The 121,896-nt window shown below is 48.7% G+C and overlaps 1 protein-coding gene and 1 long non-coding RNA gene across 2 annotated transcripts; one reads left to right on the top strand and one right to left on the bottom strand.

Annotated features, from left to right (window-relative positions):
• The first annotated feature begins 48,880 nt into the window (after window positions 1-48,880).
• LGALS2 (galectin 2) lies at window positions 48,881-68,430 on the top strand. The gene is made up of 4 exons (XM_075320831.1): window positions 48,881-48,979; window positions 63,130-63,212; window positions 64,486-64,645; window positions 68,238-68,430. Exons 1-4 carry the CDS (start codon window positions 48,974-48,976, stop codon window positions 68,382-68,384), a joined length of 396 nt encoding a protein of 131 aa, XP_075176946.1. The 5' UTR covers window positions 48,881-48,973; the 3' UTR covers window positions 68,385-68,430.
• Window positions 68,431-68,676: 246 nt separating this feature from the next.
• On the bottom strand, window positions 68,677-116,833 carry LOC142249218 (uncharacterized). The gene is made up of 3 exons (XR_012725012.1): window positions 116,686-116,833; window positions 86,605-86,687; window positions 68,677-68,866 (listed from the first exon to the last, which is right to left on the bottom strand). It is a non-coding gene; the product is annotated as an uncharacterized LOC142249218 (long non-coding RNA).
• Window positions 116,834-121,896: the final 5,063 nt, after the last annotated feature.

The raw sequence follows: 121,896 nt of genomic DNA on the forward strand, positions 1-121,896 counted from the left end.
TGCCCTGGTGCTGTGGCAAATGGAGGTAATACATGGGGTTGATACCAACCGTGTAATGGCACCTGGCATCAAGTCCTGGCTTTAGTGATCTCAAGACATCTATCAGATACTCAACATCACTAACCCATTCAGTAATAAAAAAAACACTCTCCAACACATTCTCTCTTTCACCAATTTATTGAAAAGAAAAAACAAATCCAGGTCCGGTGTAATCCAATAAGGGGGTCCCACAATGATCCATACCCTACTCACTGTCCCAGTGAATAAAGAACAGAATGTTCCCCATTGGCTGGGAGAGCAGTGCAGTGACCTGAGCTAACTTCATTACGTCAGGGCAGGTCACAACGAGCACCGACGTCATGAGGTTAGCCGAGTTCATTACCTGCGATGATGGACTCCGCTGAACTTGTGACATCAGCACTCGTCACTGAGTTCCATGGCCGACGCGTTCTCACGCGAAGTATCTCGTGAGATCACCACTAGTCACAGTCTCAGGCCACCCGCAAGACTTGATGTGAGAACTCGGCGTCATGGAAGTCAGTGACGAGCGCTGACGTCACGAGTTCAGCGGAGATAATCACAGCTGGTAATGATCTGAGGTAACCTCCTGATTTCGGCTCTGGTCATCCGCAGCTGCTCGCACACTGCTGTGTGAGTCACTGCAGGACTGGTCAGGGCAGTGCGACATAGACTGCAGGGGCACCGATAGACTGAAGCCACACGGAAGTTCTTCCTTGTGGCTTCAGGAGATCCCAGAAACCATATGTGAGTCAGAAATGCATGCAGGAATATTCTCCAGGCTCTCCCCATCCACTTCAGACTTTTCTTCAGGCCCCCCAGACCACTTTGTTGGGTCCAGCAGAAAATTACTCGCATTTCCCATTGACTTGCTATTCTTAGTGAATACACGAATATTACGGTAGTTGCTCATCTCTAGGTACAACCCTTCCTCGGTCAAAATAGTGCTGCAACTCACCATATTGATGAAGATAGTAGACACCAGATCCACATAACACAGTATGGACCAGAACTGACAATCACAAGTGATACAACAGCCCAAGCCTCCCAATATGTCCCAGGATTAGGGTGTGCACCACAGCACCCAGCAGAGGTGTGTCTCCAAGCTGTCATGATGTATTTTACCTTCTCACTGTATTTGCTGTAAGACTATGTCAGGATGTGATGTCACTTTCCTTTGGTTGTACTTACTGAACACTTTGAAATGTCTTGGGATGTAAGTAACCATACCTTCCCCCCATCTCCTGTGTCTCTGGGCCCATAATGCAATTATCTCCTGTCCACACAGCCAGGGGAACTTCTCATTGTTTCGTAAGCAGTGGATAACGCCAACTACACAAACCTGTAGACATCTCGGAGCCAACCTTCTAGAATCTTCTAGTGGGCCCAACCATTGCATAGACCCCTACCCTTGAGGGGCGGGCCCACGAGCTCAAACAATTCACTCCTGTTTCTAAATGCAGTTGGGAGTTGAGTTTTTGAAGAGGAAGGGAGCGAGATCTGAATCTGCGGACAGACCTCGCCGTCCAGTGGATTGTGTGGGATTTCTGGGACTCTGAAAAGGACTATTACGTTGTGATCTGGCACTTTGGATTATCGGGAGGTGCCCCCGAATCTGTTTTATTTGGACTTGTCGTGTGCTGTTCCTGTATTCCTGTTAGTAAACCTGTTGGATCATCCTCGGCCTGTTGTCTCTCTTTGCTCTGATGTACACCCCGTCACAAACTGGTGGCAGCAGCGGGATCAGAGCAGAAGAAATGGAGGACAACAGCCAATCGACGTCTGAAACCAGAACCTCAGGATACAGGAACTGGACTGTGGCGAGTCTACAAACAAAGGCCCGTGAATTAGGTGTCGGCTACAAAGGACTCTCTAAGGAGCAACTAATTGAGGCATTGGAACACGCTTGCCTGCAAGATGGCACCGAGGAACAATTTCCACAGCAAGGGGAGCAAAGACGGGAGCCGGAGGTGAATACCCAAAAAAGTCAATGGGTTGTGTGGTACAAGGAAAAGATGGCACTGCTTGGAGATGAGGCCACCATAGAAGATAAGAGGGAGGCCATGCGTGGAGCTGAAGAGAAGGAGCGCAGGATGGAGGAGATGGCATTGCTGGATAAGCAGCTCGCTGTGGAAGCCGCGAGAGGTTCCAGACAGACTGTAACCCCAGCACCCATCATGAGGGAACTTCCCAGAGTGTCCCGCAAAGACTTCAAGCAGTTTAATGAGGCTGCTGGTGACATTGAGGGCTTCTTCCAGGACTTTGAGCATCAGTGTCGATTAATGGAAGTCCCAGAAAGGGAGCGCGTCCGGCATCTGGTTGGGCTCTTAGAGGGTGGAGCTGCTGCAGCCTATAGAGCTATGGACCCTCGGTGGAACTGTGAGTATGCGGATATTAAACAGACTATTCTAGAACATTATGCTGTAACGCCAGACACTTACAGGACTCAGTTCCGTACTCTAGCATGTGATGAGGAAGTGTCCTTCAAGATGTATGCCCACAAACTCAAACATCTGTGGCATCGTTGGTTGGAGGCAGAGGAGGCCTTAACCTTGGAGACCGTCCTCCAGGTCCTCCTAAAAGAGCAGTTTTACTTCAAGTGCCCCGCTGAGATCCGGGAATGGGTGCGTGAAAGGAGACCAGCCACTGTGGAGGAAGCTGCAGCTCTAGCTGATGAGGCTCTCACCATCAAGCCTCAGTGGAAAAAACTACTACCCAGTGAGAAAAAAAACACCAACCCCCCAACGCTGGTGGCCCCTGGTCCTTCTGGCCCCAATGTTCACCATCACCCTAGACCGTCAACTCATGGGGACCTTCGTGTGACTGTGCCTCGCATTACTCATGCTCCACCTTTGGGAATACGACGCGGAGGAAGAATCCCAGAGCGCAGATGTTATGGATGTGGGCAGCCTGGGCACATGCAATTCCAATGTCCAGGTGTTCGTAGACAGAACAGCTACAGACCGCCTTTGCCTGTTCATTACCTACAGACACCTTCACCAGGAGAAGAGCTGGATTCTGTGCCTGATGACTTGCCAAGTGACTCAGATATCCTGGCTCCCCTACCCGGAGTCTATGGGGTGCGAGCTCCAGGCACCTGTTCTTCTGATCTTCAGGACAAACATCTACAGGAGGTTGTGCTGGATGGCCAAAAAGTTGTTGGCTTCCGTGACACTGGGGCTTTCCTCACCATAGCCGATCCCCGAGTAATTCAACCACAAGCAATTCAAAAGGGACCAGGAATTGCCATTGAACTGGCAGGAGGTACCCAGAGATATATTCCAAGAGCGAGTGTGACCCTGGATTATGGCTTTGGGGCAAAACAATGTGTGGTCGGTGTGATGAGCGGCCTCCCTGCAGACGTTCTTCTAGGAAATGATGTGGGGAATCTTCATTGCCACTTTGTCGGTGCGGTAACCAGAAGTCAAGCCAAGAGAGCAGCCCATGTGGACGTGTACAACCCATCCATGGAACTGAGGCCACCAGAACTGCCATTACAGCCGGTGAGTGATTTTTCTTGTGGGGATAATATGAATGTTACTTGGGATAAAGTTCAGTTTAGACAAGAAGTAGAGACTGACCCCACCCTTGCTAGTTTTAGAACTCGGGCTGAAATAGGGCAGCTAGGGGAAAACGGAGAAAGAATTATCAGAGAAAATGGACTTCTGTATCGGGTTGCCAATGCCGACTCCCTAGATAAGCCCTGGACTTATAGCAAACAGCTGATTGTTCCTCAGAAGTACAGAATTCCCCTATTACACCTGGCTCATGACATTCCTACGGCTGGCCATCAAGGCAAAACCCGCACCGAGAGACGATTGACTCAAACTTTTTATTGGCCGGGGATTTCCCAAGCAGTGGCGCATTTCTGCCGAACTTGTGACATATGTCAGCGTAGAGGGCGACCCGGAGATCACCCAAAGGCACCCCTGCAACCGCTCCCTATAATAGAAGAACCCTTTCAAAGAGTAGCTGTTGATATCATTGGACCTCTGGCTAAACCAAGTAAATCTGGAAAGCAGTACATTCTCACTGTTGTGGACTACGCCACCCAATATCCAGAAGCCGTGGCCTTGTCAAGTATCTCTGCAGCCAAGGTGGCCGAGGCCTTGGTTATTATTTTTACCAGAGTAGGATTCCCCAGTGAGATCTTGTCGGACCAAGGCTCCCAGTTTATGTCAGAGTTGGTCCAGTGTCTGTGGCGCACCTGTGGAGTACGAGCGATCCGAACGACCCCGTATCATCCCCAAACAAATGGACTTTGTGAACGATTCAACGGCACTCTGAAGAATATGCTGAGGGCCTTCACGGACCGAGATTCAGACTGGGAGAAGTACCTACCCCATCTCTTGTTTGCCTATCGGGAAGTTCCCCAGGAGTCCACTGGGTTCTCCCCCTTTGAACTACTCTATGGAAGAAAGGTCCGAGGACCCTTAACCCTGCTCAAAGAATACTGGGAGGGGCAAGTTGAAGATACAGGAACCCCTGTTGTCCCTTATGTCCTAAAGCTGCGAGAAACCTTGGCCCAACTTGCTAGTTTTGCACAGAGTCATTTGCGTATGGCTCAAACCAGACAGAAGACATGGTATGACCGTAACGCACGCTATCGGGAGTTTGTAGAAGGACAACAAGTCTTAATGATTGTTCCCCATCGGCAGAATAAACTGCAGACCACATGGGAGGGTCCCTTCCGGGTTCTCAGAAAACTGAATGATACCAATTACCTTCTTGCTTTAGATGATCAGGGGCTAAGGCAAAAGACTGTCCATGTGAATATGATTAAGGAGTACCATGACCGGAACATTCCAATGATAGCAAGCTGTCGGTTGGCTTCAGAAGATGGTCAAGAGGATGAGGACTCTCTACCTGATCTCGTGGAAGCAGCGAGAGCCCCATCCACTGTGGAACAGGTTCCCCTGGGAGATTACCTGGACTCCTTACAGAAAATCCAGATGCTGGAAGTGCTTCAACAGAGACGAGCTGCTTTCTCATCCCAACCAGGTCGAACCACCGTCACCCAACATCATGTGGACACTCAGGGCATCCGTCCCATACAACTGGCTCCTTACCGGGTACCTGAATCAGTTCGAAACACCATGCAGCACGAACTGGAGGAGATGTTACAGCTTGGGGTAATCCAGGCCTCCCATAGCCCTTGGGCCTCCCCTGTGGTGTTAGTACCCAAGAAGGATGGGAGTACTCGATTTTGTGTGGACTATCGGCGACTAAACGACCATACCGTCAGCGATCCTTACCCAATGCCTCGTATTGACGAACTTCTAGACCGACTGGCTGGGTCCCGATATGTCACTACCTTGGATCTCAGTAAGGGATACTGGCAGATCCCTCTAACGGATGAAGGGAGAGAACGGTCCGCTTTTATAACCCCCTTTGGTCTGTATGAATTTCTAAGCATGCCTTTTGGAATGAAAAATGCCCCGGCCACCTTCCAGAGAATGGTGGATCAGATCCTCCGGGGATGTGATGACTTTGCTTGTGCCTACTTGGATGATATCGCCGTCTTCAGCCACACATGGGAGGAACATCTGAATCAAGTAGCCATTATTTTGGACCTGATTCTTGCAGCCGGCCTAACTATTCGACCCGATAAATGCCAATTGGGGATGGGGGAAGTCCAGTACCTAGGACATAGAGTGGGAGGAGGGAAGCTCCGACCTGAGCCTGCCAAAATCCAGGCTATTAGAGACTGGCCTGTACCCCAAACTAAGAAACAAGTTATGGCTTTTCTGGGCACTGCCAGTTATTACCGAAAATTTGTTTCTCATTTCAGTACTGTGGCCAAGCCTCTTACCGACCTGACCAAGAAAACAATGCCCCGGCTGGTGATCTGGACTCCAGCCTGTGATGAGGCTTTTAACCGGCTGAAGGATGCTTTGATCTGCGAACCTGTCCTGGCTGCTCCAGACTACAAGAGGAGATTCATTGTGCAAACGGATGCCTCTGCTTATGGACTGGGAGCTGTCCTCAGCCAGGTGAATGCAGCTGGGGACGAGCACCCCATCGCCTATCTCAGCCGGAAACTGCTGGACCGAGAAGTGGCCTATGCAACTGTTGAGAAGGAATGTCTGGCTGTAGTGTGGGCCCTTAAGAAACTACGGCCGTATCTGTATGGACGGGAATTCACTGTGGTTACTGATCACAATCCCCTCACCTGGCTGAACAGAGTCTCTGGGGACAATGGACGCTTACTGCGATGGAGCCTGGCTCTGCAGCCCTATAACTTTACCATACAATATAGAAGGGGCAGCCAACACCAAAATGCAGATGGACTGTCCAGGCAAGAGGAGCCTTGAGTCCTGTCAGCCATGCCTGCGTGTACTTAACCAGCGACCTGTAGAGGTCCCTAGTACGTACACAAGTTGGGAGGGGAAGGAATTGTCATGATGTATTTTACCTTCTCACTGTATTTGCTGTAAGACTATGTCAGGATGTGATGTCACTTTCCTTTGGTTGTACTTACTGAACACTTTGAAATGTCTTGGGATGTAAGTAACCATACCTTCCCCCCATCTCCTGTGTCTCTGGGCCCATAATGCAATTATCTCCTGTCCACACAGCCAGGGGAACTTCTCATTGTTTCGTAAGCAGTGGATAACGCCAACTACACAAACCTGTAGACATCTCGGAGCCAACCTTCTAGAATCTTCTAGTGGGCCCAACCATTGCATAGACCCCTACCCTTGAGGGGCGGGCCCACGAGCTCAAACAATTCACTCCTGTTTCTAAATGCAGTTGGGAGTTGAGTTTTTGAAGAGGAAGGGAGCGAGATCTGAATCTGCGGACAGACCTCGCCGTCCAGTGGATTGTGTGGGATTTCTGGGACTCTGAAAAGGACTATTACGTTGTGATCTGGCACTTTGGATTATCGGGAGGTGCCCCCGAATCTGTTTTATTTGGACTTGTCGTGTGCTGTTCCTGTATTCCTGTTAGTAAACCTGTTGGATCATCCTCGGCCTGTTGTCTCTCTTTGCTCTGATGTACACCCCGTCACACAAGCTCCCCCAGAATCACCATATTGATGCTGAGCACCAGACACCTGATTCACAGCACTAGGTGGACCAGAACTCCCAAACTCAAGTGATCCAACAGCCCAAGCCTCTGATAACAGCTGGGATTAGAAGTGTGCACCAAACACCAAACAGAAAGAGGGCTCCTTAACTATAGGAGAAATCGGTGTCAGAAAAATGCAAATCTTCCAACCAGGCCTCCTTTCTGAGTCATCTGTTAGACCCAAACTTTACACAATGTTTTCTCTCTCTCCTTCAGTCCTAAAAATGTTTCTTTTTTTCAGCAAATACTAAAATGCTTGTTATACTCTACCACCTACTGGCCGTGGAAGCCTCTGCTGTTTATTTTTGGCTCACAGTATGGACAAGTGCATGGCAACAGGTTTACTAGTCCACTAGTGATAATCTCCTGCTGCTAAAACACAGATTTGATAAGAACTACAGCAAGCAACCTAGTAAGTGACACATCTCTGTAATCATGGTCTCTGATTGTACATTATGTGCCTCTCAAATGGGGCAGTAAAAATCTGGTAACATTTTTCCTTTAACCCCTTAAACCCCCGGCATTTTTTTCTTATTGGTTTTTCCTCCTCTTCTTCTAAGAGGTATAACTTTTTTTTATTTTCCTGTCAATCTTGCCATATGAGGGCTTGTTTTTTTTGTGGGATGAGATGTAATTTTGAATTAAACCATTAGTTTTACCAAATACTGTACTGAAAAACAGGAATAAAAATCCAAGCGTGGTGAAATTGCACAAAAAAGCGCAATTGCACAATTGTTTTGGGGGTCTTTTATTTACCACATTCACTATATAAAAAAATTGATGTGTAATCATGATGCCTCACGTCGGTATGAATTCATAGATACCAAACATGTTTACTTTTATGTAAGGGGTGAAAAAAATTCAGAAGTTTGTCCAAAAAAAAGAATAGCGCTTTTGTCGCCATTTTCCAGGACCCAGAGCGTTCTCATTTTTCAGGATCTAAGCCTCAATGACAGTTAATTTTTGCATCTGGAGCTAACGTTTTTAATTATACCATTTTTGGATTGATACGACATTTTAATCGCCTTTTATTGCATTTTAATTGAATAAAAAAAAATACAAAAGTTCAAATCATCCTCCTTTTGCCCAATTAAAAATACACATATTTGATCCCTCTGTATTTGTAAAAGTTCGATCTTTCAAAATCTATAATAAATTAGTTTGAACAGTAAACGGCGCAACGAGAAAAAAAACGTAACTTTGCAATAAAATGCAATAAGAGGCAATAAAAAAACCTTATCTATCCCAAAATGGAATCAGTAAAAACTTCAGCTCAGGGTGAAAAAAAAACCAAGCCCTTACACAGCCCAAGATCTCAAAAATTGAAAACATTAAGGATCTCTAAAAATGCCAACACTGATTGCAATAAGTGTAGATATAATGAAGGACTTATTACGGAGATGCAGCGATGACACCGGAAGTCAATAGGAGAATATCTATGGGCAAATGAACAATGAAGTCACTGGAGAAGGTCTTCAAATTGAGGAACATTTCACTGGCGATGAAAACATGACTCATACATAGTCTGGTCTCGGCTCGCACATACAGTAGTCTGGTCTTTTCTGTGGATGTGGATGCAAAACCTTGATGGTAAAGAAACAAGACAGAGGAAGACTCAACGCTTTCAAAATGTGGTGCTGAAGAAGGAGGTTATCAATACCATGGATGGCAAGAAGAACAAACAGATTAAGTTGGGATCAAATCAAGCCAAACATGTCACTCGAAGCAAAGATCACCAAGCTACGACTTGCCTTCTTTTGGACACATCATACAAAGAGAGCAATCACTGGAGAAGGACATAATGGTCGGTAGAATAGAAGGAACAAGGCAAAGAGGAAGACCAGCAAGCCAATGGCTTGATACTATCAAGATAACGGCAGAGAAGACCCTTGTGGACCTATCTAGGATTGCACAAAATCAATTTTCCTACAGCGCATTCATCCATCAAGTAATAAATAACCTTCCTCAGGTAATATAGTGCTACAGCTCACCATATTGATGAGGACTGTAGACACCTGATCCACATAGCACAGTATGGACCATAACTGACAATCACAAGTGATACAACCACCCAAGCCTCCAAATATAGCCAGGATTACAGGTGCGTGCCATAGCACCCAGCGGGGCTATCAAGTCTAATAAATTAAATATTACTACATCTACATGACAACATCACCAGAACCAAGCTCAAATCACGACTACATCACCAGAACGAAGTTCAAATCCCGACTACATCACCAGAACCAAGTTCAAATCACGACTACATCACCAGAACCAACCTCAAATCACAACTTCATCACCAGAACCAACCTCAAATCATGATAACATTACCAGAACCGCCATCTGTATAAGGCTACATCACCAGAACCATCATCTGTATAAGGCTACATCCCCAGAACCAGTATCTGTACATGACAACTGTCGCGGGCGACGGGGCGCTGCGCTCACCACGCTCGGGTCCGACGCTGCTGCTGCTCGGTGGCTCGAGCGGTGGGCCGGATCCGGGGACTCGAGCGGCGCTCCTCACCCGTGAGTGAAAGGGGTGTTTTGTTGGTGTTTGGGGTGTCGGTTTGTGACGCCACCCACGGTGTGTGGTGAGGTTGGGGCACCACCGCTGCTCTGTACAGGGATCCCGGGAGCGGTGACAGGGAGCAGCTGGGATGTTTTCCTCCCCTCCATGGGTAGGGGGGTTGGTAGTCCCGGGGCCCGGAGTGGTTGTCTGTTTGATGGATTGCGGGGCTTGACCAGGTGCAGGGTCGCGGGGCAGCGCAGTGCCAGACGGCACGGTGGTACTTACTCAGCCAGTAACGCACACGGAGTCTCTGGTAAAACAAACGGCTGGATGGACAAGTTCCACAGACGGCTGCGACAGTCACTCCCGGTAGGTTGGCGGTAACTGTCTCTCCCTGCACCGGTGTTATGTTCTCGGCCCCGATGGCTTCCCATTGGTAACCCGCTCCCCAGCGGTATGTTTGCCGGAGGAGCCCCTTTTGCCCGCAGCCGCTGGCCCTGGGAGCTCTAGCTGTGGCGGTAGCTGTATTTCCCTTCACGGTTGAGCGGTTGCCTTCAGTCGGGTCTTTATTGCTGGGAAACCCCGGAGGTTCCCGTCGCTGACGGATTTGACCAGTTTAACGGCCACTCCAAGCCTGGTCGGGGTCTGTAGGCCCTTCCGAATGGTGCTGGCCTCTCTTCGCTCCCCGGTCCGGTACCGGCGGGCCACCGCCCATCCCCGGTCCTTACGGTTGTGCTTCAATCGGCCTCGCCTGCAGACGGTCACCACCGTCTGCCAACCTTGCTGTTTCTGTGCCCAGGCCACGTACCCGGACACGGTAAGACTGCTCCTTTACCACTTCACTCCTTTACTTTCCTAACTCAACTCTCCAACTCAACTGAACTCTTTTCCCGCCTCCAGGACTGTGAACTCCTCGGTGGGTGGGGCCAACCGCCTGGCTCCACCCCACCTGGTGTGGACATCAGCCCCTGGAGGGAGGCAACAAGGATTTTGTGTGTGCGGCTGATGTGCCTAACCGGGGTGTGGGGTGTGTTGTTGCAGTACCTGTGACGTCCTGGCTTGTCCAGGGCGCCACACAACAATACCAGAACCAAGCTCAAATCACTATTACATAACCAGAACCCCCATTGATACATGGTTACATCACCAGAACCAACCTGAATTCAAGATTACAGTGCTGGCCAAAAGTATTGGCACCCCTGCAATTCTGTCAGATAATACTCAGTTTCTTCTTGAAAATGATTGCAATCACAAATTCTTTGTTATTATTATCTTCATTTATTTTGCTTGCTATGAAAAAACACAAAAGAGAATGAAACAATAATCAAATCATTGATCATTTCACACAAAACTCCAAAAATGGGCCAGACAAAAGTATTGGCACCCTTAGCCTGATACTTGGTTGCACAACCTTTAGCCAAAATAACTGCGATCAACCGTTTCCGGTAACCATCAATGAGTTTCTTACAATGCTCTGCTGGAATTTTAGACCATTCTTCTTTGGCAAACTGCTCCAGGTCCCTGAGATTTGAAGGGGGCCTTCTCCAAACTGCCATTTTGAGATCTTTCCACAGGTGTTCTAAGGGATTCAGGTCTGGACTCATTGCTGGCCATTTTAGTAGTCTCCAGTGCTTTCTCTCAAACCATTTTCTAGTGCTTTTTGAAGTGTGTTTTGGGTCATTGTCCTGCTGGAAGACCCATGACCTCTGAGGGAGACCCAGCTTTCTCACACTGGGCCCTACATTATGCTCCAAAATTTGTTGGTAGTCTTCAGAACTCATAATGCCATGCACACGGTCAAGCAGTCCAGTGCCAGAGGCAGCAAAGCAACCCCAAAACATCAGGGAACCTCCGCCATGTTTGACTGTAGGGACCGTTCTTTTATTTGAATGCCTCTTTTTTTTCCTGTAAACTCTATGTTGATGGCTTTTCCCAAAAAGCTCTACTTTTGTCTCATCTGACCAGAGAACATTCTTCCAAAACGTTTTAGGCTTTCTCAGGTAAGTTTTGGCAAACTCCAGCCTGGCTTTTTTATGTCTCGGGTTAAGAAGTGCGGTCTTCCTGGGTATCCTACCATACAGTCCCTTTTCATTCAGACACCGACGGATAGTATGGGTTGACACTGTTGTACCCTCGGACTGCAGGGCAAATTGAACTTGTTTGGATGTTAGTCGAGGTTCTTTATCCACCATCCGCACAATCTTGCGTTGAAATCTCTCGTCAATTTTTCTTTTCCTTCCACATCTAGGGAGGTTAGCCACAGTGCCATGGGCTTTACACTTCTTGATGACACTGCGCACCGTAGACACAGGAACTTTTGGAGGTGGACTTGTAGCCTTGAGATTGCTCATGCTTCCTCACAATTTGGATTCTCAAGTCCTCAGACAGTTCTTTGGTCTTCTTTCTTTTCTCCATGCTCAATGTGGTGCACACAAGGACACAGGACAGAGGTGGAGTCAACTTTAATCCATGTCAACTGGCTGCAAGTGTGATTTAGTTATTGCCAACACCTGTTAGGGGCCACAGGTAAGTTTCAGGTGCTGTTAATTACACAAATTAGAGAAGCAGCACATGATTTTTCTAACAGTGCCAATACTTTTGTCCACCCCTTTTTTTATGTTTGGTGTGGAATTATATCCAATTTGGCTTTATGACATTTTTTTTTATTTTTTTTCATTGAAGACAAATTAAATGAAGATAATAATACCAAAGAATTTGTGATTGCAATCATTTTCAGGAAGAAACTGAGTATTTTCTGACAGAACTGCAGGGGTGCCAATACTTTTGGCCAGCACTGTACATCACCAGAACCAAAGCCAGGCCAACATATAATTGTATGGCGTGAAATTGTAGCTTATTATGTCTTTAACAATGGTAAGGAGGTACCAGGAGTTGTTACCAGCAATCATCAGACTGCGGACCATACAGGAACCACTGTACTGATGAGGTGCAGGCAGTAGCACTATTAAACATTTAAAAAATACCTTATGTACCTTACGTAATGGAAACGAGATAGTTGACGATGAAGTCACTGACCCAACCTGACAAAGTGGCATGCACAGAGAGCACAGCAATGCACAGGAGGAGGGTCCGCAACACTGCAAGAGGCAGGAAAAGGCAGTCGAGTGGCCAGAGGGAGACGTTGGGCAACCTTTCTCCATAGCACCCACAGACAGCAAGTACCTAGGCCAAGGGTTAGGTGTTCCCACATCTAGCGCTTTTTTTTACAGAGAGGGCAGAAGACAAGTAAAACGGTGATTTGCAACCTGTACCATACCAACATCAGCAGGAACCAGGCCTGGTAGTTATACCGAGAATAAATTACACACCGGTGGACTCAATTTACAGTTGACTTCTAGAAGCAATTTGACATGCAGGATTATATTTAGGGGCATCAGACTCCAGATGCATGTCACAATTTTGAAATTGATATTTTTAAACAAATCTGTTATGTTAAAAAATGCTATTTATCCTGCAGGAAATGGCCGTCAGCTGGCTCAGCATTAGACCTGTCAATCAGTGCGGGGGCGTGGTTACAGCCGCCACTCACTAAGCATTGAGCGATGACTGAAGCCACGTTACCACCACCCCTATGGCTGATGCCCCAAGACTACCAGGAGGAATAAAATTAATTTCTTCCCGGGAGTGGAGTTCTCAGTGCCGGCGCCAGGGCAGCTTCAGAACACTATTAACCTGCAGATTAACCCCATACCTGCAGATTAATAATATTTTTATTAGATGACTAGTTTCCTTTAAAATATTTTGAAAACCATTAATCAGTTCCTTTACACTTCACAAATACGTGTTTTAATATTACATAACATTACAAGTTTCTTGGTGTAACGTGGAAAAAATGGAAACGTTCACAGGATATGAATACTTTTTCAAGGCACTGTATGCAAAGAGGATTGAGAGGTACTGAACAATCACTACTGCACTAATGCCGGCGTCACACGGTACGATCTATCGTGCAATTGCACGAGCGATCGTACCCAACCACTCGTTTGTGTGTCACCGGCAATTAGTTGCCCATGTCGCACAAAGCCGTTAAACCCCTGTCACACGCACTTACCTCCCGGACGACCTCGCTGTGGGCAGCGAACATCCTCTTCCTGAAGGGGGAGGGACGTTCGGCATCACAGCGACGTCACACAGCAGCCGGCCAATAGAAGCAGAGGGGCGGAGATGAGCGGAACGTAACATCCCACCCACCTCCTTCCGCATTGCCGGGTAAGCTGTGTTCGTCGTTCCCGGGCTGTCACACGGAGCGATGTGTGCTGCCACGGGAACGATGAACAACCGGGGGCGAAGAAGGAGGAACGACATTTTGAAAATGAACAACGTGTCAACAATAAGGTGAGTATTTTTGCTCGTTCACAGTCGTTCGGAGGTGTCACACGGTACGATATGTCATACGATGCCGGATGTGCGGCACTAACGATGTGACCCCGCTGACATATCCCATGATATATCGTACCGTGTGACGCCCACATTAGTGTGAAGATTGCTCCCTTGTTTAATGTGGACATATTCAACAGCGTTTTCATAAGGATGTGAATCCCAAGCCGTAGCCAGCTCCCCGCCTGGCAAAAAGCAAATATTTAATCCTGATTGTCAGTGACAGCCGGGCAGCAGATGGATCGGGGTGCGTAGTCAGTGTCCATTGCTGTGTCGGGTTCACAGTGAGATGGAAAGGGGGTATAAGCAGTGTCAGGGCTGCAACCTTAGTAAAAAATTATTGCAAATTACAGTGTTCCCCCTCATGGTGATGTGATGTTGTGCTCAAGGTGGTCGCCTACCTCTGACTACTCCTGCTCCTAACCCTACTTATAAACAGTGTCAGCGTCAGTGTAACCCATAAAGTGCCTCCAATGACAGTACCAAAGCCAGAAAGTGGAGAAGACCAGAGAAGGCAATTTATTTTCACCATTTTATATATATATATATATATATATATATATATATATATATATATATATATATATATTTATATACACAGTACAGACCAAAAGTTTGGACACACCTTCTCATTCAAAGAGTGTTCTTTATTTTCATGGCTATGAAAATTGTAGATTCACATTGAAGGCATCAAGACTATGAATTAACACATGTGGAATGAAATGCTTAACAAAAAAGTGTGAAACAACTGAAAATATGTCTTATATTCTAGGTTCTTAAAAGTAGCCACCTTTTGCTTTGATTACTGCTTTGCACACTCTTGGCATTCTCTTGATGAGCTTCAAGAGGTAGTCACCGGGAATGGTCTTCCAACAGTCTTGAAGGAGTTTCCAGAGATGCTTAGCACTTGTTGGCCCTTTTGCCTTCACTCTGCGGTCCAGCTCACCCCAAACCATCTCGATTGGGTTCAGGTCTGGTGACTGTGGAGACCAGGTCATCTGGCGTAGCACCCCATCACTCTCCTTCTTATTCAAATAGCCCTTACACAGCCTGGAGGTGTGTTTGGGGTCATTGTCCTGTTGAAAAATAAATGATGGTCCAACTAAATGCAAACTGGATGGAATAGCACGCCGCTGCAAGATGCTGTGGTAGGCATGCTGGTTCTGTATGCCTTCAATTTTGAATAAATCCCCAACAGTGTCACCAGCAAAGCACCCCCACACCATCATACGTCCTCCTCCATGCTTCACGGTGGGAACCACCATGTAGAGTCCATCCGTTCACCTTTTCTACAAAGACACGGTGGTTGGATCCAAAGATCTTAAATTTGGACTCATCAGACCAAAGCACAGATTTCCACTGGTCTAATGTCCATTCCTTGTGTTCTTTAGCCCAAACAAGTGTCTTCTGCTTGTTGCCTGTCCTTAGCAGTGGTTTCCTAGCAGCTGTTTTACCATGAAGGCCTGCTGCACAAAGTCTCCTCTTAACAGTTGTTCTAGAGATGAGAAGGTGTGTCCAAACTTTTGGTCTGTACTGTATATATATATATATATATATATATATATATATATATATATATATGTATATATATATATATATATATATATATATATATATATATTGTCATTTTAAATGGGACCTAAGAGCAGATTCATGCTACCTAATCCCCATACAGAATGTATTGGACCGTGGCTGTGAGGGAAGGTGCAGACACTGGACCAATGCTTGTAAATGGCTTTAGGCCGGGTGTATAACTATAAACACTTACTGTGCTCTTCTTCAGGGCTGCGTCCACCACCCTGCGCTGGTCGCCATCGTAGAAGTAGTAGATAGAGAACTCTTGGCAAAATACCTGTAAACGATTTATTATATCTTCCACCTTCACGACACACATGGCCACACTTATACAGTTCTGCTGCCACTCTTTCCCGGTGTACTTTGGCTTGTCCTATCCTGATCTCTGGGACCTAGTCCTCCAGCTGCCAGTCATCTGCCTCTGCTTCCCCCCTGTTCTTCACTCTGCAGATACCCCTGGTCCTCTCACTGCCTCGGATGGCTTCTAGTCAATCCACTTCCTTAGGCCCTTCCTGAGGCTCTCTCTTTCTCTGGACATCCGTCTTGTCATTGGACTCCTCTAAGCCCGTCCCGAGGTGAGCTGTAGACTCCGGACCCTTAGAGGATACCTCCAAGTTTCCCCATGGACCCAAGTTACAAGGTCACGTCTTCAGTCCAGGAACCCCACTGCAGAATGGGCACCCCACAAGACCTGTCTCTCTAACCAACTCGCTCGCCATCTTTTTCTCTTCCACCTTTGCTTTAAGCTCCTTCTGCAGCTAGGAAGTGCCTAACTCCGCTACCACTGTACAACCTATACTTTCAACTTACTTGGTCAATATACATTGTTAATACAGTTGCAATTCAATACACATTATACAATAAAACATTTCTAGATTTTCAGCCACTAGGTGGCGCCAGCCGCTGCACAGCTCTGACTTTGCTGCATCTCAAGACCGTGTTCTTCATCGGCAGCATTTCCTATCACATTCTCTATAAACTGCAATATACAGTATATACAGTACATTCAGCATAAGTCACATAAAATACCATAGAAACACCGTAGGAAACACCTCCTAAAGATGCATGATTTCAAGTAGGTATGTTTGACTCTGAAATATTGCAATGTTTCAAAGAAACACATACTTTAAAAGCCGCAGGACATACAGGTCAACGGCGGCTTCTCCCCTCCATTTACCAATGGCTTCTCCCCTCCAGCTCCCCTTGATTGACAGGTCTCTCCCTGAGACACACTAGTGGACACAGACAGAAAAGGGTCCCTATGCAAGAACAATATGTGGGTCCTATGCAGCCCAATAGCTCTTCATATTGAACATTTCCACCTGCTTTGGATTTAGAAATGGCCCACTTACCTCTTGGGCCCCTGTACAGCTGTAAACGCTGCACCAATGATATGTCCGCTCCTGTAGAGATGTGTCTACCTTCGGTAGAGGTCTGACCAGCCTCCATTGTGTCTCGGTTCCTGGCAGTTTTTAAAGTATGGTGGATCGTGCAGCATATATCAGTTTTCAGGTTCTTTTAATTTTGTGTTTTGCCTATGAAATGTGCAGAACAGGGAGGAACACGCAACACATCGACTATTGTATCAGTGCTTGGTTTTTGTAACTTCTTCACTTCTTTTGTTACTAGTTTACTAGTTTGTGGTATGTGTTATAATTGTAACAGAAATGTAAGGTAAAGAGATAAGATTATATCCAGCCTAGTTCATAGTGCATCACACCCTGGAGACGTTTCTGGAAGGAACAGTTGGCCAGTTGGCACCGGCAGCGATCCAGGATACAGTGATGTCACCTAAGATAGCAATATCCTTATCTACAGGACATGACCCTCCTTATATAAACATTAAAAATGCTGAGCCGATCTGCAAACACAGGCACATATGCCTACCTCTAACGAAATTAGATAGTGAACAGGTTCTGTTGACTTACCTATTTACTCATTTTCCAGATCAGAGAAGTAAAAAGTAAAACAACGGGAAAGTATAAGTCCTCTAGCTTGCCATTTCACTTTTCAGGAGGCTATATTAATCTTAAAGAAGACCCTTCACCAGGACATGAGGGGTCAGGTTTTGCTCTTATTATTGTCACAAAGAATGAGGGTAACAGAAAAGCGACCTAAAAGCTGACTTTCAAACTAGGGAAACCTTGCTGTCCCTTATCCCAGAGGTAAGCTTGATGGTAACTAGGTCTGGGCCGCTAGCGTGACCCTAACTCCTGTTTAATCCCTTTCTCCTCTACTCCAGGAGAGTGCTGGGACTAGAGAAGCAAACCCCATAAATAACACAGACAGGGAAAAGAGGCCAAACTCATGCGCATTGCAAACAGACATGAAGGAGAGACTATATGAACCCAGGAGGAAATAAACTAACAATGAGGATATTTCCACATCACCACCACCAATATCACTGGAGCAATGCTGAGCTATATTAGGCGACAGGCAACTGTATCCAGAATCTTATACAGAGTGAAGGCGGCTGTGAGTGGTCAGTAGCAGCTTGAGCTCCTGGCAACAGTTCACAAGTCAGCAGGACTTAATTCCTGCTGGACTGGAGAGCATTGAAGCAAAACACAGCCAACGCCCGAGTCAGGCTATACAACTAAGGCTACTTTCACACATCAGGTTTTTTCCATCAGGCACAATCTGGAAAAAAACGGGTAAAACGGATCTGGTACCGCATCCGTTTTATCCCCCATAGATTTGCATTTTTACCGGATTGTGCCTGATGGCTTTGCGTTGCATCAGTTTTTTTTCCGGATGCGACAAAATTAATTAAAGCGGCAGCCAAACGCAACTTATCTTGTAACGTTTTTTTTTCCGGCAAAAAAAAAACGCATTGCGCCGGATCTGGCGCGATACGGCGTGTTTTACAATGGAAGCCTATGGACGCCGGATCCGGCGCAATGCGACAAAAAACGGATGCGGCTGCCGGATCCGTTTTTGTAAACTGAGCATGCTCCAATGTTTTGAAAAAACGGATCCAGCAAAAAAACGGACAAAACAAATGCAAAAACGGATGCAAAACGGATCCAATGGATCCGTTTTTTACGCATCCGGCATAACGGATCCGTTAAAAAACGGATCTCGTGGATACGGTTTTTACTTTTTTTGCTGGATCCGTTGGATCAGGAAAAAAAAGGATTGTGCTTGAATGCAGAAAACTGATGTGTGAAAGTAGCCTAAGGGTACGCTCACAAGAGCGTGAAAATTGGACGAGTACAATGAGAGAAAATCTCGCATTGCACTCGGTCCTATGCTAGTCAATGAGGGAGAGTAGTTAGTCAGCTTTTCTCGCATCCAGATTCTGGATGCGAGAAAAGCGGCAGCTTGCTGCAATTTTCTGCTACAGCCGTATCTCTCGCACCCATTCAAGTGAATGGGTGCAAGAGATACATCGGACTGCACTCGGATGTAATCCCAGTGCAATGCGATATACGCACAGGCTGACAATGGAGGAGATGGGAGGATAAACCCCTCCCTCTCCTCCGCAGTGCCCGTCTTCAGCTTCACAGCTGTGACCTGATTGCAGGATCGGTTCACAGTCGCATGACACTCGGCTCACGCTCGCAGCAGAGCCTGAGCCGGGAGTCATTAGCATATCACATCCGATGCTGTCGCATCGTATGCCATACGCTCGTCTGCCTAAAAGACCTCAGACTGTTTGTAACTTGGTGCTTATGTCGCGGGCGGCGGGGCGCTGCGCTCACCACACTCGGGTCCGGCGCTGCTGCTGCTGCTCGGTGGCTCGAGCGGTGGGCCGGATCCGGGGACTCGAGCGGCGCTCCTCGCCCGTGAATGAAAGGGGTGGTTTGGTTTGGGGATTTGGTCCATGACGCCACCCACGGGTTGTGGTGAGGTTGGGCACCACCGCTGCTATTGACGGGGATCCCGGGAGCGATGGTAGGGAGCAGCTGGGATGTTTCTCTCTCCTCCGTGGGTAGGGGGGTTGGTGGTCCCGGGGCCCGGTGTGGTGACGGGGAGGCAGGGTCGGTGAGGTGCAGGGTTGAAGGGGACAGCGCGGCGCGGTGCCGGATGGTGCAGGCGTAGTCACTCAGGTAATAACATGCAAAGTCTCCGGTAAACCAAACGGCTGGATGGAGGGGTCCCGCAGCCGGCTGCTGTGTTCCTCTCCCCGGACGGGTGATGGCGGCTGTCTTTCCCTGCACCTGGTGTACTGTTCGGCTCCGATGGCTTCCCACCGGTAACCCGCTCCCCAGCGTCTATGTGCCGGAGGAGCCCCTTTGCCCGCAGGCTCTGGCCCTTGGAATTCTAGCTGTGGCGGTAGCTGTATTTCCTTCTTTACTGGTCGGACGGTTGCCTTCTATCGGGTCTTGGCTGCTAGGGAACCCCTGGGGTTTCGATCACTGACGGATTTGACCTCTTTAACGGCGACTCCAAGACTGGTCGGGGTCCGCAGGCCCTGCCAGTGTGTGCTGGCTTCACTTCGCTCCCCGGTTCGGTACCGGCGGGCCACCGCCCGTCCCTGGTCCTACGGTTCCGCGTTGATCTGCCTCTCCTGCAGACGGCCACCACCATCTGCCAACCTTGCTCTCGGTGCCCGGGCCACGTACCCGGACACAGTCAGTTTGCTCCTCTACTACCACTTCCCTAACTGATCTCTCAACTCTGACTGACTTCCTTCTCCCGCCTCCAGGACTGTGAACTCCTCAGTGGGTGGGGCCAACCGCCTGGCTCCACCCCACCTGGTGTGGACATCAGCCCCTGGAGGGAGGCAACAAGGAATTGTGTCTGACTGATGTACCTATCTCGGGGTGGGGGTGTCGTGTTGTAGTCCCTGTGACGACCTGGCTAGTCCAGGGCGCCACATTCCCCCTTGGTTAAATGCAGACCGTCCGCGGGCCACCGGTTTTATTTTTCAACTGTAAAAGGTAGAAAACATATGAAAACATTCAACAAAAGCATATTTATGAATCTTCCCTTAGCGGGAGGCACGGTACTTTAACGTTACAAACACATTTTTATTAATAACGGTCGGCTTCCGCTCTCCCACCCAAACAACCTGGCCCTGATGCTGCCCCTAAGAAGTGGGCAGCACCCCTTGACCCCAGTCCAGATCCAGGCTGCCCAAGCGGGAACGGGTACGGTATCTCGTACCCTACTGTCACTTCAGTGGACCCCACGTCCATGGGGGACCCCTGACCCCTGGAGGATCGCCACCGGTTGCGGTAGTGGCGGGCCTGGGCCATCTCTTTCCTCCAGGCCCATCCTCCAAATCAGCCTCTCCGGAGGCGGCAACGGAATTATTCCCAACATATTTACATTTCCACTAGTTTGTGAGTGCCCTGCTAGTTCTCAGGCATGTCCATAAGCAGTTTCTTATGCAACGGTACAAAGGGTCCCTACGGGGACTACTTGCCGGCAACGGCCGGATCAATCACAGTCGACAATTAGGTAAAAACTTCGGTTTGATTACTTTTCATTTAACAGGTTACGGTACTGGTGGTCCCAACGGGGACAATGTTGCAACGGAGGGACCTGTTGACCTACTTCAGATCTACACCGCAGGCTGGAGAAGGGGACTGGGCCGGCTCTTGGGCCTCCTGGCCTCCTCTCAATTTGGCAGGCATCCAGAGCAAACCAGCCCCTCTCTCCGCAGTGCCGCGTGTACATTACCAGGTCTCCTGGGAGCAGGTTACGGCCCGGGTGGCCCTCTGGCAGGTGGGCATTAACATCCCGGCGGGCCACAAACACTTCGGCCTCCAGGCCCGGCTCAAAGATAAATCCATACCCCCGGCGGATGTCAAATCTTCTTACTTGCCCCTCGTGGATCGGGCCCCGTACCCGGAAGGTGGCTCTGCGGAGGCCCTCTTTTTCCTGTATGGTGCGGGCTATCAGCTCAGCCTTCCGCTTTTCCCTCTCCGCAATCTCTCGGCCCAGCGGAGTCAGTTCCCTGTCCCAGTAAGGGGCTGCTGTTTGCCACTGCACGCGGGTCGGGCCCCACGGGCCTTCCACTACACTGCCCACAACTGGCGCCCTCTGTGGAAGGTCCCGCGGTGACATGGCCTGGGGTGCTGCCTTGCAGCAACGACTCGGCGCAGCCTCAGCCGAGGCGTGGGGAATGGGTACAGGGGTCCTCTCCCGCTTGACCTCCGCCTCCTCTCGCATGGGACGGATCACCGGAGCCGGAACGGGACTAGACACGGTCGCTTCTGGTGCCACTGGTATGTCTTCACCGACGGGCGATGCCTTCGGGAGCTTCCAGGGAAGCGGCTCGGGGCAGCTGCGGGTTTCAGCTGCAGGCTGGTCCGCTGGGGCGGACGGGCAGGGTTCTGCTACCGGTAGTAGGGGTAGCAGGCCTAGTGGCGGGGCGGCAGCAGCCAACGTGGATAGCGGGGGAGGCAGCGGGCGCAGACCGGGCCCCTCAGCCGCGACGACCAATCCTGTAGGAACACAGGGGCGTGGGTCGCTTACCCGCTTTTCCAAGTCTTCCTCCACCTCGCGTCTCCGTATGGCCGCCACCACGTCCACCATGTCGGCCTCCCACTCCTCCAGGATGAGCTGCATTCGGACCTGAATGTGGCTGCTCAGCTGAACGGTCCGGACCTCCACCCACGCTGCGGTACCAGGCGCGGGTGCGGGGACTGTGGTGTTACCGGACGGACGGTGCATATTGGCAGCGGTATCTTCCAGGAACCAAATGGCGGCAGAGTCCTGGCGTCCCTGCTTTTATGGCCTCGGTCTACATGCGGCCGGACGTCATCCGTCCCCCCTTGGTCTTTTCTCAGCACCTCCTCTTCAGGGGCGAGGTTTCGGCTTTCGCGCCTCCACTGCTCGAGAAGACGCTCGAGCGGGAAAATCTTCGCGCCCAAGATGGCGGATTCTGAAATTTTTCGGCTGGACACCGCCGGCAGGACACAAGGCGCACTTCTACCAGCCGGTAGAATGGTAAGATCCTGTTCGTGACGCCAAGTTGTCGCGGGCGGCGGGGCGCTGCGCTCACCACACTCGGGTCCGGCGCTGCTGCTCAGTGGCTCGAGCGGTGGGCCTGATCCGGGGACTCGAGCGGCACTCCTCGCCCGTGAGTGAAAGGGGTGGTTTGGTTTGGGGATTTGGTCCGTGACGCCACCCACGGGTTGTGGTGAGGTTGGGCACCACCGCTGCTATTGACGGGGATCCCGGGAGCGATGGTAGGGAGCAGCTGGGATGTTTCTCTCCCCTCCGTGGGTAGGGGGGTTGGTGGTCCCGGGGCCCGGTGAGGTGACAGGGAGGCAGGGCTGGTGAGGTGCAGGGCTGCAGGGGACAGCGCGGCGCAGTGCCGGATAGTGCAGGCGTACTCACTCAGGTAATAACATGCAAAGTCTCCGGTAAACCAAACGGCTGGATGGACGGGTCCCGCAGCCGGCTGCTGTGTTCTTCTCGCCGGACGAGTGATGGCGGCTGTCTTTCCCTGCACCTGGTGTACTGTTCGGCTCTGATGGCTTCCCACCGGTAACCCACTCCCCAGCGTATATGTGCCGGAGGAGCCCTTTTGCTCGCAGGCTCTGGCCCTTGGAATTCTAGCTGTGGCGGTAGCTGTATTTCCTTCTTTACTGGTCGGACGGTTGCCTTCTATCGGGTCTTGGCTGCTAGGGAACCCCTGGGGTTCCGGTCACTGATGGGTTTGACCTCTTTAACGGCGACTCCAAGCCTGGTCGGGGTCCGCAGGCCCTGCCGGTGTGTGCTGGCTTCACTTCGCTCCCCGGTTCGGTACTGGCGGGCCACCGCCCGTCCCGGTCCTATGGTTCCACGTTGATCCGCCTCTCCAGACGGCCACCACCATCTGCCAACCTTGCTCTCGGTACCCGGGCCACGTACCCGGACACGGTCAGTCTGCTCCTCTACTACCACTTCCCTAACTGATCTCTCAACTCTGACTGACTTCCTTCTCCTGCCTCCAGGACTCTGAACTCCTCAGTGGGTGGGGCCAACCACCTGGCTCCACCCCACCTGGTGTAGACATCAGCCCCTGGAGGGAGGCAACAAGCTTTTGTGTCTGACTGATGTACCTATCTCGGGGTGGGGGTGTCGTGTTGTAGTCCCTGTGACGACCTGGCTAGTCCAGGGCGCCACACTTAAACACTCCCATCTTCCCTGGACTGGTGCTGGTGATATTATTCGGTTCATTCAAGCTTTGGTTGCAAGCAGGTGGCTTGTACTCAACTGTGGTTTGGTTGCTGAAACTTTGCTGAACTTCTACAGAGTCATCTGTGGATATGTAGTTTATGCTTCTCCCCCATGTGTCCTCCTTTAGTCTTCCTTTAGCATTTAGTGGGGTTGACAAAGAGCTTATCCTACCCACTGCCTATTTAGAGTCCAGCATTATGGATACCTTGGGTCAGGTATCCGACTTGGCGCATAGGTGCAGAACCTATCTAGGGTGGTGAGGGACCCCAAGGGACCAGCAGTAGGTTTGGTCTTGGGTCACCATCTCCACCTTCCCTAGACACAGGGGTCCCCTTCCCTTTCTCCACTCACTTGCTACTTCACCGTACCTAGTGTGACAACATCAGAATAGTTTTCCCAATTCTCCACGGAGTCTTAGATAAAAGGAAGAAGTAAAATTTGATTATGTGAAAGGAGAAAACAGGATCAGAGTATGTCTCTCACCCCATTTAATTTGAGAAAATTGACTTGCAAAATGAGGCTGCCCCATAGGCGAGCTGTCAATGGAAGACATCATATCAGTTGGCAAGTCCAATCAATGATTGATAAGCTAAGGATTCTCCAACAAGCAACCATCGCAAGTGATGATACTGCCGCCAATCCATGGTTTTGACATTGGCCCGCTTCCCAGTACAGGGAAGTTCTGATTCAGTCGCCAGTGCTTGCTGGGCAGAGCCCTGGAAAACCTCTCAAGTGGAGGAGAAATGGGAAATGATGGTTTGAGTAATTATGACTAAATTTCTCACTGATGGGAGCCGGAAGGGCAAAGTATTGTTCATACAAAAACCTTGGAAAGTGTAGGAGATCGCCCTGATTGCACCTAACAATGTGCTTGACTTTGCCTCTTATTCTATATCTGTGGATTTAGTCTTCATTTGAGAAGTTTCCCTGGTTAACTGGCCACAGTCATGGTGCTGACCTCAACTCTGACGTGTTGCGCTGAATGGTTCACTGTAATGCTGGGGAAGTAGTAGGAAAGTAATGTAGATTAAGGGAGAAGAAGATACTGGTCAAAAAAATCTGCACTTGGTGGTAATACACCTTAAATGGGTTTTCCAAGACTGGAAAGTATTTAAAGTGCCTAAAGTGCACTAAATACCAACTTTTCAAATTGAATTACTTTTGCCAATGCCCCTATTTCTCAGCTACTCGGCTCAGAACACTGAATGTTTTTCTTTCTCAGTGTTGACTTCCCATACACTTATCACGTTGTTTAGTTCCTGATAAATCCTCCCCTGTACACTGTGTGCAGACTTATTAAGCAAGTTGTATTTTTTTTATTATTGATCAACAACTATCAATCAACCCAAAAGACTCAAATATCAAAGCTTAATATTTTTGGAAGTTGGAGTGTTTTTTTTTTAGATTTGGCTATCTTAGGAGGATATCTGTTTGTGCAGGTGACTATTACTGTGCAGAAATATTAGGCAACTTAATAAAAACCAAATATATTCCCATCTCACTTGTTTATTTTCACCAGGTAAACCAATATAACTGCACAAAATTTAGAAATAAACATTTCTGCCATGCAAAAACAAAACCCCAAAAAATTAGTGACCAATATAGCCCCCTTTCCTTATGATGCCACTCAACAGCCTACCATCCATAGATTCTGTCAGTTGCTTGATTTGTTTACGATCAACATTGCGTGCAGCAGCCACCACAGCATCCAAACACTGTTCTGAGAGGTGTACTGTTTTCCCTCTCTGTGGATCTCACATTTTATGAAGGACCACAGGTTCTCTATGGGGTTCAGATCAGGTGAACAAGGGGGCCATGTCATTATTTTTTCATCTTTTAGACCATTACTGGCCAGCCACGCTGTGGAGTAGTTGGATGCATGTGATGAAGCATTGTCCTGCATGAAAATCATGTTTTTCTTGAACGATACCAACTTCTTCCTGTACCACTGCTTGAAGAAGTTGTCTTCCAGAAACTGGCAGTAGGTCTGGGAGTTGAGCTTCACTCCATCCTCAACCCAAAAAGGTCCCACAAGTTCATCTTTGATGATACCAGCCCATACCAGTACCCCACCTCCACCTTGCTGGCGTCTAAGTCGGAGTGGAGCTCTCTGCCCTTTACTGATCCAGCCTCTGGCCCATCAAGAGTCACGCTCATTTCATGAGTCCATAAAACCTTTGAAAAATCAGTCTTAAGATATATCTTGGCCCAGTCTTGAACGTTTTATCTTATGTTTTTTGTTCAAAGGTGGTTGTTTTTCAGCCTTCCTTACCTTGGCCATGTCCCTGAGTATGGCACACCTTGTGCTTTTTGATCCTCCAGTAACTTTGCAGCTCTGAAATATAGCCAAACTGGTGGCAAATGGCATCTTGGCAGCTTCACGCTTGATTTTCCTCAATTCATGGGCAGTTGTTTTGAGCCTTTTTTGCCCAACACGCTTCTTGCGACCCTGTTGGCTATTTGCCATGAAACGCTTGATTGTTCGGTGATCACGCTTCAAAAGTTTGGCAATTTCAAGACTGCTGCATCCCTCTGCAAGGCATCTCACAATTTGGTACTTTACAGAGCCTGTCAAATCTCTCTTCTGACCCATTTTGCCAAAGGAAAGGAAGTGGCCTAATGAGTATGCACCCCTTATATAGGGTGTTGATGTCATTACACCACACCCCTCCTCATTACAGAGATGCATATCACCTGATTTACTTACCGTAATTGGTAGTTGGCTCTCAAGCCTATAAAGCTTGGAGTAGGACAACATGTATAAAAAGGATCATGTGATCAAAATACTCATTTGCCTAATAATTCTGCACACAGTGTATATGGCACAAAATGAAAAAAATTGACACTGATGACATTTGATATTCCTATCACGTGGTCCACAAAGTGGAATGGAAGCGCTCGTCCTACTCTTTGCCAGTAATTGACCTGCACATGAGTGAGAATTGCAGCACATAGAACATGGATGACAATGTAATCCAAATGTTTCAAAAATAATAGAAATGAACATGTTTCACTGGGTGTAGAAATGAAGTTCAAGTAGCATTATACAAAGACTTGGACTGTGACTTCCACCCTGTTTGAGCTCAACATTGCCTTCAATTAGCTGTAACATGCCCTTTATGAACACAGCCAAAGAGGTGCAAGACCTTCTGGTGTATCCTAGTGGTACCTAGTATAGAGCCAAGTAGGCTGCTGTAGAGGGTGGCTCATTAGGGACCCATGAAAGTGCAGTAGAACAGGCTGCTGGTCTTGCAGTCATCTTGGTGCAACCCAACTGAATGAAACTCCTGTGGTAGTGGAGACACCTGTCCATTTATAGACCCCATTATGAAACTTCCAGGCCTGTACCTCAATCCCTCTTTGGGACATTATTAATTTTTATCCACTACCCTAACTCATTAAATGTCTCATTCATCAATCGTGCTATTACGTGCCACTGAATGATTACATACTCTTGTTATAGTATTATAAGCCTTTTATCATGCAGATAGCATCACTTGGTGTCGGCCAGCAGCAGCTCTGATGTTTTCATCCATCCCTTCCTCTTTCCAGGCTTACTGTGTTCTCTTACTACAAATTACATAATGCAATACAGTTGCCTGTGATCCAGCACTTAGGTCACATCCTCCTCACTTCTCCACCCTGTCCTGCTGAAATTATTGTAAGATATCAAGTGTTTGAGCAGCCCAGGGTAGGTACCAGTCTGTCTGGCAATTGATATTTGGCCAGTACAGCCCTTCCACTTTGCTTGTTATGGAAATTCCAGCACTTTTCAGCTTTCCACATCAGTGATTGAACTACCTAAACCCTTTGCTAGTGAAGTGCTGTCATCTACATTTCAAAAGCAAAGGTGTCGCCCCTGCTGTTACTGGTGAATGAAACTGTCAGCTCAGCTTGTGATTCAGTGACACAGACTAAATGTGATTCACTCCAAAATGTCTACACCCACCATCAGGAGCCCAGGGAAAAAATTATTTTCATTTGGTCTGATTTCTGTGCCGGAAAAGGAAGTATGAGAGGAGGAAAAAGAAGGTGCATATTAATCCAATAGTACTATGCCATCCCTCCTGAGATGTGCTCATAGAAGTTATACATCCAATACAAGGTGTTGTTTTGAAGCGCAATGATCTATGGCAAGGGGGTGAAAAAGTATTGGAAAACCCCTTTAATGGATAAATCCTTTTCCCGTTTTGTGTCTACTGTAAAGGATATTTACAAATATTGGTGTTTTTTCCCCTGCTATTCATCCCACCGTATAGGGAACACCCATCGTATTTTTTCCATTATTTTCCATTATGCTCCTCTCTACCAGTTCTTATACTGGTTTTATATACTCAGCTATCCCTTTATCTCTCGCAGTAGTAAATACTTTTTACTGCAAGCTAAAAAGAAGACGACAAGTAGTAATTATTTGAAAGTGGAGACTATCTCGGTCTCTTCATCAGATTTCCATATTACTCCGCCACGTAAAAACCCGGAGACGTTACTTTATGGCTCTTGTCTACTTACCAAAATATCGTTAATGTTTGACAATAGTTTAGCCATAATGTTCTGTATATGAAGTAAACTCGCAGGTTTTATAATTAGTTTGCTGGCATCAAACCCTGACTTTACTGTCGATCATATAATATAATAGAAAAGCTTTTACGGCTAGATCTATGGTAAGTGTTAACATGATAGCCTTGTCTTTTGTAGTAGATGTAGGACAACGGTTACATTATGAAACATCTGATGACATTTATGAAAATTTTAGGAGGTAGTTTGCCACAAACAGGAAACTGAAAAACACAAACATCAAACAATTGAGGAACCGTGTAATACATGATGAAGTAGAGCAGAGGTGGACAACCTTTTGAACTCTATAAGTCAAAATTCGTAAAAAAAAAACCAAGCATAACTTGGGTGGGTGTGTCACTTCTTGAAGAATCCATAATTTTGTGATATTTGTAGTTCTAATAATGAAAAGTTTTAATTTTAATATATGTATTGTATTTATTAATAAAGAAGCCCCCAGCAGTCATTATCTCCTCTCCCCTTCCCCCCCAGCAGTCATTATTTCTTCTTCCCCTCCTCCCAGCGGTCATTATCTCTTCTCCCCCTCCAGCTAGCAGTCATTATCTCCTCTCCCCTTCCCCCCCCAGCAGTCATTATTTCTTCTTCCCCTCCTCCCAGTGGTCATTATCTCTTCTCCCCCTCCAGCTAGCAGTCATCATCTCCTCTCCCCCTCCCCCAGCAGTCATTATCAGATAATGGCTGCTGGGGGGGAGGGGGAGAGGAGTTAATGATTATCTCCTCTCCCCCCATCCAGTAGTCATTATCTCCTCTCCTCCCTACAGTAATTATCTCCTCTCCCCCTCCCCCTCCCCTCACCCTCCATTATCTCCTCTCCTGCTCCACCCAGCACTCATTATCTCCTCTTTACCTCCCCCAGCAGTCATTATCTTCTCTCCCCCCCAACAGTCATTATCTCCTCTCCCCCTCCCCTCAGCCTTCATTATCTTCTCTCCCCCTCCTCCAGCAATCATTATCTCCTTTGCACCTCCCCAAGCAGTCATTACCTCATCTCCCCTCCCCCAGCAGTCATTATCTCCTCTCCCCCTCCTCTCAGCCTCCATTATCTCCTCTCCTGCTCCACCCAGCACTCATTATCTCCTCTTTACCTCCCCCAGCAGTCATTATCTTCTCTCCCCCCCAACAGTCATTATCTCCTCTCCCCCTCCCCTCAGCCTTCATTATCTTCTCTCCTGCTCCCCCAGCACTCATTATCTCCTCTTTATCTCTCCCAGCAGTCATCATCTTCTCTCCCCCTCCCCCCAACAGTCATTATCTCCTCTACCCCTCCCCCAGCAGTCATTATCTCCTCTCCCCCTACCCCAGCAGTCATTACCTCCTCTCCCTCTCCCCACAACAGTCATTATCTCCTTTCTCCCTCCCCCAGCAGTCATTATCTCCTCTCCCCCTCCCCACAGCAGTCATTATCTCCTCTCTCTGTCCCCCTCTCCCCCACCCCACAGCAGTCATTATCTCCTCTCTCCCTCCCCCAGCAGTCATTATCTCCTCTCCCCCCAGCACACATCTTCTTCCTGTCTCCCTCCAGCAGTCATTATCAGATATTTATCAACATTGTAGAGTGCTCCGGAGGGGAGGATCTGATGATTGGCCACAGGTGTCTACTTAAGGCCCCGTCACATGCAGCGACGTATCTAGCGATATATCGCCGGGGTCACGGATTCCGTGACGCACATCCGGCATCGTTAGCAACGCCGTTGCATGTGACAACAAGGAACGACTGTTAACGATGGAAAATACTCACCTTATCGTCCATCGTTGACACGTCGTTCCTTTTTAAAAAATCGTTGAATGTGGAAGATGCAGGTTGTTTCTCGTTCCCGAGGCAGCACACATCGCTACATGTGACACCACGGGAACGATGAACTGCAGCTTACCTGCGGCCGCCGCCAATGCGGAAGGAAGGAGGTGGGCGGGATGTTACGTCCCGCTCATTTACGCCCCTCCGCTTCTATTGGGCGGCCGCTTAGTGACGCCGCACAAACCGCCCCCTTAGAAAGGAGGCGGTTCGCCGGCAACAGCGACGTCGCTAGGCAGGTAAGTACTTGTGACGGCTCCAAACGATTTTGTGCAGCACGGGCAGCGATTTGCCCGTGACGCAGAAACGACGGGGGTGGGTGCTTTCGCTAGCGATATTGCTGCGCGTAAAACCCCCTTTAAACTAAACATGCATTTACATTGCACAATTATCATGAACGTTCGGTCCCAGGAACTTTTTGCTTTCCAATAATCGTGCAGTATAAACTGGCTGCCAATCACCCAACAAATGAGCATAGCTTTTGCTCGTTGGGTGAAATGATCTTTTGGTTTCTCTAAAAGATCAACACTTTTGGAAACACATAGTCTTGTGGAAAAAGGACACAGAAAGCTCTATTACATCTCATGTAATACAATCTAAACATTGCTACAGACTAGCAAAAATGTTGCCAATCGATGGTCAATTAACTCCGCATATCAGTTGGTGTAAATGCTCCTTAAGGGTATCCAGTTGGGCCAGTGTTTCATTGAATGGCTATATATCAGTTATAACTTATTGATAAGATAGGTGATAACTTAGAAAATTGTTGGAGTCACACCACCGGGGTCCCCATGATCCAAAAAAAGGAATATAGCTAAGGACAGTGTGAATGGACCAGTGAATATGGATATCAAGACTCTATTCTTTGTCTACAGAACAGCCAAAGATAGCAAAGTGCTCAGCTATCCCCGACAATGTGCTCTGCTATTGTGGCGCCCCTGAGGCTTCCGTCGCCACAGGTCATTGCACCCCATCCAGCGGTGTGATGCCCCATTCTGGGAGAGGAAGAGAGTGAACTCCGGTCCCCTGGTAAATCCACACTACACCCATTGTTAGGTACATACTGGGACCAGGGAAAGTGGCAGTTACCCCCCCATGCTGCATGCTGGGAGGGGCCGTAAGACCCATCCCTGCTCCTATAGGGTACAGCTTAGCAACTGGGGAGGTGGGAGGAGCCATCTGAGAGCAGACAAAGGGAGGAAGGTCAAGTTTAGTTAGTCTACCTCAGGGAGTGAGAGAGTGAGCATGTAGTTGGAGAAGAAGAACGAGAGAAAGGAGGGAGGAGGAGGCCTGCTGGAGGCAGGCAAGGAGGAGAAAAGAAAGAAAGAAAAGAAAGAAAGAAGGAAAGAAAGCTCCAAGTCAGACAGGAGCAGAGAAACAGCAAGAGACGCTTCCTGGTGAAGATCCTGGGACCCAGAGGTCCAGGTGACACCACGTAGGAGACAGAAGGAGTCGCAGGGCCACGGGTAGTCTGTATAGCTGTCGGGGCAGTTTAGAGCTACGGTGGCCTGTTCCACAATAACATCGGTGGAGGGATCAAGCTGCGACAGGGGACGGTCCCTAGAGACTGGAGGAGTGCAAAATCATCTCCAAACAGTAAAAACCGAGGCCCAGGGAAGGTTGTAGACTCCCAGGGCCAGAACCCATAGCAGACTTCCAGAAAAGGGGTAATCAGCCGACAGGTGACCCCCCAGCCTGGAGGCTGTAGTGGAGGCCAAGCCAGGTCCATCCTAACAAAGGCAAGGCTAAGGAAGACAGCAGAAGAAAGAGACACTAAGAGAAGGGCACCGGCTTTCACTCTCAGAATCACCCAGAAATGGCGGAGGTCCCTGACAGAGGTCCCAGCAGTCCAAGGGTCCCTACAGCGCTGTGACAAGAAGTGTGAGTAAAGAACTTGAACTGCACCCTTGGAGTGGTCTCTGTTATTTCAGCTGCATAGACATTCACAAGCACCAACTGTGCCCCGGGCATTGCTCCACCTGTGGGGAGCAGTACCACCATTGCTGCCATAACATCACCCCGGAGGCCTCACACAGCAGCGGCGGCTTAATAGCCGCATACCACAGGTGGCGTCACGAACACAAACTTTATTCACCAAGCCACATATTCTACTGACACCCACCAGGGCCACGGAGCCGGGCCCCGCCACCACACTGACTACCCCCGGACTAGTCCGGCCCGGCACCGGGTGTCCCATAGCCCTGGGGTGGGCGAGTCAACTTTGGCGTCACGAACAGGATTTCGTGCCCGGTCACACCGGGTACTGTGCGCCTGAAGAATCGTGAACTAGCCTGTGTTTTACTGTGAGACACTGCTGCCATTGAAGCCACTGAGCGCGGGAAGAAAGGGCGCGAAGAGAAGCCCCGCCCCCTTGTCCAAGAAAAGAGCGCGAAGCGGTGCCCGCCAGAAAAGGCGGAAGAAGAAGAAATGGCGACCAGATAAGCTGGCCGGCTGGCAGAGAGAGTCTAAATGCCAGACCAGCAGATAAAGAAAATGTACCTTATCGCAAACGGAGTGATGCCGGTCGTGATGGGCTGGGCGCCAGTCTGGCGCCAGATGCTAATGCAGCCTCCGGCCCCGCCTCCGAGAAGGGAAAGGGAGCAGCCGAGTGGCGTGGTCGAGCACCCGAGCAGTGTTCCAGTCAGCATTCCCCAGGTCGGCAGCATGGCGGAGGAGCTGCAGCAAAGTGCACCAGGGACCGGAAGAATGGATCCTGAGCTGAACTTGCTCCGGGAGGAAATGCGAGTCCTGGCCCGGAGGCTGAGCAGCGTGGAAGTGGAAGCGGACCGGCAGAAAGGGACGCCGAGGGTGCCGGAGGATCTGGAGCGGTGGATGGATGCCGCGGAGCGGAAGCAGGGTGAGCAACCAGAAACCCCGACCAGTCCGGACCCAGGGTCCCGCCACGCGCCCCCGCTTAGCCTCTTCACTGACCCCCTGGCCTTCCCAGCCTACCGCGCGGACGCCCGGTGGGGCACCGGAGGCCTGCCTGAGACCCCCACAGACGGAGCCTGGGGAGGGGTGGACCCCGAACAGCTAGCGGGCCCCCTACTGAGTCCCCCTGTGAGCCTCCTGGGAATGGCATCCCCGGGAGTGAATTGGGACGCAGCGCCCATTGAAAGCGGGGGACTGCAGCGGCCGCTGCTCCCCAAGGAGACTCCCCTGGCCAACGAGCTGACGTGCCGGAGGCTGGTGGTAGAGTACCAGAGGGAGCGGGAACTCCGGGAGGAGAAACGGAGGGCCAGAGAAGCCGCTAATCTGGCCTCCAAAAAAGAGGTCAGGAAGGCCCTGAAGGGATCCGAGGGCCCAGTGCGACGGGGCCTAGTAGTGGACTTCCGACAAGCTGGTGGCTGGGGCTTCATCAGGGAGCCCGGCCTGGGCAAGGACGTGTTTGTGGCCCGAAGAGACATTGAGGAGCACCTGCCCAGAGGCCACCCAGGAAGAGATGCGAAGCTGGGTGATGTGGTGGAGTACACACGGCTGATGGGGAACCGTGGGTGGTATGCGCTGCATGTGCGAATCCTGAAGGAAGAAGCGGCCCCAGAAGAACCAGAGTGGCGCCGCACAATGCAAGCACGCAGCCTCTCCCCTACCAGCAGCACTACCTCAAGGCAGACCCAGGCCACAGAACTGAGCGGAGGTCCTGCGACAGCCACGCCAGAAACGCAGACCAGGATCTCAATGGCCTACATGCTGCCCAGCGCCCTGCCAAAGAAGGACCCCAGCAATGAAGAGTAAAGAAATAAGAAGCAGCTGAACTGTATATAGCCCCTGTTTGCCCCTCATTCTTTTTGAAGAAGTCCCTTGTGTTCTGCCCCAATGTTCTTTTCGAAGATGACACCCTTTCCTGCTGTACTGCCCCTCATGCTTTTCGAAGATGTCACCCCCCATGTTTATGTGTACTGGGCCACTAGACTGGAATGTGGTCCCTGGTAAATGTGATGTCTTATGTGTCCTGTGTAACCAGGCTACTAGACTTAGTGGCTGGTTGAGTATTTGTCCCATTGTTGTTTGAAAAGGAAACGAACTGCCAGGCTACTGGACTTGTTGTAGCCGAAAATGTATATAGTTGCACCCGTTGTGCCCCCTACCAGAATTATGGGGGAAGTGCCCAAACTGTGCAATGAACTGAAAGTGCACACATAGTTTCTTTATAAGAAGTTTGCAACGTTAAAGTATTTGTGCCTCCCATAAAGGGAAGAAATGTTAATTGTTTTATTGCTTTGCATAACAAAAATTTTGCAGTTCTTCCACATGTTTTTGTTGTTTTTCAGCCCGAGGACGTGCTGGGATTTGCTGTGGGGGAGTGTGGCGCCCCTGAGGCTTCCGTCGCCACAGGTCATTGCACCCCATCCAGCGGTGTGATGCCCCATTCTGGGAGAGGAAGAGAGTGAACTCCGGTCCCCTGGTAAATCCACACTACACCCATTGTTAGGTACATACTGGGACCAGGGAAAGTGGCAGTTACCCCCCCATGCTGCATGCTGGGAGGGGCCGTAAGACCCATCCCTGCTCCTATAGGGTACAGCTTAGCAACTGGGGAGGTGGGAGGAGCCATCTGAGAGCAGACAAAGGGAGGAAGGTCAAGTTTAGTTAGTCTACCTCAGGGAGTGAGAGAGTGAGCATGTAGTTGGAGAAGAAGAACAAGAGAAAGGAGGGAGGAGGAGGCCTGCTGGAGGCAGGCAAGGAGGAGAAAGAAAAGAAAGAAAGAAGGAAAGAAAGCTCCAAGTCAGACAGGAGCAGAGAAACAGCAAGAGACGCTTCCTGGTGAAGATCCTGGGACCCAGAGGTCCAGGTGACACCACGTAGGAGACAGAAGGAGTCGCAGGGCCACGGGTAGTCTGTATAGCTGTCGGGGCAGTTTAGAGCTACGGTGGCCTGTTCCACAATAACATCGGTGGAGGGATCAAGCTGCGACAGGGGACGGTCCCTAGAGACTGGAGGAGTGCAAAATCATCTCCAAACAGTAAAAACCGAGGCCCAGGGAAGGTTGTAGACTCCCAGGGCCAGAACCCATAGCAGACTTCCAGAAAAGGGGTAATCAGCCGACAGGTGACCCCCCAGCCTGGAGGCTGTAGTGGAGGCCAAGCCAGGTCCATCCTAACAAAGGCAAGGCTAAGGAAGACAGCAGAAGAAAGAGACACTAAGAGAAGGGCACCGGCTTTCACTCTCAGAATCACCCAGAAACGGCGGAGGTGCCTGACAGAGGTCCCAGCAGTCCAAGGGTCCCTACAGCGCTGTGACAAGAAGTGTGAGTAAAGAACTTGAACTGCACCCTTGGAGTGGTCTCTGTTATTTCAGCTGCATAGACATTCACAAGCACCAACTGTGCCCCGGGCATTGCTCCACCTGTGGGGAGCAGTACCACCATTGCTGCCATAACATCACCCCGGAGGCCTCACACAGCAGCGGCGGCTTAATAGCCGCATACCACAGGTGGCATCACGAACACAAACTTTATTCACCAAGCCACATATTCTACTGACACCCACCAGGGCCACGGAGCCGGGCCCAGCCACCACTGACTACCACCGGACTAGTCCGGCCCGGCACCGGGTGTCCCATAGCCCTGGGGTGGGCGAGTCACTATAATCAGGAAGCAATGAATGGAGTGATGGTATGCATGCTCAACGGTCGCTCTATTTGGATGTAGCACTGCCGTGTCCTGTTCTTGAGATTTATGGAAATCCCAGCAATCAGCAAGCGATCATCTATCCTGTAGATAAGTAATAACTTGTTAAAGGAAATATTCAGTATTTTTTATTTTTATATTGTGATAACTACTTGTCTGTTGTGCCTAGTTCTGTTCTCCACTGGCACAGAGTGATTACAGAACGCTCATGCGGCAATTCAGCGGTTTCCACTGATGTCACATCAACAGAGTGGTGGCTTATTTTCCGCTCTGCTCTGTGGATGGGACATGACTGCTGTAATGCTCAAGGCCGGTGTAGAGGCAGCAAGTGGGTTTAGTGAACCACTGGACCACAGGGTGGACCAGACTTAACTTTTCGTGGGAGGGGTTTATCTAAGCACCCAGGCAGACACCAGGTACCACTCCCAGGGCAGTGACTGGGACTGTGACACCTGACCCCCAGGACAGGTGACGGACCCAGGTATAGGTGGGGTGACTGAGGCAGGCTGGACAGGCGGGTATGGACCTGAATAGTGGGCACAGCAAGGATAGACAGGTATGGGAAGGCAGGTACGGAAAACAGACACCACTAACAAGGCAGGAGCTCAGGCTCTGACAACTAGCTAAGTAGCAGACTGGAAACTGACTGACTAAAGAAGGCATTGTGCAGGCACCTCCCCTAATGGGAGGGAGCCTTAAATACACTGCCATAGGCTGAGAGGCATTTTCGGTAAATGAAGAGTGCTGATACGTGCGCGCGCGGTTTAGATGCACTCCCGGAACCCCACATGAGGTGGTAGGGGAAAGGTGGCAGGAGCACACGTGAATGACCGGGAAAGTGTGGGGAATAATGCGACCTGGCTGGGGCTGTGAGTAACTTGGTGTCTCTGCAGAAATCCGACGTCATGCTGATTGACAACTGGTTCAACGCTGCCTAACTGTGGAAAGCCTGCAGTCAATCAGTATGACGACAGCAGTCATGCTCTGTTGACAGAGAAGCCTAGAAGAAGAAGCATTCCTCTGCTAATGAGGAGCAGCTGAATCACCAGCAGGAGCAGTTAGTGACTGCTCTGTGCCGGCGCCAAGTACAACAGGAAGATAGTTGCCTCTGTTAGCAACTCTCTGCCTGTTTTTAAGTCTCCCGGAAGAAGCGGTTTCTCATACCGCGAAACGGCCGTCGGAGGTCCCCTCCTGGACTGGCTCCTCTTAACCACCTTGCCCTGGGTAAGCTTCTATTATTGGCTCAACATTATGTGCTGTTAATTGCATTGATCAATTTGGCTGGTGATATTATCCATGTAGGTTCATTTACTTTCTCTCGCCGCCTGTGATCTTTTTCACTTTAACCCTTTATACTACGAGCTTTGGTTGTAGCTTTTCCCATATCATTTTTATTTTTGGTACTGACATCTAGTAACATCTTTTTTTGCCAAATAATTCTTGGTACTGGTGATCCCTCCCAGGTTTTCTGGTGTTTGGATCCCTGAAACCATTTTTTGTACTTTGGGATAATTATTATATCTTAATTTATTTTGATGTATAGTAACCTATATACTACACGCTTTTCTATATTTTTACTGTAATATTTATTGCTATTTTTAGACTTCAATATACACATATGCATATTTTATAATCTTGTATAAATGTGTTTCTGTATATGTAAAAGAATTTTTTCTACATCAAAATTTTGTGAATAGCTGTATACCTAGCACTTTGGCACTTTAGATCCAACTTTTTGCATGATCCGTACCCTTAGTGATTCTGTGGTTCACGGGACCCTGGTGTATGTTCCATATCCTGTGCTTCCTTGTCCTTTCTACCACTTGTTACAAATTTAATAAAATTATTTTCATTGTACGTACTTACTCCTCTTTTGTTGTTATACTGTTTTTAAGCACATAGTAAAAAAAAAAATTAGTCTCATAGCACCCCTTTAACTCTGTACATATGTCCCGCCCTCAGCAGTCAGGCTGCTCGGATCCAGATCCACAGTGGCTCCATGGGTCTCCGGACCCGGAGGTTGTGTGGACACTCAAATAAAAAGGGGTGTAATATGTGCAGGGGTGTCATGATTCGCCTCCCTATCCACATGGCTAGGGGGCGGAGCCTTCTCTCGGGCCTCACTTCCGGCCCCTGGATGCTTTAAAAGCTGACACTTCCAGTAAACCAGCGCCGGCTATAAGCTTAGCTCTGCTTTGCCTGTGATTGCTGGCCTGTGAGTGATATCCTGATCTGTCTGTTCCTGTGCCCCCGTGCCCTTGTCTGTGTTCTGTCCCCTGGTCGTCCCTTCTGTCCTGTGTCCCCCCTCCTATTCCCCACTCTGTTGCTTCCTCCGGTACTGACCTTGGCCTGACTTTGACTCCGCTTTTGCTCGTTCCTTCGGTCCTGCTTCTGCCCGTACGGTGTTTGACCCAGCCTGTGTGACTATTCCTTGCATGCTCTGCAGCTCTGCTTCTCAGCTGTGCTTTGAGGTAATGCATGAGAACGCTGTGAATTCACTTCCTGGTTCTCATTGCTCTGTGTAGTGTATTATGCTACAGAGCTCTGGCTCCCCCTGGTGGCAGCATTACAAGGGGATTGTTGTAGATACTTCGTGGTGCCACCCACGGTGTGTGGTAAGATGGAATACCACTGCTGCTGTTGGGAGCACCCGGGGGCGATGGAGCGGCAGCAATCTGTTTGACCCCTCCTTGGGTAGGGGTGGATGCCCTGGGGCTCAGTGTCCAGAACACAGGAGGTGATGGCTGCCGGTGGTGGTGCGCCGGGCCGGACCGGAGGGTATTGGTGTACTCACGATTGAATTATTGCACACAAGTCCGCTGGTAAACCAAGGTGTCAGTGGCCGGCTGCCGCGTCCGGGTGTATGCGGTTCCCACACCCGGCTGGTGTACCAATGTCCCTTCCTCTGGCACTATGTACTTTTCTCCTTTTGTGGACAACTTCGTGTGGAATGGGGAAGCCCTCTCCCGGTTCTTCTTTGGTTGGGAGATGTGCCCACGAAAACTGACCCGTGGGATCTCAGTGGGTTGTTCTGGATACCCTATCCCCTGCGTTGGGCTGCCGTTTCGCTCTATCTGGGCTAACACACTGGAAAAACATCTGGAACCTTGTCTCCGGCCTGGTTGATTAGAGAAGGGGCTTGCAACCGTCTTATAACTAGGATCCAGGTACCCCGCCTGTGCATGGTTTCCGGACCAGATCTCCACTGTCGGTACCGGCGGGCTCCAACCCTGCCCCGGTCCACTTTGGATTTCCAGCGACCGGACTCCTGTCGCCTTGGACACGGTCCACTGCTTGCCACCTAGCCAGTAGACCAGGGCCACTACCCTGGCTACCCTTCACTCTCAGACTTGACTTCAACTCCACAGTGTCACTGTCACTTCACTTGAACTCTAACTTCAACTGACTGGTTCCCTCCCCCGGATCCTCAAGATCCCTGGGCGGGCGCTCCCAATCTGCCTGGTCCACTGGTGTGTCCTTCTTACCCTGAGGGGGGGTGACTAGGATTTTGGTGGCTGATGGTAGCTGATGTGGGATGGTGTTGTGGGGGCTGTATTGTTTCTCTGTGACCACCTGGCGACGCCAGGGCGTCACACTCTGTGCCGGCGTCAAGTACAACAAGAAGATAGTTGCCTCTGCTGCCTGTTTTTAAGCAAATAGTAAAAAAAAAATAGTCTCGGACCATCCCTTTAACTCTTTACATACCCTTTAAGAGAGCATTAAACTGGCTACATTGAAAGTATGATGGATGGTGATATTCAACCCGACTTCTATTTATAAATTACCGTAATGACTAAATAAAAAATTGATTAATTATGGAGCGTTATATCCTTCTTTCCACTCTATTTGTTAAGCACGAGACATCTTCACTCCTGCTCCATGTGTATAATTCAGTTGTTTGGTTCTTTCCTATCCACTGGTTTTATGTACATACCTCAATCGAACATCAGCAGCTATTATTAAAATTTATGTCAAATATTTTTTTACCCTGTCAAGAGTCCACTGCCTTCGAAGTCATTGCCCTCAGTGTGTGCTTCCATAAAGCAGCGTGGTATAAGTATCTGAAAAGTATATGACGCATTGCGGAAGGACGATATGAAAATGACACATTCATTATTGTTATGAATCCTGCGCTGTGTATTTTAGCACTGGGTGAACGGTTGATATAAAGTATTAAAAAGGAGCAAGCGACTACTAAATGTGCAATAATAAATGTATCACTATTAATAAACCACAAGTCATTCTGTCTAACATATCTGGAGAATTTCAGCTGAGGACATCACAATTCAAATAAACTCTATATCAAAGGCAGTTAATTGCCAACCGGCAGGACAAGCCTAGAGCGTCCTAAAAAAAGATTTGTGGAGAGCTGCCTGTACTGAACCGTATTGTTGGCTTAATAAAGGACTTGTATTAAAGGAAGTCCTCAGGTGGAGTGTAGATCGGTTCTTTTTCTCACTTTTCTAAAAGAAGTGCATTTAGTATACAGGTGTAATGCTCTCAGGGTGAGCAAAAGGGACCAAAGGCACCGATCCCTGACCTGGAAGATCATGCCAGAACAGCTACCGAGTCTTCGCTAAAGCCACAGAAGGAGGTGATAGGCTAACACGCTGGTAGGTAGTCAACAAGTGTAGCCCCACGGGATCACAGTGCCCCAGCAGCTGGTGGAGCACCCATGGGTGTTACATCTCGTGGCTCTCCTGAGGCAGTCTCCCATTCCTTGCCTGCCACGAGCGCTCCTGCTCAGCAGCGCCGAAGGTCTGCCAGACTGCGCAGTGTGCAGGAGATACCTTCTCAGAGAGGCAGCAGAAGGGCGACACCTAGTGGTTCTCCTGTTACAAGGAGTGAAGCGGTCTCCCATTCCTGGCCTGCCGCAGGTCCTCCTGCTCAGCGGCCCCGAAGGTCTGCGAGGTTGCGCAATGTGCAGAGGTTTACTGCTCAGGGAAGCAGTGAGACTCCCATTATCTCTGCACATTGTGAGACCGAGGATCCCGCCTCTATTTCCCAGAGGCAGGAGGGTGAGCATGTGCTATGCGTGGTGGGTTCTGATTCGCCCACTGACATCACACGGCTTGATGACAAGGCAGGTGACGTGGTGAATCCTGACTGGCCAGGCTGGGACGTCGTGGACCCTGATTGGGTCAAGTCCGTCATCTCCGCTTCGCGCCCGCCCTTGGGTGGAACGACACCTCCTTAAAAGCTCCTCCTGCCATCATGGCGGCGCGCGACCGTCCTTCTATGTTTGGATGTCTGGCAGCGTGCTGCCACGCCACTGCTCAGGCATTACTGTCTTCTGTGGGCTTGGCCCTTGCTGCTTAGGCAGTACCTCGTTTGCAGGCCGTGTTCCTGCCTTGCTGCTCCGGCAGTATCCCCTTCCACAGGCCGTGTTCCTGTCCCAGGTGAGCTCCTCAAGCCTCCACCGGACTCACCTGGTTATTGAAAGCACACGTGCGTGGGCACCTCTGTGCTACCCTCGTGCCATATTCTCGTGACTTCCACTGGCACACGTGCGTGGGCACCTCTGTGCTTCCCCGTGCAACAGGTACACCGAGCCGTGAGATCCCTGCCATACAACCCTCACGGGTTAGGGCAGATCGGTGTACATAGATCGTCTGTGACATTCCAGACGATCGCTAGCAGCAACCCGCTCACTCTTCACCCACCATAGCGGCGGTCCCTTACACCGCACAGTGGACCTTGACCGGCGGAAGCTGTCCATTTCCCATCTTGGCACGCTTCCCCGGGTCCCCCTCGTAACATTACGGTCGCGCCAAAGGTCTGGCTATGGCTGAAGAGCAGCAGCAGTTGCTGCGTTATGTGCAGCAGTTGGAGTCACGATTGGCAGCAGTGGAGCAGTCTTCCTCCGATAAGACTACTCTGACGACAGTCGCCACCCAGGCGGCTACCCAGGCTGTACTATTGGGCGGAAGGTCTCCTCGCCTTGCGCTTCCAGAGCGCTTTAGCGGCAACAGCTCTGAGTGCCGTGGTTTTATAAACCAGGTTACCACCTACTTAGAGCTGTCCGTGACTCTTTACGCTACCGAAAAGGCGAAGGTAGCCTTCGTCCAGTCCCTGCTCACAGGGAGAGCGCTGAAGTGGTCCACGCCGTTGTGGGAGCGCGGAGATCATGTGGTGAATAACTTACCAGCTTATCTTGGGGCCATGAGAATGGTGTTCCTCGGGCCTCAAATCACCCACGATTCCGCGCTGCGCCTCCTACGACTTCGGCAAGGGTCCGCTTCAGTCGGGGACTTTGCTGTACACTTTAGGACACTTGCCGCAGAGCTGGACTGGCCGGATAAGGTCCTTGTCCCTGTGTTTTGGGAGGGCCTGGCAGGGTTTGTCAAAGACGCACTGGCCACACGTGAGGTGCCTGCCACTTTAGAGTCCTTGATTCAGGTTGCCTCTCGCATAGACATCCGCCAGGCGGAGCGAAGGCTCGAGGCCTCTTCAGCACCCACGTCTTCTCGGCCTAAAAAGCGTCTGACTCCCGTCTTCCATCAGACAGGTCTCCCAGCCAGCCCTGTAGGCGACTCCGTGGAGTCAATGGAGGTGTCCAAGGTGGTCTCCTCTGCCCCAGGTTCTCGGTCTTGTGTCATCTGCTTTTCCTGTGGGCAGAGGGGACACATAGCTACCCGATGTCCCAAACCGTCGGGAAAAAGACAGCGTCTAGTTTCTATCAGAGGGGGGACTCTAGACGCTACCTCTCCCTCTAGGTTGACTATCAGCGCCCAGTTGCAGTTCGGCACTACTCTCTTCTCTGCCCTGGCTTGCTTGGACTCAGGCGCTGAAGGCAATTTCATCTCGACCTCCCTGGCAACCCGATACTCAGTTCCCCTGGTTCTGTTGCCCAAGCCACTCAGGGTCCGGGTAGTCGACGGGTCCATACTACTCGATCCTATCACCCAGATCACTATCCCTCTCAGGATGGATGTACCACCGGGACACCGTGAGCAGGTGTCCTTCCTGGTGCTTCCAGGGGGGACAGATGAGATCCTACTGGGCCTTCCCTGGTTGAGACAGCATGCTCCTATACTCAACTGGGCAACAGGGGAGATCTCATCCTGGGCAGGATCCTGTAGAGAGCACCTTGTGACTACCGAACCACCCGCTACCATTAGGTCGGTTGGGTCCTCAGAGAATACAGGGGGGCCGGGTTTACCGACACCTTATGAGGCCTACAGGGATGTCTTTTCCAAAAGGGCCGCAGATACTCTTCCTCCCCACCGGCCATATGATTGCCGAATAGACCTCAAGCCAGGCTCCGAGCCCCCTAGGGGCAGAGTGTATCCACTCTCTGCTCCAGAGACGGAGACTATGTCCAAATATATTCAGGACAGCCTGGCAAAGGGGTTCATTCGCAAGTCTATTTCTCCGGCTGGTGCAGGGTTCTTTTTTGTGCAGAAGAAGGAAGGGGATCTGCGCCCCTGTATCGATTATAGGGGATTACATGCAATCACGATCAAGAACAAATACCCTTTGCCCCTCATTACTGAGCTATTTGATCGATTCCGCGGGGCAAAGGTCTTCACAAAGCTGGATCTACGCGGGGCATATAATCTAGTGCGAGTCCGGAAGGGCGATGAGTGGAAGACCGCCTTTAACACCAGGGACGGTCACTACGAGTATCTAGTAATGCCCTTCGGACTCTGCAATGCCCCCGCCGTATTTCAAGACTTTGTGAATGACATTTTCCGGGATTTGTATCTTTCCGTGGTTGCATACCTGGATGACATTCTTATCTTCTCCCCCGATCTTACCACCCATCGGAGGGATGTCATCCGAGTACTTAAGAGGCTCCGCACCCATTCGTTATATGCTAAGCTGGAAAAGTGCGTTTTTGAACGGGAATCCTTGCCGTTCCTGGGGTACATCGTGTCCAGTCAGGGGTTAGCAATGGATCCGGGGAAGTTGGAGACAGTGATGAACTGGCCTGAGCCCCGCTCGCTGAAGGCGATCCAGCGATTCTTGGGGTTTATCAATTATTATCGCCAGTTCATTCCCAACTTCTCGACGGTGGCAGCACCCATCATTGCCCTTACCCGCAAGGGCGCTAATCCCAAAGCATGGACACGAGAAACGGTAGAGGCATTTCACACTCTCAAAACTCACTTCTCCAGAGCTCCCATCCTTCATCGTCCAGACATCTCCAAACCCTTCCTATTGGAGGTAGACGCCTCTTCGGTCGGTGCAGGTGCAGTCCTGTACCAGAAAAACGAACGAGGAAGGAAGCATCCTTGTTTCTTTTTCTCCAAGACTTTTTCTCCGGCCGAGAGGAACTACTCCATAGGGGATAGGGAGTTACTGGCGATGAAACTAGCATTCCAGGAATGGCGGCATCTCCTGGAGGGTGCGAAGCATCCATTTGAGGTATTTTCTGACCACAAAAACCTCACATACCTCCAGACAGCACAACGCCTGAACCCAAGGCAGGCCCGTTGGTCTTTATTCTTCTCCCGGTTCCGCTTTATTATCCGCCACCTGGCCGGTGAGAAGAACGTACGGGCCGATGCCTTGTCACGTTGTATGGTTGTGTTGGAGGAGGACGAGGAGGAGCCTCGTCTTATACTACCCCCGGACAGCTTGAGGATGGTCACTCCCACTTCTTTGGACCAGGTGCCACCTGGCAAAACCCTCGTTCCCCCTGAACTACGGAACGAGGTGCTATCGTGGGCCCATGCCTCCAAGGTCGGGGGTCACTTCGGGGTCAAAAGGACCAGAGACCTGGTGACCAGGCATTATTGGTGGCCGAGACTACCCCAGGACATACAGGAATATGTGGGAGCCTGTATGTCGTGTGCTCGGAATAAGCCGTCCCGTCAGAGACCGGCAGGTCTTCTTCACCCACTGCCAGTGCCGGACCATCCCTGGGAAGTGGTAGGGATGGACTTCCTGGGAGATCTGCCCAAGTCAGCAGGGCACAGGGTCGTATGGGTCATCACGGACCACTTCTCTAAAATGGTCCACTTGGTGCCTCTCCCACGACTCCCGACGTCACGTGCTCTCGCCACCTTGTTCATTCGGCATGTATTTAGGTTGCATGGCATGCCTGACAAGGTGGTGAGTGACCGAGGTCCCCAGTTCGCGTCTCGCTTCTGGAGAGAGCTCTGTAAGCTCCTGCAGATAGAGCTGAACATCTCCTCCGCATACCATCCCGAGACCAATGGACTAGTGGAGAGGACTAATCAGACCTTGGTAACTTACCTCCGCCATTTTATCTCCGCGCACCACGACAACTGGGCTAACCTCCTTCCTTGGGCCGAATTTGCCATTAATAATTCGGTCCATGAATCCTCTGGCCAGACTCCGTTCCTACTCAATAACGGACAACATCCCAGAATCCCGGTTCCGATGCCCATTACGTCACCCGATACTAGAGTGGAGGATTGGGCGACCAAGGCCCGGGAGATCTGGGATGACACCCAAGAGGCTCTTAAGAGGGCTAAAGACCGGATGGTGACAACGGCTGATGTTCGCCGTCGCCCTGCACCATCCTTCGCCCCTGGTGACCTAGTATGGCTGTCCTCTAAGAATGTTAACCTACGGGTACAGGCAGCCAAATTCGCCCCTAGGTATCTGGGTCCATTTAAAGTACTACAGCAGGTAAACCCGGTGGCATACCGACTCCAGCTCCCTCCACGCTGGGCTATAACAAACACCTTTCACGTGTCCCTCCTGAAACCCGTACGACTTAATAAATTCTCGGGGTCCCTGCCGGCTCAAACCGACTCCCCGTCCGACGACCCTGAGGTGGCAAAACTTGTGGAGACAAAAGTCATACAGGGCAAGAGGTACTACCTCGTGGAGCGGGCCGGTCGTGGTCCGGAGCATAGATCCTGGGAGTTGGAGGATCATATCCGCACCCCGGGGTTGATAGCGGCCTTCGAGCACGGACAAGGGGGGGGGCCTAGACGGGGGGGTAATGTTACATCTCGTGGTTCTCCTGTTACAAGGAGTGAAGCGGTCTCCCATTCCTGGCCTGCCGCAGGTCCTCCTGCTCAGCGGCCCCGAAGGTCTGCGAGGTTGCGCAATGTGCAGAGGTTTACTGCTCAGGGAAGCAGTGAGACTCCCATTATCTCTGCACATTGTGAGACCGAGGATCCCGCCTCTATTTCCCAGAGGCAGGAGGGTGAGCATGTGCTATGCGTGGTGGGTTCTGATTCGCCCACTGACATCACACGGCTTGATGACAAGGCAGGTGACGTGGTGAATCCTGACTGGCCAGGCTGGGACGTCGTGGACCCTGATTGGGTCAAGTCCGTCATCTCCGCCTCGCGCCCGCCCTTGGGTGGAACGACACCTCCTTAAAAGCTCCTCCTGCCATCATGGCGGCGCGCGACCGTCCTTCTATGTTTGGATGTCTGGCAGCGTGCTGCCACGCCACTGCTCAGGCATTACTGTCTTCTGTGGGCTTGGCCCTTGCTGCTTAGGCAGTACCTCGTTTGCAGGCCGTGTTCCTGCCTTGCTGCTCCGGCAGTATCCCCTTCCACAGGCCGTGTTCCTGTCCCAGGTGAGCTCCTCAAGCCTCCACCGGACTCGCCTGGTTATTGAAAGCACACGTGCGTGGGCACCTCTGTGCTACCCTCGTGCCATATTCTCGTGACTTCCACTGGCACACGTGCGTGGGCACCTCTGTGCTTCCCCGTGCAACAGGTACACCGAGCCGTGAGATCCCTGCCATACAACCCTCACGGGTTAGGGCTGATCGGTGTACATAGATCGTCTGTGACATTCCAGACGATCGCTAGCAGCAACCCGCTCACTCTTCACCCACCATAGCGGCGGTCCCTTACACCGCACAGTGGACCTTGACCGGCGGAAGCTGTCCATTTCCCATCTTGGCACGCTTCCCCGGGTCCCCCTCGTAACACACGGGGCCTGGGGGGATACTCGTCGCTGGGCCGGTGTAGGGTCAGGGGATGTCATAGGTGGCCCTGCCCGGTTTCGTGACCTCGAGGTGTCCACAAAAAAGGATGAAGGATGGAGGATGGGAATGGTGGTGAGGGTGATGATGGTGGAGATTGGGAGTTGCAGTAGTTGTCTCGTGACTCCACCTGCGGTACACGGCCAGGGATTAGCAGCTGTTGCTGTCCTCTTGATGATGTCGCAGAAGGATGGTTCTGCTCCCCACAGGTGGCGCAGGCCCCAGGGAGGATCATGTGGGTTGTAATGGCCGAATCGCGGGGCGACGGTGCCAGCAATAAGCGGCACAGTCAGTTGCTGCGGTTTCAGGTCTTTTTACTCACAGTTCATGTGCAGCCCTCAGGGTACTGGCCTCTGCGAACATGGGCCCCAACAGATCCTGGGTCCTTTGGACGTCAGAACCGGTACAGTGGTTCGTGGGCCCTTCCTACTTGCATCTTTAAAGATAGATCCCCATGGCCTGAATCTGCTTGGGGACCCCGGTTCGTTCAGTGTTAACTCCCTTCCTGTGTCCAGGTGACGTGGGTCCGCTGTGGGGTGTGACTTTGATCACGACTCCGGACTCTATATGCCACTGTGCTCCGGCATCTTGTGGTGGCCAGAAGGACATACAATCCTGCTGTCCTGCAGATTCTGGTGAAACAACGTGAAGTATGTTCCACCTTAGGGCTCTGCAACCTGCACGGCGCCAATCCTGAGGGAGCAATGAAGCTCTCCCCTTGGCGACCGTATTGTCTCCTCAATCTCACCAGAACCACCGGAAAACCCGTCCGCTCCTGTCCTCTCCTGCTGGAGAACTCCCTAACTGCTCTGTCAGCTCCTAACTACCACGTCCCACGGGTGGCCGCTCCTCCCCCGGTTCCCTGTCACTAGTGGTTGGGAGCCCCCATGTTTGATGACTACTTTAAGAGCAGACCCTAGCCCGGTCCCCAATGGGCAGGGCAACATGATTGTGTGTATGAGTTTGTGTGTTGTGGAACTGGTACTGACCTTCCTTGGATCCAGGATGAGTACCGCACCTTAAGTGAGGTGCAGTATCCTGTGGCAACTGAAGCCTCAGGGGCGCCACAATGGCATCATGGGTATATACACCAATAGCATCTGATAGTAGGAGCAGCAGCTGGTATCGTAGGTTTGGCTAAGAGGGGTAGTTGCAGCAGCAGCAGCTGGCAACGTAGGGGCTTCCGGTAGGAGGTATGGATAGCTGCAGCAGCAGCGGAGTCATTATGCACTGGAACACAGAAGAGCATCAGTAATACACCACACAGCACTGAACAGCAGCGACAGCACAAAGGGATCTGAGAACTAGTAACATTAGGAACATGTTGTCTAGGCACCTTCAAAAGGGGGAAGGTACCTTAAATACCTCATGCCTCTCAGCAATAAATAACCAACCAAAATCAGTCAGAAAATTGTTTTACGAGTTTTCCTATAACCAATAGCCACAGCCTATAAAATGAAAAACACAGAAAGAATAATAATAGTAATAATAATAATGATTTTATTATTATTATTATTATTATTATTATTATTATTATTATTATTATTATTATTAGCCTTAGAAGTGTTAGGACTTACACATATACTGTTTTTTTTTTTTTAAATGTTGACAGCTCCATACAAGTAAATGGGCTTGCACTACAAGTTGAAGGGACTCACGAATCAGAAAGTAATGGCTGCATCCTAGTGATTTACCATCACATGTTTTAATGGGATGACCCCTTTTTGGTTCTCTACTGGGAATGGATGGAAACGGCCCATTCTACTATGCTGACACCATGCTAAAGAGTCACTAATGGCTAGACGTGTGAATAAACAGGTAATGCACCACATTACGGTATAACATTGTGTAGATCAGAATGGTATCATTATCCGAGAATAATGCATTTGATAGTAGAGATTTGCACGATCTTAAAAGCTATTTGGGATTTTTGCAACTATGGTTACTTTTTACTTTCTATAGTCAGGATGATCTATTCTCCAGAAAGGTGAAGGACACATCGGACGCCCGCACCTCACTAATGGAAAGGTTTTGTTTGATGCTTACATTCCACATTGATTGTACGGGGAGAAAATACTGGCGTGAGTCATCGCAAACATCGGTGATGTCTCTACATTTGTAAAATCCATGGTCATTTTTATGGCACATTATTGTATTACTACTGGTCTAAGGTCACCAAAAATATTCACGTACTGTCCACGGAAGCCATATTTGTCAGGACTGAAACTGCTCCAAAGTCCTCAAGTTAATATTCAACCAAGGATGACTACTGTACATGGTATATAAGAAGGGGAAAAGTCTGGGAAGGCTTACATCACTGCGGCTTCTCTATAGAAGATCCATCTATCTCTCGGCACCATGGGTGTAAGTTCATTTATGGGATTTTTCACACTTACGCTTTGTTTTTTCTTCCTAAGATACTTTCTAGAGAATATGTTCCTATAAATTCACTTACGCTTTGTTTTTCCTTCCTGAGATACTTTCAAGAGATAAGTTCCTATAAATTCTTATTTTTAGAACATTTCTCTTTATCACTGAGCAGGACTGCTATAGTAATTGATTGACAGCTATAACTTTTGGCAAAAAAAAGCAAATAGTCGTTTTTTGAGGCTAAATGAAATGGTATTTGTTACTGATTTATTTTCTTTTCCAGATATAGCGACATTTTTGATCATTGGTTGTGTTTGGTATTGTATTCATCTTTATATGTCATTTAGACTGTTCTGCAATCACAGATACAGCCGGTAGACAGGAGTCATGCTGTATCTAGATATAAGTAGATCTGACTTTTATAGCCCCATACAATATTCCTACACAGTCATACATTGATCCAATAATATCACGTTTCATCACATTCTAAGAGAATATGTTGGTAGCTCTCTCCATTCCAGAGATAATTGCAATGATTTCTGCTGTGTGTGCAATTTGCTTGGAAACGGCTGGAAAATGCATTTGGTAGATGCTCAAACATATCTCTAGTTTTAAGTGGTGTAGAATTATTTTTTTTGTGGTTCTGCACTCAGCCCATCCCATTTCATCACATTCTCAGAGAATAAGTTGGTAGCGCTCTTCATTCCAGAGATAATTCAATGATTTCTGCTGTGTGGGCAATTTGCTTGGAAACGGCTGGAAAATGCATTTGGTAGATGCTCAAACATATCTCTAGTTTTAAGTGGTGTAGAATTATTTTTTTTTGTGGTTCTGCACTCAGCCCATCCCATGTCATCACATTCTAAGAGAATAAGTTGGTAGCGCTCTTCATTCCAGAGGTAATTCAATGATTTCTGCTGTGTGGGTAATTTGCTTGGAAACGGCTGGAAAATGTATTTGGTGAATGCTCGCACATAACTCTGGATTGAAGTGGTATTGAATGGAAATGTTTGTGGTTCTGCACTCAGTCCGTCACATATCATCACATTCTAAGAGAATACGTTGGTAGCTCTCTTCGTTCCAGAGATAATTGCAACAATTTCTGCTATGTGGGCAATTTGCTTGGAAATGGCTGGAAAATGCATTTGGTGATTGCTATCGCACATATTTCTAAATTGAAGTGGTATAGTATTTAAATGTTGGTAGTATTGCACTCAGTCCATCACATTTTATCACATTCTAAGAGAATATGTTGGTAGCTCTCTTCATTCTAGAGATAATTGCAACAATTTGTCCTCTGTGTGCAATTTGCTTGGAAATAGCTGGAAAATGCATTTGCGAATGCTCGCACTTATTTCTGGATTAAAGTAGTGTAGAATGATTTTTTTTATGGTTTTTGCACTCAGTCCATAACATTTCATCACATTCTAAGAGAATAAGTTGGTAGCTTTCTTCGTTCCAGAGATACTTGCAACAATTTCTGCTGTTTGTGCAACTTGCTTGGAAACGGCTGGAAAATACATTTGGCAAATGCTTGCAGGTATCTCTGAATTTAAGTGGTGTAGAATGAAAATTTTTGCAGTTTTACACTAAGCCACTGTGGCGCCCTGGCCTAGCCAGGTCGTCACAGATAACATCCAAACACCCCCACCCCCACTAGACATCAGCCAAACAAAAACCCTTGTTGCCTCCCTCCAGTGTCTGATGTCCACACCAGGTGGGGTGGAGCTAAGCGGTTGGCTCTGTGGCGCCCCTGACCTGGTCAGGCACCACTGAGTGCTGCACCCATGCTGGGGACAGTACAACACAGGTAATCCAGAAGGCTGACCGAGGTGTGACTACACAGGCGCATAGTGATCAGGTCTCACACATGTACCTTTGAGAGGACCCCTGGGGATCCCAGGAGGGGGCAAAGCCTTCACCTCCACTTGAGGAGTGGAGGGGGCGAAGCCTCCATCTCCACTCAAGGGGTGTGGTAGAGAGCCTGGTTGCTAGGTGGCGTAGGCAAGAACAGGAGAGGAGGAGCAGTGAGCCGGTTTAGTGTGCAGTCCAGGGAGAGCAGACGTGAGGAGCAGACCCCTGGGGCTGTGACAGTCTAACAGCGTCCGCGCAGTGACTACCGACGGGGGAGAACGGTCACCTAGTAGTGCTACCCGAAATCCATCTTCAGCTAAAGAGAGAGCAACGGAGTGGGAAGTAAGGAGACTGCTAGGGAGTTACCAGGCCCAAACGGGTAGCAGGTCCCAGTGCAGGGATAGATCCACCCTTTCCTTGCCAAACCTGCATGAGGGGGCACTTCATACCCCCAAGACCACACTACAGAGTCCGCAGCCACGTCGCCACAGTTAGGGCCCATAGTTCACAGGAGGCAAGCAGCCGGAGTGTCCTGGTCCAGGCTACAAGCAAACGGGCCAAAACGAAGGGGAGAGAGGCTTCAGCAACTTCCCTGGGTGACCCCCATAGGGACTAAAAGTCGGGGTTACCCCAAAACGCAAAGGGCTAAGGAAGGCGAGTCGGTAGTCACCCTCATCAGTCAGCCTGAAGGACACCTGGTTCCAGCCTGGTTCATCCCAGCTACGCCCGGGTTACTCACTCTGCCACCTTCTGTGAGTAAAACCCCTGAAAGACCTTCTGCTTGTGTGGAGTTATTCTGCGCCTTGTGGTTCTACACATCTACACAGGGCCCTGGGGCTTGCCTCACTCTCAGGAGGCTATTACAACTGACTGCACCCACCATCAGCCCCAGGCGTCCCTCAATCTGCAGTGGCGGTCCCCACTGACCGCAATTCTGAGAGTGGCGTCACGACAATCCTAAATAGAAGATCTCCTACCTGTGACAAGATCCAGCTGCGTGGAGTCCCTGAAGGTAATGCACCGACACAGCACTGGAGGGGCTTCACATCTGGCGTCACGAACAGGATAAGGACTAGACCTGTTCAGACAGGTGACCATGTGCCTGGGCGGTCCGCTTGAAAAATTGGAAGCGCCGCCATATTGCCACCATGAAAAGCGCGCTGAAAAACAACAGCAGCCCGCGCTGGGAGAAGTTACCGCCCACGAAGAGGTGTGGCTACCCAGAGATCCCCTGCAGAGTCCTGACCTCGCAAGTGAAGAGAGCGGAGGCGTTCAGAGACGTCGGGACAGAAAGGGAGCCATAAGCTTGCTGCTGGGAGAGGAGTTGCAGGAAGTGAAGGAATTGGCACTTCGGCTGCAAGAAGAAGTCAGAAGTCTGCTGCTGAGAGAAGACCTGGAGAGCAGCGACGACGCGGTGAAGATGGCGTCTGAAGATAGGAGCCCAGAGCCGGGTTCCGCTGCCTGGTGGGCCCGGGAGCTTGCCCAGTTCAGTGACCGGCTGGAGGCGAGACTCGTGCAACAGATCCGAGAGGGACGTGCGGAGCTTCTGGAGATGGCTGCGGCGGTTCAGGCCTATGAAGGGAGAGCCACGCGACGAGTGCCAGACCGAGCGACGACGACTCAGACCCCGATGATACCACCGATCGGTGAGTCCAGTGTTGCCCCTGCCAGCGCGAGTGCCCCGACCCCTGCTGCCATGCCCGCGGGCCCAGGAGAGATGCCCGGCGCGGCGACGCTGAACCAGGCCGCAACCACGCCAGGTGCGGCCCGCCAAGCCCAGGCCGCCGCAGCGATGCCCTGCCCGGCCCGCAAAGATCCGGCTGCCGCCGCAACCCTCATCCACGCCGCGGGTGTGACGCTGACCCAGGCCGCCGCCCTGCTAGGCCCGGCCCGCCAAGACCCCACCGCAGCAGCGACGCTCGTCCGCGCCGCAAGTGAGGTGCTGAACCAGGCCGCAGCCACGCCAGGTGCGGCCCGCCAAGCCCAGATCGCTGCAGCGACGCCCAGCCCAGCCTGCACAGATCCCATCGCAGCTGCGACGCCAATCCAGGCCGCCGCAGCGATGCCCTGCCCGGCCCGCCAAGAACCGGCCACAGTAGCGATGCCCGCTAAGACTGCAACAGCGACGCTGTTCCAGGCCGCCGCCATGTCAGGCGCGGCCCGCCAAGACCAGGCCGCCGCCATGCAGGGCACGGCCCACAAAGACAAGACTGTACCACTGTTTACCCCGGCCTGCAAGGCCAGAGCAGACACCGCTCCCCAGTCTAAGGAAGTCCCTGCTAGGAAGTCCCTGCTGGGAGAGGACCCTGAATACTGGAAGCTGAAGGCTGACCTAGAGGCCCAGTTCCCACAGGAGATGGTGGACCGGTATCTGCTCCCCCCGCATACCCACAGGAAGACTTCTGCAACATCCACGCCAAAGAGCCCACCGCCCGGGCCTGCTGATGAACACCCATCCCCAGCGCTGCCACAACCGGAGTGCTCAGAAGAACTAAGGGGGAGGGGAGGCCAGGAAGCTGAGAAGCTGACCCCGGAGCCATCAGCAGTGGATCCATGCCCAGAGCCAGAGATGTTGCCATACTCCCGCTGGGATGAAGAGGAAGATTTGTCCAGAAACCTCACCTGGGAGCCTGCAAGCAGTGAAGTAGCAACCCAGCAGAACAAAGTTTTCCCCTGCACAACAATCTCCAGAGAAGAAAGGTGAAGTGACGGCCAGAGACTTGGAGGAGAAACGGTTCTTGAGAAGGGCCAAATCCCAGGTCAGAGGTCCACTCTGTCGTGGTGTAGTAGAAGACTTCAGCTTGAAATCAGGATATGGCTTCATAGTAGCTCCTGGTATGAAGGAAGGCATTTTTGTTAACAGAAGAGACGTTAGAGCTCATTTGCCCAGAGGACATCCAGGAAGGAACCTACGGACAGGAGATTCAGTGGAATTCACCATGCACCAAGGAGAAAGGGGATGGTATGCATTGGATGTTACACCATGTCCCAGACATCCCTACAGTGAACCTGCGGTCTCAACAGAAAAAGAAACAGATACAGAAAAAGAAACAGATACAGAAAAAGAAACAGATACAGAAAAAGAAACAGATACAGAAGAAGAAGGAAAAGACAAGGATGGAGAAAACAACAGGTGCCGCAGCCCTACAGGCCCAAGCCCTGGTGAGGAGGAATCTATGTAGAGAAAAGTAAGAAGTACAGCAAGTTAAAGTTTTGAAAAGTTTGCAACGTTAATGTTTAAGAAATGTGCCCACATAAACTAGTGTGAGAAACCCATGAACCTTAAGGCTATGAACTGGCTATAGCCACAAACTCTCGCAGTGTACATAGTTACCCCAGAGGTACCACCACCAGGGAGCACGCCTGTTTATGGGGCCTGGCTCACCTGCAACCAGAGAGCACGCCTGTTTATGGGGCATGGCTCTCCACCACAAAGAGGGTACCTGGTCAGCACCAACTGTGGAGGCCGCCTCTACATCCTGCCAGAAGAGGCTGAAGGCGCGGCTCCACCAGGCCAGGTATACCCTGAAACCACCAGCCCATGAAAGCCGCCTCTACATCCTGCCAGAAGAGGCTGAAGGCGTGGCCAACGTGAAAGGGTTTAGGGTGGGTTAACGGACTTGTGGGTGGAGGGTGGTGATGTATGGTACCTGGTGGTTTTAAAATGTTTTACAATGTTTTAATGTTTTACGCATTTTAAAATGTTGTCTTGCAGCCCGAGGACGTGCTGGTGATAACTAAGGGGGAATGTGGCGCCCCTGACCTGGTCAGGCACCACTGAGTGCTGCACCCATGCTGGGGACAGTACAACACAGGTAATCCAGAAGGCTGACCGAGGTGTGACTACACAGGCGCATAGTGATCAGGTCTCACACATGTACCTTTGAGAGGACCCCTGGGGATCCCAGGAGGGGGCAAAGCCTTCACCTCCACTTGAGGAGTGGAGGGGGCGAAGCCTCCATCTCCACTCAAGGGGTGTGGTAGAGAGCCTGGTTGCTAGGTGGCGTAGGCAAGAACAGGAGAGGAGGAGCAGTGAGCCGGTTTAGTGTGCAGTCCAGGGAGAGCAGACGTGAGGAGCAGACCCCTGGGGCTGTGACAGTCTAACAGCGTCCGCGCAGTGACTACCGACGGGGGAGAACGGTCACCTAGTAGTGCTACCCGAAATCCATCTTCAGCTAAAGAGAGAGCAACGGAGTGGGAAGTAAGGAGACTGCTAGGGAGTTACCAGGCCCAAACGGGTAGCAGGTCCCAGTGCAGGGATAGATCCACCCTTTCCTTGCCAAACCTGCATGAGGGGGCACTTCATACCCCCAAGACCACACTACAGAGTCCGCAGCCACGTCGCCACAGTTAGGGCCCATAGTTCACAGGAGGCAAGCAGCCGGAGTGTCCTGGTCCAGGCTACAAGCAAACGGGCCAAAACGAAGGGGAGAGAGGCTTCAGCAACTTCCCTGGGTGACCCCCATAGGGACTAAAAGTCGGGGTTACCCCAAAACGCAAAGGGCTAAGGAAGGCGAGTCGGTAGTCACCCTCATCAGTCAGCCTGAAGGACACCTGGTTCCAGCCTGGTTCATCCCAGCTACGCCCGGGTTACTCACTCTGCCACCTTCTGTGAGTAAAACCCCTGAAAGACCTTCTGCTTGTGTGGAGTTATTCTGCGCCTTGTGGTTCTACACATCTACACAGGGCCCTGGGGCTTGCCTCACTCTCAGGAGGCTATTACAACTGACTGCACCCACCATCAGCCCCAGGCGTCCCTCAATCTGCAGTGGCGGTCCCCACTGACCGCAATTCTGAGAGTGGCGTCACGACAATCCTAAATAGAAGATCTCCTACCTGTGACAAGATCCAGCTGCGTGGAGTCCCTGAAGGTAATGCACCGACACAGCACTGGAGGGGCTTCACAGCTCCACCCACCGAGGAGTTCACAGGCCTGGAGGCGGGAAAAGTGACAGAACAGTTTAGTGTTGGAGTTTGAGGAGTGAGGAGTAAACACTTGGGTGTCTGGGTTTGTGGCCCAGGCACTAACAGCAAAATTGGCAGACGGTGGTGGCCGTCTGCAAGAGTGGTGGAGCAACGCGGAACCGTAGGACCGGAGACAGGCGACAGCCCGCCGGTACTGACCGGGGAGCGAAGTGAAGCCAGCACACACAGGCAGGGCCATCGGACCCTGACCAGGCTTGGAGCCGCCGACAATAGTCAGATCCAAATGTGACTGGAACCCCAGGGGTTTCACAACAGCAAAAGTCCCGATTGAAGGCAACCGCCCACACCGTGAGGGTATACAGCTACCGCCTAAGACTAGAGACCCAAGGGTCAGCGTCTGCGGGCAAACGGGCTCCTCCGGTACCCATACACCGGGGAGCGGACTACCGTTGGGAATACATAGTAGTCAGCAAGAGAACATTAAGGTGCAGGGAAAGACAGCCGCCATCACCTGTCCGGGGAGAAGCACTGCAGCCGGCTGCGGGACCCATCCATCTAGCCTTTTGGTTTACCGAGAACTTTGTACCTTTCTTGCTGAGTGAGTACACCCGTGCCATCCGGCACCGCGCCGCGCTGTCCCTGCAACCCTGCACCTCACCGACCCTGCCTCCCCGTCACTTCATCGGGCCCCGGGACCACCAACCCCTACCCACGGAGGGGGAAAACAACATCCCAGCTGCTCCTTACCATTGCTCCCGGGATCCCCGTCACCAGCAGTGGTGGTGCCCATCTTCACCACGACCCGTGGGTGGCGTCACGGACTAAATCCCCCAAACCAACCACCCCTTTCACTCACGGGCGAGGAGCGCCGCTCGAGTCCCCGGATCCGGCCCACCGCTCGAGCCACCATCGCAGCTGCGCCGGACCCGAGCGTTAGCGAGCGCAGCGCAGTGGCGTCCTCCCCGCCCGCGACACCACCATACACTATAATAATATAATAAATATAAATATATATATATATAGATGACCTGATTCTTTCCCATATTACTGGGTGAATGGATCACTATATGGCTATGTACGAGGAATGCTGTATGGGACTATAAAACTAAAAAAAATGAAAATATTGCACCTCATTTTGCATACAAAATTTTAAAAATTCTTCAGTCATACATTTTACCCCGGTGGCATGAGCAGTTGGCACTGTGATTTGTCACCGAACAAAGATATCAGTATGACTTGATAATTGAACTATGTATGGTAGCATACAATATACATGTTTTTGCCATTTTTTATGCATTTATGGCACACTTTTTGCTTGTGTTTTTGATGCATTTTCACTACATTCATTAGAACAGATGAAAAATGCTGAAATAATTGGCATGTTGCAGATTTGAAACTCCTGCAAAACTGCAAGAAAAACATAAGCAGTCAGTAATCTCATTCATTTTGCTTGCACTAGTAAATCATTCAACCTTTGAGGTTGCTCAGAAAAAAAATGTAGCAAAAATGCAGCACCACCTAACGCCTCTGTCACACGTTCGTGCCTCCGGTACTTGTTTGACAGTTTTCTCACGTACCGGAGACACGTACACACGTGGACCTATGTATTCCTAATGGTTTGGATACACGTAAGTATTTTTGAACGGAACGTGTGTCCGTTCCGTATTTACGCGTGTCCGTGTGTTTCTCACGCTGACATGTCCGTTTTTCTCCGGCATCACGGGTGTCACACGGCCCGCACCTGTACCACACGGATGTAGTGTGGATGCGGTCCCGTGTGACACGCGCCGGAGAAACATGTGTCATTATTTTAAAATAAAAAAACACATACTTACCTCCACCAGCCCTGCAGAATCTTCCGCTGCAAACAGTTGCTGCCGACCGCCGCTCGTTATGAGCGTGTTAAGGAGAGGTGGGTGTGATGTCACGGGCGCTAATCTCCGCCCCTCCAACGGAAGCAGCATCAGCGGTTAGTGGGCATGGCTGGAGCCGAAGATCAGTACTCTGGACAGCAGCAAGGACCACGGGAGTATTCAATTTACCGGTTCTCCGTGTGTTATCGCGGATAGCACACGTAGAACATACGTGGCCCGCACGTATCGGAGACACGTACTTACCAAACGCAACACGCAAGGAAAATACGTGACTCGCGGCACGTGCGTGATTTTCACGTATGTGTGAGAGAGGCCTAATATGTATGGTGGGCTCTAGAGTTGTCAGGAATATATGGAGTACACCCCCTCCTCCAGAGACCAGGGAGTGATAGGGCCGATGTATACAGAGTCTTATCTCTGTGTATACTAGTAGACACCCATACACACAATATCATTGTAGTGCGGTGCATACACACCATACACTATTCTGCCTCTCCAGATTTAGGTATTAAAAAGTATCAGCCATATTGAATTTCAACATGCCCCTTCCTGTATTCTTATATTAGATGACCACCTTGTATTATCTGGACCAATAGAGCAGCTGTCAATGAATGCCTCACCCTTGAGTGATAATGAAATGTCAGTTGTTTGCACAACATATATATAGAGGATGAAATAAGTGTTGAACACGTCACCAATTTTCTAAGTCAATATATTTGTAAAGGTGCTATTGACATTAAATTATCACCAGATGTTGGTAACAACCCATCCAATCCACACAGGCAAAAAAATCAAACCATAGATTTAGTGACGTGTAATTATGAGAAATAACATAGGGAAAAAGTATTGAACACGCTTACTGAAATTTATTTAATACTTTGTACAAAAGCCTGTGTTGATTATGACAGTTTCAAGATGCCTTCTGTATAGAAAATCTAGTAACCTGCATTGCTCAGTTGTGATTTTGGACCATTCTTCCACACAAACACTCTTCATATCATGAAGGTCCTGTTTTCTCCTTCTATGATCTTTGAGCTTTTCTTCCTTCCATACATTTTCTATTGGATTCAGGTCCGGTGATTGGTTCGGCCATTCTAGCAGCTTTATTTTCTTTAGCTGAAACCAGTTGAGGTTTCCTTGGCTGTGTATTTGGGATGATTGTCTTGCTGAAATGTCCACCCTCGTTTCATCTTCATCATCTTGGCAGTTGGCAGCAGATTTTTATCAAGAATGTCTCAGTACATTTGTCCATTCATCCATCCATCATTCAATGACATGAAGTTTGTCTGTGTCGTATACTGAAAAACAGCCCCACACATGATATTCCCACCTCCAAACGTCACTGTTTCTGTGGTGTTTTTGGGATGTTTTGCATTTTGGCCTCTAAAAATGTGTTTGTATTATGGCATCCAAAAAGTTCAATTTTGGTCTCATCACAGACTTGTCTAATAGTTGTTGAGTAAACTTTAAACACACTTGAATATGCTTTATATTCAGCAATGGAGTCTTGTGTGGTGAACGTGCATACACCCCATGGAGGTGAGTGCACTAATAATTGTTTTGTTTTTTTTTTTTTAAATAATTGTACCTGCTAATTCCAGGTCTTTCTGTTGCTCACCCGAGGTGGTTCTTGGATCTTGAACAACTGTTCCGATAATTCTTTTCACTCCTCTGTCTGAAATCTTGAGGGGAGTTCCTGGTCGTGGCCAGTTTATGTTGAAATGATATTATTTCCACTTCTGTATTACGGCCGTAACAGTGCTCACTGGAACCTTCAGTAGATTACAAATTATTTTGTAATCAGTGTCAGTAATCAGTATGTTTTGCAATAATAAGATTGTGATGTCTTGAGACAGCTCACAGATTTTACCCAACATGAGATGTTTCTTGTGTGGCACCTTTATATAGGCCATCAGTTGAACCAGCTGATATTATCTTTCACTAACTGACAGGATAGCTTTTCAATTACGGATAGATTTTAGCTGGTGTTACGACTTTTACATTTTTTTTGTAACTCTCTTTTTTTCTGTGTTTACTATTTTTTACCTGTCTCATTTCTCAATAATACACATACCTTAATTTATGGACATCTGTGGTTAAATTTCTTTGCCTGTGTGGACTGGATGGGTCATTACTGACATCTGGTGAGAAATGTAGAAATATGTTTACTTAGAAAAGGTGACGTGATCAATACTCCCTATAATACTATTGCGAATAACCTGAAGAAGGAGTTTCTACTCCAAAACGCGTTGAATAAAATCACTTTCTAGGATTCGCTTTCATTCCTTTTCCATGGTAGCGCGGATGTTTAACCCTTACCGTCCATTATCAGCTACGCATCACAGAGTCGGGAAAGATAGCTGTCGGCTGAACGATTGATAGTGCATGGGGGCCTGAGTTTGCAGGAGAGAAATGGGAGCAAATGTTAATTTCTCTTGCGAGCCAAGAAGCTAATGATTAGGGATGATCGAATACCTCAAATATTCGGCTACACTCATATTCGACGAATAGGTCGCCGCTATTTGACTATTTGCGAATATTCGATGCGCAATGTAAGTGTATGGGAAACCCGAATAGTTGCCGAAAAGCAACTATTCGGGCTTCCCATAGACTTACTTTGCACATCAAATATTTGCATAGCGGCGACCTATTCGTCGAATATTCGCGAAGCCGAATATTGTTGAATATTTGTGATATTCGATCATCCCTAGTAATGATACATTACATGATCCCCACTTCCATCACTGGACCAGTCCAGGTTCTCCAGAGATCTTCTCTTTTTGGCCAAGCCTAGTTATGGGTTATTAATTTAGATCCCCAATGTCATATTCTCCTCCATTAACTTATATTTCTCTAAATGGGAATTTCAAGATGTTTTCTATTAGAAATTAGTTATTTGAGGTTAGTCTAATAATTATGCCCAAATATGGTTTTAACAAATAATTGAGATCGATGACAAACCATTTGACTGTATATGAGTCCTCCGTACACCGTGCCCCTGTTGCATCCCCATGACCTCTGGACCTCGCACATTAGATCTGCCCTTTATTTGTCTTTGATTTGGAGCAGGTGGTTATCAGTACATAATTATCTCGCTGTTATTCCTGCTTTTATAGTCGCGTCTTATCAAGTTGTTCCCTTAACCCATTTAATGACCATGAAGGGACATGGGAAAACAGGAAGCAATTAATGGTTCACGATTCATCCTCTTCAATGGCCTCGTTAGCTAAAACACTCTTACTCTTTATACTGCGAACATAACATACAGAATTTATTAGACATTGTGTGGTTTGCCTTTATTATTTTGCTTTAGTTGTTTTAGGTGACATCCTAATGGAGTCCTTTATTATTCCCATTAATTACAGATCTATCACTTGACTACATTATTCCTACTTGTTTAATCAACAAACTTTGCATAAAAAAAGTAGTTAAAGGGATTACAACAAATTCTCTCTCTACTCCTAGCCTCTTCTCCTCGCTTCCGCTTCCCGAATTCATCAGTTGTTCTGAAAAATTACTAAAATCCGCCCAGCTACAAAATAAGGCACAAGGCAGCTAGCTGTGGTGGTATTCAATTACAACTGCCTATTGAAGTCTATGGAGAGCCAAGGAAAGAGAAGGAGGGAGGAGCATAGAAAGTGTTGGTACTTTGTAGTAAGTGTTCATCTCACCTCAGTGCTGGATTCACAGCTACACTGCTCAGTACTGCTGTTTAATGTCCTTCATGCTGCTCCTGGTTTTGTGCATTGCATAGAGACAGCAAGGCAAACATCTTTCATGGTTCTTGCTGCCCCCCAAAAGCTGGTAGAGAGCTCAAAAAGGTAATCCATATCCTTAGGATACGTCATCAATCTTTGATCGGCTGGGGTCTGATACCCGGTATCCAGTTTTCGGTGCCGGTGGTAGTAGCAGGCAGCCAGAAATGCTCAGTTTCGGCCGGGTACTTCACATCTACCTTCCATTGATTTGAATTGGAGGTGTATGTTCAGTGCCCAGCCGCAGCCGCTATCAGAAGATAGGGCAGCTCCAGAACTGAGCAACTCCGGCTGCCTGCTGCTGCCGCCAGCACGATAAACAGCTGATTGGCGGAGGCACTGAGTATCACCCCCCAGTCGATCAGACATTGATGACCTATTCTAAAGGCCACTTTACACACAGAGATAAATCTTTGGCAGATCTGTGGTTGCAGTGAAATCATAGACATATTGTTCCATTTGTACACAGCCACAAACCTGGCACTGATTGTCCACAATTTCACTGCAACCACAGATCTGCTGCAGATTTATCTCTGTGTGTAACAGGGCCTTAAGGATGTGGATTACCTTTTTATTTTCTCCCCGAGCTTTTGGCTGGCAGCAAGAACCATGAAGGATACTTGCCTTGCTGTTTCATGCAACACACAAATCAGCAGCAGCATGGAGGACATTAAACAGCAGTACTGAGCAGTGTAGCTGCAAATCCAGCACTGAGGTGAGATAAATGACAGGTGTGCTTTCAATAAACGACTAATACGAATATGTGGTTAATTTTGAAACATCTTGTAATCAAGGTGGGTCTGTATCGAGACACCTCCACGGATTGCTCAAAAGATTGGTAAGAAGTGTCTGGTTCAGTATAAAGAAGCAAGGAGCTCAGAAGGCAGAAGAACTCAGCTCCTACAAGAAGATGTGCACAGGGTGATGTATGGAAGACTTTTTATTGAGTCCTTATGCCACTGTGTGCATGTGCTTATGAAGAAGCATAGCGCTTCTGCCTCTTCAACTTTGCATTTCAGCTGAGAAGCTCCGTTTTGACACGTCTTTTGAGCAATCAGTGGTGGTATCAGGACCCCCAATAATCTGCACTTACAAGCTATTTAAAAACATCTAATACTTAGGTACACCTTACGATTTATGGATTCCTCTTAGGCAGCAGCAGAAACAGACAGAAGAGGGTCCTTGCGCACAATTCCACCTGCTTTGGAGGTGGGCATGGACTCCATACCTCTTGGGTCATACCTCTTGCTGGTCTACTAGGCATTGCTCCCACCCAACCAGAATCCTACTCCACACTGATGAGGGGCAATGCCCCGAAACAGCTGTCTGTGGATGGATACCTGGCCTTGGTATTTCCCTTGTCATATCTTTGAACTTGTCGAAGAGTTGGATATTGACTAAAAGGGCCACTTAATATGGTGGTTATGGTGGTCTCCTAAAAAGAGTCACCCCTTGGCTGGGCCCTTCCCGGAGGGATATCTGGCTGGTTTCTGTGTTGAGACTCCTAACAGAGGCTCCACGGACCTTTTTGATTTGCATATTTCCCAGGGGGCAATGTACCTAGGATTTCACTGTCTTGAGCGCCCTCGCTGGCTGCCGGCAGTGTTTTCTCTGGCTGATCTCCCCGAGATCAGTAATTGTTTTCTTTTAAGGCTATGACATATATAAAATGGGTCAACTGAACGCAATGATCAATTCCTTGAAATAACATTGAATTCATATTTTTACAAAACAGGAGAAATTTGAAATGCTGAACCTTGAGCTGTCACCGGGAGAAAGCTTGAAGCTGAAAGGAAAACTTTCAGGAGATGCCAAGAAGTAAGTTATTTGATCTCTGTGACAATAATGGTAATGACACCCAAGTGGGGCATCAACCAGTAGATTTGCTGGAGACTTAGCCCAGATTGTCTAGTGTAGAACATAATAATATTCCTTGAAGAATTCATTGATACACTTGAATGTTGAAATTCTAACATTGTTTTTAAACAATTACTTAAAGGGTGTTTCCAATACGTCCTTCCGATAGGTCATCAGTCAGCTCAGTGGATGTCCAACACTTGCCACTCACTCCGATCAGCCACTTATGGAGTTAAACAGCACAACTCTGATCTTCATCCACTGTTTATTGGCTGCGGCCAGGTACTGAGGATCCTCTCCTATTTGACTTTTCATATCTGTCACTGAACCTTTGAAAAAGCTGTTCTGTTCAACTCCGCATCTACTGACATCCAGCCATCCCTGGAGTTGAGCAAAGCTCGGGGAGGAAGGGGGGGTTCATTCTCAAGGATACGAGGTCAGCAATATTAATTTAGGGAAACAACCCTTTAAAGGGATCTGTTATCAGATTTCATACAGTGCATTATTAAAAAGATCTTGTGCATCTGATGATGCTGGTGTGCTTACTTTTGGAACTCATATCATAATAGCTGATATTTAGATGAGCCCAAATAGACCTTCTAAAATGAAAAAAACTAAAACAAATCTTCTAGAACTATTAAGTAATGGATTTTCAACGTAAATACACCAGCCTTTTCAGGCCTAAGAGATTTAGATGAGCCCAAATAGACCTTCTAAAATGAAAAAAAAAAACGTAAAAAAAAATCTAGAACTATTAAGTAATGGATTTTCAACGTAAATACACCAGCCTCTTTAGGCCTAAGAGATCTATTTAATAAAATACTATGAAATCTGGTGACAGATTCCCTTTCAATTGAGTTTTTTTTCACAATCAACAAAAATCAACTAACTATGGAATAGGCAATAAATGACTGCTTGGGGCACCACCACTGATTACTAGAAAAACCACGTAACCACAGTGAGTAGGTATATGAATGAACCGATGGTCAAGCATTTGACCTGCTGCCTAATTCAATGGCACTGATGGAGACAATCAAGGACGATGTTTGACTTTTTTTTTGCCAACCCAATAGACATTGAATAGAGTGGTAGGGCACAGGTTCGATCATGGCTTCCATTCAAGCCTCTTCTCACTGGACGATTGCAGAGAGGTGGTCTAGGCCCCAAATCTAGTGATCGTCAGCGATTTCACCAGCCAGAACCCCAGTGATCACACTACTTGTTTCCTTCACAGCTTCTCCTTTAATCTGGGCCGCAGTGCCAGTGATATAGGGCTACATTTTAATCCTCGCCTGTCCGAGAAAACGATTGTGTGTAACTCCAAGCGCAACAACAGCTGGGAGTCGGAGCAACGAGATGGACACCAGTGCTTTTCTCCGGGGACAGATGTCAAGGTAGATATGATGTGATTAAAAAAGTACCACGCCAAAAAGGTAGACAATATATGATGGATATACTGTACATTGGGGCTTACAAAATTCAAGTCAACTGCTCAGGTTTCTTGATTACCCATTGTTCTCTGTAATACATTGACCAACGCTATTTAGAAGTAGAAGCAATGGAGAACAGAGGAAACTGAAAGCAGCATGAGATAGACCTTCTTTTCATATAATTTTAGCAACACCGGTGGACGTTTTTCCATGTGTTCTACAATTTAAAAATATACTTTTGGGAGATCTAAATGTTGTTTTCACAATGTGACTGCAGGTGTCACGCTGGGTGAGAGAGGACTCCCAGTGAGCAACGCAACACAAAGGGTACACCAGGGTAGCAATAGAATGGAACGCCCTGGCGCTAGGGAGATGGGAGCGGGTTCACCTCTTAACACTCACCTGAGGCTGATCTCTGCACTACCTAACATCCTTAGATAGATCCTTTTCCCCCATGTGCCATCACTTGCCTAGGCCCTTGCTGACCCTGAACTCACCTTGACTAGTGAAGGCCAGCAAGACACTAGTTTTGCTACTGCAATAAGACAAAACAAAGAAGGTAAGACAAACAAGGGAAAGACACAACAAATAGAACTCCACAGCTTCACCAGCAGAAACTTCTCAGTTGCAACAAAAGCTAGACCTCAGCTTTCTCCAGAGACTGGCTCCTTCAAAGTGGACAGCTTAGGTATGAGCTATAGCCGGCATAGGAGTGAGTTTATATAGCAGAAGGAAGTGGCCGCAGCTGAGATTTCACAGTTACAAGTAAATCTCAGCAGGATAGAAAAGAGACTTTAACGTGAACCTGTCAGGTGCATTATGCACCCAGAACTACAAGCAGTTCTGGGTGCATATTTGTAATCCCTGCCTAACTGTCCCAGGCTATAGTAGCATACAATAACCCCTTCACGACCGGCCGATTTTTCGCTTTCCATTTTTTTTTTCGCCATTCTTTTTCTGAGAGACGTAACTTTTTTATTTTTCAGTCAATATGGTCATGTGAGGGCTCATTTTTTGCGGAACGAGCTGTACTTTTAAATGAAACCATCAGTTTTACCATATAGTGTACTGGAAAACGGCAAAAAAAATCCAAATGCAGAAAAATTGCAAAAAAAGTGCAATAGCACTATGGTTTTTGACATATTTTATTCACTGTGTTCACTATATGGTAAAACTGATGTGTGGGTGTGATGCCTCAGGTCAGTGCGAGTTCGTAGACACCAAACATGTATAGGTTTACTTTTATATAAGGGGTTAAAAAAAAATGTTTGTCCGAAAAAAGTGGCGCACGTTTTACGCCATATTCCGTGACCCGTAGCGTTCTCATTTTTCGGGATCTATGGCTCAGTGATGGCTTATTTTTTGCGTCTCGAGCTGACGTTTTTAACGGTACCATTTTTGCGCAAATGCTACGTTTTGATCGCCTCTTATTGCATTTTGCGCAAAAGTTGTGGCGACAAAAAAACGTTGTTTTGGCGTTTGGAATTTTTTTGCCGCTACGCCGTATACTGACCAGATTAATTGATTTTATATTTTGATAGATTGGGCGTTTCTGAACGCAACGATACCAAATGTGGGTATATTTTTTATTTTTTTAACCCTTTAATTTTCAATGGGGCGAATGGGAGGTGATTTGAACTTTTAGGTTTTTTTGTTTTTTTTTTTGAATTTTTTAAAACTTTTTTTTAACTATTTTTTTAATTTTACTAGTCCCCCTAGGGGGCTATTGCGATCAGCAATCCGATCGCTCTGCAGTATCTGCTGATCACAGCTACAAGGCTGTAAACAGCAGATACGCTCTCTTTCTCTTTTGCTGTGCCGCTGGCACAGCGAAAGTGAAAGCAAGTCATGTGTAGTACAGGAGTCATCACATGACCCTGTGCTACCATGACAACTATCGGAAGTCACGTGATCGCGTCACGTGACTTCCAGTATCGGGCGGTAAGTAAAACTTTACCGTGATCGCGCTTATAATGGCGCTGTCACGTATTGACAGCGCCATTTAAGGGGTTAATCGGCACGAGCAGATAATGAGCTGTGAAAATCAGCTGAGATGTGTGCCGATCGCGGCATGCTGCCGGCGGCAGACCGTGGGCAGTAACGTTATGTCATTTAGGACGTAATTTTACTGCCCGCGGTCGTTAAGGGGTTAAGAGATCTCTAGAAAAATATTTCTAAAGATCCTTTATGACATGCTAATGAGCACAAGGACTAGTCACAAGGGTGTTCATTACCCCGACTAGTCCGCCCTCTTAGCATGTTAGCACGCCCACAGGAGTGTGGTAACATGCTATTCAATGCCCATTACACAACGTCATCGGCGGTGATGCACGGGCCTGTGTTTGTTGTCACCACTTCAAAAGTCGGGCTTAGGGTCAGTGCACATGCACACTATGAAGCCAGGTGTATGCGTCCCGGCTTCAGAGAGGTCTAGAGCGCATGACTGGAAGTGCAGGGCATTCAGATCATGCGCACTGACCCTAAACCTGGCAATTTGAAGCGGTAACAACGGACACACGTACACTCGTCACCGCTGATGACGCTGGGCAATGGGCATTGAATAGCATGTTATCACGCCCCTCTGGGCATGCTAACATGCTAAGAGGGCAGACTAGTTGGGGAAAAAAACACCCTTGCAACTAGTCCCTGTGCTCATTAGCATATCATAAAGGATCTTAAGAAATACATTTTCTAAAGATCTCTTTATGTATGCTACTAGATACAGGGATTAGCAATATGCACCCAGAAGTACTCATGGTTCTGGATGCATATTGCACCTGACAGGGTCACTTTAGTACCTTTCGCACCAAATGGAATAAAATACGCTCCTACTCATGGTAAATGATGAGCGGATTCTAAAACGGATCTACGATCAGCCAAACACTAAGGGGTACTTTGCACACAACGACATCGCAGCTGCGATGTCGGTGGGGTCAAATTGAAAGTGACGCACATCCGGTGTCGCTCTCAACATCGTAGTGTGTAAAGCCTAGATGATACGATTAACGAGCGCAAAAGCGTCGTAATCGTATCATCGGTGTAGCGTCGGCGAATTCCATAATTACCTTCCTGGTCGCAGGAGTGAAGGAACATCTCCTACCGGTGTCACCGCGGCTCCTGTCGGCTATGCGGAAGGAAGGAGGTGGGCGGGATGTTTACGTCCCGCTCATCTCCGCCCCTCCGCTTCTATTGGCCGCCTGCCGTGTGACGTCGCTATGACGCCGCACGACCCGCCCCCTTAATAAGGAGGCGGGTCGCCGGCCAGAGCGACGTCGCAGGGCAAGGTGAGTGCATGTGAAGCTGCCGTAGCGATAATTTTCGCTACGCCAGCTATCACCACATATCGCAGCTGCGACAGAGGCGGGGACTATCGCACTCGGCATCGCAGCATCGGCTTGCGATGTCGTAGTGTGCAAAGTATCCCTTTGACCTTCTGATATGTGATCCCAACGAGGTCTCAGCAGGGTGTGACACACTCGTGACGTGACAGTTGTTGGCACATAATATCTATCTATGTATATGGTATATATTGATTTTTTTCTTATCTCTTCCATAGATCTCAATCAAGTTCAATGGATCCAACTTTGTTGTGCATCTTCCGGATGGCCATCAGATTTCCTTTCCAAATCGCCATGGCTATGATAAACTCACATACCTGTCTGTTAAAGGTGACTTCAAGGTCACATCTTTCAAATATGAATGAAATGTCAGTCACTACATTCCACAATAAATCATGTTTTGGATAAAAATGAATTTTGTATTCTTGATTTAAGGAAGGTAACTGAAGTTTAGTGGATCAAAACCACAGGCATGGGCAGTTTTCTGCTCTCTGATGCTAGGCTACGAGAGATAATGATACATGCAAGAACCAGAAAAAAGGCTATCCATTACTCTGCTTGGAGTTTAATCATTTGATCTCTATAGGGTATTTCCACCAAGTTGGAAGTAAAGCTTATATAAAAGATCAAAACATGCAATAACCAGCTAGTTGTAGATAATAGAGTAAATAACAGCGTGCAATGCCAGTAAGCGGTTTCTACGGCCGGCAAGATGCTTTTATGTGCCAAAAGAGGCATGGCCTCAGGAGTCGGAGAAAATATTACCGCTTTAGAAAGCATTAACGCAGGATCATCTCATGTAGACTCTTCATACTGTGCACCATCTCGTCCAAAGACTGCCCGGAGTCTGGAAAAGAACAAAGACAACAAATCTGATACAGAGAACTTTGGATGTAAGGAAGGATTAAAATAATTAGATGTATTTGTTTTGAGTAGAGATGTTTAAGAAAGGACACAAAAATAGCACAAGACAAGAAGGTTATGTCTACCGTTGGAGTAAAAATGGCTTAATTTCCAGGAAAGGAAAAATTACCCCAATATACATTAGATTTTGTAACACTCGCCGCCGGATGATGGTACTGCGGCAAGCTGAAGTGGACCCACTGGACCATAGGGAGACCCCGGGCTTACCCTTACGTGGGGTGGAGGAGTGGGACTGTGGCAGCTGACTCCCAGGACAGGGGCGGACACAGAAGCAGACGGAACAGAGTCTCAAGTGCAGACAGGGACCACCAGGGTGGCTCAAGGCAGGTAGCATAGGCAGGACAGAGAGGCAGAGTCTCTAACACCAGCAGGGCAGGACAGACAGGCAAAGTCACTAGTACCAACAAGGCAGGATGGACAAGCAGCAGTTACAGGCAGGACAGGACTAGAACCAGGTGCCAACAGGTAGGATGGGCTGGTAGGCAGGTACAGGCAGGACAAGACTGGAACCAGGTGCCAACAGGCAAGACGAGCTGGAACCAGGTATGAGCAGGGACATTACTGTAACCAGGCGCCAACAGGCAGGATAGGCTGGTAGCCAGGTATGGGTAGGACAGGATGGAGCCAGGTGCCAACAGGCAGGACAGGCTAGTAGACTGGTACGGGCAGGACAGGATGGAGCCAGGTGCCAACAGGCAGGACGGGCTAGTGGACAGGTACGGGCAGGACAGGATTGAGCCAGGTGCCAACAGGCAGGACGGGCTGGGACCAGGTACAGGAAGGACAGAATGGGACTTGCAGGGAGACCTGACAACTGACTAGACAGAATAAACTGACTAACAGGGCTAATGTTGATGAACATGCACCCCTCTTAGTAGGAGATTGCCTTAAATATCCAGTGCCTATTAGCGATAGGCTGAGAGGAACTTCCTGGGAGTGGCACACTGGCCCTAAGAGCGCTCCCAGAGGTCCTGTGACACACACACAGATACGGGAGGCAGGAGTAGGAGAAGCCCACGTAGAAGAGCAAGCAGGAACACCGGGCAGCATAGAAGGAGCCGGCTGCAGTGGTGAGTGACAGCGTGTCCCTGCAGAAGGGGAGAGGCAGGGACGCAGTTGTACCGCCCCTGCAGCAGTCAGACTGCTCGGATCCAGGGTTACTGAGGCTCGAGGGTCTCCGGATCCGGGGCTTTATGGCCACTCGAATATAAAAAGGGGGGAACTATTTACAGGGGGCTCAGTGTTCGTGACGCCACCCGTGGTTTGCGGTAAGGGGAGTACCGCCGCTGTCGATGGGAGTACCTGGGGGAGACAGCGCGGGGCAGCCAGATAACGTTCCCTCCACGGGTAGGGTAGGCCCCGGGACTCTGGATGATGGAGGTGTAGGGGAGCGTGGTGCAGGCCAGGCGGGGAGATTCAGGGGAGAGCAGCGTACTCACTCAGGTCGTGTGGATGTTGGTGCGACCATTAAGCAGACTCTGACACAGGAGTAAACCAAGTCTCTGGATGCCGCTGCCACTCAGGGGAGCTCGTCCGGGAATCCATCCCTGTTGGTATTGCTGATGGTTCTGGACCTGCCTCCGTGCACTATGTTTAGACTTTTCTGAGTAACCTCTCAGCCTGGAGCTTTCGGGGTCCCGCTCCCTACAATTAGTTAGAGGAGCTGTGCTCTCGATGGCTGACACTTGGGATTTCAGTGGGCCGCATAAGCTGGAAAGCCCTATCCCCCTCGTTGTGTTGGTGCCTTCGATCTCTGAGCTCTTGGGGAAAGTTCATAAAGAGATTATACTCCACAGGTTAATTATCAGGTTGCTTGAAGCTACTCCCTGATCTAGGGTCCAGTACCCCGCCGTGTTCGGTACCAGTCCGGTTACTAGATTTTTCCGGTGCCGACCGTTCTCCAAAACTAAGTCTGGGCACCCTTCTCTAATACCCTGCGACCGGGTCGCCGACTCCTCCGGTCCCAGACCACAGTCTGTGACCCAACCAAAATCTCTCAGTGAGCTCCAACTCCCTCAACTACTCACTCTCTGAGGGCTACCACTTCACTGACTATCTCCCTCCCACCAGTCTGCCTGACCCCTAGGCGGGTGGCCCTTTTCCAGCTAGACCACACACTGGTGTGCCTGACAGGGTGTGGTGTGAGGTGTGGTTAGGATTTGAATGCTGATGGAGCAACACCAAAGGTTAGGATCCCAGAACCATGGAGGGTGAGTTCTGCACCATAAGAGAAAGGAGTGCAGTTCCCTGTGACACCCTGACTAGTTCAGAGGCGTGACACAGTGTTAAAGATATCTATTGGTCGAAAGATTGTTTGGCCAAGGGAAATCTCATATCTTCCAACTCCAACATAAGAAGAAATGCTTGGCTCAGGCGAGAGCAAATCTATGTCCATAGCTGATATATGGTTGGTTCTCCAAGGGGCACTTTGCACGCTGCGACATCGCAGGCCGATGCTGCGATGCCGAGCGCGATAGTCCCCGCCCCAGTCTCAGCTGCGATATCCTTGTGATAACTGCCGTAGCGAACATTATCGCTACGGCAGCTTCACATGGACTCACCTGTCCTGCGACCGTCGCTCTGGCCGGCAACCCGCCTCCTTATTAAGGGGGCGGGTCGTATGGCGTCACTGCGACGTCACACGGCAGGCGGCCAATAGGAGCGGAGGGGCAAAGATGAGCGGGATGTAAACATCCCGCCCACCTACTTCCTTCCGCATATCCTACGGAAGCCGCAGTGACGCCGGTAGGAGATGTTCCTCGCTCCTGCGACTTCACACACAGCGATGTGTGCTGCCACAGGAACGAGGAACAACATCGGACCGTCGCGTCAGCGTAATCATGGATTATGCCGACGCTGCACCGATGATACGATTGCGACGCTTTTACGCTTGTTAATCGTATCATCGAGCCTTTACATACTACGATGTCGCATGCGATACCGGAAGTACGTCATTTTCAATTTGACCCCACCGACATCGCACCTGCGATATCGTAGTGTGCAAAGCCCGCCCAAGATGTTTGGAGCAACCTTCTTGCTAAGTCCTTCAAAAACTGTGTGCAAGTGACCAAGAAGAACTGATGCTGTTTAGAAAGCAAAGGGTTGTCACACCGGCTAGTCATTTGAGTTCTCTATTGTTCACTCGCCATGTATTTTGTTACTATGCTCCATTTTTTTCATACCTTTCTAAAGCTATTGCACAATACTGTTAATTTATTAGTGTATTCTTGGAAGAGATGCTTATATGGAATACTGTTTTTAGCGGGTAGTAGGGGATAAGTTGCCTTCTTGAACATATTGTTTAGGGCTCATTCACGTGTCCATTTTTTGCATATGAGTGTCCTTTTCATGGATAGCACTCATACCTATAATGGACAGTGAATGGGTCCGTTCACATGTCTATGATGTTTCAAGGACCAAGTGGTCTGCCTAAAATTGCGGGAACATGTCAGATATTGATGCTAAGGTTGGATTAACATCGGCAATGAAAGTCAATGTATCTGTGGAAAAATTGGACAGAACGCAGATGCCATCTGTTTGCTGTCCGATTTTCACTGACTACTAGATAAGAAAACATAAAGCGATAGAGAACCTTTTTTTTGTTGGACATCCGAAAAAACGGATGAAACTCTGACCGAAATCTGATTGTAAAGGCTGACCAAATGCTGATAGAAAAAAACACTGATGAAACTCAGATTAATTTGAAATCTGAAAAAAACCTTGTCCTGCTGTTGTTTTGTTGTTTAGGACTCAATTAATTTACCTTGTAATCAGTAAAGCAATGTTTGTACCACCATGTTGACGCAATTACTGTGATACACTCACGGGTGAGTCACGGGTGACAGTCATGTGGTTTCTGGCAATAAAAGGTCACAAAATGCTCCTTGACTTTCTATTGTTCCAGCTGTTAGCCCTCATTTTACTAGGTAGCTTTCCTACTGGGTTTTCATCTCTTCCCCTTTAGGACCCAGCAGTAGCTCTCCTTACGTCTATGACACCCTGGCAACGCCAGGTGGTCACACAGAAAGGGCCCCCTGCATAACAGCATCCCTCACCAGGTTACACCAAGCCAAACTTAAAGCCCTAGTCACCCCCCCAGGGAACGATAGGTACACCAGTGGCCGGTCCAGGCGGATGGAGAACGCCCACCTAGGGGTCTAGAGAGCCCGGGGCGGGAAAGAGCAGAGAGGAGAAGGAAAGAGCGGAGAGGAGAGGTGAGGAGAGTGCAAGTTCAAGTTCTAGATGGAGGAGTAGTGGAGTGCAGGTGGAAGTTGAAGTGCAAGTCGGAGTGAAGAAGCGTTGGGGTAGTGGCCCCAGCGTGTTGGCTAGGTGGCAGACGGTGGTCCGTGTCTGACAGGAGATGGGAAGACGGCTTCCGGAGATCCGAGGTGGACCGGGACAGGGAAGGAGCCCCCCGGTACCGACACCGGAGAACCGACCCGGAAACCGTTCACAGAGGGGGTACTTGGACTCTGAAGCCAGGACCGGAAGCAAAGGCCTATCCAATTGAGGGCAGGATTACCGGTCCTGTCCCAACCAAAGTCCCAAAAGCAGACAACAGCCCACCGCGGGGGATAGGACATCCGCCAGGGCCCGGTAAATCCCAAGGGCCAGCGTCAGCGGGCAAGGCTCCCAACAAAAAGGACCGGGAGCGGACTCCCGCATTTCACACCGGGAAGTCCACCACAAAGAAAACACATTGCAGGGGAAAGTGACACAGACTACCACCCGGGTGGGGGACCAGACTACACCTGGTCGCGGCGGCCGGCCACCAGCACCTTGGTTTACCATCAGACGCGTGTGATTTATTTAACAGTGAGTAAACGAACATTACCCGGTCTGACCGGGTACGCCGGCCCCGGTAATCACCGTCTCCAGCACAGAGACACTGGGCTCCGGGGCACCCATCCCTACCCACGGAGGGGTTAACAACCAGCTGCCATCCCATCGTCCCCAGGTGTCCCACAACAGCAGCGGTGGTGTCACACTGCACCACACACCGTGGGTGGCGTCACGGAGTGATTACGGCAAGTCCCGTACAAAAACGTCCCCCTCTTCATTCAAAGTGTCCGCGCGACCCCCGGGTCCAGAAAAGTCCCTCGAGCCACACTGCGGATCTGGATCCGAGCAGCCTGGCTGCTGGCACGGGGGCGGCACACGTCCAGCTGCTGATTATCAGTATTCCCCTTGTTCTTAAATACTCCCATGTTGCCTGGACTGGTGCTGGTGATATTATTCAGTTCTTTCAAGCTCTGGTTGCAAGCAGGTAGCTTGTACTCAGCTGTGGGATCGTTGCTGTAACTTTGCTGAACGTCTACCTGTGTCATCAGTAGATAAGTAGTTCTTGCATTTTCCCCCTGTGTGTCCTCCTTGTGTTTTATTTAGTGTTTAGTGGGGTTGACGAAGAGCTCATCCCACTCGTTTCCTTTTAGGGTCCAGCATTGGGGATACTTAGGGTCAGTATCCTGCTCGGCGCATAGGGGGGTGTCGGATCCAAGCAGTATGTTTAGTCAGGGGTCACCATCTCCTCCTTCTCTAGACGGTGGGTTCATCTTCCCTTCCCTTTCGCCATTTGCTTGGTACTACCCTGTACCTAGAGTGACAGGTACATGATGTCCAGAGGTTAATATGTGCAGGTCTGTAAAGAAGTTTTTTAGTGTAGTTGGTGCTGGAACTCCACTGTGGGTGCTAATGGGGTTTAGTGGGAACTGATGGAGGCGAATGTGTGCAACAATTTTTTTGTCAGGGGTGGGTAGGGGCAGGGCGGAATGGCATTTGCGTTAAGTGAGACCGGTCTGTGGTGAGATCAGTACAGGGAAGCAGGGATAGCGGATGTGACAAAACCGTGTTGACATACTGGCACCCACCAGAGCCCCTATTGTACTCTTATAAAATTTGACCCCCCCCCCCCCCATAACGGTAAATGATGTTGATGGTGCTATATATTTTTATTGAAGTCTAAATGCAGCAATGGAAAGGCCGACCCAGGCTAAAAGAGAAAAAATAACTGTGCCCTGTAATTACATACACAAACTAATGTCAATGACAACCTGAAGTGGATAAATAGCATGACGAGCAATTATGGCTCATTTAGTCAAGTAGTTCGAAGCAATGACATGTCTAGTGTGCCACACAGAATGCAAATGTGAATAAAGCTGAACAATCTGAACATTTATCAAGGGCAATGTGACAACTGGATTATTTTTTTTTACATTAATTCTCAGAATTGTGATCAGCAATATACAAGGAATCCTGCATATAGTAAAGTCTTCAAAAATCTACCCCATCCTCATTATTATAGAAGTATACCTACCAGGCCTGGTGATGGCACTCATCGGCCCTGATTGATTGACTGGCATCTTGTACGCCGGTCTTAATAAAGCGAGCGCCAAATTGATTAAGTTTCAAGACGTATTACACCCAAATTATCACAAATACTGCTTGGTAAATAGATCCCTTTGTGACTTTAGTAATTAAGGGCATAACGTGATAGTTCAATAAATCTAGAACATATCCAATTCTACATTTCAGAACTGTTAAAAAAATGTTAGTCATCTCTACAAATGGGGCATTCATGTTATTAAATTTGTATGTTTTTTTAGACTGCATGAAAATAAGCAAGTTTGCAATTGATTGCTTTTTCTATCCGTTGTTCTTATCCTGCAATGGGAGCTTTTATCTTACATAGTGAACAGCTTGCTGCAAAAGACACCGATCACCAGAGCCTGGCTGGCTGTGCGCAGTAGTTACATTCCAGGCTAGGGCATCAACTTCTAAAATCCCATTCAGATCTCTCCAGCCCATTAATATCTACAAATAAATTGGCTACTCACCTCTCTCTCAGCTCCTAACCAAGCTGCTGTTATCAGTCCTGAAAAACTACAATTACAAACCCTGTCTCCAGCATTGACATTTTTCAGATCTGTTCTCTTAACCACTGTTCGATTGTTCAAAGGGATTATCTTTATATACAAATATAGTTATAGTATAGACTCCAGAGCAAGTGCATTGACAGATAGTTAATGTGTCCTAGTAGCATAACCTCAGCATCAGAAGGAAACTGACCAAAACTGTCACTCAAGTAGCAGCGCCTGCCCCCTATCCCCAGCAACCAGAAAGTAAGGAAACTGCAAAGCTCAGTGCTACAGTTCAGACACATTATCTTGTAGTAATGCAGGGATGACGTCAGGAGATGGTCAAAATGTACAAATTTTGTACTTAATTTACGCCTTTTGGCCCCCCATTAAACTTTTTTTTTTTTTTTTTTTAAATCTGCCGTATATTTCTAGCACTATAGGCCTATTTCTATAGTGAAATGTTGTATGGATTTTTGTTTGCTAAAGGAGTGTGGCACACAGGATCCTCTGGGGTGTGTCTTTAGGCTTTTCTGCATTGCTAAAAGTGTGCCACACAGAATGCAAAGGTGACAACTGGATTATTGTTTTTTACATTAATTCTCAGAATTGTGACCAGCAATATACAAGGAATTAATAATAATAATAATAATAATAATAATAATAATTGCTACCAGGGCAGGCTCCAGGTTTTTGTGGGCCCCGAGCAAAAGTGTCTCAGTGGGCCCCATGCTCACACCGACACCGACACGCACATACACAAACATGTACACATCTAGGCATACATACATATACAAACTTGAAGAAATTAACAAAAATACATATTAATGGAAATAAATCTATACACTGTCATATATAGAAATACACATCGATTCATGCACATACAGACACATTAGAGATATTTTTAATAAGAGGAAACCAGCAGCAGCCTCTCTCATCTCCCCTGCTTGTCTCCCGTCCAGCTCTTCCCGGGCATGTGGCTGTGCCACGCTGGTTGATGGCGGTCACTAACAGATATGGCTGTACACTGAGACTGCTTTACATACATCACTGGGAAGGCGGGGGGCATACACATTACTAGGGGGGCATACACATTACAGGGGGGCATACATATTACTGGGAGCATTCACATTACTGTGAGCAGGGCCGGCCTTAAACTGAACGGTGCCCTGTGCAAAACTGCCCTTTGGTGCCCCCCCCCCCTACTGATTTTGTACCCAGTTTCCAGGAAAAAAACGAGGACCAGAAGCAATTTTTTTATATCCTAAGAAAATTGATTTCTTAAAATGTACAATAAAGTCCTCCAGATTTGTGCTGGAGAATCTGATTCTCAATAAACATTAATTCCACCGCATCTGAAATTGTTATTGGGGTCTTCTCATCTCGTACATGCTGTATGCCTGGATATTACATTATGGATGGTACATATGGATCCCCCAATGTATGCACATGTATCTGCAGAATGAGGCGCTGACGTTCTTTGTGCAGAGATGGTATAAATTCCTATACACTTGGAGCAGCGCAGGTCGAGGTCCCATTGGTAAGATCAGCATCTACTATACAAACCATGAGGATAAATGTACCAGATGATAGCAGACAAGGCACCATGGAGCCGGCGGCTGTTGCTGTGTGTACGCCGGACCAAAAAGTCCAAAATACAGATGTTAAAGGGGAATGTACGAAATTAGAAAAAAATCTCTGCTTTCTACATAATAAAGAGTCCTCAGGTTATATGTGTCGCTGCCTCTCAGCTCCACTGACCTGAACAGACTGAGGTGCAGCACCACATACACACCATAAGGACGGGGGGCGCTGTGTATGTGTCGCTGCCTCTCAGCTAAAATGACCTGAACAGACTGAGGTGCAGCACCACATACACACCATAAGAACAGGGGGTGCTGTGTATGTGTCGATGCCTCTCAGCTCCACTGACCTGAACAGACTGAGGTGCAGCACCACATACACACCATGAGGGAGAGGCACGGTGTATGGAAGAACTACGGCATATATATTGAAATCCCTTTAATTAACCAGACTGGGCACACCCCATTTGGCAATGCTGCAAATAATTTTGTTGGAAAATTTGTAAGATAAATCCACACCGAATAATGTAATATTCTCTAGAACTTCATAATGCATACCTCAGCTGCTGCAGAACCTCAAAATACACACCTCAGATGCTATAGAACCTCATTATACACATCTCAGCTGCTGCAAAATCTCATAGTTCACCCCAGTTGCTTCAGAACCCCATAAGACACACCTCAGCTACTGCAGAACCCCATAATACACATCTCAGCTGCTGCAGAACCCCATAATACACACCTCAGCTGCTGCAGAACCCCATAATACACACCTCAGCTGCTGCAGAATCCCATAATACACACCTCAGCTGCTGCAGAACCCCATAATACACACCTCAGCTACTGCAGAACCCCATGATACACATCTCAGCTGCTGCAGAACCCTATTATACACAACTCAGCTGCTGTAGAACCCCATAATACACACCTCAGCTGCTGCAGAACCCCATAATACACACCTCAGCTGCTGCAGAACCCCATAATACACATCTCAGCTGCTGCAGAACCCCATAATACACACCTCAGCTACTGCAGAACCCCATAATACACACCTCAGCTGCTGCAGAACCCCATAATACACACCTCAGCTACTGCAGAACCCCGTGATACACACCTCAGCTACTGCAGAACCCCATAATACACATCTCAGCTGCTGCGGAACACCTTAATACACATCTCAGCTGCTGCGGAACCCTATAATATACAACTCAGCGGCTGCAGAACCCCATAATACACACCTCAGCTGCTGCAGAACCCCATAATACACACCTCAGCTGCTGCAGAACCCCATAATACACACCTCAGCTGCTGCAGAACCCCATAATACACACCTCAACTGCTGCAGAACCCCATAATACACACCTCAGCGGCTGCAGAACCTCATAATACACATCTCAGCTGCTGCAGAACCGCATAATACACACCTCAGCTGCTGCAGAACCCCATAATACACACCTCAGCTGCTGCAGAACCCCATAATACACACCTCAACTGCTGCAGAACCCCATAATACACACCTCAGCTGCTGCAGAACCTCATAATACACCTCAGCTGCTGACGATGCATTACATTGATAGAATGAAGTTCATAATGACACTAAGGCTAAGTTCACACAGGACATCTTTTGTAGCATTTTTGTGGTCACAAAGATGCCCCTGCATGCATTTCCTCCTCCCAGCAAAGTCTATGGAATTTCTCTTTTGCTATCCGCATCTTTTGTTGGCTGCGTTTTTGAAGATGCAGCATGTAAGTTCTTTTTGCGTTTTCGTTTTTGAGCCCTTCCAGTCAATAGATTAGACTTAAAAACCGCATTGGGCAAAACGCGGTAAAAATGTGTCAAAAACACATTGCATTTTTTCATGCGTTTTTGCCGCGGTGCATTTTTGGTGCTCTTTTGGGACAAAAACACTGCATATTTGTGGTATAAAAGATGCCCCGTGTGAACATCCCCTAAACCATTCCATGTGATGTGCGGACGGCAGTGACGCCATGTAACATATGAGACTCCACTGTTATTTTCTACCAGGTAAGGAATCTGACAGCTGATTCCCCTGCACGACCCCCGCGTGGAAGGAATCAGACCCTGGCTCCATTATTGCAGTCGTGTATATTTTACTCTGATGCTTCCACATTTCAGATAAAACACATTTTATCTCTGCCGAGGACCATGCCACTGGGATGAGGAGCCTGGGAGGCCGATGCCCAATGGCTTCTCCCTGCTCTGCTGCACATTGACTGGTCGAACCCCCAAAATGTGTAATACACACTGTTAGGATTTAATTTGACAATGAAATCACTCACCAGTGATTTGCAGACTCGGGGTCATCTGCTGATTACGTCTCCTCCTGCTTCTCTCATTGTTATAATTTTCAATTTGAGAGAAACAGGAGGAGACGTCATTCTGCAGATGACCACACATTGCAAATCACATGTGAGTGATCAGGTGACAACTACTCGAATCAGCAAGTGACATCCTAACAGAGCGCATATTACACACCTATAGGATATGGCAGGTCAATATTCAGAATTACATTACATTACACACCATACGTGACATGTACAGGGCATATGTAGGGTGTATAATCTAATATATAAAGCTGACGTATGTGTGTGTGTGTGTGTGTGTGTGTGTGTCCAATAAAGGAATCCCCACCGTCACATTTACACTCACGAAATTTTGCACAGACGCCCCATGTGACTCAGGGAACGTCATAGACTATGTTTTGATGAGAAATTGTAACCCCGCACTTTACAGTGATTCGCCGCAAAAACCTGCTTACACTAAAATCAATGGCGCTGGGAACTACAGGTCATTAATAAGAGCTGTAATTGGTTGGTATAGGCAACAAAGGACATTCTTTTTTTAAGACAGGTAATGTGTCAGATAATATGATGTCAATAGAGACAAACACAGACACACAGAGACAGAGACACACAGACACACACAGGGACACAGAGTCTGATACAGAGACAGAGACACACAAACACAGAGACAGACACAGAAACAGAAACACAGAGAGAGAGACACACACACACACACACACACACACACAGAGACTGATGCAGAGACACACAGGGACACAGACTGACAGACACACAGAAACAGACACACAGATACATAGACAGACATAGAATCACAGAGACTGATATAGAGACAGAGAAGAGACACACAGAGACAAAGAGAGAGAGAGAGACACACAGAGACACACAGAGACAGAGACACACAGAGACAGAGACTGATACAGAGACACACAAAGACACACACAGAGACAGACTGATACAGAGACTGATAAAGAGACACACAAAGACTGATACAGAGACATAGAGGCACAGAGAAAGAGACAGAGACATAGACAGAGACACACAGACAGAGACACACACATAGGGACACACAGAGGCACACATACAGAGACAAAGACATGGACACAGAAACACAGACACATACAGAGACACATTCACACACAGACACACAAAGAGAGACACAGAGGCAGAGACACACAGAGACAGACACATAGACAGAGATACACAGACAGACACACACAGAGACCCACAAAGACAGAAACACACAGAGACACACAGAGACAGACACAGAGACACAGATATAGTCACAGAGACAGAGATACACAGAGACAGAGACACACAGAGATACATACAAACACATGCACAGACACGCAGAGACAGAAACACAGAGAGAGAGAGAGGGAGACAGACAGAGAGGGACACAGAGAGTGGAGAGAGGGAGAGAGACAGTTACTATCTCGGGCACCGCCAGGTACTACAGCTAGTAAATATATATATGTATCTATTACCCCTACACATGCTCTGCACCCACTCTGGCCACAGCTGCAGCACCCACTGGCATTACGTCATAGGCTCCCCCTGATGTCATTACACCTATCCAGGGCCCACAGCTGCAGAGCAAGGGTGAAACAGAGAGCCAGTGGCCATCCAGTCCTCAATGGTGTTCAACCATGCATCCGAGAAAATAGCAATGGCCCCCATCACCCACAGGCCCCATCATTTTGCCACTACGTAAATTACACTATATACACGACACATACATAGATACTAAGGGAAAGATAGATGGATGCAGGGTCGGACTGGGTTGTCTGGGGTCCACAGGAGGAGTTAACTCTAGAGGCCACACAAGTATATGCAACTCACTGCAGGAGCCCCCACACACCCTCCTATACACAGCAGGAGCCCCCACACAGCCTCCTGCGCACAGCAGGATCCCCACACAGCCTCCTGTGCACAGCAGGTGCCCCCACACAGCCTCCTATGCACAGCAGGAGCCCCCACACAGCCTCCTATGCACAGCAGGAGCCCCCACACAGCCTCCTATGCACAGCAGGAGCCCCCACACAGCCTCCTATGCACAGCAGGAGCCCCCACACAGCCTCCTATACACAGCAGGAGCCCCCACACAGCCTCCCATACACAGCAGGTGCCCCCACACAGCCTCGCATACACAGCAGGAGCCCCCACACAGCCTCCTGCACACAGCAGGTGCCCCCACACAGCCTCCTTTGCACAGCAGGAGCCCCCACACAGCCTCCTATACACAGCAGTGGCCTCAACACAGCCTCTTATATATATAACAGGAGCCCTCACAGATCCCATATAGACATAAAAAAAATTATACTCACCTAATCCTGATTCCCAGCACCGCAGACTCCATCTTCTCTTCTATGGTGGCCTGCGGAGGCAGCGCGATGCAATGATGTCACTGCTCTGCCCTTGTGTATATATATGGTCTCCTAAGACACAGGCCTGCAGCGGTCTGTGGCTTAGGAGACAGGCAGTGATAGAGCAGTGAGCTCTGTGCTCTGTCACAGGATTGAACTGTATCAGGGTGACGCCGACATAGTTCAGTGCGGTGGTTGCAGAAGATTCGGGGCTCCGGCCAAGAAGTTCTGGGTCGGAGCTCTGGATCTTTGATGCCAGTGGTGCCCCTGCCGGCGGGTCCCTTTTCTGTTCAGTTAGGCTATGTGCACACAGTGCGTTTTTTTGACGCTGCGTTTTTGTGCGTTTTTGGCCGCTAAAAACGCACAAAAACGCACCTGCGTCGAAAAAACGCGGCAAAAAACGCACACGTTTTGCCGTGATTTGGTGCGTTTTTTTGCTGCGTTTTGCTGCGTTTTTGCTCACTGCGTCCTTATGCGTTTTTTATCAGTCAACAAAAAAAAAAAAGGTCTGATGTCATTTCCTTCTTCAATGTGTTCTTCATTCTCCACTAGTGTATGCAGAAGAGCAGACAGCTGCAGAACTACAAGGCTCAGCATCCTCCATCCAATAGTGTATGCAGGAGAGCAGACAGCAGCTGTCGAACTACAAGGCTCAGCATCCTCCTTCCAGGACTGTATGCAGGATTTCTTTGCCCCCCCCAAACAAAAAAAATGACGTGGGCTTCGCCATATTTTTGTATGCTAGCCAGGTACAGCAGGCAGGTACGGGCTGCCCCCAACCCCCAGCTGCCTATTTGTACCCGGCTGGGAACCAAAAATATAGGGAAGCCCTTTTTTTTAAAATTATTTCATGAATTTCATGAAATAATTTTAAAAAAAAATGACGTGAGCTTCGCCCAATTTTTGAGTCCAGCCGGGTACAACTAGGCAGCTGGGGATTGGAATCCACAGTGCAGGGTGCCCAAGCTTTCTGGGCACCCCCGCTGTGAATTGCAGTCCCGCAGCCACCCCAGAAAATGGCGCTTTCATAGAAGCGCCATCTTCTGGCGCTGTATCCAACTCTTCTTGCTGCCCTGATGCCGGGTGGCTAGCCGGGTAATAATGGAGTTAGGGCTAGCTGTATATTATCAGCTAGCCCTAAGCCCGAAATTCATGGTGTCACGCCAATATTAGACATGGCCACCATGAATTTCTAGTAAAGATAAAAAAAAAAACACAACTCAGAAAAATATTTTTATTAGAAATAAAACAAAACTCAATTAGTGACTCCATCTTTATTGAAATAAAGAACCCCCCTCCGCAGTAATCCTGGGTCAGGGTCCCGCGCCGTCCAATCCGGATCCAATATCATCTGATCGGTTTGCTGGAAGGCAAAGCGATCAGATGATGTGTCAGGATCAAGTGCCTGAATCCCATCACACATCAGCTGATTGTATAAAAGCCGATTATACAATCAGCAGATGCATCGGTGCAAAAAAAAAAAAAAAAAAAAATAATGCTTATGTGCTGATTTCCGGCAGCTCCTGCAGCGGAGTCTGATCCCGTCCGATCGCTGCAGCAGCTGCCGGTAATCAGGGATGAAGTCTCCTGACGCATCCGCTGATACCGGCCGGGCGCCCGCGTCACCGCGATACTTACGATCACCTGATGCGTCAGGTGACTGCATCAGGTGATCCATCGCCAGGTCCTGCATCCATCGGAGGTTTCCCGGCCGTCTGCACACAGTCGGAGCGGGGGTGGCGATACCGTGAGAGGAGCTGGGAGCGGGCATGGCACCGAGAGTCTGCAGACAGGTGAGTATAACTTTTTTTTTTTTTTTCTACTGTTAACTTTTGTTTTCGCAGCCACTTCCACCTCCCGCCCAGACATGGCGCCGCACGGCAGCATACATGCACAGGATGGGAGGTGGAAGCGGCGGTGACGGTACCGGGAGGATTCACGCTTCTGTATATACTGACAGAAGGAATCCTCTTCCTGTACACGTCACTCTGCTACCCACCTCCTGCGTTTATAGCTGCGTTTTTGGTCTTAGAAACGCACCAAAACGCACCAAAACGCAGCTATTTGCGTTTCTCATTGCGTCTTTCAACATCCCATTGCACTCAATGGATGAAAAGCGCAGTGAAAAACGCGGGAATAATTTGCATGCTGCGTTTTTGTGGTCACCACAAAAACGCAGCTGAAAAAAAACGCTGTGTGGGGACAGCAAAAATGAAAACTCATAGACTTTGCTGGGGAAGCAAACTCATGCAGTTTTGAGGCCAAAGACGCACCCGAAAAACGCCGAGAAAAACGCACTGTGTGCACATAGCCTAGGCTGCTTTCACGCATCCGGTTTTTGCTGAGCGGCACAATACAGCGCTTTGCAGAAAAAACGCAACCATTTTCTTTTTGCCGCCGGTTGCGTTTTTTACACATAGACTTGCATTAGCAACGTATTGTGCTGCATGGCCTTGTGTTGTGTCCGGTTTTTGCCGGATGCGGCATATTTAGCCCATGCGACGGCCAGATGGAACGTTGCCTGGCATGTTTTTTTGTGCGGCGCAAAAACCGCATCGCGCCGGGTCTGGCGCAATTTACAATGCAAGCCTATGGACGCCGGATGCGGCGTCCTGCGGCAAAAAATGCATCCGGCTGCCGGATGTGGTTTTTTACACTGCGCATGCTCAGTATCAAGCCGCATCCATCAAAAAACGGATGGGCCGCATGGAAAAACTTATGCAACGGATCCGTTTTTTTTGCCGCATCTGTTGCATAGGTTTTTGAGCCGGATTGAGCCGCACTGCAAAAAACGGATGTGTGAAAGCAGCCTAAGAGAGCTTTCTGGGGCATTGACTGGTGTCTGTGTACCAGAACGACACTGGATAGATGATAGGCAAATAGATATCAGACAGATAGATAGATAGATAATAGAAAGATGGATAGATAATAGAGATACATAGATATAGACAGATATATAATGGAGAGATAGGCAAACAGATAATAGATAGATAGATAGATAGATAGATAGAGGAGATATATAGACAGATATATAATAGCAAGATAGGCAGACAGACGGATAATAGACGAACAGACAGATACACAGACAGACAGACATTTCACAGTATACAGGACACACACGTTATACATAACACACAGACAGCACATAATACATTACAGATGACACAGCATGTTATACTCACAGTCACTTCCTGGGCTCCAGGAGTTCAGTGTGGCTTTTGTAACTGCATCTCCGGCAATGCTGCCCCTCCCCCCTCTCTATGGTAAAGACAGGAGAGAACACAGAGCCGAGAACAGGTGAGGGCGCCCCTGCTGGAGGCTGTGCAGAGCTGGAGGAGACCAAACGCAGGGCACAGAGGAGGGGGGAGGGGCGCTCTCTGCTGGAGGCTGTGCAGGGAGCAAACAGTGCAGAGTGGAAAGGCGCCCCCCTGCTGGAGGCTGTGCAGAGCGGGAGGAGACCAAACGCAGGGCACAGAGGAGGGGGGACGGGCTCTCCATGCTGGAGGCTGTGCAGGGAGCAAACAGTGCAGAGCGGAAAGGCGCCCCCTGCTGGAGGCTGTGCAGAGTGGGAGGAGACCAGACGCAGCGCACAGAGGAGGGGGGAGGAGCTTCAAAGTGAACATAAACAACTGCTCCCTAGGCGCCCCTTTTGCTGTCTGCCTGCCGGCGCCCTGTGCGGCCGCACAACTCGCACATTTCTAAAGCCGACTATGACTGTGAGGCATACACATTACTTGGGGCATACACATTACTGGGGGAACATACACATTACTGGGAGACATACACATTACTGGGGGGGCATACACATTACTGGGAGCATTCACATTACTTGGGGCATACACATTACTAGAGGGTACATACAGAAATTGATCATAGAAAAAATGGCCATACACAACACTATAAATTTTCTAGTGTAAGGTATCAAATGTGTGAATACAAATAGTGTGTGGGTCACATGGATGTAGCTGACCTACGGAGATAGTAACAAGGCACCGAATGATTAAAACAAAAAATTCTAAGAGAAACCGATTTAGCAAAAAATTTCAAAATTTTATTAATGATTAAAAATGAATGCCAACTGGCAGAGTAACTAGAACAGGGGCGTCACATGTACAAATATAAAAAAGTCAGGGACTCATTGCGTAGGTATTACAGATACTATGTTAAATTTTGGAAAATTGAGACATAAAAAAACATAAAAAATAGGCTCAGATATTCACAGGTATAGTATATATAGCAATCATGTGATAGCAGAAAGTTAATGTGTGGTGTTTGAAAAGTAGATACATATAGTGCTGACCATCGGTGGTATCAAGGGTCAATCAAAACTATATGTACTATTAGTGACACTCACATAAATGTATGCAATGGTAATAGCTGCAATATACATTGTAAATATATTGTAAGAAAATATTATAAGGAAATATGCATTTGCAGAACAAGTTAACACTTATATGGCCCGTTATACAGAAGTATCCAAAGCAGGTATATACAAAAAATGCCCAAATGGAGACATGATAAGTAGGAAGTATTTACCTGTGCAGGAGAAGACCTGTGTACACATGTGACGCCAGCCCCGACGCGCACGTTTTGTCGTCACCTTCATCAGGGGGTACAAACTTGAACACATTAACAAAAACACATATTAATGGAAATAAATCTATACACTGTCATATACACTGACGTACATAGAAATACACATCGATTCATGCACATACAGAGACATTAGAGATATTTTTAATATGAGGAAACCGGCAGCAGCCTCTTTCATCTCCCCTGCTTGTCTCCCGTCCAGCTCTTCCCGGGCATGTGGCTGTGCCACGCTGGTTGATGGCGGTCACTAACAGATATGGCTGTACACTGAGACTGCTTTACATACATCACAGGGGAGGCGGGGGGCATACACATTACTGAAGGACATATACATTACTAGGGGGGCATACACATTACTGGGGGGCATACACATTACTGGGAGCATTCACATTACTGTGAGGCATACACATTACTTGGGGCATACACATTACTGGAGGAGCATACATATTACTGGGGGGGACATACACATTACTGCTGGGGCATACACATTACTGGGAGGCATACACATTACTGGGAGCATTCATATTACTTGGGGCATACACATTACTGGAAGGGCATATGTGGTGCCCATAAGGCTTCAGTCGCCACAGGGTACTGCACCTCACTTAAGGTGCGATACTCATGCCGGACAAGGAAGAGGTTAATCACTCGTGTTTCTCACATTCACAACCACAAACAGTTAGGTGCTTTCCCAATGGGGGATTGGCCTAGGGTAGACAGGGGGGTGGCCATTACGAGGCATGGGACTTTCCCGGTCAGTAGGACAACCACCTGGGGGGGCGGGTATCATTTGGGGAAAAGGAAGGAGCTTCTTCACACTTAGTTAGCCCCGGGCACAGCTTGGGTTGAGGAGCACAGTCGGGACTTCGGTTCAGGCATATTCTCTCTACCAGTGGCGTAACTAGAGTTTGATAGGTCCCGGTGCAAAGTTCGGACTCCACGTACACCGACACTTGGGGTACGGGATAATGACACTGACACTCAGGGTACAGGATAATGATGCTGACACTTGGCTCTTACCCTCAGCACCCAGATTTCCCATGATCTAAAAGCCCTCTGTCAGCACCCAGCTTTCATATATTCTGATATCCATCTTGTCCTCGGCACCCAGCTTTGCCATGCTCTGCTATACATCTTTCCCTCAGCACACAGCTTTCCCATATCAGAGCATGGGAAAGCTGGGTGCTGAGAGATGTATAGCAGAGCATGGGAAAGCTGGTTGCTGAGGGAAAGAGCCCTTTTCCCTCAGCACAAAACGTTCCCATCCCCTGCTTGTATCTTTGTCCCTCTTGTATATAGTTCTCCAAATACAATAATGGCCTTCACATAGCCTTCCATATAGTATAAAGGGTCCCACATAACACTTCATATATTAGAATGCAGCTACATAGTATTATAATGCATTTCCCATGGTTCTCCATGTATTATAATTCACCCCACAGTCCTCCATATATTATACTGCACCCCATAGTCCTCTATGTATAAAGTAGCCCTCATAGCCCTTAATTATTATAATGGATTTACCATAGTTCTCCATATATTATAATTCACCCCATAGTTCTCCATATATTATAATTCACCCCATAGTTCTCCATATATTTGAATGCACCCCATAGTACTTCATATATTATACGGCACCACATAGTCCTCCATGTTTTATAATGCACCCCCATAGTCCATGTACAAGGTAGCCTTGATAGTCCTCAATATATTATCATGTAGCCCCCATAGTCCTATATGTATTATAACGCAACCCCATAAAACCTTCATATTGTGTTATGCAGTCCCATACTCCTCCATGTATAATGCACCCATATAGTCCATGTATAAGGTGTCCATCATGTTGTATAATGCAGCCCTATAGACCTCCATGTATAATGCAGCCAGCCCCCCATGCTCCATGTATAACGCAGGCAGCCACCCCATGCTCCATGTATAATGCAGGCAGCCCCCCATGCGCCATGTATAATGCTGGCAGCCCCCCCATGCTCCATGTATAATGCAGCCTCCCCAGGCTCCATGTATAATGCAGCCTCCCCAGGCTCCATGTATAATGCAGCCTCCCCAGGCTCAATGTATAATGCAGGTAGCCCCCCATGCTCCATGTATAATGCAGCCGGCCCCCCCATGCTCCATGTATAATGCAGGCTGCCCCATGCTCCATGTATAATGCAGCCAGCTCCCCCATGCCTCCATGTCTAATGTAGGCAGCCCCCCATGCTCCATGTATAATGTAGGCAGCCCCCCATGTATAATGCAGCGCCCCATGCTCCATGTATAATGCAGCCAGCCTCCATGCTCCATGTATAATGCAGCCAGCCCCCCCATGCTCCATGTATAATGCAGCCAGCCCCCCATGCTCCATATATAATGCAGCCAGCCCCCCACATGCTCCATGTATAATGCAGCCTGCCCCCCCATGCTCCATGTATAATGCAGCCAGCCCCCTCATGTTCCATGTATAATGCAGCCAGCCCCCTCATGCTCCATGTATAATGCAACCTGCCCCCCATGCTCCATGTATAATGCAGCCTGCCCCCCCATGCTCCATATATAATGTAGCCTGCCCCCCATGCTCCATGTATAATGCTGCCAGCTCCCATGCTCCATGTATAATGCAGCCCCCCATGCTCCATGTATAATGCAGGCAGCTCCCCATGCTCTATATATAATGCAGCCAGCCCCCCATACTCCATGTATAATGCAGCCCCCCCATGCTCCATGTATAATGCAGCCCCCCATGGCCCATGGCCACCGTGTACACACGGATTTGAACACCAAATTCTATAACCTGTCTCCTCGTTCCAGCGCTACTCCGTCCTCAGCTCTGCTCTGTTCCCCTGCTGCTGCTGTTGGCGTCTTCCCGTCCTGCGCTCTGTGCTCTGAGCACAGCCGTCGCACTGGAGTGACGTCACCGCGCAGGCACGGGGGGAAGAATGATGGAGCGTGGAACTGCACTGGCCACTCCACGCTTCATTGTTGCTGTGCGCGATGAAGGAGGAGGGGTGCCCGTTGCCGCCGCCGCTGAGACAGTGCAGGGGGGCCCGGTGTCAGCGGCAGCACCAGGTCATTCTCTCACAGAAAGGAGCTGCCTGCTGATCTGCCGGGTGGCTGTGGGCTCCTAAGCTGCTGGGCCCGGTCGCAGTCGCGACCTCTGCGACCGCGGTAGTTACGCCTCTGCTCTCTACCTTCACACTTCTGAGTGCACCACAGGACCTGTGGCTTGGAGCAGGAAGCTCAGCCCGGGCTCTCTATAGCTACCGGGGATTCCAGGGCCTGCGGCGAGTGCAGGAAACACCCGCAGCCCGTTTCACATTTCATCCACGAGATTGGAGGGACCTCGACCAGAAAGGACACACATTGGGAACACCGGCGGTGACCTCCGAATTATCCAGGATCAGCTGGGGCCCATCACCGCGGAGACCGGTACCCTGAGGCTATACTTGAGCTGTGAGTAAAAAGACCTCGACCTGCAGCAGGTGACTCAGCCTCTTATTGCCGTTGCCATCACCCTGCGCTCCGGCACCAACGGCCGTTGCATCCCCTCATCATTCTCCCCGGGGCCCGCTCCACCTGTGGGGAGCAGAACCACTCTTGCTGCGACACCATCAGCCCCGGAGGACATCACCCGCAGCGGCGATTAATCCCTGGCCGCATACCACAGGTGGCGTCACGAGACAAACTTCCATTCCATCATCCTCCTCCCTTTTATTGTACAACTCAGGGCCACAAAGCCAGGCAGGGCCACCCGTGACATCCTTAGACCCGACATCACCGGCCCGGCGACGAGTAAAGTTAACCCCTTGCCCCCTGGGTGCTACACATACACATTACGGGGGGGGGCATACACATTACTGGTGGGCATACACATTACTGTGGGGGCATACACATTACTGGGGGGCATACACATTACTGGGGGGCATACACATTACTGGGGGGCATACATATTACTGGGACCATTCACATTACTGTGGGGCATACATATTACATGGAGCATAAACATTACTGGAGTGGCATACACATTATTGGGGGGGGACATACATATTACTGGGGGGGCATACAGATTACTGTGGGGGCATAGACATTAATGGGGGCCATACACATTACTGGAGAGGCATACACATTACTGTAGAGGCATATACATTACTGGAGGGGCATACACATTGCTGGAGAGGGCAAATACATTCCTGGGGAGCATACATGTTACTGGCAGCATACACACTACTGAGGAGCACAGACATTACTGGGGGGCATAGACAATACTGGGCAAGCATACTCATTACTGGGGAGCATAGACATTACTGGGGGCCACAGACATTACTGGGAGACATACAGATTACTGGGGACATAGACAATACTGGGGGGCATATACGTTACTGGGGTGCATACCCGTTACTGGAGTGCATAGACATTACTGGGGCTCACACATTACTGGGGTGCACATGGTACTGGAGGCATACATGTTACTGGGGGCAAATACATTATAGTGGGGAAATACACATTACTGGAGTGGGGGGGACATACAGCCCTCACAAGGCATACATCACTGGGTGGGCATACACGTTAATGGGGTAGGGGGCATACAGCACTGGGGGCATACAGCTCTGTGGGAGCATACACGTTACTGGGGTGGCATACAGCACTGGAGAGCATACAACTCCGGGGGACGCTGCACTGGGGGGCATACAACTCCGGGGGACGCTGGTTGGCGCTGCAGCTTCTCTTCATGTGTGAGACAGGAGCACACTGCTCACTAACTCCGCCCACAGATTAATGCTGTCTTACAATGCATATGTACACAGCATTTGTGACGACCTGGACCCCAGGGGTCACAGGTAACAACAACTACCACATACACTACACACACACCCCCATCCCTTGCGAGGACACACCCGTCACCCGAAAGGGACACCTGATGCCTCCCTCAGGGCCAGTAGGGCACACCAGGTGGGCAGAGTCAATCAGAAAGGCACGCCCACCGAGGAGACTACTGTCCTGAGGCAGGAAATACAAGCAGTTAAGTTTTGGACAGAGAGTTGACAGGAGGTGTAGAGGAGCAGAGCTGTCAGGGACCCGGGTTGGAGCCTGGGATCCCTGTTACGTCAGGCAGGCAGACGGTGGTGGCCGCCTGCAGGAGTACCGGTATAGCGACCGGCGGAACTGTAGGGACCGGGCCAGGGTTGGAGCCCGCCGGCCCTGAACCGGGGAGCCAACCGTGTACTGGAGCACCAGAAACCGGGTACTCAGACCCCGTCCTAGCTTAGAAGCCACTGAGTGTAGGCAAATTAACTGATTGCAGTCTGGACCTCACGGGTTCATCCTTACCCAAAGTCCCGAAAGAAGGCAAAAGCCCACCGATACCGGGTGAGAGCCACCGCCAAGGGCCAAACATCCGAAGGGCCAGAGCTTGCGGGCAACCTAGGGCTCCTCCGGCAGCTAAACGCCGGGGAGCGGGCTACCACTGTCCAGGCAGGGGGAGCCGAAAACTACTACAAGAGGTGCAAGGGAAAGGGGCCACCATCAGCCTCACAAGGGACACAAGCAGCCAGCTGCGGGACCCGACCATACCCGAACTTTGGTTTACCAGTGACTCTAAGTGTGAATTAATCGTGAGTACACCAGTACCATCCGGGCACGACACTGCACCGCAGCACGGCACCCTGCACCCCGACAACAACACCGTCACCATCAGTCTCCCCCACCGGGCCCCGGGACATACCGCCCCTACCCACTGAGGGGCTAACATCTAGGCTGCGGCCGCAACACTGCTCCCGGGAACGCCTCTCTTCACTCCAGCCGCAGTGGTGGTGCATCCCATCACCACGACCCGTGGGTGGCGTCACGACCCGTTAGACGACAACGTGGCCCCTCTGGCTGCGCACCTCATCCCACACCATCACTACCCCACTGCCTTCCCCTTAACAGAGCGATGTGGCCCCCGGTCCAGAGGCGCTCGTGCCACCGACAACCCAAGCCCAGACCTTGAGCGGCTCGGCCCGAGCAGCGGAGTGGCCGGGCCCCTCTCAGGGCGGTACACATCCAGCAGTGAACGCTGCATGCAAGTACTCATACTACAAGTGCAGGTTTAATGGGTCTGCAAAGTCCAGTTGAGGAGTGGAGTTAGATTAGTGGCACAGCAAACACCCCCACTCGTCATGACTTTGAGGTCACCTCACTCCAGTGTGCCTCCATCCTTCTCCAGGCATTTTTTGGGCAAAACTGGCATGAAAAATACCAAAAGTCGCAAACCTTTTGCACAACTCTAAAGAATTCTGGCTTAAAAGCTTTAATGAGTAGGGGCCCTTGTATATAATAAGTATTTATGACTTTAGTGGCTCGGTTACTTGAGTACAACACAACCGAAATGTAATATTTAAGGTATGTACTTCTAAATATCAAGAATCTAATAATGAAAAATAGCTTAAAAAAAGAGCAAAAATGTAGTACTTATAAACTTAAGATCCGAGATTTCTGCAAAAGATGTGAAATCATCATTTTTCTTTTAGTATGTATGTTATTGCTAAATATATATTGAGCGCGGTGACAGCAGTAATATTTACTGAGATGGTTCCATCCCCACTTGGTCTTTGAAGCTCGGGCTCAGATCTGTCACATCACTGTCTAGATTGTGCAAGCTGAACATCTGCTTCAAAATCTTCTCTTCCCTCCAGATAAAGCAGACGTTATTTGCCTCCAACACTTTGTAATTCAGAGATGATAACGGGATAGGCTCTGGATGCTGTCAAAATCCATATTATCATCAGTTCTGACCCAGCTCCAATTATCACAGACAAATCTAGAGCGCTGTCACATAGAGACTGACGGCGGGGCCTGGAGCCCATCATGGTGATGGCTCTGTACTAATAACTGGCTGGATTGTCACATTCGTGCATCAATAATAAATGAAGTCCATTTAAATCCAATAAATTGATCTGGTTCCTCCTTCTGAAAAGAAAGAATATTAAAGGGATATTCACAGACTTTATAATAATGGGGTCTTATTATCCAACAGTATCAGATCGGTGGAGATCGAACCGCCACCACGCCATCTGACCGGCTGATTAAAGATATCTGTGAATGAGGCCTTCCTGTCATTGATTCCAGGCACAGCTCCGTCAATCTTCTAGTGGTTGTGTCAAGCTAACACTAGGGGGCACAGGGACTGAGGTGGAAAGAGCACTCCTGAGTGCAGTAAGACAGAAGCCCACTAGAGGTCGCTAACACAGGAGCAGAAATAGTCGATCAGTCAGGGTCTATGCCGGGATGTCACGTCTGAACTGAGGAGAAAACAAGCCGAGGTTGGATACCGGGAAAGCAAGTAAGCACAGGGGAACACGTGAAGAACATGGGACAGGACATTAACAATAGAACTACTGGACTCGTGACACCTATATAAAAATACATGGTGCAAAGTGGTCAAAATGACTACCTCAGTAGTTCTAGTGTTAAACTAGAGGACAGGGAGGTACAGAGGAAAGGTCGGGTAAGAGGGATGGAGGTACAGACGGGCAAGAGATCAGAACAGGCCAGAGAAACGGAGGTCAGGTCAGGTAGGGGGGACAGAGCTCAGGTCAGTTCGGGCAGGAGGGACGGAGGTTAAGTCGGGCAAGGGGAATGGAGGTCAGGATAAACAGTTTCGGGTAGGAGGACAAGAAACAGAGAACGTCTCACAGGAATGGAGCACACCGCAGAGCCGGTAATATCACTGGCGGCGTCTCAGAGGCAGCAGCACTAAGATATGGTGGTGTGACCCCCAGAACAAGGCCAGAATGAACAGGCCCCTCACAAGAAACCTAAACCCCGGAGTCAGGATACATGCACCACCTCAGGAACGGCAGAGCCATGCATGAATCATGACAGTTTGTGCCTGGAACTGCAACTCTTTGGTCCCATTCAAGTGAATAGGACTGAGCTCAGTGGCGTAACTAAAGTTTGATAGGCCCCAGTCCAAAGTTCAGATCTGGGCCCCCCCTCCACATACACCAACACTTGGGGTACTGGATAATGACACTGACACTCGGGGTACAGGATAATGATGCTGACACTTGGCTCTTACCCTCAGCACCCAGATTTCCCATGATCTGAAATCCCTCTATCAGCACCCTGCTTTCAAATGTTCTGATATCCATCTTGTCCTCGGCACCCAGCTTCACCATGCTCAGCTATACATATTTCCCTCAGCACCCAGGTTTCCCATATCAGAGCATGGGAAAGCTGGGTGCTGAGAGAAGATGTATAGCAGATCATGGGAAAGTTGGGTGCTGAGGGAAAGAGCCTTTTTCCCTCAGCACAAAACATTCCCACCCCCTGATTGTTTCTTCCCCCCCCCTTTGCATATAGTTCTCCAAATACAATAATGGCCCCCATATAGCCTTCCAAATAGTATAAAGGGTCCCACATAACCCTTCATATATTAGAATGCACCTCCATAGTCCTCCATGTATTATAATGCATTTCCCATAGTTCTCCATGTATTATAATTCACCCCATAGTACTCAATATATAATACTGCCCCACATAGTCCTCCATATATTATAATGCACCCCCATAATCCTCCATGTATAAAGTAGCCCTTCAATTATTATCATGAATTTCTCATAGTTCTCCATGTATTATAATTCACCCCATAGTTCTCCATGTATTATAATTTACCCCATAGTTCTCCATATATTATACTGCACAACATAGTCCTCCATATAATATAATGCAGCCCTATAGTGCTCCAATTATTATAATGAATTTCTCATAGTTCTCCATGTATTATAATTCACCCCATAGTACTCCATATATTATACTGCACCACATAGTCCCCAATGTTTTATAATGCACCCCCATAGTCCATATATAAGTCCTCCATATATTATGATGTAGCCCCCATAGTTCTATATGTATTATAACGCAACCCCATAAACCTTCATATTGTATTATGCAGCCCCGTACTCCTCCATGCATAATGCACTCCTATATTCCATGTACAGTTAGGTCCAGAAATATTTGGACAGTGACACAATTTTCGCGAGTTGGGCTCTGCATGCCACCACATTGGATTTGAAATGAAATCTCTACAACAGAATTCAAGTGCAGATTGTAACGTTTAATTTGAAGGTTTGAACAAAAATATCTGATAGAAATTGTAGGAATTGTACACATTTCTTTACAAACACTCCACATTTTAGGAGGCCAAAAGTAATTGGACAAATAAACCAAACCCAAAAAAAAAATTTTTATTTTCAATATTTTGTTGCGAATCCTTTGGAGGCAATCACTGCCTTAAGTCTGGAACCCATGGACATCACCAAACACTGGGTTTCCTCCTTCTTAATGCTTTGCCAGGACTTTACAGCCGCAGCCTTCAGGTCTTGCTTGTTTGTGGGTCTTTCCGTCTTAAGTCTGGATTTGAGCAAGTGAAATGCATGCTCAATTGGGTTAAGATCTGGTGATTGACTTGGTCATTGCAGAATGTTCCACTTTTTTGCACTCATGAACTCCTGGGTAGCTTTGGCTGTATGCTTGGGGTCATTGTCCATCTGTACTATGAAGCGCCGTCCGATCAACTTTGCGGCATTTGGCTGAATCTGGGCTGAAAGTATATCCCGGTACACTTCAGAATTCATCCGGCTACTCTTGTCTGCTGTTATGTCATCAATAAACACAAGTGACCCAGTGCCATTGAAAGCCATGCATGCCCATGCCATCACGTTGCCTCCACCATGTTTTACAGAGGATGTGGTGTGCCTTGGATCATGTGCTGTTCCCTTTCTTCTCCAAACTTTTTTCTTCCCATCATTCTGGTACAGGTTGATCTTGGTCTCATCTGTCCATAGAATACTTTTCCAGAACTGAGCTGGCTTCATGAGGTGTTTTTCAGCAAATTTAACTCTGGCCTGTCTATTTTTGGAATTGATGAATGGTTTGCATCTAGATGTGAACCCTTTGTATTTACTTTCATGGAGTCTTCTCTTTACTGTTGACTTAGAGACAGATACACCTACTTCACAGAGTGTGTTCTGGACTTCAGTTGATGTTGAGAACGGGTTCTTCTTCACCAAAGAAAGTATGCGGCAATCATCCACCACTGTTGTCATCCGTGGACGCCCAGGCCTTTTTGAGTTCCCAAGCTCACCAGTCAATTCCTTTTTTCTCAGAATGTACTGACTGTTAAGAGGCCCGGCTGCACTTTATATATACATTTTATATGTATTTTTTGCACTTTGATTATGCGGGGTGCAGCCGGGCCTCTTAATACGGCCGTGCATAGTGGAATTTCTGTCCCTTACGTGCTGCAATGAGTAGTGTCCGGGTAACCCGCCTAATCTAATAGTAAGGGCGTGGTAATAGGTTGCTGGCTGGACACCATGCGCATACAAGTGTGAACAGTGCCCTATGCGCGCCACTAGTGTGCAATTTACCTTGCACCTGTGAAGTGTCCATCATGTTGAGAGGCTTGTCTGCATCCTGTTTGTGCATTAGATGTGTTGGCCTGGGCTAACTGGACTGGTTGCCCTTTTTTGCTGTGAGTACATTTTATAATACATTTTTGGGGGAGTTTTTATCTCCTCTTCTTGTTGCTATTTTAGCATGAAGAAGAGGCAAGACAATAAATAATCAAAGGTCATAAAACAGACGTTCTCCTCCAAATGATTTCTATCTGTTGTTTCATGCTCAAGTAATAAGCATTTTCAATCATATAAAAATGAGGCGTTAGGTGCTTTGTAAATGACATAGCACTAAAGTGGGTTATTCCCTTTCAATTATGTTTTTACCCTGTCAGTTGTAATGCTCAACGCTGATGTTGAGGAGAGGAAGAGTGGAAGTTGAGCCACTGGACCACAGGTGGGAGCCGAGCTTACCTTTTAGTAGGAGGGGCTTAACTAAGTGCCTGCTGTGAGGCAGATGCCAGATACCACTCCCAGGGCAGTGAATGGGACTGAGGTAGCTGATCCCTAGGACAGGACACGGACTCAGGTACGGACACAGGTGCAGGCAGGTACAGAAGTGTTGGCTGAGGCAAACAGGAAGGTGGGTATGGACAGCTATGTTGGGCACTGTAAGGATGGATAGGTATAGGAAGGATGACTCAAGAATAGGTAACGGAACAGGAGCACGGGACCTGACAACTAACTAGGAGATAGATGACTGACTAACTAAGGACGTTGCACAGGCACCTCCCCTAATGAGAGGGTGCCTTAAATACATAGTGCCTCTCAGCCATAGGCTGAGAGGCACATTTGGGAGATGAAGGGCCCGCCCTTTAAAGGAGGGTAGGTGTGTGCCCTAAGCTTACTCCCGGGGAATCTGTGCTGTGAACACAGGCCCCGGGAGGAGGAGGAAGCAGGAGCACATGTGAATGACCAGGGGAGTGCGGGGAAGAACGCAGCCTGGCTGCGGCAATTAGGGAGTCGGCGTCCCTGCAGCGGCGCTAAATGAGTACTAGGTGGTTTTACGTACAATAAAAAAAACAGCAGCCTGGCTAGAAACGTAATTGAAACTAAACAACCCCTTTAAGGAGCCACTGCCTACTGAGCTATTAAGAACCAGCCTCTTTAGCTGGATTCATAGCTCACTGTCTGATTTTCTTCTCTGACGTCACACAGGCAATGAGTTGTCAAACAAGCGAAAGAGACGAGTGCTGCGTGCAGAATCATCCTTGGGAGGCAGTGGCTCCTTAAGTGCTATGTCACGCCCAGAGCACTCATTGCCTCATTTGCATATGAATTAAAACACTAATTGCTCAGGAGTGTAGCAACAGATAGAAGATATAAAGGTGCTAATGAATTTATATTCCAAAGACCTACATGCCCATATATGCGATGTTTGAGTGGCGGGGAGTGGTTTATCTTACTGACAGATTCTCTTTAAATACAAATCTTGGAAGCTACAGTAACTTCATATGTAACCTGCCTATGGGCCATTGCTGGAAACGTACGTGAAGAATATACACATGTAATAACACAAATGAACACCAGATGGCAGTGCCACTTTAATGTTGATACAGAAACATCTTATCCTTTTTATTTCTTACTTCTCGCTTCATTATGAATGAAGAGCTCAAGATAGATGGAAATCATATTAATGATATCACTTTCTTCTTACACATTGAAAAACACCACTTTTAACATAAAATGCTAATGAGCTGACAATGGATTTGCATTTATCAAGCAAATTATTTTTAAAGGGGTATTCCCATCTCCAAGATCCTATCCCAATATGTAGTAGGCATAGTAGTAATAATAATAATAATAATAATAATAATAATAATACTAAATACTTCCAATTAGAAATGTAGTATAGTTTTCCTAATATAGCCATGTCTCTTACCTCATGTGCAGGACATTGCAGCTTAGGTATCCATGGTTTCGCCCACTCATATAGTGACAGTTGCATGTGGTTGTAACCATGGATACTTAAGCTGCAATACCCTGCACATGAGGTAAGAGACATGGCTATATAATGTCTAATTGAAGGTATTTGCTAATACTATTATTATTATGCCTATTACATATTTGGATAGGATCTTGGAGATGGTAATACCCCTTTAAGTGTTAAAGGGATATTGTACTTTCATGGCATAATGTCTATGTAATGTATAATAATAAAAAAATAAAATAATAATAATTAAAAAAAAATATAATAATAATGATAATAATAATAAGCTTTCTGAACCAAGTATATTCGGCCACTCATGACTGCAGCCTTATGCAGATTAGTATTTTTGTGCCTTTGCCTTATTTGTAAAAACTAACGAGACTAAAGAATGCCAAAAATAAAAAATATACACCGTCTATAATATATATATATTAAAAAATTATAAGCTTATATCCTCAAGGGGCTTATCGGCTGCAGAATTTCAGCAGATATAGTGTCAGACAGTTTCTGCTATGTATTTCCGCCTTGATAAAATGTCATCCACAATACTTACAAAGCCGATTTTCCGTCCTGAAAATTCAGATATAAAAATCAGCTGCGCAAGAAACCCATGTCCACATAACATGAGTCAATCCGTTCTTTTGATATGTATGGAATTGCCTTTAAGTGGTCATGCACATGGTCATATTATGAGTCCAACCAAGTACATAATCTGCATGGATTTTATGTGTTATACGTATGTTAAAGGGAAACTGTCAACAGGTTTTTACTACATCATCTGAGAGCAGCATGATGTTGGCAAAGAGGCCCTGAGTTCAATGATGTATCACTTAGATTAGTGGCTGCAGCTGTTCAGACACAGTGAAAGATTTTAGATTTTACATGTAGCAGAGCTCTGAGAGCTGCTCCGCCCACATCAGGCTTTCAGTGTACATTTCCATAGACAGAAGCTGCTAATCACAGAAGGGGCGGACTCAGACAAGTGTTCAGGAGCTGCTGAGACCCACTAATGATAAAGATAACAGGCTAAAGCTAACATTGCAGGCATTAAAAAAAAGACTGTGAGATAAGGGATTGAGGGCTGAAGTCTCTGTTTTAACACTTGCAGCATGCTGTCTTCAGGTTACATTGCTGCAGAAAACTGTGCTGACAGAGTCCTTTAAATTGGGTTTCCTTCAGTCTCCTCCCACACTTCCAAAAAAGGTTCCTACTATTTGAGAAATATATGTGCATGGTATCAGCGGTGTAGCGTGCCTGGGGAAATTATTCCTATAGCACGATACTAATAAATTCTATAAATAATACACTAATATTATTTTGTTATTAATACAATATCTGCAATAATCTAATAAACTGAATATAAATGTGGATTTTAGATTAATTTTATAGCATAAAACAGCAATTTTTAAAAAGATTTATTTTCCTACAGTATGTGTTCCCAACCTATTACCCCCTCCTTCTATATTTACATGTACACTTTTGGTACCAAAGTGATGGGTTAAATTGTTCACATACTTAAAATTCCCTTCTTGTTTACTAGCACTCAGCCCAAATCCAAAAGCTTAACGCACCACTCCAGATTTTATTTTATTTAAACCCTGGAGTAATCCATAACTTGTTAGCCAATGCATAAGTTGATAGCCTTCGTAAGTTATAAATCTTTGTAATATACATAGTTACATAGTTAAATAGATTGAAAAAAGACCTAGGTCCATCTAGTTCAACCTTCCTCCACCAATTATACTCCATTGGCATATATTGCTTTATTCTCTCTCAAGGATCTTGCTAAATTTTATGTTTTAACTACCTCGTTCCTGCTCTTTTACAAGCTGATTTGAGCTGCTGCTCTAGCAAGAATACATGCTCAAACACTATTTACAAACACTCACCCTGTGTGAGCTTCCCGACTCCACTCTTCCATGCTCAGGTAGTGAGAGTGTCCCGGACGCGTCCAGGGGCGTCACAAGAGTGTTTAAAAATAGTGTTTGTATGGATTTTTCTAGAGCAGCAGTTCAAAGCAGCTTGTGAAATAGCATGAACTATGCAGTTATTATGCACCTGTCTTGTCTTTAGGGCCAGGCTCCACTCCCTTGTCTTAAGGCCGCCGCCATTTACTGTACTCTGCATCAGCTCTTACAAGTGGCCCAGCGTTCCTCTCTCTGCTACATTGACATCTGTCAAACCCAGCCTATTCTGCTATCACCCTCGGTCTATGTGTTCACTCTGATTTGTGGCTTCATTAATCCACCTCACCAAGCAAGCCCTAACAGCAAGTAAAACAGCACTTTCAGCATAATGTTTGAGATAAAAGTAATGAATATAAGGTAATGGCATACATTAAAAAGATTATTAACTTTGCAAAAACTGATCAATATTAAGTTAATAAAAAAGTTACTCTTTCAGGATTTCTACATCTGTATAGATTAGAATCTACCAATATCAGTACATGAATACAGCACCATAACCATTATCAATACATGCATATGTGGCGCCCTGGACAAGCCAGGTCGTCACAGGTACTACACCAACACACCCTACACCCCGGCTAGGCACACCGAAGCCAAACACAAAATCCTTGTTGCCTTCCTCCAGGGGCTGATGTCCACACCAGGGGGTGGGCCAGGCGGTTGGTCCCGCCCACCTATGAGTTCACAGTCCTGGAGGCGGGAAAAGAGACCAGTTAGTTCAGATCACTTTCGGAGAAAAGTGGTAGAGGAGCAGACTGACCGTGTCCGGGTGTGTGGCCCGGGCACTCAGCAAGGTTGGCAGACGGTGGTGACCGTCTGCAGGAGAGGCTAATTGGAGCAAACCGTATGGACCGTGGACGGGCGGTGGCCCGGCGGTACCGGATCAGGGAGTAAAGAGAAGCCAGCACCATCCGGCAGGGCCTACGGACCCCGACCAGGCTAGGAGTCGCCGTAAAACCGGTCAAATCCGTTAGCAAAGGGAACCTCCGGGGTTTCGCAGCAGCCAAGACCCGATTGAAGGCAACAGCTCACACCGTAGAGGGAAACACAGTCACCGCCAAGGCTACAGTTCCCAGGTCCAGAACCTGCGGGCAAAAGGGGCTCCCTCAGCATCCATCCAAGCTGGGGAGCGGGTTACCGGTGGGAAGCCATTGGAACCGTAAACACAACACAGGTGCAGGGAAAGGCAGTCACCATCAACCTGCCGGGAGGAGAACAACCGCAGCCGCCTGTGGGACCCGTCCATACAGCCGTTTGTTTGACCAGAGACTCTGTGTGGATTACTGGCTGAGTGAGTACCACCATGCCGTGCGGCACCGCGCTGCCCCCGCGACCCTGCACCTCACCAGGCCCCGTAACCCGCCTGCACATCCCCAAATCCTCACCGGGCCCCGGGACAACCAACCCCCCTACCCACAGAGGGGAGAACTAACATCCAAGCTGCTCCCTGTCATCGCTCCCGGGATCCCCGTCCAGAGCAGCGGTGGTGTCACAACTTCACCACAACCGTGGGTGGCGTCACGGACAATAAATCCCCAAAATCATTCCCCTTTTCACTCACGGGCGAGGAGCGCCGCTCGAGTCCCCGGGATCCGGCCCACCTCTTGAGCCACCGCCGAGCAGCAGCAGCAGCAGCCGGACCCGAGCAGTGGGTGAGCGCAGCATCCCCTTCTCCGCCCGTGACACATAAAGCACCAGAGCCAGCATAAGTACATGAATACATCACCAAAATCAAGTTAGCAAAAAATGGAAAGTACTACATTTGAATATAATGATACAGATGAAAAACTCAGAGATGTGAATCACTTTTGCACTGCTTTGCGGCCGCTTTGCTTAAGATGTAACACTCTCAGTTCAATTTCCGCTTATAGCAAGCCGAGTTCAACGGAGTTGCAAGAGCTGTACACATCTACGGGATAATTTGCGGTCTATGCCACTGAAGGGGATTTATTTTACCAGGATACAGGGGTTTGGGGCAATCGGCGTTCCCCTGCCATGTGCGTTTTCCACCTGTAGCATCAATTTAAAAGGCTTTATGAATTGTCGACTAGCGCTCCCTTTTGTTTTTTTGCCTGTTTCCAATGTCCTATCTGCAGCGTCCAGGTGAATGTCTGGGTACAAGCTATAGGCTAACCATAATTCATTTAAAGCTTTATTGTGTTTAAGAGTGATTTATTAGCCACTCACAGAGTGTAAGTAAAAAATGTTCTCTCAGATTTGCAATCATTTCCACATACATTCCCACACAGAAGTGCTGTGGTTCACATCGTTTTTCTTTAATTTATTTCAAAATCAACTTAAGTGCAGGAATATAGCATCAGAATCAACATCAGTACATTAACACCAAAAGCATCATCAGTACATGAATACAGCACCAAAGCCAAAATCAGTACATTAATATAGCATCATAACAAATATTAGTACATTTATAAATTATCAGAGCTATCATTACTAGTGCATGAATACAGCACCAGAAACATCATCAAAACAAGAATACATCTACAGAACCACATTCACCACATCAATACAGCAACAAAGCTACCACCAGTACATGAATACAGCATGAGAACACATGTAAACCGCCATGGATTAAATGGCGCTATAATAATAAATAATAATAAATAATAATAATAACTATCATCAGTACAAGAATACATCTCCAAAACCACTATCAATGCATGAATTCAGAACCAGAGCCACCATCAGTACATGAACATATCGCCAGAACCATCATCAGTACAGCAAAAAAAAACTATCACCAATACATGAATATTGCACCAGAACCAACATGTGACTTATGAACTAATGAGTTATTGGCACCCCATTGTCCTCAATTATTATTAACTATGACCTTCAGTATCACATGTCTAGTAGAATGTGTAGCCATCTAATAGTGCTGTGGACCTTTAAAATTAACTTGCTAATTGGCATTATAGTTATATGGGTCTATTTTGCCAAATAGGCACTAATTGAGGAGCTGCCACAACTGACAATGGGGGTTCAGATTAAACAATGAAGGAGCATGAAGTTAAGGGTGTTAAACTATAAAATAATCATACCCAAGGCTGCAAAGTTCTATTCATTCAGACAAAGACAATATTAGAATTTGGAAGGGAAAGAGACAGACAGGTATTGAAGATATGAGCAGGCCTTATGTCTTATTGAAGGATATAGAACTGAATCGAGTGAAGGGGAACTGGATTAGCATACTGTGTCTCCCGATACTCCAAACCGGAGGTTAGTTTAACAACAAGCTCGGGGTAACTTGGTAGAACTGGCAGAATCCCATCCCTGCTTGTGCATGTCTACTGGAAAATTAGGTTTTGCGCCTTGTTCGGGTTTGAAACTGAAATTAATGGTGACAATCTCTTTACTGCAGGGTGGAAACATATACAGCAACAGGGAATAAATAATTAGGTGATTTACAGCTGCAGATAAGGCGTGATAAAGACCAAAAGAGACGCTATATCTGCAAGATTCATGCAAGCAACCCAACAAGAGTCAGGCAAGTAGCAATGTAATGTGTACAGACTCTAGGTGTACTTTTTTTTTATAGGGGTATTCCCATCTTGTATATTTGTAAAAGTGAGTCACACCAATGGGACTCACATTTTTTAACATAATGTATCCCTTGTATGCACCATTGTCAGTGGAGAGGTGGCAGCGCATTCATGGCTCTCTCTATTCTTTTGTATGGGAGTTCCAAGCACCTCTCCACTGACAATGTATTGTGATATGGTCCCATTCATAAAATGTAGGGATGATCGAATACCTCAAATATTCGGCTTTGTGAATATCCGAGGAATAGGTCGCCGCTATGCGAATATTCGATGCGCAATGTAAGTCTATGGTAAGCCCGAATAGTTGTTATTCGGGTTTCCCATAGACTTACATTGCGCATCGAATATTCGCGAATAGTCGACTAGCGGTGACCTATTCGGCAAGTATTCGCAAAGCCGATCATCCCTAATAATATCCTAATAATAATATCCCATCCTTTGTATGGAAGTTCCAACCACCTCTCCACTGACAATATCTTGTGATATGGCCCCATTCATAATATCCCATCCTTTGTATGTGATTTCCAACCACCTCTCTATTGATAATGTCTTGGGATATGGCCCCATTCATAATATCCCTATCCTTTATATGGGAGTTCCAGCCACCTCTCTACTGATAATGTCTTGTGATATGGCCCCATTCATAATATCCCTATGTGTGGTAGCCATATCTGTCATACTTTTTATGCCAAAAAACTGGTGTAAAACCACTTTATATAGCGCCAATGCGTTTGTGTAATGCATATTCTCACATTGGTTACAAGCGCCTCCCCCCTAAAAAATGGGCAGAGCTAGGGAGCAGCTGGGTTGGACAGGGCATGGAAAGTGCTTCTTACTCCAGAAATGCTACTCCAGTCCCTGACTAGAGTAACTTTTTTTTGTGAGGCTCATTCCCCTGATAAGTTGCGCCAAATTCAATAATTGGCGTTCACTTCATATTGAATTCACTACATCTTATTCTTACACACCCCTCATTATGACTCATGCGTGAAACACCAGTCTTAAAGAGGTGACAGGCCATTGATGGCCTGTCCTTAGGATAGGTCATCCATGTCTAATGTCTGACTCCTGCCGATCAGCTGTTATCGGTGTTGCCGGCTCAGTTCTGGAGCTGCCCTGCCTTCTGGGTGGGTACTGCTCATCCGACCTCCTTTTCAAATCAGTGGCCGCTATCAGAAGATAGAAAGCTCTGGAACTGAGCATCGGAAACAGCTGATCGCCGGGGATGCCGGGTGTCTGTCTAGTCAATAATCCGGATTGTGGAGTGTAAGGGAAAGAAAGCGTAAGGAGCAAGGGCAGATAAATGTTTGTGATTTTCATGGTCATTCTGGGAGAACTGGTATCTCTGCTTTAGAGAAACTCTTTATGCAGTATATTGATGTTTCCATAAAGGAAATCCAGGTGTAAATCACCTTGCTTTGCAGTGACAAGACACTTAAGATTAAATAAGTCTGGCAGCTAAATGTATTTTGGAGCAGGCTGTGTATGTGCTCCGCAGCAGGTATTCACAGAACACACAGTATCGGCCCTACAATCAAGAGAGATTTATTAAAGAGGCTCACACACTCCCGATGTAATGACACTCTCATACCCCTTGTACACACTCTTGGCCGGTCTGCCTGATTTTACGATGGGCTGCTGATAAGTCTTTGGCTTTTCCCAGAAAGAAACGAGATAGGATGATGAAACTTTACATTTATTCCACATACTCTCCACTGATGACAATACACTTCTTACATCAGTATTCCAAGTTCTGTAAGCCTAGCAAAAAGGCTAGGCTTGTGCCTCAAACCAGGCATCTGTAGCATCCATGACATCAGAAATGGTGTGAAATTTGGTACCCTTGAGGTGTTTCTTAAGGTTTGGAAACAGATGATAGTCGGAGGGAGCTAGATCTGGTGAATAAGGTGCGTGGTCAACCAGCAGGAAGCCCAGCTCTGCCAGTTTTGCCATGATCTCTTGTGCAGTGTGAGCGGAGGCGCTGTCTTGCAGGAACAAGATTCGTTTGGACAGCTTGCCACGTCTTTTGGCCTTTAGAGCTGCATACAATTGGTCTAAAAGTTCAACATAATATCAAGCATTGATGGAGAAACCCTTTTAAAGATAGTCCACTAGCAGCACGCCCTCCTTATCCCAGAACACAGACGCCATCACCTTAGTGGCTGATTTTTGCACCCTGAACTTCTTTGGACGAGGAGAACCACTGTGCCTCCACTCTTTTGACTGCTCCTTGTTTTCAGGGTCATACAAATAAATCCAGGCCTCATCCATAGTGACCAGTCGATCCATTAAGTTCTTATCAGTCCGGAAACGCTGACAAATGGACCGGGAAGTTTTCTCTCTCATGCTTCTCTGATCTGTTGTCAAACATCTAGGGACCCACTTTGCAGATAGCTTCCTCATGTCCAAATGTTCATGGACAATGACACAAACATGTTCACAGGAAATACCCATGATGTCTGCTATTGCTTTAGCTGAAATTCGTGGATTCTCCAGTATGAGGTTGTGCACAGCATCGACGATCTCCGGAACATCAACCACTCTCAGGCATCCAGGACGTTCCTCATCATTGGGGCTGAAGTCACCCATTTTAAATTTGACTACCCAGTTCTTAACTGTGGAATATGAAGGGCATTGATCCCCTAATGTCTGCGACATATCACCATGAATATCCTTCGCGGACTTTGCGTGCAGAAACAAGAATTTTATCACTCCTCTGCTCTCAGTTGCTGTGAATATCGCATTAGATTCTGCCATTATATTTTCCCGCATGCGTAGAACACTGTTGCCATAAGCAACAAACACAAAATTTTGAAAACATATGTGCCGCCCCCGTGCCAGCAGCCGGAGCTGCTCGGGTCCGGGCATTCTGGTGTGGTGGCTCGAGGGTCTCCAGACCCGGGGGTCTTTCGGACATGCCGAATAAAAAGGGGGACGTAGATGTACGGGCTAGGCCGTAGTAAGTTTGTGACGCCACCCACGGTGTGTGGTGAAGTGGGACACCAACACTGCTGTAGTAGGTCACCCGGGGGAGATGTTGTGGCAGCTAGTTGTTAACACCTCTGTGGGTAGGGATGGTGGCCCCGAGACCGATGTCTCTATGCAGGGTATAGCGACCGTAGGGAGTGTTTGTGTACTCACAGTTAATAAACCACCCGAGTCTCTGGTAAACCAAGGTGCTGGTGGCCGGTGCCGCGGCCAGTTGCATTCGGGTACCCCACCCGGCTGGTGGTCTCTCTCCTTTTCTCTGCACTGTTTTGTGTAAGGTGGACTTCCTTGACTGGAGACTGCCCTTCCCGTGGTTGTTCCTTCCCGGTGAAAGACCTGGCTAGTTTCCTGCCAGCGTTGAGAAACATGTGATGGTGTCTCCGCAGACCTTCTTGCTTTGAATATTTCCTAGGGGGCATTGCTCTAGAATCACTGCGTTGAGAAACACGTGATGGTGTCTCCGCAGTGGTGGATGTTGATCTCCCTAAGGTCAACCATCCTTGCTCACATAAGGTGGACTTCCTAGCGTGAAACTCAGGAGTCTGCTCCCGGCTGGATGTGGCCTAAGGAGCCGTGCCCGCAGACGCTGGCCCGTGGGATCTATGGGCCCTGGCGGTGACCTCTTATCCCTAATCGGTGGGCTGTTGTTTTCTATGAGGGACTTTGGGTGGGACAGGACCTCTAGTCCTGGCCTCAATCGGTGAATTAACCAGTCTGTTTGTTTTCGGTTCTGGCTTCAGGGTCCGAGTACCCCCCTTTGTGCTACGGTTTCCGGGTCGGTTCCCCGTGTCAGTACCGGCGGGCTACAACCCTGTCCCTGTCCACCTCGGTTCTGTCAAGCCGTCTTCCCGTCTCCTGCTGACGGAGCCCACCGTCTGCCTCCTAGCCAGTGGCACCAGGGCTCCTACCCTGGCACCGTTCAACTTGAACTTTCCTGCTGGAGCTACACTTAGCTCCAGCCCACACTCCTCTCCACCTTGAACTCCAAACTCAACTCACTACTGTTTTCCAGCCCCGGGCTGTCTGGACCCCTGGGTGAGCGTGTCCAACAACCTGGTCACGCCCACTGGTGTGTCTTTCTTTCCCTAAAGAGGGTTGACTAGGGTTTCTAGGTTGGCTGTATGTTTCCTAGTGAGGGAAGATGTTATGCGGGGGCCTATTTGTGACTACCTGGTTTTGCCAGGGCGTCACACATATATTAGACACATAAGGCTTTCATGTGATGTAACATTCGTTGCCATAGAAACAAAAAAAGATAACAAAGACTTGTCAGCAGCCCCTTGTATAACTCTCACTTAGGACTCACTCATTGCTTCTATGTGCACTTGGAAATTCCTACAAGTCTCATTAGGCCACACGGTTAAGGCCAAGGCATATGTATAGAGCCATAGTCACTACATGTCTTTCTGTATTATAGCATTCAATTAACTTCAATTAGCCGCCTACATACAGTACTGTGCAAAACTTTTAGGCAGGTGCTGCACACTAAAAACTCTTTCAACAATAGGTGTTAATATTTATTTTTAAAAATCAAAGGGTTGACAACCGCCTCTCAATCCTTGTTTCCCAAGAGTAAAATAATAACACCTATACCCACCCCCTTTTCAACACTGGTTCTCCTGGGGATTGTATGACATTTTTATGTTATGTGATCACTGTGACCAATCAGCGCTGGCTTCCCTCCTTCAAACAAATCAGACATCCGGAGATAGCGAGAGTTCAGCAGCGGCTGCTCTCTGACTTCCTCTGGATGTCAATGATTTTGGAAAAAGAGAAGCTAGTGCTAATGGGCCACAGAGATAACATGAGAGAAGAATGTCACATGATCCCTAGGAGAACCAGTGTCGAGGCCAGAGATGTCTGAGTAGTGGATAACCTCTTTAAGGAAAAGTAAAATTAATGAAAAAAAGAGAAACCTAAATTGAATCAATATTTGCCTTCACAACAGCATCAATTCTTCTAGGTATACTTGTATGCAGTTTTGGAAGGAACTCAGCAGGGAGGTTGTTCCAAACATCTTGGAGAACTAACCACAGATCGTCTATAGATTTCTGATTACATAAATCCTTCTATAAGCCAAGACAGACCCAATGATGTTGAGATCAGGGCTCTGCGGGGGCCGGATCATCACTTCCAGGAGTGTTTGTTATTCTTTACACTGAAGATAGTTCTAAGGACATTTGATATATGTTTGGGGTCCTTCTTCTACTGCAGAAGCCACTCAGATGCCTCCTGGATGTTACTGAATGATGGATAAGTATCTGCCTGTATGTCTCAGCATTGGGGAGACCAAGAAATGGGCAACGTTGATGACTGTAGATGCAGTGGTTGACCATGGAAGCAGTTGCAATGTATATCGCATACTTTCATATAGAGTTTTACTCCAGAGGCTTCTTGGTTACAGTATATGATACAAAGGATTGTTGGTTACAGTGTGTGGCATCGGCACTTAGTGGTTACAATCTTTTGTCCATATGCTTGGTGGTTATAGTTTATTGCTAAAGGTACTTGGTGGTTTACGAACAATATAAAAAGAGCATATAACTTATAATAGAATAAATAAGTAAATAATAGTAGTACATGTAAATAACATAGGGTAGTTGGATAACACTGTTTGATCAAGGAGTGTAAAAGCCATCCCACCGCGACAAGGTGTTCCCAGTCGGTACGGTCCTACTCTAGTATTGGATCCTCACCTTGCCTCATGTACTACTACTATTTACTTTACTATAGGGTATATACTCATTTTTTGTTTTTATCTTGTTTTTTTTTTCTTTTAGGGAATGGCCACAGTGAGAACAAGCTCCTACTGCATGTATATCAACTTATACTGGGCAAATTATATTTTCAGGTCAGCTCCAATCTCTGTAATGTTTTCTGGCTTTTGTCTTGACACAAGTCTGTAACTACTTAAATATAGTACATCAGGCTGGTTTGCAGCCAATGTGGCTCAATACACAAGAGGACACTAGAAGAGGTTCAGACCTCAACTGTGAAACAGTAACAAACAATGACAGGCTCCAAGAACTTTCCACAGGTCACTGCTGGTAATGACAACCTGTCTCTGTACATGTGTAACATACACTGTGCCACTCATTGATAGCTTTCTGCCTATACTGTGCATAGGCAGAAAGGTGCTTATTATCCATGTGAAAAGAGACGGAAGGCACTCACCAGATATGCGGTAAAAAAAGCTGTTTTATTCGACCATCAGGTCAGGGGGAAAGGCGTGAGGGAGTTGGGTACACACAATCTGTTGGACGATGGCCGTTTCGCGTCTTTACAACCGTTATATGTGACGCCCTGGACTAGCCAGGTAGTCACAGACATACCAACACACACACCCCCACCCTAGGCAGTTACAGCAGCCAAACACAAAACCCTTGTTGCGTCCCTCCAGAGTCTGATATCCACACCAGGTGGGGCGGAGCCAGGTGGTTGGCCCCACCCACCGAGGAGTTCACAGGCCCGGAGGTGGGAAAAGCAGTAGATAGAGTTTGGAGGTGAAAGTGAGAGGTCACGTACTGCGAGTGTCTGGGTTGGAGCCCAGATACTGACAGCAAGGTTGGCAGACGGTGGTGGCCGTCTGCAGGAGTTAGTGGAACTCCGCAGAGCCGTAAGGACCGGGGACGGGCATCGGCCCGCCGGTACCGGACCGGGGAACGGAGTGAAGCTAAGCACACAGGCAGGGCCATCGGACCCCGACCAGGCTTGGAGCCGCCGTCAATAGTCAAATCCGAATGTGACAGGAGCCCCAGGGGTTTCCCAACTACCAAGTCCCGATTGAAGGCAACCGTCCACCCAGAGAGGATATACAGCCACCGCCAAAGGCTAGAGATCCAAGGGCCAGCGCCTGCGGGCAAAACCGGCTCCTACGGCACCTATACGCCGGGGAGCGGACTACCGGTGGGCAACCACAGGAGTCAAAACATTCTAAAAGGTGCAGGGAAAGACAGCCACCATCAGCCGTCCGGGGAGAGCACAACAACAACACTGCAGCCGGCTGCAGAGACTCTGTCAGTGATTGTCTGAGTGAGTACACCAGTGCTGTCCGGCACCGCGCCGCGCTGTCCCTGCAACCCTGCACCCCAGCCATCCTGCCTCCCCGTTACACCACCGGTCCCCGGGATCCCCAACCCCTGCCCACGGAGGGGACAACATCTCAGCTGCACCCTACCATCTCTCCCGGGATCCCCGTCACCAGCAGCGGTGGTGCCATCATCACCACGTCCCATGGGTGGCGTCACGAACAATCTCCCTAACCAAACCACCCCCTTTTCACTCACAGGTGAGGAGCGCTGCTCGAGTCCCCGGGTCCGGTCCACCGCTCGAGCCACCGAGCAGCAGCAGCAGAAGCCCCGGACTCGAGCATGGCGAGTGCGTCCCCTCCGCACGCGACAACTTGGCGTCACGAACAGGATCGAGCCGATCTACTTACCAGTAGAAGTGCGCCTTGCAGTCTCCGCCGGCGGCGTCCGGCCGAAAAATTGAAAGCGCCGCCATCTTTGGCGCGAAAATCTTCCTCTCGAACGTCTTCCCCGAGCAGGGAAGGCGCGAAAGCGAAGCCCCGCCCCCAACAAGCGGAAGTGCTAGAAAGAACCAAGGGGGGGGCGAGTGAAAGCCTGCCTAATGTAGCCGAGGGCATAAAAAGCGGGGACGCCAGGACTCTGCAACATATCCGGTTCCTGGAAGTCTGCCAGCAAGCATGTCCGTCCCGTCCGGTGATGCCGAGATTCCCGAGCCCACGCCAGGAACGGCGGCGTGGGTGGAAGCCCGGACCGCACAAATGTGCTGCCGCCTTCAAACCCGGGTCCAGTTCTTGATGGAGCGCTGGGTGGCCGAGATGGAGGAAGTGGCAGCGGCCGTGCGGAGACGCGAGGTGGAGGCAGTGTTGGAGGAGCGGGTAAGCGACCCACGCCCCTGTGTCCGAGAAGGACCGGCCGCTGTGGCTGAGGGGCCCGGCCTGCGCCCGCTCACCCTCCTGCCTCCCCCACCATCCGTACCGGTTGCTGTTGCCCCTCTGCTTGGACCGCTACCCCCAACACCGATAGCGGAATCAAACCCGTCCATCCTAGAGGACCGCCCTGGGGGCGTTGTCCGTGAACGGCCCGCATCCCTCCCGCTGCCATGGATGATCCCGCGAGAGGTGCCCGTCCATGACAAGAAGCCGTCGGCCCCAGAGGTGGCCGCACCCGAGACTGTCCCGGCTCCGGCAGTCCGCCCGGCCGTGGAAGAACCATCCGCTGCGGACCCGAAGGCTCAACCGGTGAGGCCAGCTGTCCCTGAGTCCCACGCCTCGGCTGAGGCTGCGCCGGGCCGCCACTGCAAAGCAGCAGTCCAGGACACGTCACCGTAGGACCCCCACAAGAGAGTACCGATTGTGGCCGGTGTGGGCGCGGTCCAGCGGGGCCCGACCCGAGCGCAGGGGTCTGCCAACGCCCCTTATTGGGACAGGGAACCAAGCCAGTTGGGCTGAGAGATTGTCGCCAGGGAGCAGCAGAGGGCCGAAGTGATGGCGCGAGTGATTAAGGAGAAGGATGCACTCCGCCATGCCGCTTTTCGGGTGCGGGGCCCGGTGTATGAAGGCCAGGTCCGGCAGTTTGACACGCGAAGGGGGTTCGGTTTCATCTACGAGCCGGGCCTGGAGGCCAAAGTGTTTGTGGCCCACCGCGATGTAAACTCACACCTTCCCACGGGCAACCCAGGTCGCGATCTTTTGCCTGGCAACCTGGTAACCTACACCTGCCACTGCGGGGAGAGGGGCTGGTTCGCCCTGGGCATCAAACAGAGGGAGAGCCGCGGTGTGTAGATGCGGCTCCAGCCCCCTTCTCCACCTTGCCGTCTGGATATCGAGCTGGAGGAGGTCCTGGACGAGTGTGACCTCAAATAGTGGCAGCGGTCCTCCGTTGCAACCAAGTTGTCCCCGTTGGGACCCTCAGCAGTTTGAATGAATGAAAAATAATCCAACCGAAGCTTCACCTGATTATCTACTGTGATTATTCCGGCCGTTGCCGGCAAGTTGTCCCCGGACGGACCCTATGTGTTAACCGTATGCATGAGAAACTGCTCATGGACATGGCCGAGAACTGGCAGGCCACCCACGAACTTGTGGGCCTGTAAATAATGTTGTGGGATGGATACCATTGCCGCCTCCGGAGAGGCAGATTGGAGGAAGGGCTCGCAGCAGAGCAGGCTGGGGCCCGGCCACCACCAGGACCGGTGGCCATCCTCCAGGGGTCAGGGGTCCCCCTGGACGTGGGGTCCCCTGAAGTGACAGTCGGGTGCGAGTTACCGTACCCGTTCCCACTCGGGCAGTCTGAACCTGGACTGCGGTCAAGGGGTGCTGCCCACTTCTTAGGGGCAGCATCAGGGCTAGGTTGCTTGGGTGGGAGAGCGGAAGACATCCGTCCGTCAGTATTAAAAATGTTTATATGTGCAACGTTTAAGGTGACCTGAAGAAAATACTTATGTTTTAAATGTTTACTGTTTTACCTGTTATTTATATTTTTACAGTTTTGAAAAATAAAACCGGTGATGGACGGGCAGCCTGCGGACGGTCTGCATTTTACCAAGGGGGAATGTGACGCCCTGGACTAGCCAGGTAGTCACAAACATACCAACACACACACCCCCACCCTAGGCAGTTACAGCAGCCAAACACAAAACCCTTGTTGCCTCCCTCCAGAGTCTGATGTCCACACCAGGTGGGGCGGAGCCAGGCGGTTGGCCCCACCCACCGAGGAGTTCACAGGCCTGGAGGTGGGAAAAGCAGTAGATAGAGTTTGGAGGTGAAAGTGAGAGGTCACGTACTGCGAGTGTGTGGGTTGGAGCCCAGACACTGACAGCAAGGTTGGCAGACGGTGGTGGCCGTCTGCAGGAGTTAGTGGAACTCCGCAGAGCCGTAAGGACCGGGGCTGAGCGGTGGCCCGCCGGTACTGGATCGGGGAACGGAGTGAAGCTAAGCACACAGGCAGGGCCATCGGACTCCGACCAGGCTTGGAGCCGCCGTCAATAGTCAAATCCGAATGTGACAGGAACCCCAGGGGTTTCCCAACTATCAAGTCCCGATTGAAGGCAACCGTCCACCCAGAGAGGATATACAGCCACTGCCACAGGCTAGAGATCCAAGGGCCAGCGCCTGCGGGCAAAATGGGCTCCTACGGCACCTATACGCCAGGGAGCGGACTTCCGGTGGGCAACCATAGGAGTCAGAACATTCTAAAAGGTGCAGGGAAAGACAGCCACCATCAGCCGTCCGGGGAGAGCACAACAACAACAACACTGCAGCCGGCTGCGGGACCCGTCCATCCAGCCGTTTTGCTTTACCAGAGACTCTGTCAGTGATTGTCTGAGTGAGTACACCAGTGCCGTCCGGCACCGCGCCGCGCTGTCCCTGCAACCCTGCACCCCAGCCATCCTGCCTCCCCGTTACACCACCGGGCCCCGGGATCACCAACCCCTGCCCACGGAGGGGACAACATCTCAGCTGCACCCTACCATCTCTCCCGGGATCCCCGTCACCAGCAGCGGTGGTGCCATCATCACCACGTCCCGTCGGTGGTGTCACGAACAATCTCCCTAACCAAACTACCTCCTTTTCACTCACAGGTGAGGAGCGCTGCTCAAGTCCCCGAGTCCGGTCCACCGCTCGAGCCACCGAGCAGCAGCAGCAGAAGCCCCGGACCCGAGCGTGGCGAGCGCATCCCCTCCCCGCGACATATACGCTTACACTAGCGTATAACTCAGACGAGTGCTATCTGATGTTTTTTTGAATAGCACTTGCTCCAGTATTATACTGTGGGGCTGTTTTAATTAGTGCATGCTGCTATTGGCAGCGTATATCAGACAGCACACACCCATTCAAGTCTACACGTGCGTATGAATTGTCGGACTGCACTTCGATGTCATATGACTGCAGTCCGATATATGCCGACACAGTCAATGGAGAAGATGTTGAAATTAGTTTCTCCATCTTCTCCGCACCTGTGATCCGATTATCCCATGTGAGAGAATAGCATCACAGTGAATCATACTCGGCTCACACTCGTCTTTGCCGCTACATTATTTTGCCCTATGAAGGGGCAGCAAAAACCTGGCGACAGATTTTCTAAAGCGCACATTACATGTTGACAATGGACAGACGACCACACAATAAACTCTTATCAAGGTGCCTGCTTTGTAATACAACACTGCTGCACGCCGGCCTCTGTACATGGGAGGCTGGATCCTATATGGACTGTGTACATGACACGCAGTTTATCAAAACACAGAGGCCATTGTCTGGGAATTTCAGCCGGTGTTTGTTCTACTGACTTTTGTGTCACAATCACACAGTGCAGAGGGCAATGCCCAAAAAGAACTGTGACTTCAGCCCTCTGGTATGTCTCTCCCCCTCATCCCTCATCCTGTGTCAAGAAGGAAGTGGTTAACCTTTAGTTCGCCACTGCATATGTGGGCTGCAACTAAGCGAAAGACTGAAATACTAAAAAAATTATATCTGTGATAAAAATCTAATATCTATCTATCTATCTATTATCCATCTATCTATCTATCTATCTATCCCTCTATCTATCTATCTATTATCCATCTATCTATCTATCTATCTATCTATCCCTCTATCTATCTATCTATCTATCTATCTATCTATCTATCTATCTATCTATCTATCTATCTATCCCTCTATCTATCTATCTATCTATCTATCTATCTATCTATCTATCTATCTATCTATCTATCTATCTATCTATCCCTCTATCTATCTATCTATCTATCTATCTATCTATCTATCTATCTATCTATCTATCCATCCATCCATCCATCTATCTATCTATCAATCTATCAATCTATCTATCTATCTATCTATCCCTCTATCTATCCATCTATCTATCTATCTATCTATCTATCCCTCTATCTATCTATCTATATCCATTATCTATCTATCTATCCATCTATCCATCTATCTATCCATCTATCTATCTATCCATCCATTATCTATCTATCTATCTATCTATCTATCTATCTATCTCTTTTTATCTAACATCTCTATAGTTATCCATTATCTATGAATCTATCTATCTATCTATCTATCTATCTATCTATCTATCTATCTGTGAAGCCCCACAGGTGTTGTGTCGGTGCATTACCTTCAGGGACTCCACTCGGCTGGATCTTGTCACAGGTAGGAGATCTTCTTCTTGTCGTGACGCCACTCTCAGAATTGCGGTCAGTGGGGACCGCCACTGCAGGTTGAGGGACGCCTGGGGCTGATGGTGAGTGCAGTTAGTTGGAATAGCCTCCTGAGAGTGAGGCAAGCCCCAGGGCCCTGTGTAGGTGCGTAGTACCACAAGGCGCAGAATAACTCCACACACGCAGAATGTCTTTCAGGGGTTTTACTCACTTCAGATGGCAGGGTGAGTAACCCGGGCGTAGCTGGGATGAACCAGGCGGGAACCAGGTATCCTTCAGGCTGACTTCTGATGGTGACTACCAACTCGCCTTCCTTAGCCCTTGGTGGTTTGGGGTGACCCCGACTTTTAGTCCCTATGGGGGTCACCCAGGGAAGTTGCTGAAGCCTCACTCCCCTTCGTTTGCCGTTTGCTTGTGGCCTGGACCAGCTCACTCCAGCTGCTTGCCTCCTGTGAGCTATGGGCCCTAACTGTGGCTACGTGGCTGCGGCTTTTGTGGTGTTGTGGTGTGGGCTTTGAGGGCCCCACACCGGCAGGTTTAGCAAGGAAAGGTGGATCTATCCCCGCTCCGGGATCTGCCGCCCGTTTGGGCCTGGTTCTCCCTAGCAGTCTCCTTACTTCCCACTCTGTGCTCTCTCTCTAGCTGGAGATGGGTTTCGGGTAGCACTCCTAGCTGACCGTTCTCCCCCGTCGGTAGCCACTGCGCGGACGCTGTCAGACTCCAGCAGCCCAGGGGAAGGGGTCAGCTCTCCTCGGAGCTCCCTGGACTCTGCTCTGAACCGGCTCACATCTGGGACCTTCACTGCTGCTCCTGTCAGAGCTTTACTTTCCTGCTCCTCACTCCTCCACACTCTGCTGCAGACTCCTTACTCCTCCTTCTCTTTTCCCTTTTGTGCCTGCCTACGCCACCTAGCAACCAGATTCTCTTACCACACCCCTTGAGAGGAGATGGAGGCTTTTGGCCCCCTCCACTATTCCAGTGAAGGTGAAGGCTTTTCCCCCTCCTGGGATCCCCAGGGGTCCTCTCATAGGTACATGTGTGAGACCTGATCACTATGCGCCTGTGTAGTCACACCTCGGTCAGCCTTCTGGATTACCTGTATTGTACTGTCCCCAGCATGGGTGCAGTACTCAGTGGTGCCTGACCAGGTCAGGGGCGCCACATATCTATCTATCTATCCACCCACCGACCCACCTATCTAAAAACATAAAGTAATACAACACTAATCCAAATAAAGTGCAGGGGCAACCTTCAAGTTCACGAATGAGAAAAAGGAGCCAGCACGATCGGAAAATGGCATGCATCATATAAAAAGTGCAAATTCACAGATTTATTCCAACTGTACTATAATAATATAAAATGAGATGTTTAGCAAGTAATTGATCAATTCTTTGGGCTACCCCTGCCAACGTCACGGCAAATCTCAATAGGGGGGTCCTACACTATATTCTATATTTCATGTGCCATGCGGCCTCCTAGATAAAGATAAAAGCAGAACCATAATGGAGCACACGTACCTGTAACTGTATATAGCCGCTTCCATGTTCCAAAAGAGGCAATTGTGGATAGAGACCAGCCCAGGTCCCAGCATGTGGAGCAAGCTCTACACATACCAGGACTACACCAGTTCACAAATGACTACACCCTAAAATAGAAAAAAATATCTATCATCTCTATAGCTATCTATCTATCTATCTATCTATCTATCTATCTATCTATCTATCTATCTATCTATCTATCTATCCATCCATCCATATCTATCTATCTATCTATCTATCTATCTATCTATCTATCTATCTATCTATCCATCCATCCATCCATCCATCCATCCATCCATCCATCCATCCATCCATCCATCCATCCATCTCTATCTATCTGTTATCTTTCTATCTATCTATCTATCTATCTATCTATCTATCTATCTATCTATCTATCTATCCATCCATCCATCTATCTATCCAACTCTGTGAATTTGCATTTTTATTTAAAGAGGTCCTATCACCATATCAGAAGAGGCCAGTTTTCGGTCTTATTTTGTTTCCGTTGTTCCCATGAGTATTTCATTTTTTTTTTTCACTTCGCAGTATAGTTCTATTTAGTGCTACGTTCTATGGTCTCTATGAAGGGAGCATGGCTCACAGGATCCTGGCTATGTGGACTTGTGGTATGAGGGTGTAGCACCCACGGGGCGGGGATTAAATTACTCATCGCCAGGCCAGTGATGTCGAGTCTGGGATGTCACGGGTGGCCCTGCCCAGCTCCGTGGCCCCGATGTGTACACCAAAAGGGGTTAAAGGTTGGGATGAAAATAATGAGGATTGGGGATGTTGGGAGTAGTAGTTGTCTCGTGACACCACTGGCGGTACGCGGCCAGGGATTAGCCGTTGCTGTGGTCGCTGTCCTCTGGGGTGGATGGTGTTACAGCTAGGATAGTTCCGCTTCTCGCAGATGAAGCTAGGCCCCAGGGAGGATGATGGAGGTAGTAGTAGCCGTTGGCGCCAAAACACGGGGTGCCGGCAAAGATGGGCTGACACATGGGTTGCAGTTCAAGGTCTTTTACTCACAGTTCATGGGCTGTCCGGAGGTACCGGTCTCCACTGTGATGGGCTCCAGCCAATCACGGGTAAGTCAAAGGTCAGAACTGGTGTATTAGTCTGTGGGCCCTTCCTCTTGCGCTTTTGAGTGTGCCTCCCCGTGACCTGAAGTGCTTGGGTAACCCTGTTTAGTGTTAAAGTTCCTGTCCCATGTGCAGGCAGCGTGAGTCCTCTTGGGACTGACCGTGATCATGACTCTGGGCTCTATGTTGCTACTGTGCTCCAGGATCTTGGGGTGGCTAGAGAGACATGAAATCCCTCTGTCCGGGAGATTCTAGTGGCGCAACCTGAAGTCTGCACCACCCTAGGGCTCTGCACCGTGAAGAGCGCCGGTTCCAAGGGACCAATGAAGCGCTCCCCTCAGCAACCGTGTTACTCCTACATCCCACAGGAGCTACCGGTAAACCAGCTCTTCTACTAGTAATCTCCTGCTCCTTCCAGTCTGCCCGGTCCTAACTGTGGAAGCTTTGAAGCACTCTCCACAGTGACCGTGTTGTTCTGAGTCTCAGACTATTCTGAGGTAAAAACTGTGTGTTCTCTCACTTCCCCCATGCTGCCCCCACCTTCCTGATGACTCATTGGTGGCTGGGAAAAACCTGTTGTTATGGTGACCACCTTTAGCCCAGTTCCAGTGGGAAAGCACCTGAGCTGTGTGTGTTGTGTAAGTGAAAACCAGTGGTTAACCTCTTTCTTACGCGGGATGAGTATTGCACCTTAAGTGAGATGGCGACTGAGCCTCAGGGGCACCACAAGGGCGCTACTCCTGTGCAGGCCACATTATGCCAGTGACTTCAGCTGGCCACCAGATGTTGGACTTTTCAATGAGAGAAATCACCTTTTAATAATAAACTACTGAACGATAACTTGGTAGGGATTATATACAATGGATAGCGAGTGCACGTCTTCACAAACGTTTCCTTTACAACACGGATCATTTTCATACCCAGTCTCTTTACATCTTCAAGTATACCTTACACAGTTTCAATGTCTCTTAGTTACTTCACCACAACCACACTCAGGACTACAGTCCAGTTAATGAGAGTCTTTTTTTTCAACAGGTTTGCCAGTATGGCCAGACTTAGCTTTTTTGGGAACTCCAGCCCCTGGCATTCTCCCTTCAGCTAACGTTTCTGTTCCATCCGGGCCTGTTACCTCTCTGAGTTACAAACTCGGGGCCTTTCTGCTGGGTATTCTGTTCCAGGACCCATCTCCAGTCACACACTGTTCATCGGTCAATTCTCTCTCCTTCTCCTTCTTCAAGATCTTACTATCTTCTATCTCAGGCTCCTCTCACGTCAGGGATACCCACGTCATGTGGCTCTGCTCACCAGTCCAACCATAGGTCTGCTTTTACTGCACGCTGGGCCCTATCTGACTTTCTGAAAGGAAAATGTCTCTGTCCTTTCACTTTAGCTCTTTCCACTCCAGGTTAGTCCCAACCCCTATATCTAACTCTCCCTACTGTAAGCAAAATGCAATCTGTCACCAATACCGCATGGCACAGTACACATTATACACCATAACAATATTTGTGTCTTCAAGGGAGAACATGGCAGTATGTCCATCTTCTTACACCATAACGAGGCCAGAATAAGGCTCTTATAGTCTTGCATTGAAAGCTTGTGACCATTACCTCTGACTTCCAGTCAGTCAGGAGCTGCGGTCACAAAACCTGTTTCAGTCTGTCAGTGATTTGAGACTGGGATAAAGATTCACCTTCCAACAAGACAATGAACCAAAGCTACTGTTAAAGTAACACTCAAGTGGTTTAAGAGGAAACGTGTTAATGTATTGGAGTGGTCTTGTTGAAGTTCAGATCTTAATCCAATGAGAATCTATGGTCAGACTTGAAGATTGCTGGTCACCAGAGGAAACCATTTAACTTGAAGGAGCTGGTGCACTTTTGCCTTGAGGATTGGGCAAAACTCCCAGTATCAAGAAGGGAAGAGCTCATAGAGACTTACCCAAGGCGACTTACAGCTGTAATTGCCAGAAAAGGAGATGTCACAGGTGTCTCACAATTGACAGACAGTGTCGTGATGTCCGGCTGTAAAAGGTCATAGCGTTTGGCTACACAAACTGTTCCCTGACATTCTCTTCTCTATTTGAGGTTAGTCCCTTTACCTTTAGGACCCTGCAGATTTCCTCACCTTCCAGCTGTTAATCATCAGCACTTCCCTTGGTCTTTGCTGGTGATAGAGTTAAAAACTATACAGGCCTTGGATGCAGCTAGTCAGCTTGCATCCATCTGAAGAAACATTGTTGTTCATTGCTGTACCTTTCTCTGAGTCATCCTGTGTTTTCCCCTGTGTGTGATACCTATGTCTTCTTTAGAGCTTAGTGGGGTTGACTAAGCGCTCATCCCATCCGTTCCCTAACTAGGTCCCTGTTCTACGGTCAGTCAGAGTCAGGAATCCTGCTCGGTGCATAAGTACAAAACCTACTTAGGGTGGTCAGGGGAGCAAAGGGCCAGCAGAAGGCTTGGTCAGGGGTCACCATCTCCCCTTTCCCTGGAACCAGGGTTTCCCTTCTCTGTCATCGTACACGTGGTACGTCCCCATAACTAGTGTGACA

The sequence above is a fragment of the Anomaloglossus baeobatrachus genome, chromosome 8 (assembly GCF_048569485.1).
Source record: "Anomaloglossus baeobatrachus isolate aAnoBae1 chromosome 8, aAnoBae1.hap1, whole genome shotgun sequence".
In the NCBI taxonomy this organism is placed as follows: domain Eukaryota; kingdom Metazoa; phylum Chordata; class Amphibia; order Anura; family Aromobatidae; genus Anomaloglossus; species Anomaloglossus baeobatrachus.

Bases quoted from the DNA above. Each gene is read 5' to 3' on its own strand.
- LGALS2 (XM_075320831.1), top strand. The intron at 63,213-64,485 runs GTAAGTTATTTG...TTTCCTTCACAG, and splicing joins CTTTCAGGAGATGCCAAGAA to CTTCTCCTTTAATCTGGGCC. The intron at 64,646-68,237 runs GTAGATATGATG...TCTCTTCCATAG, and splicing joins CTCCGGGGACAGATGTCAAG to ATCTCAATCAAGTTCAATGG.